The sequence below is a fragment of the Enhydra lutris genome, unplaced genomic scaffold, assembly GCF_002288905.1.
Source record: "Enhydra lutris kenyoni isolate GAN:26980312 unplaced genomic scaffold, ASM228890v2 scaffoldscaffold14, whole genome shotgun sequence".
Classification (NCBI taxonomy): domain Eukaryota; kingdom Metazoa; phylum Chordata; class Mammalia; order Carnivora; family Mustelidae; genus Enhydra; species Enhydra lutris.
This window is the reverse complement of record NW_019154098.1, coordinates 42,310,271-42,454,449: the sequence shown is the minus strand read 5'-3', so window position 1 is coordinate 42,454,449 and position 144,179 is coordinate 42,310,271. Positions and strand designations below refer to the sequence as shown.

At 38.7% G+C, this 144,179-nt stretch overlaps 2 protein-coding genes across 7 annotated transcripts in view; both read left to right on the top strand.

Annotated features, from left to right (window-relative positions):
* LOC111146649 (epithelial splicing regulatory protein 1) overlaps positions 1–43,134 on the top strand; it is a 54,307-nt gene extending 11,173 nt beyond the window's left edge. Inside the window, exons 5-15 of one of the 3 annotated variants that reach the window (XM_022502288.1) lie at positions 7,648–7,746; positions 7,884–7,938; positions 9,191–9,301; positions 9,415–9,547; positions 9,642–9,684; positions 11,682–11,983; positions 15,039–15,257; positions 17,431–17,617; positions 21,244–21,412; positions 34,081–34,231; positions 42,993–43,134. In XM_022502288.1, the coding sequence (XP_022357996.1) occupies positions 7,648–7,746; positions 7,884–7,938; positions 9,191–9,301; positions 9,415–9,547; positions 9,642–9,684; positions 11,682–11,983; positions 15,039–15,257; positions 17,431–17,617; positions 21,244–21,412; positions 34,081–34,231; positions 42,993–43,013 (1,490 nt within the window). In that variant the 3' untranslated portion in view covers positions 43,014–43,134. Of the gene's footprint in view, positions 1–7,647; positions 7,747–7,883; positions 7,939–9,190; positions 9,302–9,414; positions 9,548–9,641; positions 9,685–11,681; positions 11,984–15,038; positions 15,258–17,430; positions 17,630–21,243; positions 21,413–34,080; positions 34,232–38,869; positions 38,972–42,992 lie in introns of those variants that run through there. The other 2 variants (XM_022502286.1, XM_022502287.1) reach the window with 2 other exon arrangements.
* A 13,255-nt stretch (positions 43,135–56,389) lies between these two features.
* On the top strand, positions 56,390–125,313 carry LOC111146569 (dpy-19 like 4). Of its 4 annotated transcripts, XM_022502162.1 has the most exons (20): positions 56,390–56,394; positions 57,708–57,748; positions 64,360–64,470; positions 73,369–73,493; positions 76,468–76,558; positions 77,388–77,509; positions 77,615–77,760; positions 86,862–86,985; positions 89,665–89,799; positions 92,570–92,701; positions 92,797–92,895; positions 93,416–93,489; positions 97,273–97,431; positions 98,574–98,693; positions 104,585–104,705; positions 106,542–106,598; positions 111,075–111,157; positions 114,145–114,277; positions 121,146–121,304; positions 123,737–125,313. In XM_022502162.1, exons 2-20 carry the CDS (start codon positions 57,733–57,735, stop codon positions 123,899–123,901), a joined length of 2,172 nt encoding a protein of 723 aa, XP_022357870.1. In that variant the 5' UTR covers positions 56,390–56,394; positions 57,708–57,732; the 3' UTR covers positions 123,902–125,313. The 4 variants fall into 4 exon arrangements, with proteins under 4 accessions (XP_022357870.1, XP_022357872.1, XP_022357871.1 ...); XM_022502164.1 differs by lacking the exons at positions 56,390–56,394; positions 92,570–92,701 and having other exon boundaries at positions 57,718–57,748; positions 123,737–125,274; XM_022502163.1 differs by lacking the exons at positions 56,390–56,394; positions 98,574–98,693 and having other exon boundaries at positions 57,718–57,748; positions 123,737–125,274.
* The last annotated feature ends 18,866 nt before the right edge of the window (positions 125,314–144,179 follow it).

Below are 144,179 nucleotides of genomic sequence, written 5' to 3'. Positions count from 1 at the left end.
TCCTGTCCGCCCATCCAAGGGTTAGTAGGGGTGTGTGTGTCTGTCTCACCACTTCTTGATGGGGTGAAGGATTTATGTGTGTGCATGTGCTAATACAGTGACATTTGCCTATTTTTTCCCATATATTAAAGATGGAGATGGGTGCCTGGGTGGCTCAGTGGGTTAAGCATCTGCCTTTAGCTCAGGTTGTGATCCCAGGGTCCTGGGATTGAGCCCCGCCTCAGGTTCCCTGCTCAGCGGGGAGCCTGCTTCTCTCTCTGCCTCTGCCTTTCTCTCTCTCTCTCTCTCTCATGAATAAATAAAATCTTAAAAAAAAGAGAGAGAGACAAAAACCTTAACAGCAGAATGGTTAAGAACAGGAGCTTTGGAGTCAGATTTATTGGGGGTGAATTTAGTGTACCCCTCAGCTTCAGTTTCCCTATCTTAAAATGGGCATGCCTATTGTAAGGAATAATAAGATACTATATTCAACCACTTAGCCAGTACCTGGCCTTCCATACACTTTTCTGTGTTGACTATGATGCTTTGAGCTTTACCAGGTTGGGGGCGGGGGTGGTCCTCAGATGAAGAAAAATAGCTTCCAAGGACTTAAAAAGGACTTGATTACTGATTTAAGAACTTATTTAAACTATTTTACACTTAAGACTTTTTCTTTTTCTGGGACGCCTGGGTGGCTCAGTTGGTTAAGCAGCTGCCTTCGGCTCAGGTCATGATCCCAGCGTCCTGGGATCGAGTCCCACATCAGGCTCCTTGCTCATTGGGGAGCCTGCTTCTCCCTCTGCCTCTGCCTGCCATTCTGTCTGCCTGTGCTTGCTCTCTCTCCCTCTCTCTCTCTGACAAATAAATAAATAAAATCTTAAAAAAAAAAAAGACCTTTTTTTTTTTTTTTACTTTGAGATTGGATATAGACCTTTTAAACATCAAGTGTTTTAGTACACTAAAACACTTTAGTATTAGCTGTGTTAGTACAGCTAATCTTCAAGGTTAATTTTGCTTTCCATTTGTAAAATTGTATGTGTAGTTAATTCTGCACATCCGTACTTCTGATAAACTGAACGGGGCCTTTACAATTGCATAAACCTTCATTGCCTTGCTTAAAAAGGGGAGGGAAGTGCTGAATCCTCCTTGGTACCTTTCTGCGTATGAAAGGGATTTTAAATATCTTCAGGTGTACAGTTAAGCTAGGTTAGTAGTTGACCTTGTTAGCTAGAGGGGGGGAAGAAATTATCTTTGGCATCAGGTTGGCATGATATGAGCCAAATCTGTAAATACTCTGGTTTATGGTCTGTAATGGGTGACTAGAAATATTGTATATTCTTGGCCAGCACTCAGTTATGTTAATTTTTTGTGGTTTATTTTAATGATAAAATAATTTTTTAAAAATATTTTATTTATTTATTTGACAGAGATCACAAGTAGGCAGAGTTAGGCGGGGGGCGGGGGGGCAGGCTCCCTGCTGAGCAGAGAGCCCAGTGTGGGGCCTGATCCCAGGACCCCAAGATCATGACCTGAGCCGAAGGCAGAGGCTTAACCCACTGAGTTATAAAATAATTTCAAAATGTGAGTTTGGGAATTTCAGGATAATTTTTTGGTTTATTTTAGAAGGACTGAGAAGACTTGTTTTCATAGTCTCCCTTTCCTAATTTGCTTATCCCACCTAAGTGTCTTTTCCTAAAGTAAAAATACTCACTTTCACTCTTTTGTTGAATTGCGTAAGTCTGTCTTATTTCTTTGACAGTATAATTGATTTGTCAGGTCTGTTTTTTGTTAACAATAATATCTCCTGAGGTAATATTTGTTAGGATGGGTCTTATTGTTTTCCCTCTTGGAAGGAGTAAGCCTTCTTGGAATAGAGTTAAAACTGTGGTTTTGGATTTTTTTTTTCCCCCAGCATTTTATTCCTAGTATGAAAAAGTTGTTGTCTTGACTCCTAGTTATATTTTATAGTGGCATTCTTGATTTATTTCAGAGCTTACTTTAAAATATAGAAGGTTATTTAGAGAATCTATTTTTTAAATTATGCAAGTCATTTAAGGGTGATTTATCACTTCTTTCCCTTCTTTCCTTCACATACTTGTAGGAAACTTGAATTCTTCCTTGGGGTACTAATTCCACTTCTCTCTTTCCATATGCTGTTGGCTGTCCCTTTGTTCATTAGCATAGGCATTTTGTTGTAATATGTCTGACCATTAAGCCATTGTGTTTTAAATAAAAGAGCAGAGTAGAAGGGGAGGAAACAGATTTGTCTGCTGAAGGGTCTGTGGCAGGGAAAAATGGCTCGGGGTTAGAATTTTTAATTGGGATGCAGTTATAATGGAGCTTAAACTTAATCATTCCACTATGTATTTGTTTTATATATGTAATTCTCCTAATGTAAACTACAGATTTAGTTTAAAAAAGATGTTACTTACAAGTGAAAATTTATAATCAAATGTGTCCATTTTTAGGCTCATCTTTTTTAAGTGGATGAGCTAATAGTGGCGAGCTTTGTTTAAAGGTGGTTATTTATTTATTTATTTGTTTGTTTGTTTTTGAGATGGTGAGCTCCTATAAATGGACTCTGTAAAATCTTGCTCTCTAAATTTCACCTTCAGCTAATACACATTTTGGGCTAAATCCTGAAATCGTTTCACTGAAGGAAGCACTAAGGAAATGTTCCTCCTATTCAAATAATGGCAAAGTCTGGACTTCTAAGTTTGGTATAAATGTGGCACTTTGCTCAATTGTAGCTTCAGATGTTAGTGTTGTTCCCACCATGTCTGGCTTTACCCTTTCTCATTTCCTCATGGCATTTCTCACTGTAAAGCTGGCTAAGCCTGTTCGTGCTGTTGTGGCTGCCTCGAGGGTAGAATGAGTAAGTTGCATGATGAGCCATAAATCAGGAGGCATAGACTCATCTTTCCTTCCCTCAAGATCAGACGTGCAGCAAGCCATTCAATATGTAATTAAAATTGATAGGGGAAAGAATTGGTACTAAACTTTTTTTTTTTTAACCCTCCTTTGTTACTCATGTTAAATTCTGGTTAAGGATTATGAATTGAACATGCCTTCTGAAGAGGATGTGTATGTGTGTGTGTGTGTGTGTAAATGTGTGTAAGTTTTGGTTTTGGTTTGGGCGTGCAGGAGGTTGGGTGACTTTTGAAAGTTGTCAGGAGCTCAGAGCTGCTTATCCTTAGTGTGTGATGTCTTGAAGGGAAACGTGTTGGGACGTGTCCTGTGGAACCAGGTTAGCCAAATGTCTAGAACATATTCCTACTTTAAAAGCAGAATTCAGTAAATAATTCTTCATCTACTAATCCATGTCTGTCCAGACAGGATACTTTCCGTCTTTAGTTTGTCTTTTACTTTTTTTAAATTTTTTTTAAGATTTTATTTATTTATTTGACAGAGATCACAAGTACGCAGAGAGCCCGATGCGGGGCTCGATCCCAGAACCCTGAGATCAAGACCTGAGCCGAAGGCAGAGGCTTTAACACACTGAGCCATCCAGGCACCCCACTTTCAGTCTTTTCCACTTGACTTTTATATATACATTTAGAAATCTTCTGATAAAGTATTATCAAAATGAATTAAGCAAAGCTTCTTATCTTGGTGCAGGGAATTATATACACTTAGTCAAATCAGAGCTGTATTGTAATTCCGGCTCTTACCTACCAGCTGGGAGCCTGGGTGAGTTACAGAACTTACCTAAATCCTGGTTTCTTCATCCATTTGGTTTTACCATTATCTGCCTGGTGGGGCTGCTGTGAAAATAGAAGGAAACAGATGGTGTTTGCCATGAAATGGTGTTTAATGCCATCATTTATGTCAGTAGATTCTGAGAAATGATAGGTGCTGTCGTAGATAGCAGAGGTATCTACATGCTTAGGAAATGTATAGTACCGTTGAGAGAGTAATATTTTATAGGAATAGTAATATCTAATCAACTCTTAAATTGATGGTTGCAGCCTAGAGCAACCAGAAAGGTATTGGTGATGGATGGGTAGGAGTTACCTATGGTCTCATTTGGTTAAGGGATTACGAAGATAAACTTCATAGAGGAATTACCTGAGCAAAGGTGAGAAAGCTCGATACCTCTTATGTGTAGAGGAGAGAAAACAGTGGTTAGAGTGGAATATACTTTCTCCCTCCTATTCCTCCAAAGCTTAATTTCCCTCCAATATTCTGTTTGGGGACAGGACGTGGTAAACATTCCCGTGTGACATTCTGGTTTTGGCCATCTCCAAGCGATCTCTCTTCCTTTAGGCCAGAGGTCAGCAAACTTTGAGTAAAGGGCCAGGTGGTCAATAATTTAGATTGTGTGTGTGTGTCTGTTGATACGGGTTTTGACACAGCACTGAACTGGGTTCATAAGTGGTGTTTCTTTGGCCAGTTTTCTTGAAAATCTGTTCCATAATGGTCTCGTATATAAGAGCTTTTTCTGATGGTTCAGTAGATAGTAAGGGGTGAAGTTGGAACAATTGGGAACTCTTAGCCTACGCTGGTGGTTCTCAACCTGAGTTGATTTTTTCCCATTCGGAGACATTTGGCATTGCCCAGAGATACTTTTAAGTCAGAACTGAGGTGGATAGAGGCCAGTATGCTAGTAAAAATCCTATAGTACTCAGGACTACCACTCCCATCCTCACCCTCAACAAAGAATTATCTGGCCTATTGGTCAGTAGTGGCAAGGTTGAAAAACAGTGATTTATACAATGGGATTGGTCTCCATTTCTTGAATGCCTTTCTCTTGACTCCATTGTACCTAGCCCCTGACAAGGCTAAAGGCATTATTAGAATTGCAGCGTTCCAGAGGACTGTTTACTGGCAGAGTTTGTGTGATAAACTATGGCTAGTCATAGCTAATCCTTTTTAGTTCTGTAAGGATTCTTAAAGTCCTCCCACCTCCACCTCTGCCTTCCCAGAAAATTTAGGGCAGTTGTCTTCCCACAGTATTTTCATCATTTGACTCTTGTTTTTCTGTCCTGTCATCATATTCCTTGAAAACAACACTCAAGGGACGCCTGGGTGGCTCAGTGGGTTAAGGTCTCTGCCTTCAGCTCAGGTCATGATCCCAGAGTCCTGGGATCAAGCCTTGAGGCCCACGCTCTCTGCCGGGCAGGGAGCCTGCTTCCCTTTCTCTCTCTCTGCCTGCCTATCTGCCTACTTGTGATCTCTGTCTGTCAAATAAATAAATAAAATCTTAAAAAAAAAGATTAAAAAAAACCCCCACTCGATTAATACTTTATTGTGTACTTTCCATGGATAATCATTTCATTTTATTTATTTTTTTTAAGACTTTTTTTTTTTTTTTTTTTAAGATTTATGCGGGGCTCCATCCCAGGACACTGAGATCATGACCTGAAGGCAGATGCTTAACTGACTGAGCCACCCAGGCACCCCTAAGACTATTTTTTGAGTAATCTCTACACCCACTGTAAGACTTGAACTTATAACCCTGAGATCAAATCACATGCTCTACTGACTGAGCCAGCAATGCCCCCCCAATAATCATTGCTCTTGTTGCTTGAGCATCTCCTGGGATTGTTTCTCTAATCTCTCAGTGGGCAGGGCATTTATTTCATCACTAGATGATGTAAAGGGTTGGACTGGGGGGTGGGGAAGTGCAGAAATTATCTATCATTTCAGCTTGATTATTATCCTGTTCGTATACAAATTAGCATGTGGTGAATGACCCTCAAAGTGTGTGGGTTATGAAAGTTGGCCACCCCAGGGCTCTAGGAAGAAGGGGAGGACATCACTTTTTATAATGCCTGCTTTGTGCCCTGGACTTGTTTTATCTCCTTTAATCTTCACAAAAATGCCCAGGGAGGCAGAGATTATCACAGCTTTGGCTTTTCAGATAAGCTGAAGTTCAGTGGGGTTGAGTAATTTGCCAAGGAACATATGGCTGCATTTCTACATGTGGTATGTTTAAGGGCTGAGAAATGTAGCTGGGTGAGGGACAGCAGGAAGTGAAATTGTCCAGCATAGTGAGAAACAGTATCTCCTTAGTGGAGAAAGAAGGGGGAGGGGAGGGTGTGTAGGAATGAAATGGGATTTTGGATTGAATGGAGAAGGATATTGCTCATTGAATTAGCTCTTCAGATGATTGGTTTTGATACTTTGTGGACGGAGCTCTCTGAACTGTTTTAACATTGTATCCTCTTTGATTGCAGTGAAGTAGTGCTTTGAACTTAATGTCTGTCTTCATTTTTCACCCTTATTACAAAATACCAGTTAGAAAACTAAAGGCAAACATTCTAATAACCACCCAGCAGATGGCTGTTTTCATTTTAAGCTCCAGAAAAGACAGAGTAGCGTAGTGTTATCTATTATACGCATCACACTGCATTATGAAATCTGCGCAAATTTATGCATAATACCTAGTGTGACTATAGTATTGAAACTTAAAAATAACAAAATTAACCATTGTAGTAGCTGTTAACTTCTTGGCAAAGATAAAAGTTTATTTTAGAAAGATGGTAAATGGGGTGCCTGGGTGGCTCAAAGGGTTAAAGCCTCTGCCTTCGGCTCAGGTCATGATCCCAGGGTCCTAGGATCGAGCCCTACATCGGGCTCTCTGCTCAGTGGGGAGCCTGCTTCCTCCTCTCTCTCTGCCTGCCTCTCTGCCTATTTTGTGATCTCTGTCTGTCAAATAAATAAATAAAATCTTTTAAAAAAAAAAAGCTGGTAAATCTGTAAAACTTGATGGAAATCTTTTCTGGTCTCACCCTGTATCACAGTTTAAGGCACTATTTCATTCTTTCTTTCTTTCTTTCTTTCTTTTTTAAAGATTTTATTTATTTATTTGACAGAGATCACAATTAGGCAGAGAGGCAGAGAAAGAAGGGGGGAAGCAGGCTCCCCGCTGAGCAGAGAGCCCGATGTGGGGCTTGATCCCAGGACCCTGGGATCCTGACCTGAGCTGAAGGCAGAGGCTTTAACCCACTGAGCCACCCAGGTGCCCCATAAGGCACTATTTCTTAAAAGCCCTGTTTCCTGGCTTACCCAAAGCATATATTCACTTGATCCAGAGCCATATTGGCCATTGTTAGCTCTGAGCATTTGAATTGTTTCTACAAATTGACTCTTAAAGGACAAGCATTTGCTGCCATCTAAGACAGCTATACTACAGGGGCTCCAAAAATCTAGTAGGGAAGTTCCCCCTAAAAGTGGCATCGTAGAAATAGTGTCATCAGTAATATGAAGTGTCTTTTTTCAAACAGCCTAAAAAAGCCATTTGATAGCTACCTCATGGTCTTGACTATATGTCTTTCAGTCCACACATTCATTGCCTTGCATATGCTGTAAAGGTAATAGGGTGAAGGAATTTACTAATTCTGGTGTATACTTCATGGTTTGACACTAAATGAAAGTGTTTAGTAGTCATGCATTTGCTACTGCTCAATAAATTTTATTATTGATAGTGCCTCAGGACAGAATTGTTTGGGCCATTTTACTATATATTTACCCAAGAGGGTAATTGGAGACTCCAGGAAGTATGGGTGAAGTCCAGAGTGACAGGAAGCAACTATTCTGTGATTTTAAATAATTTGCAACCTTAGATGCATTTTACCTGGCTTGTTGGCTCTGTGTGAGTTTAATCTTGGGCTAGAAGTACCTCCTTTTACTTCCTCAAAATGTTTCCTTAACTTAATATCCCAGGCTTAAACTTTGAGAAGACTAGTTCAGTCTCCCGGTATGGAGCCTCTCAAGTTGAAGATATGGGGAATATAATTCTAGCAATGATTTCTGAGCCTTATAGTAAGTATTGCTGTTGTAACAGTTGTGGACCTAGAATTTGGTCTTGCCGTGTTTACCTCATACACACTTTTGAATGTCCTCCCACAGCTTTCTCTCCCTAATAGCTAAAATGATGACTTCTGTGTTCTCATTTTTAGATCACAGGTTTTCAGATCCAGAGAGAGTAAATTACAAATTTGAAAGTGGCACTTGGTAAGTTATAGAGTGGTATTCCATTTGAGTCTTTTGTTTTATTCATATTGTGATACTTAACTCCCTTTGTATTTCAATAACTTCACTAAACCTTTTGGCTATCCATTGTTTAAATATTAGGTTATTTATAAAAGAAGGTTATATCTTAAAGTGAGCTTGGATGTTGGGGGTTAAACTTAATGAAACTTAATACTTGCACCTTCAGTCACTATGACCCTTAGGCATCCTGTCTGCTTATTTTCGCCTCTCTGAACTATTCATCCTCTCACAGGAAAACTTACAAAGGAAAAATCGTAGGCTTTAAGAGTTCACAAGATTTTTACTAAGATAATTTAAAGTATGTTCTGTCAGCTTCTACTTTAAAGCAAAGGAAATAAGTGGTAAGAAGTATGAAATGGTGGTATCTCTGTGATCACAGGTAGACCTGTTTGCTTGTAATCACTGCAGTGAATTCCTGAGACTGCCTGAAGTGAGCAGAAACTTCTGACTTCATTGCCCATAGAGAGACTTTGGATCTGTTTAGTTGGGGAGAAAGTGATTCATTTAGGAAGTGTCCTAGGACTTCTGGAAATAAGAATATGGGAGGAACAGAACATCAAAATATATAATATTAAATATAAATAATATGTTATATAAATATTAATATAAATATATAATGACGTCAAAATATATACTAGGTGATTTGCAAGTGACTCATTAAGGTGTGGGAACTCCTGTGAATTTCCATAAACACTCTGTGATGGCTCCCCTGTTTGATAGGGAAGATATTTTAATGGCAGAGTCCTGACTGCATGCATATATTCCTGACATGGGTTAATTGCCAGCTTTATGCATATCTTAAGTTTTGCTGTCAAACTGGATTTCAATTCCACTGGTATACTGGCCAGATCTGAGAATAAATATAAACCTTTCCTTCTTAGTTCTGGGAATTTACTGGCCGTCAGGGTATTGGGAGAACTTTGCCTCCTATGAGCTGATCCTGGGTCCTTTTGAGTGTATGCCCAGCAAGCAGCAGCTCAGCTGATGGATGGTTTGCTGAGTGACCTCAGCTTGGCTTTCTATAGTGAACTACCTAAAGAATAATTTGAACTGTGCCTAGGTAATCTTTGAGATTATGAAATAAATCAGGCAGTATTACAAGTCTGTCTGGATACCAAATGATACCTTATATGTAACTAGGAAAGTGGTAGCTTGGAATAGGTCAGATCCTCTAAGGCTAATGAGGCAACATGAAGTTTTGCTTGACCCACAGCAGCAAGATGGAGCTTATTGATGACAACACCATAGTCCGTGCGCGGGGTTTACCATGGCAGTCTTCAGATCAAGATATTGCAAGATTCTTCAAAGGACTCAACATTGCCAAGTTGGTTTTCTTTAATCTCTATTTTACTTAGTAATCCCAAAGGGATAATGGGTGTCCTATCATTTTTCCTCACTGTACTTTTTTTCCCCCACTGCTATCTGTCCTTTTCAAAGGGGAGGTGCAGCACTTTGTCTGAATGCCCAGGGTCGAAGGAATGGAGAAGCTCTGGTTAGGTTTGTAAGCGAGGAACACAGGGATCTAGCATTACAGAGGCACAAACATCACATGGGGACCCGGTACATTGAGGTATGTCCTCACACCCTGAGATCCTTGACATCTTGAATGAGTATTCATGTTGGAAGGCTCAGAAACTGTACTTACTTTCTCTTTCTTTTCTTAGGTTTACAAAGCAACAGGTGAAGATTTTCTTAAAATTGCTGGTGGTGAGTGCTTTTTATATAATGCAGCTTAAGAAGAATCTGAAATGTATTTATATACCAGGGTAGATAAGTAGGGTGTGAATAATTTTTATTACCTAAAGAAACATAGGAGTTGACTTTTTAATTAAAAAAAAAAAGTATGTATATCTATACATATGTGTGTGTGTGTGTGTGTGTGTATGTATATATATATATATATATATATATATATATATATATATATAACCGTACAAAGGTGAAAGGGTCCTTTAAAATCATGTACAATGGGAGAGAGTAGTTCTTGAAAGAAGTTAAATTGTCTGAAAACTACTTTCAAACAGCCTCACCAGCGTACTTGGAATTGTTGGCTATGTGCTTGTAGGTTTTCTCTCAAGCTTCTGTAACTCCTCATTCAATGGCCAGGAACACAGTAGTTTTCTGGCTCTAACATATTTGAGTACATAGTGTTTGCAGTAATAAGGTCAGAAAAAAATGGGACCAGATACTGTTTTTATCTCATTATTGAGTGATTTGTTACTTTAAAACCTATAAGGAACAGATGCATAATAAATGTTGATTATGGTTTGAAAGGTTTTTTTTGTACACATAAAACTATCTTGTAAGTTTCTATTGCTGTTATACAGCTTTTTAGTATATTATGAATATTTTCCCATGTAACCAAATTTTCTTAAATGTTAATTAATATACAGTATTATGTCTCATACATTTTTTAAACACCCTGTTGGACATTTATAACTCATTTCCAATTTTTCACCCTAAATATGTTGCAGTGAATATTCTTGTATTTCTGTAAGTGCCACTCATTAAGATAACTCTAAAATTAGGATAGCTAAATCTAAGAATGCAGGTAGACCTTCTAAGAGACTTTTGAAAATATACTATTGCCAAATATATGCTAGGGTGACTTTCACCTTCACTGTAGAGAACATTTGTATCTTGGTAATACATAGCCCTGGTTAAAATCCCTGGAACTGTTGAATTTGTAGCAAAAACATCTTGTTTGCACAATTTGCTGGTATATTTCCGTTTTGACACTTAATTCGTTAGATATGAAGGCTTCCAAATTTTTACAGCTTCAAGATTGCTTCCAAAATCATAAAGTGATGTTTGATATTGGTTGGGGATGAAATATATTTGGAGTTGCTGTGGTTCTGAGGTTCCATGATAGATGGCAAAGTCAACTCCTGCATTAATCCTGGGATTTCATAGTATGTGGGTAGTATGAGAGTTTGCTTCTTGAAGGAAAATGTTACAGGGGCATCTGGCTGGCTCAGTAGGTAAAACATGCAACTCTTGATCTAGGGTTTGTGAGTTCAAGCCCCATGTTAGCGATAAAGCTACTTAAAAATAATAAAGGAAAATGTTGAGTATATGAGCTTGAAGGATATGCTTCTGAATATTTGCTACGTGGCAATATTATACAAAATGCTTGATGATAGAATGGTAATGAATCTCAAAACTGGCTGCCGTGTTCATTATACTCCCCTTACGTTTGAAACTTTCTTAATAAAAAGTAATCAGGAAAATAATAAATTGCCAAAGTGCTTTGTGTGTAGTAACTTATCATAAATCTATGAGGTAGGTAGTTTTACTCCCATTTTACAGATGAGGACACTAAAATATAGAGGTTAAACTTGACTAAAGTCATAGCCTAGTAAATGGCAAAGTCAAGATTGGACCCAGGCATTCTCGGTCCTTGACCTGTGCTCTTACCTAGCATGGTGATTTACTGCCTCTCCATAATAAGAGTACAGTGATTGGTCCATGATTTAATTGTCTGGCCACCTTCCCAAGTTAGGTGTTTTATGAAATTATGGGGGGCCGGGGTTCGAATTTGTGTGGAGAGAAATCTGATTCCTGGAATGTTTTCGTGAATTCAGTGGGAGTATGAGTTTTAATGATAAACTCAAGACATTGCCAAGAATTTTACCATTTTATGCTGGGTGAAGTTGATGTCTTAACCATTTCTCCCCATGCTTCCTGGTATTTGTGTTCCCTAGGTACATCCAATGAGGTAGCCCAGTTTCTCTCCAAGGAAAATCAAGTCATTGTCCGCATGCGGGGGCTCCCTTTCACAGCCACAGCAGATGAAGTGGTGGCCTTCTTTGGACAGCATTGCCCCATTACTGGGGGGAAGGAAGGCATCCTCTTTGTTACTTACCCAGATGGTAGGCCAACAGGGGATGCTTTTGTCCTCTTTGCCTGTGAAGAATATGCACAGAATGCATTGAGGAAGCATAAGGACTTGTTGGGTAAAAGATACATTGAACTCTTCAGGAGCACAGCAGCTGAAGTACAGCAGGTTGGTTTTTAAGCGCATTTTGGTGGCTCTGGGTGATTTTCTGTTTATTTCCAAGAACAACCCTACATTATGGTGTTAAAGAATACAGAAAGTATAGGTGCATTTAGAAAAAATTCATTCTATGATTAGAAGATAGCCACTGTTATTTTCTATGCATCCAGAGAAAATGTGTTTGTTTTTATGTAATTAGGCTGTTACTATAGATACATTTTATATTTTTTTAAAACAATGTATCTTGCAAGTTTAACCATGTCTAAAAAATTTCATTTTTAATGTTACGTACATAATTTACTGAGAAATTCTATTATACATTTAAATTGGCCTTTTTTCATCTATAAGAAATTTCTAGATAAACATGCTTATGAAACTCTCAATTTCTGATTGAGTCTTTAGAACTGGATGGAGTGAGCTTTTAAGGTTTTTGATATCTTAGCAAAGTTATTTCCCAAAAGGCCTGATCAGTTCTATACTGCTGGTAATGGTATAAAGTGTCCTTTTGTCCTGTTACTCTCTCAGAATTCAGAAATGTTTTTGAGGCACAGGTGGGACAATCAGTTGGCCCAAAATGATCCAGACATAAAGCCATCTGTAGGGTTTCAAGCCTTTTGGCTATTCTTGACTTACCAGCTGAAGGGCCTTTAAGGTTCTACATTTTTCTTTTGTATCTGAAATCATGCAGTCTGCTTCACATGTGGCTCTTCCAGCTTAATCTGTTTGGGTCCCCTAGTAGAATAGAGCAACTTTAATGATACATTTCATTTTTTAAAAGCAGTTTAGGACACTGACTTGACTATCATTCCTATGAGTTCATAAAATGATTTTGTTTATCTTCTTTCTGCAAAGCTCATTGTGTATTGTGATTTGAAACAATTGCTCAGAGTTGAAAAGAATCTCTCACCTGGTAGGATACCGACATGATTTTTATACCTTGAATAAACATACATGACATTTTAAGCTAGTTCTGCATCCTGATGTACTAGTGCTCTTGAACCCTAAACTGTGAATGTACGTAACATTAACTAGAATTTAAACAATTCTGTACCTTGTTGAAAATGAGTATCATATGGGTATCTGGGTGGCTGAGTTGGTTGGATGACTGCCTTCGGCTCAGGTCATGATCCTGGAGTCCCGGGATAGAGTCCCACATCAGGTACCCTGCTCAGTGGAGAGTCTGCTTCTCCCTCTGACCCTCTCCCCTCTCATGCTTTCTCTCTCATTCTCTCTCTCTGAAATAAATAAAATCTTTAAAAAAATGAGTATCATAAATTCTGAATTTCTAAAATATGCTAAACATGCTTGAGGCTTCAAACATTAAACACATCAGTGCCAAACCAGAGGAGAGGAAAATAAAATCTTAGATCTTTAACTGGAAGAACAGTTTTATGGAGACTTGGCCCAGAACAGACTACTTGAGGGCCTTGGCTACTGTGTTTTGATTTGGTTTAGGTATAGCATATGCTGCCGCTATGTGACTTCACCGCAGTGAGGTTTGGGTGATAGATGAACTCCCATTCCAGCCCCCATCCTACTGATTTATTTAAGAAATGCTGAATCACATGCTCTACACTGTCATCTTTTTGTTCCTAATAATCATTTCATTCTATAACTCCTGCTCATATCCTATTTGGCAGGTATTGGAAGGTGCTTGACCATTTCTGTGCTGTTTGTCTATAGCAACACTTATTTTCCGTTCCATGTTCATTCCATAATGTTTGTGCTGTGTCTGGATTATTTATATAATTTTAAAAAAAAAATCTTGCTGTCTCTTAGGTTTCTTTGGCTGTGTTATATTTGTTCTTTGATTTCTGTTACCTCTTACTTAGCAACTGAACAGGGTGGGAGTGAGGAAATTAGGGCAGTTTGGGGGCAGGGTTTTGATTCTGTATTTTCAGTTTATGGCATGATTAAGGTTACAGAAGTAAGTTCAGAAAACTTAGGGTTGTCATACATGCTGTTTGCACAAGGACCTCCTAGTAGTATAAACTGGTAGGTATGTTCTACACTACGGCAAAAGTAGACCGGAACCTTATATATATTTTTTAAAGATTTATTTGAGAGAAAGAATGAGTATGAATGAGGGCGGGGGGGGGGGCGCAAAGGAAGAGGGAGAAGGAGAGCCCTCCCTCATCCCCTATGTAGGGCTCAATCCCAGGACTCTGGGATCATGACCTGAGCCAAAGGCAGACACTTAACCAGTTGAGCCACCCAGGTGCCCCTTTATAATTTTTTCAATTTTTTTTTTATAAAAATAGACCAGAAATTTATAATAGAGTTTTGCCTGGGAGTAATCTTTTCTCCTAAGTATACCGAACCTCTCATTTTCAAGATAGTGGAATTCCAGGACTTTAAAAAACAAAACAAAACAAAACAAAACAGTCAAATTGCTCTGTCTTTCCACTATCTCAAATTCACATCAAGACTGATTATTCTGTGGTCACCAAATAGTTTTTTTCATTCTTACATTACCAACCATTCAGTCTTGGGCTTTATACATTGTTATAAATGTAGCATTGTATTCTAGTATAATCCAGAGTCACTGTTTGACCTGTGGTTCCTTTACAGTGTCATTCTCTTGCTTGGGTTTGGAGGTAGAATGTGATAACAATATTCAGGGGAAACACCGTGCTTCTTGAGATGAAATCTAATAGATTGCTACAAAAGTTCACATTTAGCCATATGTCTGGAGGGTTACACAAGCAGCATACTTCTCAGGATATTTGTCCTGAGACCGTGAGATGCTTGTCCAGTAGACCAGTCCTTGATCGGAGCTCATTGTATTGTGTGTGGCATGTGCCTCAGGCTGCAGTTGACAAAAGCGGGGGGTCTCCTTCCCCCACTGAACAGTAGGAAACCCTTTCCCCATAGGAGCGTCTCAAGCTTGAATATGCTTATGAATTACCTGGGGCTCTTGTTAAAATGCAGGTTCACGTTTCCTAGGTCTGGGTCAGAACTGAGACATTGCATGTCTAACAAGCTCCACAGTGCTGTGTTCTGGTTTGCAGATTGCTTCGGAGGAGCAGGGCTCTAAATCACTTCTCTTTTCCTTCGAGTGCAGGTCCTGAATCGGTTCTCCTCGGCCCCTCTTATTCCACTTCCAACCCCTCCCATTATTCCAGTACTACCTCAGCAATTTGTGCCCCCTACAAATGTTAGAGACTGTATACGCCTTCGAGGTCTTCCCTATGCGGCCACAATTGAGGACATCCTGGACTTTCTGGGGGAGTTTTCCACAGATATTCGAACTCATGGGGTTCACATGGTATTGAATCACCAGGTAAGGAGTAATTTACTAGAAAACTGATTTGCTTGTTCTGAGGGGCAAAGGCCCTCTTCCAGTTTAAAAAGGAGAAAAAAAATGTACAGATATTTGTCAGTGGTATCCTAAGGAATACCTTTCCTTAAAGGAAAGCTTTAACTGTAGATGCCTGAGGTCTTTCAGATGAATGCTGAAAGAAAAGAGTGCTATCATCGGCGTGATAATTTAAATTCAGCTCTGATTGCACCATCACTTGTATCCACCAGGTTCTCTGTAGTCTCAGGAACGATACAAACACATTATCTGTCTAATACGACATTTTTACTGTTGCACCCACTGAGCTTTGCTGTTGTAGCTTGAAAGTGATTTTAGACCATATATAAACCAAAGAGCGTGTCTGTGGTCCAGAGTCTTTTTTACTTATAGATTGGTTAGAACTCGCTTATATTATATATATGACATTAAGTGATATTTAGTAGAGTACAGACTTAGTTAGGATTTGTATCTGTACCACCTGAAACAGTAGGTGATCATAACAGATGCTCGAACGTGTTAATGAATTGTTGGGAAGCCTCCATCAAGGGAGAACCAAATTCTAATGGTATACAAGTATGTATTCTAAGCGTATAAAAAGTAGCTCTGTCTTGGTGTCTCCTGATTTTTGGTTAAATGAAATCAATCCTATTACTTGCTAAATAAGTCACCAGCATTGTATGCTGTGGTGAGCGGACAAGAATTTTTAAAAACCTGTAAACCACAGTGAGTCCAATTAAAATTTTGGAACTCTTAAAAGCAAGGTTGCATTAATTTTTAAAAGTTTTCTCTGAGCGTTATGGGTTAGATATAGGTGTGTATTGAAAATACCAACATTTTTCTAAATTACTAGTCTGGGTATGAGGAACCAGCAAACCTCCTGAGTCCCTGGCTTGGTTTTCCACACCAGCACATGCTCGTTCTAACTCTCATGTCAGTATTAAACTCTGCAACTTTTAATCTATGTACCCTCTCAGCATGCTTCACTGGTGGGAGTCCTTTTGAATAAAACTTCCCTACAATTCAGCATTGCCAGGAAATTGTTTGGTTTCTCTTTGAGCACCATTTCTAATAATCTAGGGGCTATTTTTGTTCTTTGATTAACCACAGTGGACATATTTGCCTGTTATTGACCCACGTGACCTATTGTGATTGCATTTGGGAGAAATACTTCTTGAATGATGGACGAGCTTTTAGCTACCTTGAAGATGTTAGGTTTCCATCTTGGATTGGGTTTCCCTGGTATCCCTGATTTCCCTGGTATGGTAACTCTTATGGTAACTTGCATGGTTATAATTTGCACAAAATAGTCCCTTAGAGACTTTTAAAGAAATCCATAAAAAAAGGAAAGGAGTCTTAAAAGCTGATCATGTCTTTTTCTCCCCCATAAAATGTCCATGTTAAAGAAAACCAACATGTTCTGATTCTGTGAAACAGAGGTCTGTCAGCTTGGTTTTAAACAGGATTTTTAGCAAGCAATTAGTAATAGAGGAAATGTCTATAAACACCTGTCTGGCCAAGGTTTAAGGTGGAGGTGCCAGGGAAGAGGTGAGAGGAGGACTCCTAAGCAAGGCTGATGATACAGCTTTCACCTACCCTCACTGTGCTTTGCAGTTCCCATTTCCTTCTCCCTCTTCTCTGTTCCTACACCCACATTCCAATCTAGGCTTTAGGGAGAAGGGAAAGGGATCTTATAGGTCAGTGATGGACAGCTGAGAGCCAACACAGAACACTGGTTTATTCAGCTTCATGTAGGAGCATACATAAAACTCTTATCCTGGTGTTCCTACTTGTCAATCAAATAAAATTTAATTGGATTTTTCAGAAGGTCAAAACCCAATCTACAGTCCTATACTTTGAAACCAGTTCTAAGGAGACCCTTTCAAAACCCTGTAAATCTGATACTAATTAGCAGAAATGAGAAAGGATTGTTTTCAGCTATGAGCTCTCAAAACTCTCTCCAGAGTTTTGTGGGCGGTTCTGGTGATTAGGTGATAAAATGCAAGTTAGATATCCGTAGACTACACTTGTCACCCAGATTTTGTGGCTAAAATGTCTGTACTGTGGGTGATTGTCACTTTGCATGTTTTGTAAGCAACCATTTCCTTGTTGAAGGAGACAGTCTCCTTTTGTTTTTATTCTTCCCCCACACGCTCAGGGCCGCCCATCAGGAGATGCCTTTATCCAGATGAAGTCTGCGGACAGAGCATTTATGGCTGCACAGAAGTGTCATAAAAAAACCATGAAGGACAGATATGTTGAAGTCTTTCAGTGTTCAGCTGAGGAGATGAACTTTGTGTTAATGGGGGGCACTTTAAATCGAAATGGCTTATCCCCACCGCCATGTAAGTTACCATGTAAGTTTTTCTTGGGTCTTGGCGCTCTTCTACGCTGTATGCTGGTAGGTGCTTAAGCTGCTTTCATAACTTTCTGTGCCCCTGGTTCTTTCTCAGGCAGGTGAGGGGTTATATAAGGCTTTCCCATCTGAAATCGGTAGTATCTGGTAATCATTTAAGACCTTGGTTGTGGACACCCATAATTAGAGATGCTACGAATACCTCCTTTCAAATTATATTCTTGCTTTTCCAGTGATAAGCACTTGATTTCTGAAGCTTAGTGTGCTCAAGATAAGCACTGACTCTGGGAGGCAACCTGGCTATGTAGATATTTTAATACGCATTTAAAGGTAAAATAAGTATGGCTAGATCATTTTTCTTTTACTTTTTTTTTTTTTTTTTTTTTTGGGGTGGGTTTTTTTTTTTTTTTTTTTTTTTTTTTTTTTTTTTTTGGAAGGGTGGTTTGCTATCCATTTTGCATTTTTAATTTTTTGAGCATTAAGTATTTCTTTGGAGAGGACAATCTGGGGAGCACTTCTTTTGTTCTCCAGGATATCTTGAAAGAGCTAGTTAGTAATAAAATACAAATGCGTAAATAAATTAGCCAAAGTTTCCATTGGATCGCAGGATCAGTGCTTAATTTCAAGCCATGCTCTTGCTCACTGGCACCTGGGTGCAAGCCATCTGGAATCCTGTGTGAGAGGAATAAGCCCTTTAGTCTGGACACCATGTTGTGGTTTGTGACTAAGGAACATTTGTGGATCTGATGTTAAAACTTGAATCTTTTTGACACAATTTTCACTTTTGAGTAAGACATACCTTGTTAGGAGCAATGCTGGGTATGTTTAAAGAATGTAGCACTTGGGATATAGTCCAAAGATAATGGAGAAAGCTAACTGGATTATGTATTTGATCCCAATAAAATGGAGTGTGTTAGGACATCACTTTCTGTAAAGAGGGATCTATAGCAATAAAACTATTTGATAAAGTATTTTTCATATAGAACATTCAGTGGGGCTTAATCCTTTTTTTTTCCCCTTGGACTTCCTAGGTGCTAATAATTCCATTCATCTGCTGCTTGCTGTTGGTGAATATCTAAGAGTTTATGACTAATGAATGTCAAGTTCTGGAAACTTATGATTGGGTTTAAGTGGTGTCTTAGAGTGATCTTAGTCCTATGTATTCTGTCCATAAACAACTGATAATATCAGTAACATTTATGATTCCCTTGAGTGATAATCTTATCAAGCATTGTGAGAAAAGGGAATTTCTTCATGCTGTGTAAGCTAAATTATTCTGCTATGGTATTCTTTTACCTCTGTCTCTTCCTGGTGAAAACTGATCATTACAGACTTTCTTCACAAGACTTTCATTTTTTTCCCCTTTCCTCTCACAAACCCTAAGGTAATAGAAAAAACTTAAAATGCTTTTCCACACAAAAATAGATGTCCATGTATTTTAATATCCCCCAAAAATCTTAACCAAAATTGACTGCTTGCTATTTTAGCAGAAGAATTCACTCATTTAAAAAAAAGTCAGAATTCCAGTTGACACATGTTAATATTATGTGTATTTAACTGGACTTTTTTTTTTTTTTAACCTATGAACTCACTTGAGGTGATTTCCCATTTTTACAGCAACCAAAAAACTTAGAGAAATTGCATATTTAATCTACTCTCAACAACTAAAAAAGTTAAAAGAGCGATAACTTAATCCCCCCTGAGGAGTTTCTTATTAAATCTGGGAAAGAAATGCTGCTGTAGTCTCAGTGTTTTTAAAAGTTTTAAACTTTGTTTATTGAAATTTTAACTTTTTCAAAAAGTTGAACATTTGAAGGTAAACTCTACTTTTCTAAAGTAATCCACAAATATATACATCTGATTCTTTAAGAGTATAAGAATAGCTGTCCTTTCATTTGAGGAGTATCCAAACGTGGGCAGCCTAATCTATTATCAAAAATTTCAACCTTTCTTTATATTGTCCTGTAACAAATTACTTGATAGTTTTAAAAGCAAGGTACAGGCATAGGCTTTATAATTTTCTGTATGACTTAGGTGCCTCAGTTTGCTCTGCTTGCCCTTTTGTGGAGTCTTTAAGCTCAGGAATTTTCATTTTAAAACTTATCTGCATTAAGTATCAAACATGCAGCACAGTTTTTGGTGAATTTGGTGAATTATGAAGGAGATAACCTAAAAGTTGAATATGAGATTGCTGTGTTGGTCTTTGGTTTATGTAGCCCTGTGCAGCAGACTCTCTCACTCATCTCCATACATATGTAGAAACTCCTAAGAAACACACGAGACAGTAGAGATTTTCCTATGAAAAGGTATCCCTTGGGCCTCTGCTATTTGCAAAATATATTAGATAGTTCTAGGTAAAAAAATTGAAGAATTCGGGGCGCCTGGGTGGCTCAGTGGGTTAAAGCCTCTGCCTTTGGCTCAGGTCATGATCCCAGGGTCCTGGGATCAAGCCCCACATCGGGCTCTCTGCTTGGCGGGGAGCCTGCTTCCCCCTCTCTCTGACTGCCTCTCTGCCTACTTGTAATCTCTGTCTGTAAAATAAATAAATAAAATCTTTAAAAAAAAAAATTGAAGAATTCTAAATTCAGGCAACCATTCTGTTATCTGTTCTGTTCTGTTGAACGCAGATGGCCTGGAAAGTTGTGTTCATCCCATGTGTTATAGCTATTGAGCAGTAACTAGTATGACTTAAAGAGTTATGGGGCCTGGAAGATGTTGAATAACTAGAAGATAATAGAATTTCATCCTTTCTGTTTTCTCTTCAACCGCAGTCAGCTTTTTATCAGCCGACTTTCAGGAAGGCTTGAGCATGTTTTTCTTTAGTTATTTTTCAGGCTGGGTAGTGGGGTTTTTTTGGCTTTTGTTTCTCAGAACAGGTCCAAAGATGGAGCTAAGCTTCAGAGCCCATCTTCTAGGGTTCATTTAGGTGGAAATAATGCAGAGTTAATCTACTCTTAGGTCAGTTCACTCTGGCACCCATCTATGCTTTGGCATAGAACTCGTGAAATCATTTTTATCCTTACCATTTTCATCTTACATTGTACTACAGAGTAGATAACAAGGTGAAAGAGAAGCATAGCTCTCAAAAAAGCAACAAACCACCCAGCTTTTAGTGTGAAGTTATACTAAATGTCAGTCCTGTGTTTCTTTCCTCAAAGGGTTAGTTTATGGTAACTGGCACTTAGGAGTAGAAAACAAAAAAACACATGTCACAAAAATGTTTTTTTCCCCAATTTCTAGGTCTTCAGGTTTTGAGATTATATTTAGGTGTTAATCTATATAATCAAAGGAAGTTGCTTGGAAATTTTAATCAAATATCATATGGAAGATTAGGATTCAATGATTGATCAATCGAAAATTCACCAAAAAATTACCCACTATTAAAAAAAATTGTCTTCAAACTTTTAAGATTACATTTGAGAAATTTCACATTGTTACAAAAATTTCAGAAAATACTAATTATAGACAATAAAGAGAAGTTGTTTGGGATGATAAAGAACTGGTGTCTTTTTAAAATGTATGTATGTGTGGAGCTGTGACGTCATGACTTGAGAGCTAGCAAAAATTGTCCTTTGGGAACAGTATATCTCAAAGTCTCTCTCTTTGCTTATTTAGGCCTGTCTCCTCCCTCCTACACATTTCCAGCTCCTGCAGCAGTAATTCCTACCGAAGCTGCCATTTATCAGCCCTCTGTGCTTTTGAATCCACGAGCACTGCAGCCCACTACAGCCTACTACCCAGCGGGCACTCAGCTCTTCATGAACTACACTGCGTACTATCCCAGGTAAGGCTCTGATGGAAGTGGAAATGAGGAACAGAAACAAAGGACTCCTTTGATAGGCAGTACCTGAGCTCACAAAAGAATACTGTCTGCCACTGAAGATTCGGATGGCAATCTTGCTTCTGTCCTACCTCTCTGACCAAGAAGGCTGTTTCAGGACCAAAATAAGTTTGTTTTTTAACCATATCTGGACAGCAGAATCTCTTAGGTTACATATGTATACAACTTTCTTTTTTTCCTTCTCCTGTCACAGGGCCATAAGTAGGCATCGTAACAGCGTAGCAATATCCTGTGAACAGATTATAAAACAGGAAAATCCATAAGAGCCATTATAGTCTAAAAGTTGCATCAATTCACATGTTTACCCATAATAAATACTGTTTTAAATTTTATAGAACTTCCATGCTTCCCCCCCAAATCAGTTCTAACATGTCCAAGATGAGATTATTCAGTACTTTGTTAGAATCAACATATTTTCAATCTGATTTATTCTTTCTGGTTGTGCTCAATCCTGGAAAGCAATAGGTATGATGGAGAGAAAGCTGTTGGTCTGAAAGTTGGGAGACCTGAGATTTACTCTGAGCTCGTAGTCTAACTGGGACAAGTCACTTAACCTTTCTGGTTCTTACAAAATGAGGAGATTGGCCAAATTTTTGGAAGTCCCTTCTAGGTCTGATTGCTTATAATTCTAACTTGGATGTAGAATGCCCTCATTTTCAAATTTGCTTTTCAAAAAGATCTGTTTAGCCAGTGACTGGTTCATTATTAAAATAAAAACTTACTTTATTTTGTTAAAATTCAAACTTTATTAAGATGCATTTTTATTAAAACACAATTTTACTTTGGTGCAAGCAGTATTGCTCAAAATTTTAAAAATTACACCAGGCCTTATTTTTCCTACCCCAACTATTTTGACTACATGTTTTGAGTACATCCACCAATATGCAAGTGAGGTTTTTTGATGAGTAATCTGGAAGTAATCTATCCAGTCACCACAGTTACTATATCACATTGTAGCTTTTTTTCCCCCCCTCCATCTAGTTTTCTAGAAGGGAGCAGAAACTGTAAAATCTCAGTAGTAGTGAAGCTTGAGGCCTCTGTTAATTACATTTGTTACTTTGTTACATATTTTTAAAACATTCATAAATGCTGTTGTACATATTCTTTATTCTCCTGGGGAAGAATAGGGAGAAGGCCGTAGTAATCGTCAGTTGGCCATATTTTGAAGGTTTGTAAAGGCTCAGAAGCATGAATCATTTTTCATGTTGAGCACTCTGTCAAGCATCTGGACCAGTCCCAGTCTGTCACCTACTCTGGACCCTGTGACAGTCACTTGCTACTTGTGGGCTCTGGTTTAAGAAAGATCTTTGATTACCCTTGTTATACCTCAGGATGTCAGGAGTGAAATGCATTGATCCTCTGGGTGCCTGGTGCTGTTTTTCCAATCAAGAATACATTTTCTGAATATCCAACTCCATCGCTGCCTTGTAATATAGACCCTATGAAAAGAAGGAATCCCTTGGGGGTTCCTGGGTGGCTCAGCAGGTTAAAGCCTCTGCCTTAGGCTCAGGTCATGATCCCAGGACTCTGGGATTGAGCCCCTCATCGGGTTCTCTTTTGGGAGCCTGCTTCCCCCCCTCTCTCTGCCTACCTCTCTGCCTACTTGTGATCTCTGTCTGTCAAATAAATAAAATCTTAAAAAAAAAAAAAAAAGAAATGAAAAGAAAAAAGAAGGAATCCCTTAGAAATAGCCAGCTAACATGGTAAGATGTGAATTCCAGTCTTAAAGCCCCAAAGTCAAGAGGAACTAACATTTATGGTTTAACAGCTCCTATCATTTTGGGCCCTTGGCTATAGGTTAATATTTTCTAGTAGTCTTAAAGTTTTTAAGGTCATCATTGTTCCATTTAAGAGTATAGAAGTATAGTGAAGGGTGGCTGAGTGGCTCAGTCATTAGGCATCTGCCTTTCTCTCAGGTCATGGGGATTAAGCCCCACATCTGGCTACTTGCCTGGGTAGCCTGCTTCTCCCTCTCCCACTCCCCTTCTTGTGTTCCCTCTCTCGCTGTGTCTCTGTCAAGTAAATAAATTGGGGGAAAAAAAGTATAATGAGTAAAAGCAGATTCCCATTTTATACACCTCTAAGTCTAGAAGCAGTCGCTATTACTGGTTTGGTAATAAAGACATACATGTGTACTTCTGAATAATGTGGCATACTTAACATGTACTGCTCACTTGTCCCTTTTGTTTTGTGTGGGGTTTTTTTTTTTTTCATCAACATCTTCCCTAAGGAATATATATTCACCTCATTCTTGTAACTTCCACATGATGTCACAAGGGTGAAAACACATCAGAATTTAACAATTCCTTTATTTTTAGACCTCTAATTTTAAAAAAAAGTTTTTCTCTACTAAACAAAGCTCATACTGATCTTTAAGTACTTATATTTCTGTGGACAATTTCACAGAAAGGGATTTTTAAAAAATACTTATTTTTAGAGAGTACAAGTAGGGGGAGGGAGATGCAGAGTCCCCGCTGAGTATGGAGCCCAATGTGGCACTCAGTCTCATGACCCTGAGATCATGACCTGACCCGGAATCCAGAGTCAGGTTGCTTAGCCGACAGAGCCACCCAGGTGCCCCAGAAATGAAAATTGTAATTGGAGGTTATGTGTATTAAAATTAATACTTTCAAATAACCCCTAACATATTTCATTATTTTAATTGACATTTCCCTAATTGTAGTAAGATTATCCACACAAAGTGTTTAAACACGGGAATGTCTTATACTGCAAAATCTAGAATAATTTAAAAACAAATTCCAAACTGTAAAATAGCAGAATACCACTAATTTTCTAACCTGACCTGACTAAAAGGCATTTGAGGCTATTGAAAAATTCCTGTATAAGTTTTCAAGTATATTTTGACCATATTCCCTCAAAATGGGGAAGACTTAAGAGAGTGTCTGTGAGGCAAAAAAGGATATTAATCAGACACTCTAGAGTTTTTGTCTCTTTTAAGATTAAAGGATTTAAAATTCCCTCCTTTTTAATGAAATATGTCAGTTTAACTTGAGATTAATTCAGTGTGTTCTTTAAGAGGTTAAAATGCTAATGTATTTTGCAGATTTATTTTTTGAAAGATTTTATTTATTTGATAAAGAGCAAGAGCACCAGTAGGGGGGGAGGGGCCAAGGGAAAGGGAGACAGACTCCCTGCTGAATGCAGAGCCCTAGGATGCAGGTCTCCATCCCAGGACCCTGAGATAGATCATAAGCTGAGCTGAATGCTGCCACTTAACTGACCCAGCCACCCAGGTGTCCCTATTTTGCAGGGTTTTTTTTTATTTTGTTTTGTTTTTTAGATTTACTTATTTATTGGACAGAGAGAGTGAGAGAGCACAAGCAGGGGGAGCAGCAGAGGGAGAAGGAGAAGCAGGCGCCCCAGCGAACAGGGAACCCAATGTGTGGTTCCATCCTAGGACTCTGAGATCATGACCTGAGCTGAAGGCCGGTGCTTAACCATCTGAGCCACCCAGGCACCCCCCCCCCTTTTTTTAAAGCATGTCACCTCGAAAAGAAGTGATTAACTTTTTTAAAAATATTTTATTTATTTATTTATTTATTTTTTTAAAGTAATCTCTATCCCCAGCATGGGGCTTAATAAACCCACCACCCTGAGGTCAAGAGTCACATGCGCTACTGACTGAGCCAGCCAGGCACCCCAGTTTTAACTGTTTTTAACTTCCAGTTTAAATGAGCAAATGTGAGATCTATTGGGAATACGATTCATAAAACATAGACTCTTCCTAGTATAGAGTGGCTGACAGAATGCATGTGTGACCCTGTGCTAAGTCAGTGACATCAGAGGTCTTCTTCAGCTGGAGGGCATTTGTCCTTATTTTATCTCTAATTTGGTCTATTTAAAAATTTGAAGATAAACTCTCCAGTGGCTACTGCTCTGAGATACGACATCTTTTATCGTAAGGATTTGGGTTACTTGAGGAACATTTAAGGAGAAAACGTGAACCATTTATTTTATTTTTTGAACCATTTATTATTAAAGGAGTTTTTAGCAGCCAAAATGTGTGGCTGTGACAATAACATTTTGAAGAGTAAGTGAAATAAAAGCATATGTGGTTTCATTTTCTGCTTATGGACTTTCTTCTCCCTTTTGGAAGACAGTTTGAGTTACCCAATATCCTAGCGCTTAGCCTAGGATACAAAGGAATTAGAAGGGCAGATACATTTATGCCCATCCTGCTTATCGCTGAGAACTCCATTTTATCTATCACACCTTTTCTCTTCAAAAGGAGAGTCCTACCTCTTATCCTCCCCTTTCATTTTTCCTAGAAAAGTATATTCTCCTTTGCACCAAACCTGTGGCATAGGTAAAACACGTTGATTTTTCAGTTCTGTGCCATCCAATTTAAGGAAAGCCAGATTCACATACATGTGTTTCTATGCATCACCTTACCTTTGGTAGGACACTAAATAAGTAATATACCACCTTGAATCAAGAAAGAGGGCAAGGGATATTTTATTCATGAGTGTGCTTCGTTTCCGTTCATTATTCAATCAGCTTATTCTACCTAGGCAATGAATATGTATATGTAGTAATATTGAGGCATTCTGCACTGTTTGGTTTGTTGTATAGCATTACTGTATTCTATTTTGAAATTCTTCACATTTGAACCAAAAAAATACCAACCCTCTGAGAGATGCCTATATTTTATATTTTCAGTGCCTAGCTTTTGAGTTAAGTATAATTTCATTCCTGTGCAATTGTAACATATAGTGGGGAGAGATCTCCTATACACTTCACCAGGTTTCTCCCAATAGTAACATTGGGCAGCCAGTTTACTTTCTAATTTATTTGGTGAAAGTTTTCCAAAAGACTAGGAAAAAAGATAAAATGTATCTTTAGTATGGGGTTATATTTTTCTTGGTTATTAAAATAATTTTTTTATAACTTAAATATTTAGTGCTACAAATACAAGCTATAATTCAGCATACAACGAAGTGATACCAGAATACTGTAGTAATAGAGTATCAAGCAATGTTGTAATAATGGAGAAGCATCAGATAATTTTTGTTGGTGGGAATGATTATAACTAAAGTTTTTCAGTTTGGATGATAGTTCTAAATCACATAAGCAAGAGCTGCTGTGGGCAGTTAACTCTACTGTCCGTGACAATTCAGTATAGCTTTCAGAGAAATAAAGCCAAAGTAGTAATCAACTAGGCTGAAGACTTCATTCATAATGAGCAGTTCAGGGATTTAAAGTGCAAATGTGCTTAACAATCTCTTTAGCATGGCAGAAAATTATAGTGTGGTGAACATCAAGGAAAAATAACCATTCAAAACACCTGATACAATTTGTTCTGATTTGTAAATTTGTTTTTCTAAGAATTTTTTCTTAAAAAATTTGTATCCTGTTACTTTCAAGCATAGCATTAAGAAAACTCTATTATAGAAATTTTCAAAGTCAAGAGATCATCTTCTCCCTACTTCTGACAATATTATTTCATCTGTTTCAGTTTACCCTGCTATACTCCTATCCTGGAATTTTTAAAAAAATATGTTTTCTTTGGGGTACCTGGGTGGCTCAGTGGGTTAAGTCTCTGCCTTCAGCTCAGGTCATGGTCTCAGGGTCCTGGGATCGAGCCCCGCATCGGGCTCTCTGCTCAGCAGGGAGCCTGCTTCCCTTCCTCTCTCTCTGCTTGCCTCTCTCTCTACTTGTGATCTCTCTGTCAAATAAATAAACAAAATATTAAAAAATATATATTTTTTTCTTTTAAGTAGGTTGCATACTCTACCCACTGAGCTATCCAGCCACATACCCCAACCTTCCCCGCCGCCCCCGCCCCCCAAACATTTTCTAGTAGAAAACCTAGAGGTCATTTCTTTCACCTGCTACTATTTGTGTGCCAAATATAACTTTAAGCACCTTATTCTCAAAACACTACTGACTGTAAAGCAGGAGAATTTAGTAAAACACATATGTCAGTGTTGATAAAATAACCCTGTTTTTACCTTTGTTGCCTTAAGCATTTCCTTGGTATATGTTTGAGAGATTACACTGAAGGAGGCCTAAAGGAAGAATTGACATTTGTCTATGAATTTTAACGTTTTAGGTTAGTGACTTATTTTGACTTTCCTTATGAGTTCTTTTATTTATTTAAATATTTAATTTTTAAGTAATCTCTATACCACCATGGGGCTCAAACTCAAAACCCTGAATCAGGGGTCACATGCTCTACTGACAGATGTCCCTCAGCAAGTCACCCCTCAAATTTTTTTCTTCTGGGGTGCCTAGGTGGGTCAATCATTAAGTATCTACCTTCAGCTCAGGTCATGATCCCAGAGTCCTGGGATGCAGCCCCCAGTTGGACTCCTGCTCTGTGAGGAACCCACTTCTGCCCCTCCCTCTGCCCCTTTCCCCTCCACAACCCGTCCCACCCCCCAGTCACCCTGTACTTTCTCTTGCACACACACTCTCTCAAAAACTTAAAAAAAAAAATAAAAGTTTTTCTTCTAAACATGTAAGAGGATCAGTTATGTTGTTATTTTGTGCTTTCAATTAAGCAACAAGATTACTTTCAAAATAGTTTCTAAGGGCACCTGAGTGGCTTAGTTTGTTAAGCACTGACTCTTGATTTCAGGGTCATGTGTTCATGCCCCATGTTGAGCCCCCTGAGCTTAGGGAAAAAAACTGCTTTAGAAAAAAAAAAAATTCGGGGCACCTAGGTGGCTCAGTGGTTAAGCCTCTGCCTTTGGCGCAGGTCATGATCTCAGGGTTCTGGGATCGAGCCTCGCATCGGGCTCTCTGCTCAGCAGGGAGCCTGCTTCCCCTTCTCCCTCTGCCTGCCTCTTTGCCCACTTGTGATCTCTGTCTGTCAAATAAATAAAATCTTTTAAAAAATTTTATTTATTGGGGCGCCTGGGTGGCTCAGTGGGTTGAGCCGCTGCCTTCGGCTCAGGTCGTGATCCCAGGTCCTGGGTTCAAGCCCCGCATCGGGCTTTCTGCTCAGCAGGGAGCCTGCTTCCTCCTCTCTCTCTGCCTGCCTCTCTGCCTGCTTGTGATTTCTCTCTGTCAAATAAATAAATAAAATCTTAAAAAAAAAATTTTTTTTATTTATTAATTTGACAGAGAGAGATCACAAGTAGGCAGAGCAGCCGGTAGGGGGCAGGGGGAAGCAGGCTCCCTGCTATGAAGAGAGCCTGATGCGAGGCTCGATCCCAGAACCCTGAGATCATGACCTGCGCCGAAAGGCCAAAGGCAGAGGCTTAACCCACTGAGCCACCCAGGTGCCCCAATAAATAAATCTTTTAAAAAAAGTTCCTACATGAAAATTGACTCCAGCCTTTACACTTAACTGGGATTCAAACAGTGTTTTTCCAGTCACTTTCCAAACACATAGTCTTTGTAACACTATGGTGTTATGAATGTTAATACAAACAGTCTGCAATAATTTTGCAAGGCAGTGTTTCCTAAGTTAATGTGTTGTAACTCATCAGAGGGGAGAATGTAGTTCTCTAATCTTTTCACCTAACCTATTTCTTTAGCTTAGATAATACTTTGATTCTCTTTCCCAGAGAAATATGGTAAGTTTTCAAATTATGAATATTGTCACACTACGACTACCTCTGTGTTGAATGTCATTGATAACATTAATTAGTATTACCAATGTTTAGTAGTTTGTAATTAATACATGAAGGAAGTATATTACAAGGCATGTTTTCAATAATGTGTCTAATGAGTGGTCTGATATGGTAGGCACCTTGGCCCCCAGTATTATCGTATATCTTTCTTTGTTCGGCAAATTTTTTTTTTTTTTTTTTTTTTTTTTTTCTTAAAGAATGAGAGTGAGAGAGAGAGTTGGGCTGGGGAGGGGCATAGAGAGAATCCCAAGAAGGCTCTCTGTCCAGCTTGGAGCGTGAGGGTCTCTTGACTCTGAGATCATGACCTCAGCTGAAGCCAAGAGTCACACTCACTCAGCTGACTGAGCCACCAGGTGCCTCTTGAAGATTTTATTTTTAAGCAATCTCTATACCCAGCATGGGGCTGGAATCCACAACCCAGAGACCAAGAGTCACATGTTCTACTGACTGAGCAAGCTAGGCACCCCTCCATTTTACATTTCTAACCAACAATGAGATAGAAGTCTAAATTCATTCTTTTGGCATTTGTACATTATCCCAGCATTATTTATGGAAAAGATAACAGGCATACCTTGTTTTATTGTGCTTTGCTTTACTGCACTTTGTAGATACTGGGTTTTTTGGGGGTTTTTTGGGTTTTTGTTTGTTTCAAATCGAAGGTTTATGACAATCCTGCACCATCTTTTTCACAGCGTTTACTTCATTTTTTTTTTTTAAGATTTTATTTATTTATTTGACAGATCATGAGTAGGCAGAGAGGCAGGAAGAGAGAGAAGGAGAAGCAGACTCCCTGCTGAGCAGAAAGCTGGATGCGGGGCTTGATCCCAGGATCCTGAGACCATGACCTGAGCCAAAGGCAGAGGCCTAACTCACTGAGCCACTCAGACGCCCCCATTTACTCCTTTTCTCTCTCACATTTGGGCAATTTTTGAAATATTTCATAGTTTTTTATTTTGTTATGATCCGTGATCAGTAATTATAACTAGCTGAAAGTTTAAGTGGCACTTAGCATTTTTAACGTAAAATATTTTTAAGGTGTATCCACTGTGTTTTTGGGCCTACAGCTTTTGCTCACTTAGGAGATTACAGTATAGTCTAAATAAATGCTGTATGTGCACTGGGAAACCAGAAACTTCATTGGATTTGCTGTATTGTGTTACTCACTTTATTGCAGTGGTCTGGAAATCCACAACATCTCCAAGGTTTGCTTTTGTATTCTTTCTTCATCGAATTGTCTCAGAATCCTTGTCAAAACTCAAATGAACCATAAATGTTAGGGTTTATTTCTGGCTACTCAGTTCTGTTCCACTGATCATTACCAATCTTTATGGAAGTACCACACTATCTTGATTACTGTAGTGTTTTGTTTTTTTTTTTAAGATTTTATTTATTTATTTGACAGAGATCACAAGTAGAGAGGCAGGCAGGGGGTAGGGAGGTGGGGAGAAGCAGTCTCCCCGCTGAGCTGAGAGCCTGATGTGGGGCTTGTCCCAGGACCCTGGGATCATGACCTGAGGCTAACCCACTGAGCCACCCAGGTGCCCCGATTACTATAGTTTTATAGTAAGTTTTAAATTTAGCGGGCGCCTGGGTGGCTCAGTGGGTTGGGCCGCTGCCTTCGGCTCAGGTCGTAATCTCAGGGTCCTGGGATAGAGTCCCGCATCGGGCTCTCTGCTCAGCGGGGAGCCTGCTTCCCTCTCTCTCTCTCTGCCTGCCTCTCTGCCTACTTGTGATCTCTCTTTGTCAAATAAATAAATAAAATCTTTAAAAAAAAAATAATAAATTTAGCAAGTGTAACTCTTTGTTCTTATTCAAGGGAGTGTGGCTCTTCTGAGTCCTTTGCATTTCCTTGTACGTTTTAGGTTTAGGTTTTTGATTCTTGTAACAAACCAGTTGGAATTTTGATACTATTGAATTGAATCTTTAGGTGAATTTAGACATATTGTCATTTTAACAATATTAAGTCTTCTCTTTATGAACGTGGGCTGTCCTTCCTTGTATTTAGACTATCTTTTATTTTTGAGCAATGTCTTAACTCTCAGCGTACAGATCTAGCTATTTCTATGTTTCTTTCTAAGTGGGTTTTTTTTTTTGATGCTGTTGTAAATGGAATTACTTTTTTTTTTTTTAAGATTTTATTTATTTATTTGACAGATAGAGATCACAAGTAGGCAGAGTGGCAGGCAGAGAGAGAGGAAGGGAAGCAGGCTCCCTGCTGAGCAGAGAGCCCTAAGGTGGGCTCGATCCCAGGACTCTGGGATCATGACCTGAGCTGAAGGCAGAGGCTTTAACCCACTGAGCCACCCAGGCGCCCCGGAATTACTTTCTTAATGTCATATTTGTATTTTCACTGTAGTGTATAAAAATGAAATTGATCTATTTTATGTATGGATCTTATAAATTATACTTAACTGGGGATGCCTGGGTGGCTCAGTCGGCTAAGCGTCTGCCTTTGGCTCAGGTTATGATCCCAGAGACCTGGGATCGAGCCCCGCATCAGGCTTCTTACCCAGTGGAAAGCCTGCTTCTCTCTCTGCCTTTGCCTGCCACTCTGCCTCCTTGCGTTCTCTCCTTCTCTCTGACAAATGAATAAATAAAATATTTTAAAAAAAAATTATACTTAACTGGTTTTTTGATTTTAGCTTTTTTTTTTTAGTAATTTATTTTCTACTTAGAGGTTTACCTTTTCTATATCTTGTCACTTTTATTTTATAAATTATTTTTGTTGATTCCTATTTCAATAATCTGAAAGACTTTGGCATTTAGGTTTAGAAAATTCTTATTCTTGTGTCCTGTCAGGTAGATACACAATTGTTTAATTTTCCTTAAGATGCCTTGTGTATAGCAGGAATCCTGGTACAAAAAACAAGGATATGATTCCACGTTTAGGCTTCATGAGAATAGGTGCTACCTTATAGATGCCGAACATAATTGTCACTTAAAACCTTACATTTCCAGTTGGTAACTTTTATTTTTCTGTTTTGTCTTGTTTGTATTTTGAATGTACTAGACACCTAGATTTAATTTATAAGAGATCTTTAGCTGAAGGACTAGAATGTGCCAGGACAGAATCATGGTAGTAAGCTCTATACTGTGGAAACAATCTGAAGCTCATAGTCAGTATGGAAACCTAACACAGATACACAGAGAAAGCTTGGTGGTCCTTGAGAATTAGAGTGAGTATCTATCAGGCATTTGACATGAGCAAAATATGGTCTCTGAATGATGAATGGTGGCTGAAACATCTGGGTGGTTCTGGTTTGGTGAAGAACTAACTGGTTGTATGAACTTTGGGAAATTATTCAACTCTTAGTTTCTGTTTCTACCTCTGTAAAAATGAGGTGTGTCTGAGTGATGACTAAATTTCTCCTCAGGTGTAAAATTCAGCATTACCTTGGACTCTGCTCTCCTAGTTGCACATAGATTGACTGTTAGTCTCTAAATAGGTTCTAATCATACAGAGTAGTAAAAATCTCGTGTGTGACTCTACTATGCAAACAAGTTGAGGATTCCTGCTTTATACGCACCTAAAAGGTTAAGGGCAGCTTGATGTCAAGTAATATTTTCAGGCTCTGATATTTTAAAAATGATGAAATGGAATGATGGTTATGGAAATAACATAAATTACTTCATTTTGTGATTTATGGAGTAATTTGGTATGTTGTATCATTGAACTGAAGAACAATTCTGTGAAACTAAAAAGGTGCTATTTTGCCCATTTTGTAAATGATGAAATTGAAGTTCCGAGAAACTAAGTGACTTATGCAAAGTTACTGTGCTAATTAAAAAAAAAAAGGGGGGGGGAACCTGGAACTGTTTGCACATCTGGCGCCATTCCCATTAACCCATCAGTTAGGATTATATAGGATAAATAATTTCAAAGATTTTTAGTCCCTTCTGTTATGTGTTTACTGGTCTTTGAAATCAGATAATTATCTAGATTTATAAGATTTAATAATCTATAACTGTGGGGTCTTTATTCCTCTTTAAGCTAATAAGGTCCTTAAAAAATTTCCACCTATGGGGGCGCCTGGGTGGCTCAGTGGGTTAAGCCGCTGCCTTCGGCTCAGGTCATGATCTCAGGGTCCTGGGATTGAGCCCCGCATCGGGCTCTCTGCTCAGCAGGGAGCCTGCTTCTTCCTCCCTCTCTGCCTGCTTGTGATCTCTGTCAAATAAATGAATAAAATTAAAAAAAAAAAAATTTCCACCTATGTATTTTCAAGTATGAGTATCTGGCCACTAATTGTGATAGAAAACCAACTGGGTGGGAGACAGGGTGAAACTAATTTCACAATATGGTAATCACTTGAGCTGCCACATGAAGAATGATTATGTATTCACTTGGCTTTCTCCTTGGAGGTAATTGCTGCAGATAAACAAGAGGACACAACCATCAATTTTCCCCTTGTGTTAATGGTGATTGATTTAAATTTGTTATGTGTGCCTTCCAGTTTATCCACTTCAATACCTTTTTTTTTTTTTTTCTAGTCAGGTTGGAAGAACTAACTCATGAGTGCTATGGTACTTTGTGTTTTGTGCTGTTCAGTTGCTTGTACATATGGGTAGAACAGTGTATTCTTTGGAGCAATAACTTTGGATATATTTGGTCACTGTGGCTGTGGTTCCTAGAAGTCCTTTGAATTTCATGCCTTACTATGCTGGCAACTAGCCAGTTAATCATCAGCGAGCTGGGCTTTGGAAGTGGTGCTTTGTGGTTGTGTGACTATGAAGCTTTAATTCTCTCCTGACTGTCCCTTTAAGAATCTCAGACCTGGATCTCTGGGGAAGTCTTGCATTTAACTCTATATTAATTGTTCTACTTTTCAACTTTTGGCTTTCCTGGAAGTGTGGGACAGATCAGCTATGGTGTTCTTCCCTGTCTTGGGAGAGATGAGTGAGAATTCTAAGATCATCTTAAGAAAGTCAGTTTCCTTAAATAACTAATGTTTTTAGAGTAAATATTGGACATTGTCTATTCCTGTTGGTTCACTGTGCTTTCTCTCCCTTTAGCCCCCCAGGTTCGCCCAATAGTCTTGGCTACTTCCCTACAGCTGCTAATCTTAGCGGTGTCCCTCCACATCCTGGCACGGTGGTCAGAATGCAGGGCCTGGCCTACAATACTGGAGTTAAGGAAATTCTTAACTTCTTCCAAGGTTACCAGGTCAGTAGCTTGAAGAAGAAAAATACACAGTGCCCTTATTACTTAAGTTGATTTTCTTGAAAAATGCAGCAGCCAGGAAAGAAGCAGATTCTCGGAACCTCGTGTGTATGTGTGCTGATAGATTTGCTTACAGAGGCAAAAAGAACCCGAGGCAAAGTCAGAGGGACTAGTTATATGAGTGCTCACTTCAGACTCACCCCTTTGACAAGATGAGGGCTTTTCCGTGCTGTTCTAATTGTCTCAACATAGTCTGTTGGTGCTCTTTTTGAAAATTGGGCTCCTTTGGGAAAGCTCTTTAGACCACACAGCATTGTGGGTCTTTCATGTAGAATAGGGTTGGCTGCTGAGGAGTTTTCCTCAAATTCTTGATGAACAAGAAAAAAAAAAGTTCTTAAACATGAAGTTGAGTGTCTTAAAAGTGGTTAGAGGCCTCTCTGCCTAACCTGGAAAAAAACAAAGGAGACTCAAGGAATCTTTAGAGGCTAACTTATTAAAATGAGCTGTAGGATAATTAGCTTTTTATGAAATGATCTGCTGTAATTCTTGTAAAAAGAATATTCAGTCTTCCTGGATTTTTCTACCACTGTTGATGTCCATCAGTTGTCTTCTGACTTAAGCTGAAAAATGACACGTTTCTCAATAAGAGCTCTTTAGCAGGAAGCAAAGTCTCCTCAATGCCATCACATCTGAGCAACCTTTCCTTCCACAAATGATATAAGTACCTAGAACCCAAATTCCTTTCCTGCGTTGTCTAAAAATCAATATCCTGAAGCTGTTTTATTGCATCAATAGCAAAAATTATCTTTCTTCTTGGAGCTGAGCTTTGCTTGATTCTCCAGAGTTGAAAAGCGTTTATAGACATAATTGTCAAATCTTAAAATAGGCCTTGAACGTTTACGGTACAGTGTTGTACAGGTTGTGCCTACAGAGGCTGTTTCGCTCTTAGAATGGGTTTACAAGCTTGGCATCCATGAATCATGGAGGATTGTGGAGCTCAGCTAAAATAATCTACGTGGAGATACCACAAACCCACCAAGTTACTCTAATGGTCTTAAGAGCTTTTAATATAGAATATTTTCTGACAAATGAAGAAAATCTAATGAAGGTTGGACAGAGTTGTTTTTTATTACTGCCTGGTTTAATACATTCTTACTAGAGGTAAGATATTTTTCAGAAATCAGTGAGTCTTCCCCCATTATCTATGGGAAAAACATTTTTTTTTTTTAACTTTATTTTCTTTTTTCAGTGTTCCAAGATTCATTGTTTATGTACCATACCCAGTCCTCCATGCAACATATGCCCACCTTAATACCCACCACCAGGCTCACCCAACCCCCCCATCACCCTCCCCTCCAAAACCCTCAGTTTGTTTCTCAGAGTCCACAGTTTGTCATGCTTCATCTCACCCTTATGGGAGAAACAGTCTGAGACCCCCAGTGGATGCCTGAAATTGCAGATAGTATCAAACCCTATATATGCTTTTTTTTTTTCTTATTCCTGCGTGCCTATGTTAATTTATAGGTTAGGCACAGTGAGACATTAACAACAATAATAAAGTACAACTGTAATGAAAGAGATGTAAATGTGGTCATTCTCTCCCTAAATATCTTACTGTACTGCCCTCACCCTTGTTGTGATGAGATGGTGTGAGAAGACAAAATGCCTGTGTGGTGAGAGGAAGTGAGGGGAAAGACTTAGAGATAGTGATGTCGCATTAGGACCCTCTGCTTCCCGTGGAGGGTAACTGAAACTCCTGGTAAGGGGGACTATTGGAGATGCTTTGCTTCTTTCCTAAGCTATTATACTACCTATTGGGAGCTCTTGCAGGGCTAAACAAAGTTACTTTCTAAACTTCATAGTGAGATTCGTGAGGTTATGAAAGGAATAGAGACTTTCAGTGAAAGCTATTGAAGAAATTATTTAATGTGACCAAGATAAACATTGGAGTTTTTATTTTTCTCCCAATGTTCCCCAGTTCTAGAAAGCTACAAGCAAAGTGTCAGGTTTTAGGGGTCAGCTGAATTAGTTTAATTTTTTGTTTTGACTAATCAACTTTTCACCTTCACACTGAATAGAATTAAGTGGTCATATACAGAGAAACTGGTTATGACATGAAGCAAAATTGCTCTTTTTTTTTTCCTTTAAGATTTTATTTGAGAGAGAGAGGCAGAGAACACAAGCAGAGGGAGCTGCAGGCAGGAGAAGCAGGCTCCCTACTAAGAAGCCTGATGCAGGACTTAATCCCAGAACCCTGGGATCATGACCTGAGCCAAAGTCAGACATTCATCCTACTGAGCCACTTAGGGGTCCCAAGCAAATTTGCTCTTATTATGAAGAGTTCTATGGCTGACTTTTGTAGGTATTTATTCTACCAGTAACAAATAAAAGCAGTTATTTCTAGATTGATAGCTAAAAGATTGACCTGCTTCAGAGTTGAGATCAGATAAGTTTGTAGTAGTTTATTTTCTGTTAGCTTCTTGAGAATCATTAAAGGTTAGAGTTACCTGATATAATCAGAAGTAAGAAGATTGTGCAAATTACTTCATCTCAAGGCATTTGGCCTTCACTGCTGAAGTGCTTGAAGTTTATGAAGTAGATCAATGAATTAGGATTATGTAGGAACCTGGGACGCTTGGCTGGCTCAGTTGGGAGACCATGCAACTCTTGATCTCAGAGTGTGAGTTCAAGCCTCATGTTGGGCCTAAAGCTTATACTTAAAGATTACATAGGAACCTCACTTATCCAATTGAGTATATCAGATTATTCCAGTGTCTTCAGTAATTTTAGCTTTAAGGCAGTAACATGCATGCATCCGAAATCTTTTGTATCTCTCTTCCATAAGGGCTCATGTTTTCTGGCTTTGAGAGTCCATATCATCTTTTTCCCTGCGGACCCCGTACTCCATTTTTTTGATAATAAGCCACTTACAGGATTTCAGATTGTTTAAGTATAGCTTTACCATAAGACAAAATCAGTGAAGGATGATTAAAAACTGTGAATTCTGTGTTTGTCTTTATTTATGGTGTATTTCTTGCTATTTTTTATTTAATGGGAGGTTTTCATTTATTTTTCTGATTATTTATGATTATTATATGGTTATGTAATATAGTCATAATTAAGCAAATACGTGGTAATAATTGGTTGAGCGAAGGAAATCGCTTGATAGTTTCTGATTCTGCCTTTAAAAAATGTCGAGGTAATAATGGCCCGTGTCATTTTCTATAAACATTATATTTAAATATTATTTTTAGATGTATGTTTCTCCTACCATTAGGAAAATTCCTTCTACTTCAATTTAATTTTTCTATACTTCATACTTGGAGAGGGGGTGTGAAGCCAGAAAGGGCAAGGACTTACAAAAAGGGAAGAATTCTTGTGGATAAAACACAATGCAGGAAATGTTTTCTGCTATCAATCTTTAATTTGTAGGGGCACCTGGCTGGTTTAGTTGGAAGAGCACATGACTCTTGATCTTTGGGTCATGAGTTTGAGTCCCACATAGGGTATAGAGATTAAAAAATATACATAAGAAAAATTCAGTAATTTTACAAAGTTAAAGTGCCTGGGTTGGGTCCATTTTGATGAATGAGATTAATAGAATGAGAACTGATTATATGAAGATAAGCTACCATGAAAATATTTGGTCAGGAGAATGTCCTGGTTGTGAAAATAAACCCATATCTAGGGGCACCTGGGTGGCTCAGTGGGTTAAGCCCCTGCCTTCGGGTCAGGTCATGATCTCAGGGTCCTGGGATCGAGTCCCACATCGGGCTTTCAGCTCAGCGTGGAGCCTGCGGGGAGCCTCTCCCTCTCTCTCTGCCTGCCTCTCTGCCCACTTGTGATCTCTGTCAAATAAATAAATAAAACCTTTTAGAAAATTTAATAAAAATAAATAAAAATAAACCCATATCTATATTTTAGTTGATGGGCCTCTTATTCTGGACTCTGGTATTCTTACATAATTCCTTTAACTGTATTTGCTCTGTGCTTTACCCTTTACTGTTAAAGGCTTTGCAGTTTCCATAGTGCTAGTTTTTGTTTCCTCTAAAAATACTGGCTTTAATCAGTATCTCTTTGGGCCTCTCATGGCTGATATTTTTACTTGTCCACCTGAAGAATTAGGCTGATCTTCCAAGTAACAGCTAATATTTAAAGTTCACAGAGTTGTTTGCAGACGCTGGGCTTATTGTACAGTACCTTGCAAATAGTTGATACTCAACTCCTTTGTATCTAGTCGCACCTGTGGTATCATGGAAACTGTACCATTAGCAAGATCTGAAAGGTTTGGTGTTGACTGTGTCACAGTCTTCTTTTCTTCTCCCTGTGTTCAATTAAACTTCCTTCCTAAGGAAGGAAGGAAGGAAGGAAGGAAGGAAATTTCCTAAAAAGGAAGTTTTAAACTGCTTAAAAAAAAAAAAAAAAAAAAAGGAAGTTTTATGGTATTTAGACATATTAAATAGGATGTAGTAACTTGAGATTTGTGGTTATGTATGTGGCTTATACCAAGAGTTTTAACTTGTTTCCTCCAGTCTAAATAGAGTGTAATACTGTTGGTAGATCTAGTCAGTTGAAATACTAATAATCCATAGTGGCAGTTTGTCCATCTTTTGATCCTGTTTGTTCTAACTTGCATTTTAGTATGCAGCCGATGATGGACTTGTACACACAAATGACCAGGCCAGGACTCTACCCAAAGAATGGGTTTGTATTTAAGGGCCCCAGCAGTTAGACCATCCTCAGAAAAGAAGGTAAGGCACTATGATGTGAAAGCTTAATCATAAAGGGCCAAAACGAATAAAGATCAAGAATTCGAAAGTGTTTCTTATGAGCTGGGTGAGAGATTTCCCCTTTTCTTCGGTGTGATTGTAGGAGGGTCAGAAATCCTGGAAGAAATGGGAGACTGGAATTCAGTGTGTCATTCAAAAAGACAGTATCTAAGCAACATTTATGGATAATAGTTGTATGTTATTTTGGGCTAAGGGAAAACTTTTCCATTTGGAAATCCGTTTGCTGTATTTTGTGTGGAATGCAGGTTGGGTATGCTTTTTTTTTGGTTTTGCTTTAACTGCAGTAAAAGTCACATAACAGAATCCATCGTTTTTAAGTCTACAATTCAGTGGCATTTAGTGTATTCACAACATGTGCAACCATCTCTATCTAGTTCCAAAACCTCTTAATCACCCCAGAAGGAAACCTCATGCCCTTTAAGCAGTATCTCCTTATTTTCCTTCCCCATTGACCCTGGCAACCAGTATGCTTCCCGTCTGCATGCATTTGCCTATACTGGATATTTCATATGAATGGGATCCTACAACATGTGACTCTTTTGTGTCTGGCTGCTTTTCACTTCACATGTCTTTGAAGTTCATCCTTGATGTGGCATGTCTCAGTACTTTGTTCCTGTTTGTGGCTGAGCTACCCCATTGTATGGATATACCACATCTGTTGATTTCTCTACTGATAGACGTTTGGGTTATTTCTACCTCTTGCTATTTATATAGTGCTGATATGAATATTTATGAGTACCTGTTTTTAATTCTCTTCGGCATGTTTCTAGGAGTGGAATCACTGAGTCCTATGGTAATTCTGTTGAGCTGGGTGCACTTTTTTCCATTTCCTTTTTTTTTTTTTTTTTAATGGTGGTAACTAATACATATACATAACATAAAATATTTTTAGGTGTACAGTTTAGTGGCATTAAATACATTCACATGATTATGTAACTATTACCACCATCTAGCTTCATCTTCTCTAACTGGGTCTCCCCATTTCTCCCTTCCCTCAGCCCCTGGCAACTACCTTTCTACTTCCTGTTTCTCCGCATTTGACTGTTTTCAGTACCTCATAAATAACACAATGTTTGTCTCTCATAATTAGCTTATTTCTGTTAACATAATGTTTTTAAGTTTCATTGTCTAAGTCTGGAGGGAAGGAACCCTGATAGTTTAGTTTTTTAATTGATAACCTTTTCTTAAAGGATATTGACTTTCTTTGCGAGACTGAAGAGAATATATTTTGGGGACATGGTCAGGAATTGGTGTGGCTTAATTTCTTCATTTTTTTATTATTGAGTTTGCTGAAATTGGTTTTCCTGGCATACTATCTTCAGATTTTGTTACCATTTTTATGGCTGAGGAGCCTATGGGCCTTAACCATATGGATTCTAAATTGGAAAATATGGTTACCAATAGTATGCTGTTGTCCTTGAAAAATGACAGTTGGGTTCTTAGCTCTCCTTCTGAAGTTTTAGAAACCTCAGTTTTGGGGTGGCGTGGAGGTGATGATTCTCTGCCATTTTCTGTGAGGTTTCAAGATCTCTTGGGTACCAAAGAGTATCATGCCCAGATACTTTGCAGTGGGAAGTGGGGTGTTTTCTAGTTTAGTTCACAATGATGGGAGACATTAATCTAACTTTATGATACTCTTTTTGGTCCATACTTTGTAATTTGAAATGTTCTTTGTTCAACCTCTAAATGCTGTTTATGAACTTAATAAAGATCTATATAGAAAAAGGAACATATTAAATTAGAAATGAAACTTTTTGCTATTACATTAGAAATATCCTAAATTGACTATAGCCACTACTCAGCTTTGATTCTATCTTATGCTTGGAGTCAGGATAGAATAGCAAATCAGTTACTCTGTCAAAACCCAGATTTTTGCATTTTATTATAATATCAGATTAATATGCTTTTTATATTGAGTTTTTTTTTTTAAGTCACGTGGAGTTACTGTGTGAAACACTTGGCCTAAGTTATAAGATATTTAATGATCTCAGCAACCCTGGGATATAAGGATCACAAAAGTATTATTTGCTCATTTTAGAGATTTTGGAACATATAGACAGGTACAAAGAAGTCTCTAGTAATTCCACCCTCCAGAAATAACCACAACGAATGTCTCCTTTCAGCTTCTTTTGTGTATGCCCTCATGCAGTTTGGACCTAGTTTCTTTTCCCCTTAACCTTATAGTGTGACTATATATTGTTTTCAGCTCATCTATATTACTAGTCGGATTTATCAAACCAGTCATCTCTTACACCTGTAGATGACCTTATGCTGTTTAAGCATTTTATACCTCCAATGCCATGTGAGTCTTCTCACAGCACTGTGGGGCATCGGGGTGGGTGTCCCCACGGCTCCATCTGACAGATAAGAAAACGAAACCCAGGAAGCTGGGTAATTTTCAGAGTCCTACAGCTTATGACCAGGCTGAACAAAAGATTCATCACTTCTAGTTTCAATCTTCATACTCTTTTCCATTGAGCAAATAAGAGCATGGCAGAGTAAGTACTTGTAGTAGGCTGAATGGTGGTCCGAAATATGTGTCCCAATCCCTGGAACCAGTGACTATTACCTTACCTGGCCAAAAATGTAAATTAAGGATCTTGAGGGAAGGAGTTTATCCTGGATTATCTGGGTGGGCCCTTAGAGCAGTTACAAAAGAGGCAGAAGGAGAGGGGCGGTACAGGCATGGAGGCATAGACTGGAATGATGCCAACATAAGCCAAGGAGCACCTGCAGCCATCAGGAGCTGGAAGAGGCAAAGAGTGTTCCCAAGAGCCTCTGGAGAATGTGCATCCTGGATGATAACCTTGATTTCTGACTTGTGGCTGCTAGAATTGTGAGAGAATAAGTTTCTGTTGTTTTAAGCCACCAAATTATAATTTTATCTCATATGGTTGTAATTTTTTTTCAAATTGTCGTAATTTTTTTTTAAAGATTTTATTTACTTATTTGTCAGAGAGAGAGCACAAGCTGAGGGAAAGGCAGATAGAGAAGCAAGCTCCATACTGAGCAAGGAGCCCGAAGCAGGACTTGATCCCAGGAACGTGGGACCATGACCTGAGCCAAAAGCAGATATTTAACCAACTGAGCCACCCAGGCATCCCGTAGTCATTTTTTAAGTTTTATTTATTTATTTAAGAGAGAGAGAGAGAGAGAGAGAGAGAGAGAAAGCGCTCTGCATAAGCAAGGGAAGCGGGAGAGGGAGAATCTCAAGCAGACTTCCCACTGAGCATGGAGCTCAAGTATGGTGTATAAGTGAAATTAAGTGAAATAGCATAGTAGAACCAATCTGTGTTCAAATTTTGGACCTGCTTATTACTGGTTTAATTGCTCTATGCCTCCATTTCCCCATCTGTATAATGGGGATAACATGGTAATCTTACAGGATGGTTGTGTGGATAAATGAATTAATCCACATCAAGGTTGTTCATCAACTAGTCACTGACATGTAGGGTTCATGTTTCCTATAATGTCATGCCTCATTGCTTCTTACTCGGATATTTTTGCTTCACCTTATTTGAAATTTCTTATGTTAGAATTTAATTTTTAAAAATTGTCTTCATGGTTTTAACAATGGTATTGAGCCTCTAATATCAGAAGAATGCTGTGGTAACTTGGGAACCCAGACTAAGGAATGTCAGTGTGCTTATTGGCATTGTAAAACGGACTCTCCACAAGGGAGCTGAGTGAAGTGTGGAGGTGACAGCACGCACATGATCATGCATCATAATACACAGGGCAGGGAGTTGTGGAAATGCCAGTTACCACAGAAACTTCATTTGCAGCATTGTATTCCCTGAAAACTTGTCATGTAAAAGCCAGCTATGTTTGTGTAAAATAAAAATTTGGACTACCTTAAGGCTTTTTTTAAATTTAAGACCTTGTGTCATTCAAAATAATTTCTTTATAGCTGCCAATAATTGAAAAATTTGGAGACTATAATATTTCCTTTCATTGTTTTTTGTTTGTTTCAGTGTTTAAAAGATGTATGGTGATCCTGAAGCCGTCAGATATGACAACTTCTAGCAACTTCAGGGGAAGTTTGTCTACGCTCAGGCTGCAGTATTTTCAGCAAACATGATTGGACAGTGGGCTTTTGCCCAATCATTTGGTAGAGTAAAAAAAAACTTGAGCCAGTGAAGCCAAATCCTTATAGCAAGCAGCACGCCTGGCTCCTTGCTGATTGCAAATAGGCATTTAAAATGTGAATTTGAAATCAGGTGACTCCATTACTTCCAGCTAATGTGGCATCGTAGGTGTTTCCTAAGTTTTAAGTCTTGGACAAAAAATACTAGTGTCTACCATCTCCATCAGGAACTGTGTTATGGAAGCTGTTTCTATTTTTCATTCTCTTTCTCCATGTCTTCTGCACAAGTGTGCCCTCTTACTAATTCAAGAATAAGGTCTTGGAATCCTTAAGTCTTACTGTTAAACCAATGCAACTGCCTTTTTAAACACCTTGGGATAAATCAGAAGACCTCTTGTACCCACCACCAAACACTCCTAGCTTCAAAGTTTCACCTTTTTTTCTCAGCAGGTACCAGTTGTAAATAAGAATGAACTAGGGGCCAAAATGCGAAACCAAAAATGAAGCAGCTATCTGTAGTTAGTAATTTCTAGTTTAAACTGTAACTGAACATTGTGGCTTCATATGTATTATTTTATATTGTACTTTGCCCATTACTGATGGTTTGGACTTTAATAAGAGAAATTCCATAGTTTTTAATATCGTAAAATGAGAATATTTGAACAGTGTATTCTAGAAAGCAATGTACTAACTGAAGTGAATGCTTGTATATATTAAGATAGAGCCTTAAAACTTTCTCTCTAATGCCTTAACTGTCAAATAATTAAAACTTTTTAAAAGCCTAGGATTATAGTCAGTATGCTGGACTGAGAGGTAAACACTGAAGCCACTAGAGCAGGTACTGATGCTGTCAGTGTTTAGCACTGTGTGTTTAGCTGTGTTTATGCTAAAAAGTGCAATATTAGACACTAGCTAGCTAGTACTGCTGCCTTGTGCAACTCCAAAGAGGAAAACAGGATTTGATTAAGTGCTCATGTGTCTTTAAGTTACTCCTATTGTCCTTGGTTCGGATGCAGTGCCCTGCAGGCTTCTGTGGCTGCTATTTTTATTTCCTTTGCATTATTTTGATTAACACCTTGAATGGAGAGCCAAACATTCCCTCTTCATCTGACCAGCAATGGCCCTCTAACTGCAGTAGGAAAAAACAAAACAAAACAAAACACAACATTTGGTCTGAAAATTGGTGACAACTGGCACTTAAGATCAGAAAAAGAGTTGTTTATACTTGATGCCTTAAGATGCTGTCGGCCCAAAGTTCTGAGAGACTTTAAGATAGAAAGTAATACTTAACCACGGTACTAGAGTTTTCGTAGAATTGTTACATTTGATAATAAAACCCGCCTGTTTAATCTCAAAGCATGTGTGCTTTTTTTTTTATTCCTGGAAGAGTTAGGGTCATGATGGGAGAGCATGGGTAAGCCATGTTTTTCCAAAGTGGTAAGGTTTTTCCCTGGTTGCCATAAGGGTTTGTAAAAGCCACCAAGGATAAGTGCACTCCAGGTACAGGTCAAACAACCCTACTCCCTTTTTAAAAAGATTTATTTATTGGGTGCCTGGGTGGCTCAGTGGGTTAAGCCCCTGCCTTCGGCTCAGGTGATGATCTCAGGGGTCCTGGGATCGAGTCCCGCATCGGGCTCTCTGCTTGGTGGGGAGCCTGCTTCCCTCTCTCTCTCTCTCTCTCGCTCTGCCTGCCTCTCTGCCTACTTGTGATCTCTCTCTGTCAAATAAATAAAATCTTTTTTTTTTTTTAAGATTTTATTTATTTATTTGACAGAGAGAGATCACAAGTAGACAGAGAGGCAGGCAGAGAGAAGGAGGGAAGCAGGCTCCCTGCCAAGCAGAGAGCCCGATGCGGGACTCGATCCCAGGACCCTGAGATCATGACCTGAGCCGAAGGCAGCGGCTTAACCCACTGAGCCACCCAGGCGCCCAATAAATAAAATCTTTAAAAAAAAATTTTTTTTACTTATTTGGCAGCAGGGAAAGGGAGAGGGAGAAGCAAGCTCCATCCCAGGACCCTGGGATCATGACCTGAACTGAAGGCAGCTGCTTAACTGATTGAGCCACCCAGGTGCCTCCCAAACAGCCATCCTTTAAAGCATTAATCACTGAAACTTTCATTCTGAAATGTGTAACTGTGACAGCAGTGAGATCATTTTGTCCTTGCATTTTTTTTTTTTTTAAGATTTTACTTATTTGGCAGACAGAGATCACAAGCAGGCAGAGAGAGAGAGAGGAGGAAGCAGGCTCCTTGCTGAGCAGAGAGCCCGATGCGGGGCTCGATCCCAGGACCCTGAGATCATGACCTGAGCCGAAGGCAGCAGCTTAACCCACTGAGCCACCCAGGCGCCCCTGTCCTTGCATTTTATTACTGGTGCTCTACTTGACAATCTAAAAACCTGCATAAGCCACAGAAAACTGAGAAGATGGAGCACTCTGTTTCTGAATTCCACAGTCTTCTATTCCAGTTGCTCTTTGCCCATATGGATTTCCACAATATTCTCAAATCTGAATTTTATCTGTTCCTCAGGAGTACAGTCAAGGCTTGGCTGAGTTCTATTTCAGAGCTGTCCTATATTGTCAGGATCACTTGGCATACATAATCTTGTTACAGAGCTTGAGTATGTCAATTCTGAATTTGGATTATAACCTCACGGGTAAGAAATATACCTGTATTTTCTCTGTCCAGCACATTTGCAGTCACTCAACCCTTGTGAAGCATTCATGGGATAGGAAGTTTAATTCACCTGGGAAATTCTTTCAGTCCCAGTCCTTAATGTCATTTACAAAAATGCAGTCCTTTACGGTTTGTACTTCACCTTAGGGTGTCTGCTATCATCTGCAAGGAGCTGGCAGAGATCTCTGGCAAGCTGAGATTCTGACCCCCATTCTGTCCCTGGTAGGCTTTTAACATTGCCCGGGCTATTCCTTGCTGTAACCAAAAAGTTGCCCGTGCTAAACTCGTTTTTCTATTTACCTCCCCGAGATGGCGCACATGTAGCTGATCTCATGGCAGAAAAAAAAAAAAACTGGGTGTGGAGTAAAGGAAGGAAAAAAAATGAGCACAAAGAGGACCAGAATATGTATAAGACATTAAAGTTCCGTCTCTCAGGTTTATAGCTGATTGCACAATTTCTCTTTGCCCTACTTTCCCCAGCTATTGGGGACATATGAAAGTAGAATGATGAACACTTTGCACCCTTTACCTAGCTTCAACAATGATGAACTCCAGGCCCATCTTGCTTTATATCTCTTAACATTTTCCCCATTGTATTATTTTGAACCAAATCCTTTGGGTCAAGTCTAAAATGGATCCTCCGGTGCTTGGCTGGCTCAGTCTGAAGAGCGTGGGACGCTCAATCTCGGTCGTGAGTTTGAGCCTTGTGTTAGGTGTAGATATGACTAAATAAAACAAAGAGATCTCCAAGTTTAAAATTAAGCCACTAGGGCGCCTGGGTGGCTCAGTCATTAAGTGTCTGCCTTCAGCTCAGGTCAAGATCCCAGGGTGTTGGGATCGAGCCCCACATTAGGCTGCCTGCTAAGCAGGAAGCCTGCTTCTCCCTCTCCCATTCCCCCTGCTTGTATTCCCTTTCTTGGTGTCTGTCAAATAAATAAAATCTTAAAAAAAAATTAAGCCACTATAGTAGGTGATGTCTTGAGTAGAAGAATAAAACTAAATTGGTAAGGGTGCTTGGGTGGCACAGTTGGTTAAGCCCCTGCCTTCTGTTGAGGTCATGATCCCAGGGTCCTGGGATTGAGTCCCAAGTAAAAAAAAATTGGACTATTGGAAATTCTCTGTTTATGGATGCTTTTAGTTCAAGGTTAAATCTGATCTGTTCATGCTGTAGTCTTATGTGCTAATGCAAGGAAACACAGACTAGGCAGGAGATGATCCGAACTTTGAAGACCAGGGACGCCTGGGTGGCTCAATTAGTTAAGCATCTGCCTTTCGCTCAGGTCATGATCCCGGGACCCTGGAATCAAGTCCTGCATTGGACTTCTTTCTCAGTGGGGAGCTTGCCTCTCCCTCTGCCTGCTGCTCCCCCTGCTTGTGCTCTCTCTCTCTCTCTCTCTCTGTTTCTAACAAATAAATAAGAAAACTTCGAAAACCAAAGGCCATCAGGATGAAATTCAGGAATAAGTGCACTACGTGGGTGCCTTAGGGAGAAAACTATTTTTTCTACACGTTTTTTCTACACTGAAAAAAATAGAAAAGTGAAAAAAATAGAAAACTTTTTTCTACACTGCCTCCTTTGTGCTGAGTGACATAGTAAAAGCCAAGACCCCAATGTGTGGGCCTAGGGAAAAAAAGGTTCAGAAGCAAATTACTTGACTTGCCCCTATCTTAGACTTAAATTTTGTCCTAATTTCATTGTAGTCCAATACAATTCCATTATGTGGAATGTGGAGAGATATGTGGAGCCAAAAACCAAGCTGGAACTCATTACATGGGAAGAATATACTGTGAACAACAACAAAACCACCACCGAGAACATGTATGTCCAACAGTAATAAGCATTATATTGGTTAAATGAATCGTCACAACAACCTATTATATAGTAGGTACTGCCATTATGACAGACTAGAAAATGGAAGCATCGGTCAAGTAAAACCTCACAGCTGCACAGAAAGTAAAGGGTGGAACCTGGAAAATAAGATTTGGAGACTGGGTGATGTGGTTGATACTCTCCTAGTTGCTCCTTTATCCACTTGGCTCTTTCTCTGAGCACAGCACAAATACTGTTTGTTGTTTACAATGTCACAAAGTAGGGCTTCAGAGTGTTGCTTGGGTCTGCCTTTCTACTTTATTGCCAGCATGCCTCTAATTCAGCCCCTGAATTATTCAGTAGCTGCATATTGTTTCTGTTCTAAAAGTGAATGTAGATAAATGGGTAACAAAGCTTCTGGCTACACATTTGAATTTGAGCCAATGTTTTATAACCCAAACCTGTATGATAGTAGAATTAAACACCAAAAACACATTTTTTTAAAAGATTTTATTTATTTATATGTCATAGAGAGATCACAAGTAGGCAGAGAGGCAGGCAGAGAGAGGGGGGAAGCACTCCCTGCTGAGCAGAGAGGCCTATGCAGGGCTCGATCCCAGGACCCTGAGATCATGACCTGAGCCGAAGGCAGAGGCTTTAACCCGCTGAGCCACCCAGGCGCCCCCCCTACGTTAATTTTTTAAAATGTGTTTTTGGTGGGGGCGCCTGGGTGGCTCAGCGGGTTAAAGCCTCTGCCTTCGGCTCAGGTCATGATCTCAGGGTCCTGGGATCGAGCCCTGCATAGGCCTCTCTGCTCAGCAGGGAGCCTGCTTCCCCCCTCTCTCTGCCTGCCTCTCTGCCTACTTGTGATCTCTGTCTGTCAAATAAATAAAATAAAATCTTAAAAATAGAAAAAAATTAACGTAGGGGCTCCTGTTTGGCTCAGTCAGTGGAGTGTGCAAGTTCGAACTTGCAAGTTCCGCGAACTCCACCCAGTGGAGTTCAAGCCTCTGGGTGCAGACATTTCTTAAATAAATAAACTTAAAAAAAAAAAATCAATGTGGGGCCACCTGGATGGCTCAGTTGGTTGTGTCCAAGTCTTGATTTTGGCTCAGGTCATGATCTCATGGGTCGTGAGATCAAGCCCCGCTGAGATGGGCTCTGCACTCAGCATGGAGTCTGCTTGAGATTCTCTCTCCCTCTCTCTCTCTCTCTTCCTCTCTTCCTTCTCTCTCAAATAACTAAATAAAATCTTTAGAAAATTGAAACCAGGGGCACCTGGGTGGCTCAGTGTGTTTAAACCTCTGCCTTCGTCTCAGGTCATGATCTCAGGGTCCTGGGATTGAGCCCCGCATCGGGCTCTCTGCTCCTTGGGGAGCCTGCTCTCCGTCTCTCTCTGCCTGCCTCTCTGGCTACTTGTGATCTCTCTCTGTCAAATAAATAATAAAATCTTTTTTAAAAAATTAAAATCAGTGTGAACCACTTCTCAGCCATTTGGCTAAGATCAAGCATAGTATCTGCTCCTATCAGTTTAATATCTGCTGTCTTTGTCCAAGGACAATGTTAAACGGACTTTCAGAGAAGGCACCTGGAATAGTTTGTTCCATCGACTCCACACATCAGCCTGGTACTGCAGCACTTCTAGGAACCGTACACCCCCTCTAGGGCGACAGTAGGAAAAAAAAAATCCATGTGAAATTCTCAGCTTGTTCTGCTTCTAGCCTCCCTGGTGAGTCATCTTCCCTACTTGATGTTATTTCTCCCAGTTCCTTCTTCAGCTACCTTTTACTTCTTTTCAGTCTCTGGACAAACTCATTTCCTTCCACACTCCTCTGCTGGAGCTACAGACTTCCGTACCTAACACTAGAATGGACATTTCCAACTGGACATCTCCCCTGGCAATTCAAATTCAACATGCTTAAAATAGAACTTCTCTCTCTGTGATCTCTGTGATCTGCTACTCCTTGTGTTCCGTTTACTTCAGGAAGCAGTGCCACATACCCCTGGATGCCAAAGTTAAGAAAGTCGTTCTTTAACTTCCTCTTTCACATGTTTTTGCCTCAATGCTGGACTCTTTATCAAATTCTGCTTTCTTCTCTTGCCAAAATGCTTTTTAAAAACCCTTTTTTAATTACCACAGATCTGATTCCATTGTCTTTAAGGATTTTATTTATTTATTTTAGAGAGATAGAGTGCGAGCTGTGCAGGGTGGGGGGACGACAGGGAGGGATAGAGGGAGAAACAGAAGATTTCAAGCAGACTTGCACTGTTCATGGAGCCAGACGTGGGGCTCAATTCCATGACCATGAGATCATGACTTGAATCGAAATCAAGAGTGAGACACCTAATCAACTGAACCACCCAGGAGCCCCCAATTATGTTCTTTCTTTTTTTATTTTATTTTATTTTTTAAAGATTTTATTTATTTGTCATAGAGAGAGAAGCGAGAGCGAGCACAGGCAGACAGAGTGGCAGGCAGAGGCAGAGGGAGAAGCAGGCTCCCTGCCAAGCAAGGAGCCCGATGTGGGACTCGATCCCAGGACGCTGGGATCATGACCTGAGCCGAAGGCAGCTGCTTAACCAACTGAGCCACCCAGGCGTCCCTTATTTTATTTTTTAAAGAATTTATTTATTTGACAGGGTGAGAGACAGCGAGAGAGGGAGCACAGCAGGGAGAGTGGGGGAGGGAGAAGCAGGCTTCCTGCTGAGCAGGGAGCCCGATGTGGGACTCGATCCCGAGACCCTGGGATCACGACCTGAGCCCAAGGCAGACACTCAACAACTGAGGCACCCAGGTGCCCTGTTCTTTCTTTTTTTAAAAATGATTTTATTTATTTATTTATTTGACAGCGAGAGATAGCAAGGAGCGGGAGGGGGAGAGGGAGAAGCAGGCTTCCTGCCCAGCTGGGAGCCCAAAGCAGGGCTCGATCCCAGGCTTGACCTGAGCGGAAGGCGGATGCTCAACGACTGAGCCACCCAGGCACCCCTGTATGTTCTTTAAAAAAAAAAAAAAAAAAAAAAGTTATTGAGGTCTGACTGAAATACAAAAAGAGGCACATATTTAACATATACAACTCAGTAAGTTTGAGTTAAGTTTACACAGGTGAAAACCATCACCACAATCAATGCCACAAACATTCATCCCCTCCAAAAGTTTCCTCCTGGCATCTTTGTTTTTCATATGTGTGCGATAATAACACACATAATGATTACATGTTCTTAAAAAATCTTTTTGAAGGAAAAAAAAATCTTTCGAAGGTTCCCATTTGCTGCAGGAAAAACCCCTCCCACGTATGGCCACTTGATACTACATGGGCTGCCTCCCACTACTTGCTGAGCTTTTTCCAAGACACTCATCTCATATGCTACATTTTGTTGTACTTTTTCTAGTCCTTTGCCATCTTTGTCTGAAACAACTTTTTTTCCCCTCTTATTCCTCTCTTCACTGACCAATTGCTACACAGAAATAATTGCCGAGGAAGGTCTTTCCGATTCCCTAGATCTCCCTATAATCAGCTTCCTACCTATTCTAACTTTCATCAGAGCAATGTGTAACTCCTTCCTCACTGTATCCTTAGTGACTAGCCCCTGCTTGGGATATATATACATAATACCTGTTTGTTGAATGAACAAGTTTATGTTCATTCCTGAAGGGGAAAACTAATGTGATTCTAAAAAAAAAAAAAAAAAGTAATTACATACAGCTTTCAGAATTTTCATAAATTTTAATGTTGCTAAACAGAAAAAATTGTTTTTCTTTAACACCATTAAAAATGTTAAAATAAGGAGCGCCTGGGTGGCTAAGTTAGTTAAGCGTCTGCCTTTGGCTAGGGTCATGATCTTAGGGTGGTGGGATCAAGCCCTGCATTGGGCTACCTGCTCATTAGGAAGACTGCTTTTCCCTGTGCACCCACCTTGTGCTTGCTCTCTCTCTCAAATAAATAAAAATCTTTTACAGATGTTAAAATGCATTAGTCCAGTTATTAATGGTATGCTTTTTACATTGAAATACACATCCAAGGAGACAGTTTGGTATAAAATTTACCTACGCATCATGATTTTGGCTGCTTCTGCCATCTACTGGGCATGTAGTGCTACTGGCTCATCAGGGTCCTATTCTAAGATTCCAGCTTAGATTAGATATCTAAAATTCCAATAGGATTTTAAAATTTTATCTATATCTAAGTCATGTCATAATTGATTTTTTACTGTATTTTTAAAAATAAATGTTATGCCAATTCCCCTATTACACATAAATTGTTACATTGCCAAGTCACAATTTTGGTGGGAAATAATCCCCCCCCACCCAAATCATTATGCTTTTTTGGTTTTAAGATCCCTATAATTTGCAAGTGTGATTAGTTCTCAACATGGCAGGTCTAGATATGTCTGATAAATTATTATTATTTTTTTAAAGATTTTATTTATTTATTTGACAGACGGAGATCACAAGTAGGCAGAGAAGCAGGCAGAGAGAGAGGAGGAAGCAGGCTCCCTGCTGAGCAGAGAGCCTGATGTGGGGCTCGATCCCAGGACCCTGGGATCATGACCTTGCCAATGGCAAAGGCTTTAACCCACTGAGCCACCCAGGCGCCCCTGTCTGATAAATTATGATTTGAGAAGTTATTCAGTGGTCACTCCGAGGCTGTACTGGGCCAATGCAGGTCTGGCCCGAGCCCTTTACAGCATGGCAAAACAGCAGAAACAACTTCATACATTAGGGTTTTAGAAATGACAGATTTTGTTCCTGAATTTGTGCAACTGATGTACTCAGAGTCTGCCTGCTATCTAACAGCCTTCCCTCTATCGTAAGAAAGAATTTAATGTGTTAATTACATGTTCCCAGAAGGCTTGAAAGCAATCAGTGTTGGGTGGCTTTGAATGGGGCAGTCTGAATTCATATAAATAGAGCTGCCAGAGTTAGCAAAAATGAACAAAACACTAAGCCAAACTGAAGAATAAACCAAATACTCAATTAAATGGAAATTTCAGGCAAACAACAGATAATTTTTAGTATTAAATATGGCTGAATATTATATGGGACATAGTTATACTAAAGTGTCCTGTATTTTATCTGGCAACTCTAATGTAATTCAAATCAATTCAACTTCACAAATATTTAGAGGGCTTACTATCTGAAAGAAGAGAGGAAACAATCTTGGGACAAAGTCAGCAACCTGTGTCTTTACTAAAATCACTTTGCTGGGAAAATCTCGATAATAGACCACTATGTTCCAATAAAGTTTTGCTTTTATTTTTCTTAAGATTTTACATGGGGGTGGGGGAGTGGGAAGAGGTAGAGGGAGAAGAAGAAGTAGACTCTCCACGGAGCAGGGACCCGCATGCCGGGCTTCATCCTAGGACCCCCAGGATCATGACCTCAACTGAAGGCAGCCACTCAACCGATCTAGCCACCCAGACACCCATTTTGCTTTTATTAATGAGTATTGTCTCACATGACCCATTAGGTCAAACATCTCTTTCTAGAGGAGTTTTAACTCTAGAAAAGAACTGAACTTTAGAAAATCTCCTAGGGGCACCTGGGTGGCCCAGTGGGTTAAAGCCTCTGCCTTCAGCTCAGGTCATGATCCCAGGGTCCTGGGATGGAGCCCTGCATTGGGCTCTCTGCTCAGCAGGGAGCCATCTTCCCTTCCTCTCTCTCTCCCTACCTCTCTGCCTGCTTGTGATCTCTGTCAAATAAATAAATAAAATCTTTAAAAAAAAAAAAAAAAGAAAATCTCCTAAGATGTCTAATATGTTCAATTTTAAAAACATTTAAATAGAACACATTTTTTAAAAAGATATTATTTATTTATTTGACAGACAGAGATCACAAGCAGGCAGAGAGGCAGGCAGAGAGAAAGGGGGAAGCAGGCTCCCCACTGAGCAGAGAGCCCAATTCGGGGCTCCATCCCAGGACCCTGAGATCATGACCTGAGCCGAAGGCAGAGGCTTTAATCCACTGAGCCACCCAGGCGCCCCTAGAACACATTTTTAAAAAAAAAGATTGTATCTATTAGAGAGAGAGGGAGAGAGCAAAAACAGGTGGAGGGGGAGAGGGAGAAGTAGGCTCCCTGCTAAGCGGGGAGGCCCCAACATGGAGCTCAGCTGTGGGGCTTGATCACAGGACCCTGGGATCATGATCTGAGCCAAAGACAGATGCTTAACTGAGCCACCCAGGCGCCCCTAACTAGAACATACATTGTTTAGTCTATCCCACTTGGGAGGATTATACATTTCACAGTTTGACCTTGTTGGTTTGTATGATTGTTGCTCTCCCAGTCAGTGGAAAAGGACAGTAGTAAGTCCTTACGATGAGTGACAATAGGGAAAATGTATTCAGTAGGCATGGAAGCTCAGCTTCAAACAATGAGGAACAGTGAGGAACAAGTTGAGAAGCAACTGCAGTCGCAACTGACAGTCTAAACCTTGATTCCTCTTTTAAAGAAAAGGTAAAGGGAAGAAAATCCCACATTAATCCAAAATCACAACCAGAATTAGTGAACAAAATAGCTTCAAATCAAGGGGTAGTTCTGATGGTAGTACAGAATATAAGATTTATGTTGGTCTTCTAAGTCCCACCTACAGCTAATACTTGCTATTATCGTCAACTTTTAAGTCAATTCTCAAAATATTTGTCTACAGTGTTTGTCTGTTTTCAAAGACTTGAAAGTGTGAGGATCAAACATGACCAAAATACAAGCCAGAATATAATGGCAGTAAGTGCGTCACATGTTTTCAAAAACAAATTGATCATATATGGTTTGGACTTCACAAAGGAGATGGTGTTTGAGAATAATATAAATATGGTTTTTTTTTTAAGATTTTATTTATTTATTTGACAGAGATCACAAGTAGGCAGAGAGAGGAGGGGAAGCAGGCTCTCTGCTGAGCAGAGAGCCCGATGCGGGGCTCGATCCCAGGACCCCGGGATCATGACCTGAGCCGAAGGCAAAGGCTTTAACCCACTGAGTCACCCAGGCACCCCTATAAATGTGTTTTTAACCAATGGATAACTAAGGCTTTATTACATAATGAAGATAAATAATTCCCTACCTTTAGGGGCACCTGGGTGGCTCAGTGGGTTAAGCCTCTGCCTTCAGCCCAGGTCATGATCTCAGGGTCCTGGGATGGAGCCCCACATTGGGCTCTCTGTTCAGCAGGGGGCCTGCTTCTCCCCTCTCTCTGCTTGTCGCTCTGCTTACTTGTGATCTCTCTCTCTCTGTCAAATAAATTTAAAAAATAAATAAATCACTTTTTAAAAATTCCCTATATTTAATAGAAGAAAAGCTGAACTGATCCAAAGATTTACTAATTCTGTTCTGTTACTAATAATAAGATGAAAGATTTGATAGAATTTTTAAAAAATAGACTTTGCCTGCATTTTATTTCAAGTAGGTAAGTCATCAGGGGCTTTTATCTTCTATTCTTCTCATACCTTGGCAGCATATAAAAAGCACATGATTAATTTCAAGATAGAAATCTCAGGAATCATCTTCAGCTCATCATGTATCACATCCAATTTGTCACCAGGTGCTATAGATTTTCTCTCCAGCATCCTTTGAGTCCATTCTTCTTGAACATTTTTATTTCCATGCCCTTATTCCAAGTCTTTATTCCTCACCCAGTTTACTACTGTAGCCTCCTAAGCTCCATTTCCATGACTTAACTTCTTAAAACAAAGAACATTTTATATCACTCCCTAAAAACATCCATTGCATACAGAAGGGATCCTCAAACTTCCAGAGGGGGCAGAAAATCATACTGTTTCTTTGGGAGCATATTGCAAGTAAAAAACCATTTAAGAGGGGCGCCTGTCTTTGGCTCAGGCCATGATCCCAGGGTCCTGGGATGGAGCCCCGAATCGGGCTCTCTTCTCGGCAGGGAGCCTGCTTCCCTTGCTCTCTCTCTGCCTGCCTCTATGCCTACTTGTGATCTCTCTTTGTCAAATAAATAAATAAAATCTTAAAAAAAAAAAAGAGAGACCATTTAAGAAAATAAGAGGTCTTTAGGTCAAGGTGAGGCAAACGTCGATGAAACAAACCTTCAGATTTTGGACTGGAAACTAGCAGTCCATGACCGCAGTGGTAAAATAATCAAGTTATCATCAGAAGTGATCTTTGGACCATGCATTTGGACCATCATTAGGGAATTATGGAAACTGAAAACTCAGGTATAATGCCTGCTGCAAGGCAACATCTTGAGCACTTAGGATTCTATCTTTTGAGATCATGTATACATTTTGGAAAAAAAAAAAAAGGGGGCCTATTTCTCTCAGACCAAAATGAGAGATTGAGGGGAAATAAAATGTTCCACTCTCATTATCCTTATGTGGAGGGTTCAGGGTTCAAGGGAAGAACAGTGTTTCTACTATGGAACACAATCATGATTCCATTGATTTCTATGTAAAGATTGAATAACGATCTTTCTCTTTTCATGATTCCCTTTAGAGTTTAAGAGGCTGTTTTTCCTCTCTGCGCATTAGAGCAGGCACATTGGCAATTAAGCCCATTAGTCACCCTGAGGTGATTATGAAGGAACTATAGGAGGAGGGGGCATCACCTTAAGACTCTTGAGTTGGAAAACAGTGGGCCTCAGTGGCCACTGTATTGTTCCCCAGGAGGTGGAGCCCTTGCAGTAAGGGTCATCTGATAAGGATACTCTGCTATCTACTGCCCATTACACTGGGTCCTCGCATATCTTGTGGTTTTCAAGGTCCACACATTCTGTTCGCTCTGCGTTGATCCGGGTCTTTTCTGGTCTACTTGCAACCTCCACTGTGTTTCTAACTCCCGGTGCAGTGTTGTTTAAGGGTGAGACATAGTTACAGGCAATCAAAGGCATAAAAAGCGTTCCTTGAACTGTTTTTTGCCCAGCACTGAAAAGCGATAGCTTCTCTCCAAATATCCTAACTTGACAAAGGTGCTATTAGGAGAATCTTGCTGCCTGCTAAGAATGGGACGTCCATAATTACCCCGTGACTTCAGCGAGTTCTGGTGCTTTTTTTCTCTCTCTCTAAAATGAGCATTTTGGGGGCGCCTGGGTGGCTCAGTGTGTTAAAGCCTCTGCCTTCCGCTCGGGTCATGATCCCAAGGTCCTGGGATCGAGCCCCACATGGGGCTCTCTGTTCGGCGGGGAGCCTGCTTCACCTCCCTCTCTCTCTGCCTGCCTCTCTGCCTACTTGTGATCTCTGTCTGTCAAATAAATAAAACCTTTAAAAAAAATAAAATAACATGAGCATTTTGTCAGTTCCTAAATCTACTTCCGAATACTGTTGGGGGAAAGTTCTGGTGTTTGTTGGAAGAATGCCCGATGTAATAACACAAGATCGGGTACACATAGCGCAGTAAGTTCAAACTATGGTCGGCCACCGTGGAATATCTAAATACATTCCGCTCCCGCATTTTAATCTTTTTTTAAAATAGTATCACGAAATGCGAATGTCTGTGTTTAACCAGTCTGGGACGTTATAAACACTGAGTGCCAAGTAGAAGCTTCCTTCGTGGAATGCTTGTGTCATCTAAGGTGGCCCACTAAACCACAGCGCCAACCGCGAGCATTCCGCCGCTCGGTGAAACTGCCGAGCGCGCAAGCACCGAGGGGAGCCCCGAGCCGTGCGCTCCAGCGCTAGCTCGCGCCAGCTTTGTGTCTGACACCTCGCCGGACCTTAGCTTCCTCTCGGTCAAACGGGGCGCGGATGTGGTCTGGGTCTGGAAGATGAAACTGATGATTTTCTCTGAGTTGAATGACGAACGCCGCGGAACCCCCGCTAGGCGCCCAGCCTTCGGAAAGGCCGGGCGAAGTGGGAGGGTGCCGGGAGCCGGGAGGAGGAGGCGGGGAAGAGGAGGCCGGGAGTGCCGGCCGTGGGCGGGGCCACCCGCGCGGTCGAGTTGTCTTCCTGCCCGCGCAGGCCTGGGCCCGCCAGCAAAACGCTCCGGCCGCCCTCCGCTCCCGGCTCTCTGGTTCCTGGGCCGCCGGGCGGGACGCGGTTGGCCGCGACACCGGAGGGGGGCGGGTCAGGAAGTGGGGGCGCGGCGGCCGGGAGCGGTCTTGGGGCTGCGGAGGGGTTCGGCGACGCGGAGGGCCGGACACTCCCGGCCGCGCGGGACCCGGAGGGGCACCCGGGCCTCCGCGGAGACCATGGCGGAGGAAGAAGGTGAGGGCTCTCGGGTCCAGCGCGCCGACTGTCGCTCGTGGTCTCGGGAAAGGGAGGCGGGGGCGCGAGGGGCCCAGAGGCCTGGGCTGCGGGCGGTCAGTGGCCGCGGCTGCGCGAGGGGTGGCTGCGTGGGGGCGGCGAAGGAGCGGGGCGGCGGCGGCGCCGGGACATTTGGGAGCGGAGTGAATGGCGCGAAGTTTTGTCCGCCTCAGTGGGAAGCAAAGGTGGAGCTTAAAGTTGGGAATGAGGTAGGGAGAGAAAAAGCTGTGTTCGTGTGTTGCGGAGGGAAGGGGGTACTCCCCGAGGGGCAGGGCTTCTAGCAGACAGTTATTGGGGTGGGAGGCGCAGTTTGGGTTAGAAGATGGAGGCTTAGGTGCTGGAGTGCATATTTGAAAGTGATAGTGTTTAACCAAATGCCCTCACTCTGAGTGCCTTCTTCAGGGGTCTGGGGATACTGACAAATACGAGGTCCGGGGGTGGGGTGGGGGGAGCAGCCTCACGCGGAAGGTATGGAAAGAGGCAGGAATTTGGGGTTAACGAGGTAAGATGAATTGGGAGGGGAAACTGAAGAAGGCCAGTTCGTTTATAGGTTAGGAGGAGATGGCAAAGGGCTGAGCGATGTAGGAAGTTTGGGAGGATTAGGAAGCCAGAAGTGCTTTGAGAGTGGAAGTGGGTGAGCTGGAGAAAGCTTCCCATGCCCGCACACGGCCCGTGCTAAGAAAATTAATTTCTTCGGTAATATTTATTCATAGAAAATGATAGGTATGAGAGAAAAATGGGGAGTTGTAGGAACTTATCAGCTAATGGTAGATATTACAGGAAACATTCATGGCAAAATAACTTCATCATTGATACCCGTGCTAGTTTTAGGAACAGATATATATGGTAGTGTTGCTTGACAGAGCAGTTAGATTTTGAATTCTGGTGGGAAAAATAACTTTTTACCTTCTTGAGTGCAGTTGTGAATGTGATCTCATTTAGATTTAAACCTTTTTTTTTTTTTTAAGATTTTATTTATTTGACAGAGAGAGACACAGTGAGAGAGGGAGCACAAGAGGGGGAGTGGGAAAGGGAGAAGTAGGCTTCCTGCCAACCTGCGAGCCCCGATGGGGGTGGGGCTCCAGCCCAGGAACCAGGGACCATGACCTGAGCTGAAGGCAGATGCTTAAGGACTGAGCCACCCTGGCGACCCTAGATTTAAATCTTATTGAACTAAGAATGCAAAGAGGGAATTTCAAGAATGCAGTGGAAAGCAATTTTTTAAAAAGTGTTTTCTGCTCTTTGGTTTGCTGCCTTGTCCCTATGCTCACACTGGTTTCATATTTGACTCCTCTTTCTTGAGTTTTCAGAGTGTTAAAGTCTATCTAAAGACACTCTATCTAAAAAGGTCAAAACAATGCTGTTTTTAGTTGGTAAGGAAGAGTGTAATTCCACTTGTTACCTTGGTTTTATCTTCTGTTGCAGTAGTTTAAGACATTTCTTTATATTTTTTCTTTTTCTGAGTAGTTGCAAATCTGTGGAGTAGGTTGATAAACTAGCTTGTGTGTTTGCATGAACACTTTCACTCTTAAGCTAAAGCATGAAAAATTAATAGCGCAATACTAAAAGTCTTTAATATTGTACATCATGCAAAATGAGAGATTGTTTTAGGAGATTATTGTTACACTTAATTAAATTAGTGTGATGTGGAACTAATTAAAAAGGCCATGCCATTTTGTAAAATTTATTGATGGGATATAAAATGAAAAGTGATTTTTGGTTGTAGAATTACTGATAATCCAAAAGCAAATATATCTTATATGGAACAATTAATGTATTGAAGTTTCGTTAAAATATAGTTTCATTTGGCAGCTTTTTAATTCCATAAACATTTGGGTGCCTGCTGTATTAGGTGCTGGGATATAATAATCAACAATAAATGAGTAATTATAGTCTTACTTATTATAATAATGCTAGTAATAATATTTATAGCAAACATATCTGTGTACTAGGCACGATTCTGAATGCTTTGCATTTATTTGGCACTCTATAAATTTTTTTTAAAATACATATTATCTGGGGCTCCTGGGTGGCTCAGTCAGTTAAGCGTCTGCCTTTGGCTCAGGTCACCATTCCAGGGTCCTGGAAGACAGCCCTGCATCGGGCTCCTTGCTCAGCGGGAAGCCCGATTCTCCCTCTCCCTCTGCCTGCTGTTCCCCCTGCCTGTACACATGTGCTCTCTCCCTCTGTCAAATAAATAAATAAAAGCTTAAAAAAAAAACCCCACAAAATGCATATTATCTTAAAATTAGACTAAATGGTCTATTTTAGTTGTATCTAGATGTTCCCTATACCCCCTTTTTGCTCACCATTCACATTCACTTGGGTCCTTTTCATTGTCCTGCTGTTGCTCCAGGTAAATAATTTTTTGAGAATCTCATCTTACAAAAAATGTCTTCATTGTTGCAGCAGAGGGTCAGGTTTTTCATACTTATCCTTCTTGAAATAAATGTTAGAGCAGAGAGAAGTGACAACTTTGAGTAGAGCAGCATTAACACTTCATTTGGAAATTGCTGTGTGTTGTCTGGATGGACATTTGCAGGCCTGTTTGTAGCTCTGCTAGCTATCTCATGTGAAGATCACTGGACCAGAGCCTGAAATGGCAGGTTATTTTTGTGGCTGTGTTATCATTTTCATTTAGTTTGACTTTTTCTTTTGAATGCTAAAGATGTAAGAAAGAAAAGGAAACTTAAATTCTATCCTAGAGTTTTCCTATCACACTGGGCATGGATCCTACTTAAAAAAACAAACAAATGGTGCCTGGGTGGCTTAGTTCATTGACGTGTTGCCTTCTGCTCAGGTCATGATCTCAGGGTCTTAGGATCAAGCAGGGAGTCTGCTTCTTCCTTTCTCTCTGCCCTCCCTTCCTGCTTGTTCTCTCTCTCTCAAATAAATAAAATCTTTAAAAACAAACAAACGAACAAACCAAAACTCCCAAGATACCTGCTCAGTATCTTAAAACATATACCATCTTAGAACCAAGAAGTTATAGTGTTATAGATCCTTTATAGATAATTATTTGTATGGCCCTTTGTTGTTCCTAATACAGATTCTTAAAAAAATGACTTTATGCATCATTTGGGAATCTGTGCAAAATTTTTGTATAAGCTATACTGTAAATAAAATCCATTTATATGTACTAAGACTAATTTAATGTCTCTGTAAAGTGGTTATTTATGAGGAAATTTTTTAAAAAGGAAAATGATAACTTTTTATAAAGGTCACTTTTTGTGTGATACCCCCTTCCCAGTCTATCTTTATCTTAAATGTGTGCTTTTAGCCTTCCTCTAATAAAAAAGACCTACCTAACCCATTTGTAAACTACTTTAATAGATTTGTTAGTTTGTTTTCTGAAATTATCCATTTAAATTTTCAGAAAAAATTTAATACTGTCAATGTGTTTATCTTACAAGTGTAATAACTAAATAAACTTGGAGTTATATCACCCAGTTACTGTATCCTTCCTCCCATCTCCCTTCCAGCAATCCTCAGTTAGTTTCCTGTAGTTAAGAGTCTAAGATGTATCTCCCTGTCTGATTTCATCTTATTTTTTCCTTCCATTCCCCTATGTTCATCTCTTTTGTTTCTTAAATTCCACATGTGAGTGAAATCATATGATATTTGTCTTTCCCTGACTGACTTATTTTGCTTAGCATAATACCCTGTCATTCTATTCATGTCATTGCAAATGGCAAGATTTCATTCTTTTAATAGTTGAGTGATACTCCATTGTGTATATATATATACCATATCTTCTTTATCCATCCATAAATGGATATCTGGGCTTTTTCCATATTTTGGCTGTTGTAGACATTGCTGTGATAATTATTGGGATGCATGTACCCCTAAATCTTCATTTTTGTTGGGTACTTTTAACTTTTGCTTTATTCCAGAGCAGAGAAAAGTTAAAAAGTGTCATGAAAAAGAAATATAGTAATATCTATTAATTGACTCAGATTTATGTGCAGAAATACTGAAAATCTGGGGCGTTTGGATGGCACAGTCAGTTGGGTGTCCAACTCTTGGTTTTGGCTGGGGTTGTGATCTCAGGGTCATGGAATTGAGTCATATTCAACATGGAGTCCACTTGAGATTCACTGCCAGTCCCCCAGTGTGTGAGCACATGCTCTCTCTCTCTCTCTGAAGTTAAAAAACCCTCAAAATCTGAGGTGTGGCTCTTCTAATAATAATGTCATTTTTCTAATCTGTTCCCTGGCTTTAGTACTTAAGTACAAAATAAATGATCTTATAGAAATGTATGGAATCCACTAAATATACAGTTTTTTTTTTTTTTTTAAACCTTGATGCCAGTTTTAAAGATACTTTAGCAAACTTGAATTTGCTTTGAAGCTATTTAAAAATATATACTTTTGGGGGGGGGAGCCTGGCTGGCTCAGTTGAAAGAACATGTGACTCTTGTTCTCGAGAGTCATGAGTTTGAGACCCACACTGGTTGTAGACATTACAAAAAAAATTTAAAAAATATATATTTGTTTTTCATTTTCCACAATAAACCTAGAATCCTTCATCTGATCATCATCAGCAGGTTCATTCTCCTTTATTGACTCCTCTTTTAGACTCAATTCATAGCCTAAGGTCATCCCTAAGAGAAAAAAGAAAACTCTCCACCACTCTAGTAAGGAGGAAATAAATTCTTGAACCACCTTATAAGCTTGGTAGGACAGTTTGTATCAACAAGACAGTCATAGTCTACCTTATAAAATAATTAATTCTGGGGGCACCTGGGTGGCTCAGTTGGTTAAGCATCTGACTCTTGATCTCAGCTCAGGTATTAATTTCAGGGTCATGAGTTCAGCCCCTGTATTGGGCTTCATGATGGGTGTGGAGTCTACTTAAAAATAAAAAGAGGGAGCACCTGGGTGGCTCAGTTGGTTAAGCATCTGCCTTTGGCTCAGGTTATCATCCTGGGGTCCTGGGATTGAGCCCCACATTGGGCTTCCTGCTTAGTGGGGAGCCTGCTGCTCCCTCTGCTGCTCTCCCTGCTTCTGCTTTCTCTCTCTGTCAAATAAATAAATAAAATATTTTTTAAAAAAGAGATAATTAACTCTAGGAAGGAAAAGTAGTTAGGTTGAATATATAAATTTTTTAAAAAGATTTTTATTTATTTATTTGGCACACAGAGAGAGAAATCACAGCTAGGCAGAGAGGCAGGCAGAGAGAGGGGGGAAGCAGGCTCTCTGCTGAGCAGAGAGCCTGATGGGGGACTCGATCCCAGAACCCTGAGATCATGACCTGAGCTGAAGGCAGAGGCTTAACCCACTGAGCCACCCAGGTACCCAAATATATAAATTTCTGTTTCATTTGGAATTTAGTTTACTGGTTTGGAGCTACTTTCTGCTTTTATATGTATGTATTTTTTAAAGATTTTATTTATTTATTTGATAGAGATCACAAGTAGGCAGAAAGGCAGGCAGAGAGAGAGGAGGAAGCAGGCTCCCCACCGAGCAGAGAGCCCGATGTGGGGCCCGATCCCAGGACCCTGGGATCATGACCCGAGCTGAAGGCAGAGGCTTCAACCCACTGAGCCACCCAGGCGCCCTGCTTTTATATTTTTTATCAGACATAAAATGATAGTCTAATACTGGGAAATTTTCTGACAGTTGTCCACATAAAAGGATATGCCTATTTCAAATATCTAAATCTATAAGACTGTACAGTGATAAAACTACAGCACTGTGAAATTCTGCAGAATTTACAAGACTTTTTTTTTTTCATTTTACTTTATTTTTTTAAGATTTTGTTTATTTATCTGACAGAGAGACACAGTGAGAGAGGGAACACAAGTAGGGGGAATGGAAGAGGGAGAAGCAGGCTTCCTGCATACGGACTCAATCCCAGGATCCTGGGATCATGACCTGAGCCAAGGGCAGATGCCCAACGACTAAGCCGCCCTGGCACCCCTTTGCAGGATTGTTTTAAAAATGAAGTATAGTTTTATGATCAATATATTTTGTTATATTCAGATTTAAAAAAATTGTTAATCCTTGAATGATGAGTGTGGTACTCAGGTAACTAGAATAATATGCTAATGTATTTTTTCAAAATATTTTATTTATTTATTTGATAGAGAGACAGTCAGAGAGGGAATACAAGCAGGGGGAGTGGGAAGGGAAAAGCAGGCGCCCCGCCAAGCAGGGATCCTGACTTGGGACTTGATCCCAGGATCCTTGGATCACAACCTGAGCCCAAGGCAGATGCTTAACAACTGAGCCACCCAGGCACCCCTATGTTAATATGTTAAATAACATCATGTTCCCTAGTCATTCTGGAAGGGGGTTTACTTATTTTGGAATATTTTGAAAATAACATTGTTAGAGCTTGTTGATTTATCAGTAGGACTCTGAAGGCTCAGGTGGAAGGCAGAACCTAAATTTCTTTCTGTATGAAAGACTGTCTAAATGAATAATTTATTTAATTGTGAAAAAAGTTATCTTTGATACTAAAAGGTCTCCATGTGACTTTTGTCTTAGTTTAATAAAAGTGGATTGGTTTGGGTTATAGATTAGAACAACTTGGTACACATTTTGCAATAACATCTTAAATTTTTTAAGGACCAACAGTAGAACTGCGCCAAAGAAAAAAGCTGAAGTCTTCAGAAAATAAGGAATCTGTCAAAGAAGAGAAAATCAGTGACACTCCAATTCCTGAAAGAGCTCCAAAACGTAAGTTAGATAAATTTGGAGTTTTTGTGCTACCATAACAATGGCTTTTTGTATGCTAGGTATTATATTTTATATTAATATTTTAAATGTGTATACCTGTTTTGAGATTAATTACATGGTATTATTAGTCATCTTTGGTTTTGCTGTAGAACAAACCCTAAATCTCACTGGTTTACAAAAAATGCTTATTTCTGACTAATGTTCTATGTTGTGGCTTCAGGTTGGCTGGTGTAGCTTCATGTGTCGTGAAGGAACAGCCCCTAGTTGGAATTTTTTTTTTTTTTTTTTAAAGATTTTATTTATTTATTTGACAGAGAGAGATCACAAGTAGATGGAGAGGCAGGCAGAGAGAGAGAGAGAGGGAAGCAGGCTCCCTGCTGAGCAGAGAGCCCGATGCGGGACTCGATCCCAGGACCCTGAGATCATGACCTGAGCCGAAGGCAGCGGCTTAACCCACTGAGCCACCCAGGCGCCCTGGAATATTTTTTTTAAGACAGAGGAAAAGAGCAGGAGAATAGGGAGAGTCATGCAATGTCTCTTAAATTTTCTACTGAACTGACACTCAGTCACTTGTACTCAGATTCTGTTGACCCAAGGAAGCATATAAACAATCCAGACAGTGAAACGGAGAAGTATACCCTGACTACAGGGAAGAGATGGAGAAGTATACCCTGACTACAGGGAGGCATTGCAAGTCACATGGTAGTGGGGAGAGAGATCAATAATCATTTTGTAAGAAAGGACAAAATAAGTGGGAATAATAATATAACTCTCTATCACATTCTTTCCTTTTGGTCATAAATATTTACTTTTCTCCCTCAAACAAAATACACTTACTACCTCTCTGACCCCAAGGAAGATACTCAGTCTTACTAGTCCTGGAAGCAGTCTTGAGGCCCAAGGTCATCCTATCTACATCAGGGCCAGGTATCAATCATTCTGGTCCAGATATCTATGAATTAAAAAGGTAAGTTATGTGCTCTGTGTGAGGGGTCTCCAAGACCACCCCCCATGTTTGGTGATTAGCTAGAAGGACTCATAGGTCTCAGAATAGTTACAGCTATGATTTATTACAGTGAACATTATAAAAGAAAATCAGCAAAAGGAAAAAGCCTAGGGCTAAAGTCTGTAAGAAACTAGGCATAAGCTTCACTGATTATTTTACTAATGGATTCACACAGGTTGTACTTAACTCCTTCAGCGTCAAATTGGGACATTTGTCAAGTTTTGTCTACCAGGGAAGCTTATTAATGACGGCACGGAGTTGTTTTTTTGTTTGTTTGTTTGTTTTTAAGATTTTATTTATTCATTTAGTGAGAGAGAGCATGAGCAGGCGGAGACGCAGAGGGAGAGGGAGACTGAGAAGTAGACTACCCACTGAGTCGGGGACCCAATGCAGGGCTTGATCCTAGGACGTTGAGATCACAACACGAGCTGAAGGCAGAGACTGAACCATCTGAGCCACCCAGGCACCCCTGCACAGAGTTGTTTGTTTGTTTTTTTTTCTTAAGATTTTATTAATTTATTTGACAGACAGAGATCACAAGTAGGCAGAGAGGCAGGCAGAGAGAGAGGAGGAAGCAGGTCCCTGCTGAGCAGAGAGCCTGATGCGGGGCTTGATCCCAGGACCCTGAGACCATGACCTGAGCTGAAGGCAGAGGCTTTAACCCGCTGAGCGACCTAGGCATCCCCTGCACAGAGTTTTTATTGGTGGCTGGTCATGTACCCTTTACCTACCACATACCCATACCAAAACTGGATTCCCAGAAGGAAAGTAGCGAGGATAAACCACATCGTTTGTACAGATAGGTCAGGTACAGTAAACTAACTGATAAGAGAATGGTGGGAACCTTCCTGAAGTCCAAGTTCCCAGATTCCAACAAAGGCCCTACCTTGCAAGTAGGCCTTTCTCCATAAGGCAGTTGCAGGGCTGCTATGCTAGCTTTTCTGCACATGTCCCCCTCCCAGGATATATTGTTGGACAGGGACAGGATAAGCAAAATAAATGCTTCCATTCAGAAAGAAGAAGAGTGAGAGAGATATCAGTCACTGGTCCATAGCAGTTACGAAATTTTGTAACTGCTATGGATAAATATGAGGGCTCCTTATCCCGGGGTAGGGATGTTTCTTTATTAAGCCCTGGTTGTTTTCCTTGGAAGTAGCTTCCCAGTTCAGTGTTCTCTGTGGTCCTTGACTCCACCCTCTGGAGGTCCTTCCTTTTCTTTTTTTTTTTTAGATTTTTATTTATTTATTTTTTTATTTATTTGACAGAGATCACAAGTAGCAGAGAGGCAGGCAGAGAGAGCGAGAGAGGAGGAAGCAGGCTCCCTGCTGAGCAGAGAGTCCCATGCGGGGCTCGATCTCAGGACCCTGAGATCATGACCTGAGCCGAGGGCAGAGGCTTCAACCCACTGAACCACCCAGGCGCCCCGGTCCTTCCTTTTCTATTAAACTACTGAACTGTGTATGAAGATGGCTCTGGAGAACATGCCATCCTTAGAGGCTGAAAGCCTTCTCATGCTTCCCGCTGAGTAGAGAGTTGAAGGCCCATTTTTTTAAAAATTTTTAAATTTTTTTGAGGATTTTATTTGTCAGAGAGAGAGAAAGAGGGCAGACACGTAGGGGGAGCAGCAGGCAGAGGGAGAAGCAGGCTCTTGCTGAGCAAGGAGCATGATGTGGGACTTGATCCCAGGATCCTGGGATCATGACCTGAGTCAAAGGTAGATGCTTAACTGACTGAGCCACCCAGGCGCCTCTGAAGGCCCATTTATATATATATTTCTCAAGTAAGATAAAGGCAGTAGATCATCTGTAGAGCTAGTTCAGGGGCTAGCAGCAAGGAAATTTTTTTGGAAGCTAGAAAAACAATAATCCATATTATGCAGTGATAAAACATTTTATGAAACCATTTCTTATGAATTTGTTGCAATTTTTTACTACTTTTTTATTATTTTAGGTAACAAGATTATAAAATAGGATGTTACTAGAGTGCCTTGGTTATCAGCTACATTTGATTACATCTCTTTGATTAAAGAGATGAATTTAGAACAGAATTATCCTATTTGCAAGCAGGAATAAAGAGGAAAATAGAGGATCCAGAATTTCTGGGACTTGTAGTGTTGAGTTAGAACTGTCTATTTTAGTTAGCAAAATCCAGAAAAATGAGAAATACCTTGAGCAATAAAGGTGAATGACTAAGATGAATCCTCAGGGCAAGGCTGTCGCAGAGTTTGTTAAAATACATGGGTGGCTGGAGATATTTCCTAGTAAATCTTTTCAGTTGGACAAAGTACTCAGGGAAAATAACACAGCGTGTGGTAAGCTCAAATAAGCTCAAAATACATGTAGTTAAACTTTTCCGAGAGTCGTCTAGGAAAAAAATTGTAAGTACAATAGTCCCTCCTATCCAGTAGTTTCACTTTCCATCATTTTAGTTTTCTGTGTTCACCACAGTTTAGAAGCAGATAATCCCACGTTCTGACATGTCAGAAAGTTAATAGTAGTGTAACACTACCTCAGGATACCTATGTCATTTTCCTCACTTCTTCTCATCACGTGGGTGTTTTATCATGTCACATCATCACAAGGAGTAGGGTGAATACAATACAATAAGATATTTTGAGAGCCAGAGACCATGTTCCTGTAACTTTTATTACAATATATTGTTATAGTTGTATTTTATTATTAGTTATTGTTAATCTCTCACTGTGTCTAACTTTATAAATTAAACTTTATCACAGTTATGTATGCATCAGAAAACATAGTATAACTAGGGTTCAGTACTATCCATAGTTCCAGGCACCCACTAAGGATTTTGGAACGTTATCCCCCGCACACAAGGCGGGGGAGGACTTCTGTATAGTTGTTGGAACGAGGAGCTGACTAGAATCAAGTAGGTAATAAGCTGACAAGATTGTTCTTTACAAAAACAAGTGATTTACTTTTTAAAAATTAAGGTACAGGCATACCTCCTTTTATTGTGCTTCACTTTATTGTGCTTTGCAGGTATCCTTTTTTTTTTTTAATGAATTGTAGGTTAGTGGCAACACTGTGTTGAGCAAGTCTAACAGCACCATTTCCAACCCCATTTGCTCATTTCCTGTCTCTGGTTCATATTTTGGTAATTCTCATAGTAGTTCACACTTTATCATTATATCTGTTGTAGTGATCTGTGGTCAGTAATTATGACTCAATGATAGCTCAGGTGATGGTTAGTATATTTCAGCAATGAACTGTTTGTTAAGATATGTATTTTTTTTTAAGACATAATGCTACAGTGTAGTGTAAACTTAACTTTTATATTACCAGGAAACCAAAAAATTCACTTAGTACGCTTATGGCAATATCTGCTTTATTGCAGTAGTCTGGAAGTGAACCTGTACCATCTCTGAGGTATACTTCTATAATTAGCTTATAGTAAAATGCACAGACTCTTAGGCATTTAATTAAATGAGTTTTGACACAGGAGTACAGTTGAAACATGATACAGAACATTTCCATTACCCCAGAAAGTTTCTTTGTATCCCCTTCCAGATTTTCCCTGTTCCCCCCCATCCCCGAAGACAACCACTCTTTTTTTTTTTTAAAGATTTATTTATTTATTTATTTGACAGACAGAGATCACAGACATATTTATTTATTTGACAGACAGAGATGACAGAGAGGCAGGCAGAGAGAGAGGAAGGGAAGCAGGTTCCTTGCTGAGCAGAGAGCCCGATGCGGGGTTCAGTCCCCGGACCCTGAGATCATGACCTGAGCTGAAGGCAGAGGCTTTAACCCACTGAGCCACCCAGGTGCCCCCAACCACTCTTTTTTTTTTTTTAAGATTTTATTTATTCATTTATGTAAAAGAGGGAGCAGCAGCAGGCAGAGGGAGAAGCAGGCTCCCCACTGAACAGGAAGCTGGATGTGGGACTCAATCCCAGACCGTGGGATCATGACCTGAGCTGAAAGCAGCCACTTAACCTACTGAGCCACCCAGGTGTCCCAATAACCACTCTTCTTATTAATTAGTTTTGCATGTTGTAGAATTTCCTGTAAATGGAACCGTATAACATGTATGCTTTTGTGTCTGGATTTTTTCACTTAGCTCAGCCAAGTGAATCATTTTGAGATTCATTCATGTTGGTATAATTTTTTATCTATTCTGTTCTTGTTGGACATTTGAGTAATTTTCAGTATTTATTTATTTATTTTTATTTTATTTTAAGATTTTATTTATTTAATTGACAGAGAGACAGACAGTGGGAGAGGGAACACAAGCAGGGGGGGAGGGAGTGGGAGAAGCAGGCTCTTTGCTGAGCAGGGAGCCTGACGTGGGACTTGATCCGAGGACCCTGGAATCATGACCTGAGCCGAAGGCAGACACTTAATGACTGAGCCACCCAGGTGCCCTAATTTTCAGTATTTAGCTATTAAGAGTAAGGCTTCTGTGACCACAATTCTACAGATCATTTTGTGGGCGTTTGTTTTTATTTCTGTTAAGTGACTGTCGAAGAGAATTGCCTGCTAAGCTTTTGGGAGAGATGTATCGTTAAAAGAACTGTCAGCCTGGATTAAAAAGGATATAACTATTCAGGTCTTAAAATGATATATACATGCAGGAAACAAGTTGAATAAGCTGTTCTTAGGGTGTCTTTCTTGAGAAGGAGTGAGTGGTTTGCCTTTGGAGGGAAGTGAGTATTTGTGACAAATGGGGCAGACCCTGATAGACTCTTTTATTTGCAAGTGTTTTCTCCTTTTCCTAAAGTGAATTATCCATTTCTTCCCATTGCCATGTCATTTGGAGTGCATCTCTGAGGCAGTGTATACTTTGTTCCCTCGTTGTCAGGCTTACTGATGTGACTCGCCTGGACCAATGCACTGTCTGTGGAAGTAGCATGTTTTAGTTTTGACCAGAAACTGTAAGAGGCATTGTATTCTCTGCCTGTTTTCCTGCTCTTTTTTTTTTTTTAAGATTTTATTTATTCATTTGACTGAAAAAGAGAGAGAGAGAGAGCTGAAGCAAGGGGAGTGGCAGGCAGAGGGAGAGAGAGAAGCAGGCTCCCCGCAGAGCAGGGAGCCTGATGTGGGGCTCCATCCCAGGACCCTGGGATTATTACCTAAGCTGAAGGCAGATGCTTAAATGAATGGGCCATCCAGGCGTCCAGTTCTCCTGCTCTTACCCTCTTTCATGTGAATAGCCACTGACCCCAATCTGGGACTCTGAAGAAGATACAAGAAGAGCCACAGCTAATCTAAAGTGTGGAATTGGGTGGAGAGTCACTATGGGCCCCAAACCCACAAGTAGCATAAGTGAGAAATAAACCTGTATTTTGTAAGCCACTAGTGGTTTGGGGTAAAAAAAATTTTTTTTAATCATAGAAAAGCTTACTAATAGAGTGGTCATTTAAAACATTTTGGAAAATACAAAAAAGATAATTAAACAATCTAGAGCTAACTACCGTAAAATAGTATTTTCCCCCTGAATACAAAAACATATTTTTTAATTTCTAGAGATGTGGAAAATAGAGAAATGTGTTATAAAATAAAATGTATAAATAATTCCAGTAGATAGAACAAAAGTTTTGGCAAGTATTACTTACATTTTTTTCTGTGCCCTTATACTTTTCTTCTTTTATTTTTTTTCTTTCTTTTTTTTTTTTTTTTTTACTTTTTGTGAAATGGAATCCTACATTTCTTTTCCTAACATGTCCTTAGCTTTTTCCTTTGCTTTAAATGTTACCTAACTATGCCCTGTATTGTTGATACTGATATTTATTTAGTGCTCTTTTTTTCTTATTCCATATTTGACTCTTCACAATAAACTTTGAAAACACCATATTTAGTATTAAGGTAAGGCATTTATATGTAGGATTTGGTTTGCATACTTTTTATAATAACCCCTGACAATTAGGATTAACTTGCCATTATCTAAAGAATTAATGAGCAAAAAATTATTCCAAAGAATTAATGGAGGGAAAAAAAACCAAACCAGGACACATGTTCAGAAGCTTTGAAGCACTTTTTCCAAACTTCCACCATTGATGTTTTTTTTAACCAGCTTTTTATAGTTCATATTGTGTTAACATTGCTTTAATTAACCATCTTATATATTTTTGCATGTATACTTCTGTATCTCAACAATAGTAGTATTTGCTGAGCTCTTACTATGTGCCAGGCCAAATGTCTTACACATGCTTTTGAAAGCAGTAATTTTAAAACAATTGTATCCTATTGATACTAATATTTGATTTATTGGGTAGTGTTTTTCAAGCATTTTGAGAGTAATTCTTATTGACTTAGTCATATCTAACTGCTTTGTCTGTTAATGTCTTTAGTGTTCCATGAAAACTAATATTTATTAAATAATATTTTGAAAATGGCTAAGATTTTAGTTTAGCTAACCTCATAAATCAGCAAGTTGAGTTTTATAGATCTGTCAGTCATTTAGTAATCAAACATTGGGCTTTGGGCCCTTAGGCCTGTGCTTGTTATACCTAATAGCTAGGGTAGAGCAGGATTAAATCGTCCTGTGTGTAGAAAATTCACATGTGTCTTATGTTAATTCATCAAGAAATAGTTACATATATATAATAGTTGTATATGATGTTTTAAATATATAAACATTAAAAATGATTGAATTACATATATTTTAAATGGCTGTAATCTGTAGTATGTAAATTATTCCTCAGGAAAGAAAAAAATTCCTTGATAAGGAAGCGGCTATTGATAGTAATTCTGAATGAACCTGTATTTTTTTCTTTAGATGTTTGGTAGTACATACCTTTTTTTATTTTCCTTGAGTAATAGGCTTTAATTTTTGAAATCTTTTTTGGTTTATAGAACTGGACAGATAGTGCAGAGTTCCCTTCTTACACCTCCCTCTGCCCACACATATGCCCTTTTATTAACATTTTATTAACACATAACATTTAATAACATGTATATAACATGTATATACATGTATATAACGTATAATATTAACATTTTATTAACATATAATAAATGTAATTTATTATATGCCCACACATGCCCTTTTATTAACATTTTGTATTAGTATGGTATTTTGGGTACAGTTAAGGAACCAGTATTAAAACACTATTTTTATTTTTTATTTTTTTTTATTAACATATAATGTATTATTTCCCCAGGGGTTCAGGTCTGTGAATCATCAGGCTTAGACATTGCACAGCACTCACCATAGCACATACCCTCCTCATTGTCCATTACCCAGCCACCCACCCTGTCCCTACCCCCCTACCCTCCAGCAACCCTCAGTTTGTTTCGTGAGATTGAGTCTCTTATGGATTGTCTCCCTCCCAACCCATGTTTTTTCATTTTTTCCCTCCCTAACCCCCATGACCCCCCACCCTGCCTCTCAAATTCCTCATATCAGAGAGATCATATGATAGTTGTCTTTCTCTGATTGACTTATTTCACTTAGCATAATACCCTCTAGTTCTATCCATGTAATTGCAAATGGCAAGATTTCCTATCTCTTGATGGCTGCATAGTATTCCGTAATACACTATTTTTAAAAAAGATCCATACTTTATTCAGATTTGCTTAATTACCAAATGTCCTTTTGCAGTTCCAGGATCCCACATGACATTTAGTCCGCATGTCTCCTTAGACTCTTTTGGGTGTGGCAGTCTTTTAGGTTTTCCTTGTTTTCAGTGACCTTGACAGTTTCGAGGAATACTGGTCAGGTATATTTAGGATGTCTTTCTTTTGGAATTTGTCTGGTTTTTTTCTCATTAGACTGGGGATATAGGTTTTGGGGAGGAAGAACACAGAGTTAGAATGCCATTTTCCTCACATCAAGGGTACATACTACCTTTTAATTACTTTTTAAAAATAGAAGTGCATTAATATAAATATCATCTACATCTGATTACTTTTAATATGCTTTTTCAGATGTATTATTTCAGCGCTTTGCAAAGATTTTCATTGGCTGTCTTGCAGCAGTTACTAGTGGTATGATGTATGCTCTCTATTTATCAGCATACCATGAACGGAAATTCTGGTTTTCCAACAGGCAGGTAAGAAGAAAGAATTTTGAGCATATGGAAGTTGTTTGAGTATTTAACTTTAATCTGAATATTGTGTTTTTCAGGGAGCCAAACTGTATGTGTGATAAGTATGACAAGTGCTTTCTTATGTACAGTCATTAGACACAAAATGGTGTAGGAGCTATTTTGAGAACACAGTCAAAACATCAACCTTGAAAAATGTAATACAATGTGTTTCCAGGCCATGGAATAAAAACTATGAGGATGCTTTTTATTTATCGTGCTACTAATCTATCAGGGGCTTTTAATGACAGTGAAATGTTACCAAGTTTAGTCATACTTTTACTAGTTTTGGTAGTTTACATTTCAAAAACATTTCAGCAGTAAAATATTTTAATTTTTAGATTACATGATTAGAATGTTTTGGGGGCATGGAAATGATTAACATGCATGACAGTATTTATTAAGATGTCTCTTCATATTAGTATGTTTAATGTCTGGTTTTAAATCATGTGTATTCCACAGCCCCTTTAGTCACTGTAATTACTTACATAATTCATAATTTAGCCTTTGAGTAAATTTGTTCTCAGACTTTCCTTCACAATCAGGTATACCTTTCATGGATTGATAATGTTCACAGAGTTACCACTTGACTCTAAAGAGTTTTGTTTTCTTTTTTAGTCCAAACTGTTTTGTTGTTGTTCTTATTTTTGAGCAGCCATTGACCTCATCCCACCAAAACATTTAGCTGAATAATTGCCTGTATTGATTTGACAAAAGCTATTACTGTAGCATATCCTATTTCCTTGATAATACTGGACGTACAATAGAACCATCTGATGAGCTTTTAAAAAGTTCACATATTCTTAGGTGGGGTAGCAGGAAGTGTCTAGGATCAGTGTTTTAAAATATGTCCAAGCAATTCTATTGGGTAAGCAGCATTGAGAACAACCAAAGATTTGAAAATATAGAAGGCATGCATCAAAAAATACTGTGTTTTTTTTATAAGACTGTATGAGTTAGGAACATTGACTTTACCTGGGAGCTTTTTTAGAATTGCAGATTCTCAGGCCCCACTTTAGAATCAAAATCTAATCGGAGATTTTTTTTTTTTTTTTTAAAGATTTTTTTTATTTAGCAGAGAGGTAGCGACAGAGCACAAGCATGCAGAGTGGTGAGGGAGAGGGAGAAGCAGGCTCTCCACTGAGCAGGGAGTCCCATGCGGGGCTCAATCCCAGGACCCCAGGATCATGACCCAAGCCGAAGGCAGCCACTTAACCCACAGAGCCACCCAGTCGCCGCTAATTGGAGATCTTTTAATAAGATATCTGAAACTCATATGCACATTAAATTTGAGAAGCAGTGATCTAAAGTTTATATCTTTGAAATCTTAGAAACAAATCTGTTTCCATTCACAAAGAATCATTTTAAGGAAATTTATCTGATTTTTGTTGTTAAGGAAATTTATTTTGATTAATAAGTTCTAAATGGGGAAAAAAGTCACTGGTCAAATAGATCTAGAAAAGATTTCTTCCTAGAGATTCACAGTTGCATAAGGTATACTGATACTCTGGGAAGTCTTAAAGAAACCCATTTTCTTGAATGCTGCCTTTGCACAACTTATTTAACTATAGAACTCTTTGGGTAATACCCATTTATATCTCAGGAAATTCTGTTAGCCAAACTTAGAAAAAACTGCTCTGATATCTTTTACATTAATTGATAAATGTTATGCATGAAAATAAAGGAGTTTCATTTTAGAGACTATAGATTTACAAAAGCTTGATTTATCATGAAATGCACAAGGTTTTTCATGGTTTTTGAATTACCTATATAGCCCAATTTTTTAATAATAAGTTTTTAAAAGGTTTATTTATTTTTAGAGAGCAAGAGAGAACATGAGTTGGGGGATGGGGCAAGGGTGAGAATCACAGACTCCCTGCCGAGCGTGGAGTCTGATGTGGAGCTGGGCTCAATCTCACGACCCTAAGAGGTCATGAGCCTTCTCAGGATCTGGGCTGAAATCGAGAGTCAGATGCTTAACTGACCAAGCCACTCTGGCACCCTGTATAACTCAATTTTAGGAACTTAAGATTTGCCTCTATTTCTGGAATTTCTTTTGAAAAGCACTGATTAGTTGTTCTTGCTGTAGAAAAGAGTTAAGGGCTTATTGTTCTGGATATTTAAGGAAGTGGAAAAGCAATAGAAAATACTGATTTCTTCTTAAATTTTTCTTTTTTATTATGGAATTTAACACTTCAACCATCTTTTTTTTTTTTTTTTTTTTAGGATTTTATTTATTTATTTATTTGACAGAGATCTCAAGTAGGCAGAGAGGCAGGCAGAGAGAGAGATAGGAGGAAGCAGGCTCCCTGCTGAGCAGAGAGCCTGATGCGGGGCTTGATCCCAGGACCCCGGGACCATGACCTGAGCCGAAGGCAAAGGGTCCAACCCACTGAGCCACCCAGGCGCCCCTCAACCATCATTTTTTATTACCTGCCTTACTATTCTTGCTGTCCTTAGGGCATTTTTTCTGGTTTTCCTTCTAGATTTTCCTTATATATAATAAGGTAAATGCCTTATGAGCTACAATCCATTTTAAACCTTAGGTGTTTCTTCCTTTTTTTTTTTTTTTAAAGATTGGTTTATTTGAGAGAGAGCATGTGAGCAGGGAGAAGGGCAAAGAGAGCTCTGAGCACAGAGCCTGATGCAGGGCTAGTCTCAGGATTCTGAGATCACGACCCAAGCCCAAATCAGGAGTTGGACACTTAACTGACTCAGCCACCCAGGTGCCCCAAACCTTAGGTGTTTCATTAAAATAATTGTCAGATTATTGAAAAGTTTAACTCCTTAATGTGGCCACTAGTGATTAAAGGAAAATTCAAGCATGTTTCTTTGAATAAAAGGATAAATAAATAGCATTAATTTAGAAGATGAAGAGAAAGAAGATTGCAGGTGAAATTTAGGATACTGGTATTTAAATAATCATTTCATTTTCTTTTAGGAACTTGAACGAGAAATCACATTTCAAGGTGACAGTGCCATTTATTACTCTTATTATAAAGATATGTTAAAAGCGCCCTCATTTGAAAGAGGTATGATAACCACATTTGTACTTTTTTTTTTTTTTTAACTGTACCAACATGGGGCTTAAGCTCAGGACCCTGAGGTCAAGAGTCTCATGTTCTACCGACTGAACCAGCTATGTACCCCCCACATTTGTATTTTTTTTTTTTTTTAAGATTTTATTTTATTTTAGAGAGAGAGAGCATTAGGATGGGAGTGGGTTGGAGGGAGAGGCAGACTTCCCTGCTGAGCAGGGGTACGATTTCTGGACTCCATCCTGGGACTCCAGGATCATGACCTGAGCTGAAGGCAGTCACTTAACCAGCTGAGCCACTCAGGTGCCCCTACACATTTATATATATATATATATATATATATATATATATATATATTTTTTTTTTTTTTTTAAGATTTTATTTATTTATTTGGCAGACAGAGATCACAAGTATGCAGACAGAGAGGAGGAAGCAGGCTCCCCGCTGAGCAGAGAGCCCAATGCGGGGCTCGATCCCAGGACCCTGGGATCATGACCTGAGCCGAAGGCAGAGGCTTTAACCCACTGAGCCACCCAGGCGCCCCCTACACATTTATATTTTTAATAACAACACTTCTCTAAAATAAAACATTATTCTACTATGTGGGAACCCTTGAATTTGGAGATTTGTATTAGAGTACAAGTATTATTCTTTCTTATACTTAATAAAAGCATTGGAAAAATGAGGCACACTCAGTGTATTTTACTTTGAGATTTTTATTGGTAATTATTAAATATTTAAAATATTTAATGATCTCTGAATGACATGTTTAATTATTGTAAAGCAGAATAAATAATCTGGAGAAAAATTTTTCTGTCTTTAGGTGTTTATGAATTGACACACAATAACAAAACTGTATCTCTGAAGACTATAAATGCAGTGCAGCAAATGTCTCTGTATCCAGAACTTATTGCCAGTGTTTTATATCAAGCAACTGGTAGCAATGTATGTTTTCTTTTGACTTTAATATTTATTTTCTTACATATTTGCAAATAATTAAAATTATGTAATGTCACTGTATTATCTCCTCTTTTTTTTCCCCCTAATTAGGAGATTATTGAGCCAGTTTATTTCTATATTGGCATTGTTTTTGGATTGCAAGGAATATATGTTACTGCTTTATTTGTTACAAGTTGGCTTATGAGTGGAACATGGCTAGCAGGAATGCTTACTGTAGCATGGTTCATTATTAACAGGTAAGAAATGGTTTTTAAATTAAGTTTTACAGTTTTATTTTTTTATGGCTGTGGTATTTGGTTCTAAAAATGTCACCCCCCCAAATATTCCACACCCTAATCCCCACCTGTGCATAAGATGAGATATCATTCCTGTGATTGTTATGTTAAATGGCACAGTTGATCTTAAGGTAGGAAGATTTCCTAGTGGACCTGATCTAATCAACCATATGAGCCCTTAAAGTGGAGATCTTTTTACATCTGGTGCAGAAGGGCAAGTCAGAGATATTTGAAGCATGAGATGGATTGCTGCGCTGTTGCTGTGAAGTGAGGAGGAAATGAATTTTGCCAATAACCAATGACCCTGGGAAGGACCACAAGCCCTGGGATGAGAACAGCAGCCCTGACTGATGTTTTGATTTTAGCTTAGGGAGACCCTGAGCAGAATATTCAGAAATACTGGGATAGGTTTGTGAGCTAATAAATTTATGTTGTTTTAAGTCTATACTTGTGTGGTCATTTGTCATGCAACAACTGAAGTATAATACATCTACCTTACATCTCTCTTTTATCAGACATAGTGACATTGGTATACATGGATGTGCCTTTTCTTTCCTCTTTTATTTAAAACTGATGACATGATTTTGTGAAAAGGAGAGGCATCACATATATCACTATTAAGTTAATCACCACATTCTATATTAATCTATCACAGAGTGCTCTGAATGAATAAACCCATCCCTTTTGGTAATCAAAGCATCCCCCTTTCTTTAATTGTGAATAAAAAGAGAGTAGGCAGGGGGTGTTTAGAAATGGAGGGCTGATTTGAGACATAAAAATTTTCTTGGCATTGGTCAGTGTCCAAAGTTTAGTTTTAAAGGATGGATATTCTTTCTTTCCATTATACTTTTCTCCCCTAATACTTATCATGACTAAATTTTTAAAAATGAAACATTCTGTTACAACATTTTCTTTTGGCAATTGCTAAATAAAAAATACACTTCTTTCAAATTATTGAGACTCAGCATTAAGATCTATAGCTCTTACTGGGCTTTGTTTATATTTAGAGTCACATGTTGCCAGTAATTTGATATAAAGGATTTTTTAAAAATCTTTAAGGGCACCGGAATGGCTCAGTCGGTTAAGCGTCTGACTCTTGATTTCAGCTCAGGTCGTGATTTCAGGGTCATGAGATTGAGCCCTGCTTCAGACTGTGCTCCTGCCCAATTTTTTTTAAGTAAGCTGTATGCCCAGTGTGAGACTTGAACTCAAGACTGTGATCCAGAATCCAGTGCTCTATTGACTGAGCCAGCAGGTGCCCCTCCTTAATTCTCTTTAAGCCCTCCATAATCCTTTTTTTTTTTAATTGAAGAGACCAGTTAGTTGTCCTACAGAATGTCCCACCTTAGGGATTTCTCTTTTTGCTTTCTTGTAGTGTCACCTAGCTCTTTCCTCTTTGTGTTTCTATAATCTGGAAGTTATATCAAAGGCTTGATGAATTCAAGAGAACAATTCTAGTTAGAATGTATCATAGATAAAAAAAAAAATCATAGATGATGGGTTTTTCATGTTCCATGATATTAAAAGTTACATGGTATTTATGTGGCCTACTTCTAGAGAGTCTGAGATTGACTGCTGGTTTGGGGGATGACAGATCTCTTCATGACTAGAATATAATTTGTATGGTGCTTTGGGGTACCACATGAATGTCCTTTTTAACATTAACCATTTACCTAAGAGTTGTAACTCCAGTTGCTAATCTTTGCTGAAATTAGTGATTACATCAGGGTTTATTGAATTATATTTTTCTTTTTTTAAAGATTTATTTATTTTAGAGAGAGAGAGTGCAAATAAGAGGGGGAGGGGCAGGGGGGAGAGAGAGAGGGGAAGCAGACTCCCTGCCGAGCAGGGAGCCCAACTTAGGGCTCAATTCCAGGACCCCAAGATCATGACCTGAGCCAAAAACAAGAGTTGGATGCTTAACCAACTGAGCCAACCAGGTGCCCCTTAAATTATATTTTTCTGTTTTCATTAGCTATATTCTTCATTCTTAAAAGGTAGAGTTTTTCTTTATTTTCTTTATTGTTTTTTTTAAAGTAGGCTCCATCCCCAGAACACGGCATGAACTCACAATCCTAAGATCAAGAGTTGGATGCTCTACTGACTGAGCCACCTGGGCGTCCCTAGAGTATTCATCCCTAGAGTATTTCTTAATTAACCAGGGTTCTTTGGTTACCTTTAAATTCAGTTACTATTAGAAAGTCATAAAAATGCTTAATTTCACTTTACCCATTTCTAGGAAATTGTTTAATGGCTGCCTCATATAGTGATAAAGCAAACTTTCTGGTATTCTTTAAAAAATATATTTTTAATATAATTATATATTTAATAAGTTATATATATATATATATATATATATGTATATATGTGTGTGTGTATATTTTAAAGTAGGCTCTACCCTCAACATGTGGCTTGAACTCACAACCTTGAGATTTAGAGTTGTGTGCTCTACTGACTGAGCCAGTATGTCTTCTTTTTTTTGAGCATTGGTATTCTCTTTTTTAAGCATGTTTTTCTATGTTAGGATTTTCATTGATTGAGTAGTGCTAAATCCATTACCACCGTTGTTTTTGTTGTTCAAGTTGTTACAACTTTGGTTAATACAAGTCCTTTCAGGCTAACTGCTGTTCTTTTAACACATCTTCATTAGTTTTTGAAAGCTCTATTGTTTTCTGGCTCAACAAGGTGAGCAGGATCAGCTTATACATTCCCTGTGAAAGATTTGGAGTTAGTCACTTCTCTACGGAGCTTTAGTTCCTTTTAGTATAGACTAATATTAGAGAATCTCGTGTAGATGCTACAAGGATAAGATGATTTCTTGTTACATCAGAAAAGTGCTTGTTAGAGAATATTTTAAGTTGCTGTGCACTTTTCTAAAATTCTATTAGGATTCATTGTTAGAAATTTAATAGTCCACTCAAAGTATTTCAGAACTCATAGACTAGGTCTAGGAAGTCTTGCTTTTTAGAATGAAATTTATTTAGTACAAAACTGGCATTTACAATAATTGAAGGATTGCTTTCTTGATTATGTGACGTGTTAGTCATTGCTGCATATCACATCAGCCTAAAACTTAACAGCTTAAAACAATAACCATTATGTCAGTTTCTGATGGTCAGGAATCCACAGTGGCTTAACTGGGTGGTCCTGTTTCAGGACCTGTTTTTGAGGGTACAGTCAAGAGTTGTTTAGGATGGGGCACCTGGGTGGCTCACATGGTTAAGCGTCTGCCTTCACTTGATCTCAGAGTCCTGGGATCAAGCCCTGCAGAGGGCTCCCTGCTCAACTGGGAGCCTGCTTCTCCCTCTTCCTCTGCTGTTCCCTCTGCTTGTGCTCTTCTGCTCTCTGCCAAAAAAGTAAATAAAATCTTCAAAAAAAATCTTTAAAAAAAAAAAGTTGTTTAGGGTTATAGTCATCTGAAGGCTTGACTGGCCTGAACTGTCTACTTCCAAGCTCCTTCATGTGACTTTTTTACCAGAAGCCTCAGTAACTTGCTGATTGTTGGCCTGGAAGGCCTTAGTTTCTCATCACATGAGCCTCACCATAGAGCTGCTCACAATTTGGCTACTGGCTTTCTTTAGCATGAGTGATCCAAAAGAGTGTGGAGTGAGTGTGCCTTCATGGAAGTGAGATCTCTTTTATAACCTAATACCAGAAATGTTAGGACATTACTCTGCCATGTTCTATTGATCATGCACTGACTTTGGTGCATTGTGGGAAGTAACTACACAGGATTTTAATATGTTGCAGACCATCTTAGAAACTGGCTACTACAGGCAGCAGACTTTCTTTTTCTTTAGGTGGGCTTCATGTCCTCCAAGTGGGGCTTAAACTGAGGACCCTGAGATGAAGAGTCACATGCTCTTCCAACTGAGCCAGCCAGGCACCCTAGTAGTGAATTTTTAATGTTCATTTTGTTTAATTTCTAGACTTATCTTTATCAGAAGTTTGAAGAGGAAGCCCAGGCAACTTTTCCGTGTAAGAATAACAGCATTAAAGAATAATAGGAGTCCTTACCAAATAGAGTATTTTAGAGACACTTAGAATTAGAAGGAAATTGCCTTATTTCATTGTACAGTGTGTATCCTGGGGAGCTGGAGCTGGAGTTAGGTAGAAAAATTAACCTGATATGTCCTACTAAAATGTATCCTTTGGCAATTAAAACATTCTTAGCAAGTAGTTTTTATTTGTTTTGCTCTTTGTTCATTTTTCATTGGTATATATTTTATGCTGCAAAATATATTTTGATGCTATGGAAGAGAACATGCTTTTTCTAGTCACCAGCTCTTGTTTAAGATTATTTATTTATTTGAGAGAGACAGAGTGCATGCATGTGAATGAAGTTGGGGGACAGTGCAGAGGGAGAGGGACAGAGTCCCAAGCAGACTCCACACTAAGTGTGGAGCCCAATACAGGATTTGATCTCACACCCTGAGGTCACGACCTGAGCTGAGCCACCCAGGCACCCCTATGCACCAGCTTTAGAGTTTATATACGAATGTCTAGAAAAGTATAAAAAGATAGTAGTCATTCCGTCGTATTATTGGTGTTGATAATTGTATTTTGTGTTACATGTTCCTTAATACCAGAAGGGGAAAGCAGGATTATAAAACCAAAAGATGTAGGCATACTAGAAAATTCGAGGACATTTTAGGAAACCACACTGTATAGACAGTAGTGGGGGAAAAAATCAAGAGCAACTTACTCCCTTATAACAGATACATCACAAAAATGGGCTCACCTGAGACCTGGCTTCACATATAAACAATATGGAACAGTCCCTGCTGATCTCCTAATCTATAAATATATATCTGGGTATCATTTCAGTGGAAACATCTTTGTATTTGAAGGGCAAAGAAGAAAAGTGCGTGATTAAAGGTGTATATTAAAGTTGGTCTTTGGGGGCACCTGGGTAGCTGGGTCAGTAAAGAGTCTGCCTTCTGCTCAGGTCATGATCTCAGAGTCCTGGGGTCAAGCCCCACATCAGGCACCCTGTTCAGTGGGGAGCCTACTTCTCCCTCTCCCTCTTCCCCCTCCTCCTGCCTCTGCTTTCTCTCAAATACATAAAATCTTTTAAAAAAAATAAAGTTAGTCTTTGGCCCCCACCCCAAAATAATTTTCATTAGTAATAATAAAGAGGTAAGATGCGAGGAAATGCACATGTTCTAAAGGTATAGCTAACAAAATAATGGTGACATACCGTGCTGGTTCTGTTGTGATGCTATTGGTATACTCAGAATACTCAGGCATGTGTAAGCTTTTTCAATATAGGTGATAGTCTTTCCCAGGAATTCTATCTTATTGCAAGGCAGTAATCCGGAAAAGGACAATAATACAAAAAATTAGAAAACCATCTAAATAGAAGAGAATGGTTAGGTAAATTGTGATACATCAGTGCAAGGCAATATGCTGTCATCAGAAGTTATACTGATACTGTGTAAATTTTTTTTTTTTAAGATTTTTATTTATTTATTTTACACAGAGAAAGAAATCACAAGTAGGCAGAGAGGCAGGCAGAAAGAGAGGGGGAAGCAGGCTCCCTCCTGAGCAGAGAACCTGATGTGGGGCTCTATCCCAGGACCCTGAGATCATGACTTGAGCTGAAGGCAGAGGCTTAACCCACTAAGCCACTGAGGCGCCCCTATGTAAATGGTTTTTAATTTTCACACATTATGCATTGATATGCCAAACTGTTTTATATGTTATCCAACTCAACATTTCTCAAACTTCTGTTCTGTATTTTCATGGGTTCCATGTATTTACTTAAATAATTTGAATTATAATGCTGTTTATATATAAAACTAGGTAATTCTCTGAATGCTTACGCTGCTTATGGTATTATAAAACTGAAACCAATTTACTAATGAAATAACCAACCAGGAAAATAGTAACTGAAAAGATTAATGTGAAAATGATATTTTGCTAGAACCAGATTTCTACTCTCAGCATAAATAAGCTACCCTCCCAGGAGGTTCTTTTGAGTGTGGCAAGCCTGCACAGGTGGGTACTGTGAGAGGACTCACTTTTCATCCTGTTGCTCTCCTCAGTCCACTATAAAATCTTTTTTTACCACAGTGATCAAGACATCATTTTGTTTTTATTTGGCAATACATAATTTAGTATTATAATCATCTCTTTATTTTTCCTGATTAACTCAAGCCAATTGAAGTAGTCCTGCGTTGCCAGCTAGATTGTTAACACAAACATGGAAGTGAACACTGAAATCTTTTGGCAATAGTGAATTAATTACAAGGTAGTCATCCAGATGATCCAGATTATGCTTATACTATGATGTGTCTAAAATGAAAGCTCAGGGGGCTCCTGGCTGCTCAGTAGAGCCTGTGACTCTTGATCTTGGGGTCATGAGTTCAAGCCCCATGTTGGGTGTAGAGATTACTTTAAAACAAAAACAAAAACAAAAAAACCTCAAAATTAAACTCAGAGCTTGCTAATCTCTTTGAATGTATCTATAGGCCTATGAACCCTAGGTGATTTTAGTTACTTGAACTGCTGCTTTGTGCTGCTGTTAGACTCTGCCACTGGGGAGAAAAATTGGGTCTCATTTGACCCAATTTTACTTGCTTCCTACTGTTAGCCTTCCGGTCCTCACAACTGCCAAGCATGGTGAAGGCAAGAGAGTAGCTCAGGTGTTCAGAAAGTAGCCATGGGAAGGCCTGTCCAGGTGAAGAGAATAACTGACAGATCTTACTCAGTTTTTGTTGCAATGACTTCCTTTCTCCAGTGCAGAGTTTTAAAGGTTTCCCTGCAGTGATCTGTGACCTGGACAAAGGGTAGTGAGTGAACCTTCAGAGAGGTGAGTGCCAGGTCTATTTTCCCAATTCTGGGCTGATGGAATGGCTTATGGAATCCTGATTGAGAATAGATAATTCTCTCCTTCCTCCCTACTTCCTGCCTCATGACACGAGAAATCTCCTATTTGTCTGTAGAGAGTTAACTTTCATAAATTTTTCAAGGATATGATATGAAAATAGATGGTCTTTAGGATAAATGATGTTCAGTTGATAGTATTGGAACAATCATCTGGAAAATACAGATACTAAAATACACTCCAAATGGATTAACATTAAAAGTAAACAGTGAAACCAGTAATTACTATACAGAAACATTGGTTCATGTTTTTTGTGGTGTTTTTGGTGCAAAAGGTGTTTTTATAGGGGCGCCTGGGGGGCTCAGTTGTTAAGCGGCTGCCTTCAGCTCAGGTCATGATCCTGGGGTCCTGGGATCGAACCCTGCATCGGGCTCCCTGCTCAGCAGGAAGCCTGCTTCTCCCTGTCCCACTCCCCCTGCTTGTGTTCCCTCTCTGTTAAATAAACAAATAAAATCTTAAAAAAAAAAAAGTGTTTTATTAAAGCACAGGGACAGGACCTGTGGGCGGAAGGAGCTGCCAACATTGGTTCATGTTTTGAAAATCTTTGTAAAACGTAGTATCAGAAACAGTATAAGTATATAACAATAGAAATTGGTTAGATTATCATTAATCTATATAATGATGTGTCATGACCATTAAATATTCTTTAAGTGTATTTAATGATACATAAGTTATGGAAAGATGATCATAATATATCATTAAGTGAAAGTAGTTCATTACAGAATTATAAAAGAGCCAGTCTAATATCATTTACTAGGTTGTAGACACACTGCTAAGTTCTTTACAGCTTTTATTTCATTTGATCTTCACATATGATCCTGTTTTTTCATATATATATATATATATATTCAATCACATATACATTTGTAGAAGACAAGTTTTCTTAAAATACTTTTTAACAGTTTTATTGAGGTATAACTGACATAAAATGTATATTTAAAGTGTACGGTTTGATCAGTTCGGGCATTTAGACACACTCATGAAACCATCAACAAAATCAATACAATAAACATCTGTCATCCCAAAAGTTTCTTTGTTCTCCCCTGGTAATGCTTCCTTCTTTACTCTTCTTACCCCACCTCTATTAACTGTCCCGTTGTCTTCAGGAAACGAATGATCTAGTTTCTTTCATTATAATTAGTTTCCTAGAATTTTATGTAATGGAGTCATACAGCATATGCTTTTTTGTTTTTTTTTTTCCACTCAACATAATTACTTTGAGATTCATGTATGTTGGGCATATCAATAGTTTATTCATTTTCATTGTTATGTAATATCCTATACCATAATTCAATTGAACTAAATTGTATGCAAATATATCCCCCTCCATTGTTTAGGAGAGTTATACAGCAATTTTCATAAAATTTTTAAAGCAGACTTTGTTTCTGTGTGGAAAAGAGCCATTGAGTGTATGAATTCCAAATTTAATGATTATTGGAAAGGTCTTGTGAGGATATGTACAGGAGACAACCTGCTGTCAGTGCAAATTGAGGAGAAACTTAGGAAGAGCATGGAAAGACATGCTATATTTGTGATTGTGGGAATTTTTAAAAGTTTATGGTTATATCACATGAAGGACTACTGTAATGGTAATTCCAGGTAACCTGCTGATTGAAAAGATTATTAAGTAAGATATCAGAAGATATGCACTGTAATCCCAGTTGCATCACCTATTAGCTGTATGACCTTGATTAGGTCATATCACCTCTCTGAGCTTCATATTCTTTAAATAAGGGAGGATAAGAACTTTAGGTTTGTCAGGCCTACTAATTATGTAATGCAGATTGTACTCTAGAAAAGGGTAGCCATCTCATTAAGGGAAGAGAGAGTGGGAGCTGAAATCCAGTGTCTTCTGCAACAAGCTATGTTGCCTTAGCATGAGGCCTATCTGCTCAGAGCAGGGGTGCCTTTTTCAATTTTTCTAGAAGCCCATCTCTCCACCAAGCAGTACACGGCAGCACTGAGTCTTCCTGGAAGGAAGAGTATGGGGGCTGGATGAGATGCTTAATTTGCTCAAAGATGCTGTATAGACAGTGGTGGCTTTGTCTGTTCCTACCTAACTCACAGGATTGGTATAGAGAACAATGAGATTGTGTGAAAGTGCTTTGAAAAGTTCTGTGTTACACAAATATAATATCTTGCTATCTTGCTCTTCATTTATGGCTTACTTTAGGGTAGATACAACAAGAATTGAATACTCCATTCCTTTAAGAGAAAACTGGGCACTACCATATTTCGCATGCCAAATTGCTGCACTTACAGGCTATTTAAAAAGCAACTTAAATACTTATGGAGAGGTAAGGTACAAATTTATTTGTCACAATTAATTTTGGTGTATTGCAAATGTGGTACAAAATTTTATTTTATTTTATTAAAAAGATTTTATTATTTGACACAGAGATCACAAGTAGGCAGAGGGGCAGGCAGAGCGAGAGAGGGAAGCAGGCTCCCTGCCAAGCAGAGAGCCCGATAAAGAACTCGATTCCAGGACCCTGAGATCATGACCTGAGCGGAAGGCAGAGGCTTAACCCACTGAGCCACCCAGGTGCCCCTGTGGGGTAAAATTCTAAAGTTAATCATATTAACAGTTAAGTTATAATCATTAGTGAAGCCTAATTACTACATAAAAAAGAACATATTTAGGTAGTCCTATTATATAATGCTGTTAGTCTAGTCTGATAGATGGTAAATTATTTTAAGGAAAAAGGAGATGATACATTGTTTCGGTGCAGTTATTTGACAAATATATGAAGAATATATTATTTTGAAAATTAATTTGTCTCATTAATTTACCATTTTCTGTAATATTGATGGCTTTTAGTCTTTGCAAGTTAAGGAAATATTAATGAAGATACAAAGAGTGACTACAGGGGCGCCTGAGTTGTTCAGTTGTTAGGTGTCTGCCTTTGGCTCAGGTCATGATCTCAGGGTCCTGGGATCAAGGCCCACATCAGGCTCCCTGTTCAGCGGGAAGCCTGCTTCTCCCTCCCCCACTCCCCTCGCTTGTGTTCCCTTTTTCGCTGTCTTTCTCTCTGTTAAATAAATAAATAAAATCTTTAAAAAAAAAAAACACGAATGACTACAAATGTAACTTTTATGGTAGCGCTTCCTATTTTCTATTTTTCTGGTAACCATTGCTCTGTTCTCTATCATTATGATTTTGTCATTTTGAAAGTTTATACAAATGGAATTATATAGTATGTTTTCCTTCAAGACTGGCTTTTTTCATTTAGCCTAATGCCCTTGACATCCATGTGAGTTGTTGCATTCTGTCAATAGTTTGCTTGTTTTCATTACTGAATAGGATTACAGCAATGTGTATATTTTAATCACATATTTTGTAGTTTGCTTCCCATTGTTGAGGCTAGAGCTTGTGGTCCCAGTTGCATCTCAGATATTTTGTGCAATTATTTGGAGCTATCTAGAGACATCTGTGGTTGATTATTGAAACACAGTGTGTCAAGTAATATGTATAATAAAATAGTTCACAATAAAGACATAGTTGAAAATGAAGTGAGCAAGGTAAGGGGTAGACCAGAGTGCACAGAATTTTGAAAATGTTCAGAGAAAGGAAAAACATAGCTAATTATCCAGATTGTGTTTGACATACATTTCTTTTATTTTGCTGCATTTTCTTTAGAATAGTTTAAGAATAAACCCTTGGAATTAGCAATTCGCTTCATTATACTGTAGTTTTTTCCTATTATGCTTGAAGTAACATCCACATGTCTAGTAGATTAATTAGGCTGGATCTAGAGCTGAGCCTTCATCGATTTCTGGAACTTGTTTCTCTGGGGATGATGATTTCCGGCCTTGTTATTACAGTTCTGGTTGTTCTACATTAGAAGTTTCCAGAACACTTTCTCTTATAGCTGTGGTGATATGAGGAGCAGATGCTTATGTGTTCTGTCAGTGCTAAGCTCTTCTCGGCCTGGTAGTTGGTATTTATTCTTTGACCAACTGGTAGACTTCTTCCATCTCTTACATTTTGTTCTCTGGTCTTAATCTTATTCAGGATGCTCGAGAATCCTTGTATCTGCTGATCGCCTGAGGTATTTCTGACTCCAAAATTTATCATTGAGTATAGTCAGCTGAGTCTGAAAGATTAAGTTTTAGAGAGTATGGTTGTTTTCTCAGGTTTGACTAGACCCTTATTACCCTTCTCCTTTGCTGTTCTTATCAGAACCAAGTCATTTGACACCATGGCTGGTGGGGAGATTGGGAATAAAAATGTAGGTCCCTGGAGCAAGTAGAGGTTGTTAGAAATATGCTGAGAAACAGTGGATTTGTCAGACTTGGTTTCTCACTAAGGGATCATTTGAGAGATGACATTTGGAAGGACAGAAATTATTTTACCCAGGTATTTTTCAGGCAAGAAATCTTTGTGTTTAGTACCATAGCAAAGGAAGAGAGAGTTTTATGTGGTTGACAGTACAAGCACTGGGGAAAGGTAAGGGCACACTTCTGCTAAGAAGCAATAAAAAAAAAAGCAATGGGCTTTTTTCCATGACTGTGTAATAGGCTGAGATGTAAACAGACTATTTAAATGGAAACTCTTAGGGAAATATGAAGCACTACAGAAGTGAAAATATTTTCTAGGGTGAATGGAGTTCCTTCACAGTAACAAAAGCCCATCAGCCAAGTCTAGTAAAGCCACCATTATCTTAGATTTATTACTTCACCTCTTTTGAGTTGAAAGTGTACTGAATTTTTTTCCCTTTGTCATCCTGAAATTCTCAATATGATGTTGAACTTTGAAGGACAAGTTGTTGATTTCTGTCTGTGTGCTCTATTTAAGATCTTACTGTTTATATAAGGATTTAGTAATACTTATGCAACTTTTAAAAACAAAGTTTCTAGAATTAAATAGCTTAAAGTATAACCAGTGATAGAGCTGCAACTTTGAGGTAACAACCTCATAGATTTTTATAGTAATAAGGCTACTGATACTTAGTTTCTTTCTTTGTTTTCCCTAGAGATTTTGCTACTTATTGATGAGTGCTTCAACTTACACATTTATGATGATGTGGGAGTACAGCCACTATCTCTTATTTCTTCAAGCAATATCTCTTTTCTTGCTAGATAGTTTTTCACTGGAGCAAAGTGACAAGGTATTTTGAATTTTGAAATTGTGATTTTAAATCCAGAGAATAAATGTTTTTATAGTGCTGTATCTTAAGATCATTTAGCTTGTAAGCTTTATTTTGAAATGTTTTAGTAGGCTCTGATTTATAATTCTACTGAAAAGATTGCTAAACTCATTCTTCCCACCCTTTTAGAAGCACTGTGAAATTCCCTTAAAGAAGGTCTACTTAACCAGTCAACCATGTGCTGCTTCTCTATTTCCAGCCCTTTTGCCTTCCCTTTATATTTCTTTGAAAAAGAAAAAGAGTGGCATATAGAACATGCACAAAAGAGTATACCTATGCAGTGTACATATACTGTATAGAATAAATTATGAGTATTTGACCATCCAGGCCAAGAAATGGAACACTGAAATACCCAGAAGTCCCTCTCTTCATGCTTCCAGTCACACCCTGCTCCCTCCCTAACAGAGGCTCGATGTCCTGATTTTGTTAATTCTTTCCCCTGATTCCTTATGGGTTTTACCACCTATCTAGCTGGTCCTTTAAAAATACACTGTAAACAATGTATTATTTACTTTTATCTGATTTGCTTTTGAGATTCACCCGTGATGATGTGCAGAGCTAGATTTCATTCATTTTTATTTATTTATACATTTTATTGTTGATGGACATTTCATTTTTTTCCAGTTTATTGTCCATATAACCAGTGCTGCTGTAAATGTTTTTACCTGGCACATAAGTGCAAGATTTTCTCGAGTATATACCTCATAGTGGAATTACAAGTCAAAGGATACGTGAATATTCAACCTAACTAAATACTAAGCCTTTGTCCAGAATGGTTATAGCAGTTTATGTAAGTGCCTGCCATGGTTAAATGTTCCCATCAGCATTTGGTTCCTTTCTTTATCTTTTTCTTTTTTACCCCTCTCTCATCTTTCTTTTATTTATAAACATTTATTAAGTATTTAATATGTTGTCCAAGACAGAAATTTGGGGATCTTCTTGCTCTTTCTTTTCTTAATCCTGTATGTTTAGATGATCCAGAATCCTGATGAATACAAACACTTAGATTAACTGAATAGAGAGAATTTAAGATAAAGAATCATTAATATAATGTCATTATCTTGTTAATTGAAAGGGTAGTAAGAACCTGAAAGTATCATAGAGGTAGCAGTTTGTAGGAAGCAGGTACCACTACCAGAGCTGAGGAAGCAAAGGGGAGAATTTGGAATTAATTAAAACTTCAAAACTTAGAGGAGGGACATCTGTGGAGCTGAAACTCAGGCTGCTAATGAGGGGCCACTGCCTGGCTTTGCTGGTGTCTCTAAACTGGAAGGAAGGGCCCCATGGAAATGCAACGCAGACCTCTGTGAATGGGGCTCTGGCTAACTGGCCCTGGGGTCTCGGGGGCAAGAGAATGTGACAAAGCTGGTTCTTCAAGTGCTGGACAGACTGCACCTGCATTCAGCTGCTTCAGCTAGAAGGAATGGCTCTGTTGGAGTGAAGAATTATTGCCAATAGGATATTCACAGGAGCGGCAAAGCAGACAGGAAGCCGCTAGCTCCCGCATTCTCCTCCAGCCTTGTAATCTGTCTCGAGCGTTCCACAAGGGGAGAGTTTAATAGGGAGCCAGCTGGAAAAGCAGAAACATAGATTGCAGAGTCTCCAGCCCCAGCATTACAAGGCAGGCAGTGGAGGGATAGGTTGGGAGCTAAGAGACAGTCCTTCATTAACTGGCACATATGTGTATCCACAGAGCCAGCATCCAAAATCAGGAAGTAGAAAAATTTCAGGGACACCTGGGTGGCTCAGTTGGTTAAGCTTCTGTCTTCCGCTCAGGTCATGATCCTGGGGTCCTGGGATCAAGTCCTGCTTTGGGCTACTTACTTGCTCAGTGGGGAACCTGCTTCTCCCTCTGCCTCCGCTCCCCCTGCTTGTGTGTGCTCTCGCTCTCTGTCTTTCTCTTTCTCTCTCTGAAAAAAAATATTTAAAAAAAGAAAATTTTCAGCACTCAGAAGATCCCATTGTGGCCTCTCCCAGTCATTGCTTCAGCCTTCCAGCAGTAAGGTATTTCTTTTCTTAATGGCTCTGGCCTCAGGGATATTGTTCATTCTGTTTTCCTTTTCTTTTTTTTTTTTTTTTTTTTTCCTTTAGCACTCTGCCTTCGATTCCACCCCCCCCCCCAACTAATGCCTATATTTTGTCTTAGTTTTCCTTTTCCAAAAGGAATTAATCTTATGAGAGGTTAAATTACTATATTACTGAATTTTAGAAAAGATACTTTCTAAGACATGTGACTTTCCTGGGAGATCTTCTATTAGGACATTGAATTTAACTTTCTTATGCTTATTGTTAAATGGACCAAATCTAAAAATACTTGTCTCTGGTGTTAGATTTCATGGCGGTAGGTTTTCATTAGGTAGGTTTTCAGAACTGCTTCTAAAGATTGTGACTTTTGATTTTTGCAGTTTGATGTTGTATAAATGGATTTTAATAACAGGGCAAGCAAAGTAAAATTAAATCAAGGTGAAAGCAGGTTCATTCAGGATGATTAAGATGTCCGTGGTTTTAAAACTTTTTACTTTGTTTATGATAGTTATTTCTGAGAAAGTAATAAATTCATTATATGCTATAACATTAAAAAAATACAGGTTGAACGTTTGTAGGATACTATCCTAAATTATAATTGAGCATTTATTTTATAATTGGAGTCAAATCTATTCTAAATGAAACAAATGAGAAGAGGTATAATAAAATTCATTTTATTCTCATTTATCTTATTTTGTCCCAACAGGTTCATGAAGTTTATAAAATCTATATATTTTCTCTCTTTCTGGGATATTTACTGCAGTTTGAGAATTCAGCTTTATTGGTGTCTCCTTTATTGAGTTTAGTAGTAGCCTTAATGCTTGCTAAGTGCCTTCAGGTAAAGAGAATTGCCTTTTTATCATTCTTGCAGTGAATCTTTTAATTATTAATTTTTCATACCTCACTTCTTTGTTCATGATTTCTCCCCCACAGCTGAATGTGAAGAAAGGAACTTTTATAGCTAAAATAATGAAAGTGATTAATTTTTACTTGGTGTGTACTCTGACAGTGACACTGAACATTATGATGAAGGTAAATAACTGCGTGTGAGATTCATGTAGGTCAAGTTGAATAATGAAATATACTGGGCTAAATTAGTAAGAATAATGAGATAGCATAATAATAGAGTTCGTACAGTAAAATTTTGAGTTGAACAATGATCATATTTATAGGAAAAATAGGATTCTAATTTTTAAAAGATACACTATTTTCCATTTAATTTAAAATGTCATCATTACCTAATTAACATTAAGTAATTAAGTAAATTGAGATGAGTAAAAGTTTTGAAAAGAGTGGGTAAGTTACTTAAGTCATGCAGGATAGGTGGAAATCTTACTACCCCATTACAGTTTTATGATTAACTATAAAGTAATTTGATTGACTTAGGTCACTAGATCTCCTGGCTTAGTTGTTATACCAAGTATTATTTAATTCATTTTTAGTTTGTAGTTTTTATTTTATAGTCTTGCTGTGTTTCCTATTTCTAGGTAGAAACATATTGCTGTGAGCCTAGCTAATAGTTCTTTGTTGTAACTGTCCTTTTTTCTTCCAGATGTTTGTCCCACACAAAGAAAATGGGCATATGCTGAAATTCCTTGAAGTAAAATTTGGACTAAATATGACTAAGTAAGTTTTAGATTATATATAAGTTTACCTAACCCTGTATGACATAGAGGATAAAGAGCAGGGTGCCTGGGTGGCTCAGTGGGTTAAGCCTCTGCCTTTGGCTCAGGTCATGATCTCAGGGTCCTGGGATCGAGTCCCTCATCGGGCTCTGCTCAGCAGGGAGCCTGCTTCCCTCTCTCTCTCTCTGCCTGCCTCTCTGCCTACTTGTGATCTCTCTCTGTCAAATAAATAAAATCTTAAAAAAAAAAAAGATAAGGAGCAAAAAAAAAAATCCAAGGAATAGTAAACACCTAATTACCTACCACTTAGAAAATAAATAATTTAGCATATTACAATATCTAGAAGAAATATAGCATTAATATGTTTTCTCTTTTTAAGAAAATTTCATTTAGGGGTGCCTGGGTGGCTCAGTTGGGGCAGCAAATGCCTTTGGCTCAGGTCATGATCCTCGAGTCCTGGGATCGAGTCCCACATCGGGCTCCCAGCTCCATGGGGAGTCTGCTTCTCCCTCTGACCTTCTCCCCTTCTCATTCTCTCTCTCAAATAAATAAATAAAATCTCATTTAGGTGTTTTATAAATTATAAATTAATATAAATTTATAAATTAGATGCCTTAATAGTATCACAGTGTTTTAAGGCTACTTTCTCCCTTAATGTGGAACAATGATACATTCTAAAGTCAAAATAAATTAAAGATTTAAATGAATTTAAAAACCAATGTAATTTTTTAAAAAAGATTTTATTTATTTATTTGAAAGGGTGAGCGAAAGTGAGAGATCACAGGGGGAGAGGGAGAAGCAGACTTGCTGTAGAGTGGAGAGCCCAATATGGGACTCAATCCTAGGACCCTGAGCCCAAGGCAGATGCTTAGCTGACTGAGCCACCCACGCACCCCAAAACCAATGTAATTTTTACCACTACATCAGCAAAATGCTTGCATTAAAAAGGGGTGGGCAGTAAGATATCTATTCCATAGTAAAGAATCTCATTTTGGGGTCATAACAGTGGATTACATTGGAAGCTGACTTTTTAACCAACTGAGCCACTCAGGCACCCCTAGAAGCTGACTTTTGAAATTCGAGTAATGTTGTGCTTTTTGTTAGTTAAATGCACTTTTTAAATCGGAAGTGAGGGGCCCCTTGGTGGCTTAGTCAGTTAAGCATTTGCCTTCAGCCTGGGTCCTAATCCCAGGGTACTGGGGTCAAGCCCCATATCGGGCTCCTGCTCAGTGGAGAATCTGTTTCTCCCTCTCCGCCTGTGTGTGCTCTCTCTCACTCACTCACTCTCTCTCTCTGTCAAATAAATAAATAAATATCTTAAAAAATAATAATAATTAAATCTAAAGTGAAATAAATGACTTATGTGTGATAATGTCCACTTACATAACAAAATATATATTTAAATACACATTTTTCTGGTTCATATAATATACCTTAGAACCTTATTGTCATTTGCTGTGATTACATGGGATTTTTGATGCTGTGCATGGAATTTCATGTTGTGATGTATCACAACAATGTGTTTAAACACTGGAGAAATCTTCTGAAGTATAAGTCATATATAGATATCTACTGGGGTAAAAGGATCCTTTAGGAGGCCACGTGTTCCAAAAGGACAGGGACCATGTCTTTTCCGGGTGTATATATAGGCCTGGTATTTACCAGGCAAGTAAGAAAAATTGGTAATAGAACTCCATAACTGATGGCCTTTCCCCTGACTTTCTCTTTAATCTTTAAGACTCTATCTAGAATGCACATAGGAGTAAGGGCTGCTTTTGTCTAGCGTTTCTTAGTTGATGTTATGTTGTGCCCCTTTGCTCAGCATGTCAGGTACTAGATTTGCCTCACAGTGTAATACACTAGGTGTTTTAAGAATAAGGCATGTCTGTCCTTAAGAATATTGACATCTCATTAGTTAGTTTGGTGTTTTTTTTTTTAGATTTCATTTATTTATTTGACACACAGAGAGATAAATCACAAGTAGGCAGACAGGCAGGCAGAGGGAGGGGGGAAGCAGGCTCTCCGCTGAGCAGAGAGCTTGATGCAGGACTCGATCCCAGGACCCTGAGATCTAACCCGAGCCAAAGGCAGAGGCCCAACCCACTGAGCCATCCAGGTGCCCTCATTAGTTAGTTTTTATACCGTTAATGGCATGAATGGTATAAACAGTTAATGCCTTATGTTCAAATGTGCCTGCTGGATATTAGGATTTATAGTTCACCAGAATCTCAGGAAACCTTTCTGTTGAGACAGACTTTCAAGAACCACTAAAGAAATGTTAGCACGTATTTATTGGATGTGCAGAATACTAGGCCAGGTATTCTGGGAGATACAAAAATGACTATAATCTTAAACTAGCAAGTTGCATTAAGCACGATAACAGAGGGATAAGTAAAGTGCCATGGGGATATGGGGAAGGAACGATTGAGACTGGGGGATATGGGAAGAATATTCATTAAATTGAGATTTGAGGGGCGCCTGGGTGGCTCAGTGGGTTAAAGCCTCTGCCTTCGGCTCAGGTCATGATCCCAGGGTCCTGGGATCGAGCCCCGCGTCGGGCTCACTGCTCAGCAGGGAGCCTGCTTCCTTCCTCTCTCTCTGCCTGCCTCTCTGCCTACTTGTGATCTCTGTCTGCCAAATAAATAAATAAAATCTTTAAAAAAAAATAATAAATAAATAAATTGAGATTTGAATTAGATCTTACAAAACTGGTAACTTTAGTAGGTAGACAAAAAAGATGTGATTCATCATATGATCATATGTACAAAACATTTTGAAGGCAGCTTCTTTAATACAGCTGTATTACTGCTTGACACATTGTGAAACTTTAACTTTTTTCTAAACCCAGTGGTCTGGGATGCAGACATTCATAGTCCATCCAGAGCTCTTCTGGAGATCATTCCAGATCTAATCTCCCTTCTCAGGCTAGGGATTAAGGATAAAATGGATGTTGGAGATGGATCAGGTGTGAGAATGCAGATAAAATCACATATAACTAAGAGTCTTGTTGATCACCTTCAGCTTAGCTTTAAAAAAAGTGTATCCTGAGTCTTAAAACTCAAAATCTTTATGTTTAGAGTTTTATGATTTCTGTCTTAATAATTAAATTACTCTTTAAAATGGGTCCTAGTTGAATTACTTTCATCCATATAAAACAGGACTGTTTAGTAATAATATAACATGAGTCACATGTGTAATTTTCTAGTAGCCACATTTATAAAAGTAAAAAGAGAAAAAGGAATTTAATTTAAATAATATATTTTATTTAATCCAATATATTAAAATATTATTTTAATATATAAACAGTATAAAATTTATTAATGAGCTATTTTATATTCTTTAGTCCATTTCATTCTTTTTTATGTTTGAAATCCAGGGTGTTTTTTGTATTTAAAGTATATCGATTTGTACTGGCCACATTTCAAGTGCTAATAGCTACATTGTACCTAGTAGCTACCGTATTGGACACTGCAGATATGGAGGTTGGACAGCTGAATTTTTTGTTGTCTTACAGATAAAAATAGAAAGTTAAACTTACTGAAACCATTTTGGGTTCTAGAGATGGTCATATTACTGGGTAATAAGAAGTAGCAGTTTTACATTTATTGGGGCAATTTGTTGAGGAGCATTGCTGATGCTATTATTTTTATAGAGAATCACACTTTGCTGTCACAAATGAATAGATTAAGAAATGTGTCTTTTGTCTTAGTTTTTATTGAGATAAAAAATACTTTTATGGGTATATCATCTGTGATTTTAATACCATGCTTTTTGTTTTCTGTAGGAATTTTACAATGAATTGGCTCCTATGTCAAGAATCCCTGCAGGCACCATCTCAGGATTTTTTTTTGCGATTGACACAGTCTTCTTTATTACCTTTCTATATTTTAGTGTTAATTATTTGTTTTCTTTCTATGATGCAAGTTATTTTTAGGAGAATTGGGTAAGTACCAATGAGAATCATTCACATGCTAACTAATACATTATGGAAATAAATAAATAATTTTTAATATCCTTCCAATATTTGTATTTGTTTTAGAATTTCTAGATTCATTCTCTTGTTATCAACATCTAAAATATCATCCAGATAAAATTCAAATTTATTTATACATCTAAATATATAATGTCCAAATTTAATGTAGGATTTATATTCAGTTAAGTTATTACAGACTTGTTTACTAATTTAGTCATAGTTTTATTTAATGTAAGAATAATTTTCTTGTGTATAATTTAAATGAAGCTAGTAGTATACGTGATTTTAAATTATGAAGAATTCCAAAATATTTCTGTCATGTTTAAAAGTAGGTTGTATGTAGTATTTTAATTTTGAGAACTTAGCTATTCAAGTTATGATTTAAATATATTGATTTAGTAACCACTAGTTGAGTGATAATTGATCTTGGAAAAGGAACCTAAAAATCTTTTTTTTTTTTTTTTTAAGATTTATTATTTGAGGGACACCTGGCTCAGTTGTTGGGCGTCTGCCTTTGGTTCAGGTTGTGATCCCAGGGTCCTGGGATCGAGCCCTGTGCTGGGCTTCCTGCTCCCTGCTTTGTGGGAAGCCTACTTCTCCCTCTCCCACTCCCCCTGTTTGTGTTCCCTCTCTTGCTGTCTCTCTCTCTCAAATAAATAGATAAAATCTTAAAAAAAAAAAAAAAGGATTTATTTATTTGAGAGAGAGAGAGCACAAATGAGCGGGGGCAGAGGGAGATAGAGTCTTAAAACAGACTCCCCTCTGAGCATGGAGCCCCCCAGGCTGGGCTTGATCCCAAGACCCTGAGATCATGACCTGAGTTGAAATCAAGAGTCAGCTGCTTAATTGACAGAGCCACCCAGGAGCCCCTTAAAAATCTTTTTTGTCATATTTCCTGAACTTTTCATGTTTAGTCTTCACAGAGTCCATTATCTTCATGTTCTAGAAACCATTTCAGAGACTTGGAGATGTGTAAGTTAGATATTTGACTGAAAGAATATACTTTGAAATTTCAAGGACCACCTATATTTTTTTTATGAAGAAACTTAAGATTTTTGATTTTTCAAATATATATTTTCAAAATAGTGAAAAAACATATTTCCTTTGTGTAGTGGTAAGTCCTTGAAAGAAACTATTACTCTTGAAGATGGACGAATTGGAGGAAGGCCAGAAATAATTTATCATGTGATTCACACTATTTTATTGGGCTCTCTTGCAATGGTTATAGAAGGGTAAGTGTACTTTATTGGATCTATTTGTTTTTACAACCTTTTATTCTTTCTAATGCTAGTAAGTTGAACTTTCAAGAATTTATTTATGAAACTATAAAAACTCAAAATCTACAGACTTTCTTAACCTAACTGGAGCTTATGGAGGTTGTTATAGTACAATGAACTGACATTTACTTACTCACTCATTTGTTCAAAAACTATTGAATGTCTTCCAAGGGCCAGGCATTGTACTAGGCACTGGAGGTACTGTGGTGACCCTTATGTGACTTATGGCCTAATGAAAGTAACAAATACTAATCACACAAAAATAAAAATACAACTTTGATAAGTGAAGTAGAATAAATGATGCTGTGAGGCTAAGGGTTCAATAAATGATACCCTTTTCCTTGAAGTGTGGACTCAGATGAAAAATAAGACATGAGTATAAAATGATTTTGAACACCCAGTTTCAGTTGGAGAAAGGGCTTTCCCAACACCAACAACAAGCCATCGTTCAGGCACCAGCTGAGTGTCCTACAGTTTGACTTAATTCTGGCACTCTCCACCTGGACATAGCATCAGATTCCACAGTCCAAGGGTTCAGTACTACAAGATTCTATACCCCGCCTTCAGGTTCCAGTTGCAAACCCAGGTTATTACTTGTGCTTCAGACCAAATCAGAACTTCCCAAGACCCTCTCCTTGGGTTCAATTAATTTGCTAGAGTGACTCACAGAACTCAAAGAAATATTTTACTTACTAGTAAGATCACCAATTTTTTATAAAAAGATAGAACTCAGGAACAGCCAGATGGAAGATAGGCATAGGGCAAGGTTTGTAGGAAGGGGTACGGAGCTCCCTTTACCTCTCTACGCATGCCACTCTCTCCCAGTCTCCATGTGGTCACCAACCCAGAAGTTCTCCAAACGCTGTCCTTTTGGGTTTTTATGGAAGCCTCATTACATAGGCACAATTGATTAAATCATTGACCATTGGTGATTGAACTCAAACTTTAGGCCCTCTTCCCTCCCCAGAGGTTTGGGGTGGGACTGAGAGTTTCAACCCCCTAATCACATGGTGGGCTCCACTGGCAACTGACCCCATCCTTTGGTACCTTCCAAAAGTTACCATTAACAACAAAAGCCATCTTCCCAATTTCATCACTTAGGAATTCCAAGAGTTTGGGAAGCTGTGAGCCAGTAGCCTTACAAAGACCAGATATATGTGAGAAATATATTTGATCATCTGCATGATTCTGATTTTGATAAAGGTTGCATTGGCAAACACTTCATGTGTGACCAAGGGCTCTACTATTTTCCACCCCAAACTGAGCTTAGTCCTCAAACTTCAGGCCATCTCTTTTCAATGGGCAGAGCCTTGGTAAGTTTATGCCCCTATCTACACCCACCTTGCAAAAGGAAGATAGAAAATGTGGAAGCCTAGAGATGTTTGAGCTGGGTATGCTCAACTCTTTCTCTTGCACACAAATCAGATAAATCACTGCCATGAGGAGGAGCCATTAAGGTACTGAGGTGAAGGGATAGGAGAAGTAGGGAGAGATGAAGAGGATTGATCCTATTATAAGATTTCACAAGTTAAATTTCCATTAATTGTGAATATAGATACTGAATCTCAGTCATTATAGCACCCATGGTGTTCTGTTGGTGTTTCCTCAACAGAAAGCTTAGCTATTTTATTAATTTTTTATTTTGAAATAGTTTTTACACATCACAACTTCAAAGTTACAGTTTTTATTAGAGCTGCATTTAATGTATTAAGTAGTACTATATAGGAATTTATTTTTATTATTTGATATCAATATTTCAATATAATTGTTTTCCTTTGTAAGCCTATATATTTTATGCACTTACAAACATTTTCTTATAAGACAACATAAGACTTTATCAGTCTGCCAAACCCATGACTAGTGGGAATCTCTTTATTGAAACATGAAGCAAGAGTGGTTGTTCACGGGGCACCTGGGTGGCTCAGTGGGTTAATCCTCTGCCATCGGCCCGGGTCGTGATCTCAGGGTCCTGGGATCGAGCCCCGCATCGGGCTCTCTGCTCAGCAGAGAGCCTGCTTCTCCCTCTCTCTCTCTGTCTGTCTCTCTGCCTACTTGTGATCTCTCTCTCTGTCAAATAAATAAATAAAATCTTAAAAAAAAAAAAAAAAGAGTGGTTGTTCACTCTAGTAATTAGCATTCCATAATGCCTAATAAGTGGTATGAAGAAATGTATTAAGCCATGAATATTCTAAGTGATTCATGCTTTGATTTTCATTTCATTGCCTGGTAGTGTTAGAATTTTGGCCCATAGTTTGCCTTTTTTTTTTCTCCCATTGTACTCTGTCAGTTTTATTTCTTTCTGCAGAAAAACTTTTTGTTATTGCCACCATTTTTATTGTTGGGTCTACTATTTTAGATTCAAAATCCTTTTTCTGAACATGTAATCTGCATTATTCTGTTATTCACCCTTCTTTAATTTACTCACTAGGCTTATAATGCTGTAGATCACCTATACATGCAAATAAGATGCACAGTCACCCAGAAGGTGCCAGGCACTCTAAGTAGAGAGTAGGGATTAAAGATATATAAAATCTACTCTTTCTTTTCGAAGAGTTCCTGTCATAGATAAGTGAACCAAGAGTTAGAGCAAAGTGAAGTACTATGAGAAAGGTATACAAAGGGTGTTTTGGTCACTCAGAGGAGAGGTACTAACTCAATTGTAGAGGGTGGGTAGAGGAAGTCAGTTTAAGGAAGATTTCCTCTTTATTTATTTATTTATTTATTTATTTTTTAAGGTTTTATTTATTTGACAGAGAGAGACACAGCAAGAGAGGGAACACAAGTAGAGGGTGTGGGAGAGGGAGAAGCAGGCTTCCCGCCAAGCAGGGAGCCTGATGCTGGGCTCGATTGCAGCACCCTGGGATCATGACCCAGGCCGAAGGCAGATACCCAATGACTGAACCACCCAGGTGCCCCTAAGGAAGATTTCCTGAATGGGGCGACAGCCTTCAGAGATAGAGACTGGCCAGGCTGTCCATTTTCTCATGTGCCTTTGTGTGTGAGTGTGTGTGTGTGTGTGTGTGTGTGTGTGTGTGTGTGTGTGTAATAATCTAGACAGAACAGTATTCTTTGGGAACTAATAATGTGAAATGAATGTGAAGTCAGTGTGAGAGATACATCTGGGGGTGTCTGGGTGGCTCAGTCAGTCAAAGTGTCTGCTTTTGGCTCATGTTATGATCTCAGGGTCCTGGGATTGAGCCCCATGTTGGGCTCCCTGCTCAGTGGGGAGTTTGCTTATTTCCCTCCCTGTGCCCCTCCCCCACCCTCACTGGGTCTCTCTCTCTCTGTCTCAAAAAAAAAGAAAGAAAGGAAGGAAGACATATGTGTAGGAAAATAAGCAGGGACCAGTGAAGTGTTTATGTAGAAATTTTATATCAGATTTGCTTTTTAGTAAGGTCTCTCTGGCAACAGTGATTGAGAAAGTTTTCAGAAAAAAGATTAAAGGAAGATAAGCCAGTTAAGAATTGTAATAGAATCTAGAGGGGAGTAGCAGTGGAGATGGAGGAAAGGGCCAAAACTAAAATATTTGGTAATTGGAAACTGAATAAGTAGCAGTAAGGACTGTGATGGAGGGACTCTAGGAGAAGTTGCAACTCATAAGCCAAAAGAGAAATTTTTAAAGGGGTATAAATGGTTAGGCAGCACTGGACAGGGGCGCCCTTGTGTCAGGAGGGAGAAGCCTATGTGCATTATGGAATGGAACACAGTTTGTTCTGCAAACTTTGGCTAGAACACTAATCATATTTCGGGAAGTCATAGGGGAAAACTGAAAAGGTGAATCAAGACCATGTGTTTTGAGGGCCCTGACACCCATTTAGACGCGTTTTCATTTATTTCAGCACATGCTGGGGAACCAGTAAAGATTTTTTTTAACAGAATGTGTTTTGTAATTATGTTTGAAGAAGTTTCATTTGACTTTGGTTGAAGGAGAGTCTAAAGGTAGAGATGTTAGGGTGTCTGATTGGCTCAGTTGGAAGAATATGTGACTTTTGATCTCAGGGTCATAAGTTTGAGCCTCACTTGGGTGTAGAGATTACTAAAAAAAATAAACAAACTTAAAAGATAGAGATGTTAATTAGCAGCTATTGCAATAAAATGAGATGGATACAGAGAAATCAGTGGATTGGACATAATGGTCCAATTTCTAGAACACAAAGTTGATATTCCAGGACATATTGTATATGTATAATTCAGTGTGAATGGTGTCTCCTGGAGTTATAAGCCAGACTCTAGTTTTGATTCTGGCTGACTTGAAGAATAGCAGCCGTGAGGAAGTTAGGAGGAGATACTAGTTGACCAGAGAAAACTAATGTAGTTTCTTTGTCTTAGCAACATGTGTTCTATATACAGCCACTACTTCTCTCAAAGTCCAAGGTAGTATTCATTTTTTAAGAGATTTATTTATTTTAATTTATTTTTATATTTTAAAGATTTGTTTGAAAGAGAGCGAGCATGAGTGTGAGCATGAGCGGGAGGGGCAGAGGGAGAGAGAATCTCAAGCAGACTCCACAATGAGTGGAGCCTGATGCAGGGCTCAGTCTCACAACCCTGAGATCACAACCCAAGCCAAAACCAAGATTCAGACACTTAACCAGATGCTTAATGAACTATGCCACCCAGGCACCTGTAAAGATTTATTTTGAAGTAATCTCTACACCCAACATGGGGCTCAAACTTAAAACCCTGTGATTAAGAACCTCATGTTCCACTGATTGAGCCAGCCAGGTACCCCTACCTTTTTTTTTTTAAAGATTTTATTTATTTATTTGACAGAGATCACAAGTAGGCAGAGAGGCAGGCAGAGAGAGAAAGGAGAAGGCAAGGCTCCCTGCAGAGCAGAGAGCCCAATGTGGGGCTCGATCCCACAACCCTGGGATCATGACCTGAGCCAAAGGCAGAGGCTTTACACTGAGCCACCCAGGCGCCCCACTCCTACAATTTTTTAAGTCACCAAGAAACTAGTGTAACAGTATATACTACCTGAAATTTGGCATTTCCTTGCTTTATATAATTAATTAATTATTAATTAATTATTGTTAATAATTATTTAATTAATACCTACTGAAGGACAGCCAGGTTTCTAATTTTCTTGCTATTAAAACAACATATTGCACTTAAAACTTTTGTATTTATATCTTTATACACTTACACGCTAGTATATCTGTAGGCTAGCTTACTAAAAATGGGAGTGTCTTTGGGGTATTTAAAACTTTTACAGGTTCTGCCCAATCACCTTCTGAAATTGGACAGTAGCAGTTTATATTCTGTCCAAGAGTACAATTTTATTACACCCTCATCTATATCAGTGTTCTTATTTCATTCTCATTTTAGTAACCCACCTGTCTTTTTTTTTTTTTTTTTTTAAGATTTTATTTATTTATTTGACAGAAATCACAAGTAGGCAGACAGAGGGAGAAGCAGGCTCCCTGCCAAGCAGAGATCCCGATGCAGGGTTCGATCCCAGGACCCTGAGATCATGACCTGAACCGAAGGCAGAGGCTTAACCCTCTGAGCCACCCGGGCGCCCCCCCATATGTCTTCTTAATTATTTAAGAAATGAATAACAGTTTGTTGCTGAAACTTAGAGCCTAAGATTTTCATTTTCCTTTAACATTGTGATATTTTCACAGGTAGCAGGAAAGAACTCAGAAAAGAGAAATTGGGGGCACATGGCTGGCTCAGTCGGTGGAGCTTGTGGCTCTTGATCTTGGGGGGTGAGGGTTTGAGCCCATTGTTGGGTGTAGAAATGAATTCAAAAAATAAAATCTCTAAAAAAAAAAAAAAGAAATGACATAGTAATGACGTTCACAGGATATTTCATATGTTACTCCTTTTGTCTTTTCTAGCTTGAAATACCTCTGGACTCCATATGTATGCATGTTAGCAGCATTTGGTGTATGTTCTCCTGAACTTTGGATGACACTTTTCAAGTGGCTTCGATTACGAACTGTACACCCAGTATTGTTGGTGAGTCATTGTTACTTTGGGTTAAGTACTTGCTTCTCTTTCAGTTATATAAATGGAAAGCACATTGTATATAATTGAAATACCACGAGTAAATCATATTATGACTTGAGGTAAAAAGATCTTGTGAAAAACTCTTTTTTAATATAATTTCTGATTATAAAGGAAATGCATTTAAATGCAGACAGGTAAAATACATCTCTCTCATTAGAGAGTCAGACTTAGATTTTCTCTCAGTTCATGCTTTTAGTTCTTGAAGGATAGACTTAAGGGTGACAAACAGGCCAAGAAGGAGGCTGTTGTCCAGGTACTGGACATGGTGGATGGAAGTGATAAAAGCTTCAATATATTGAGTGTTCACTCAATGAAATAAAACATTTCATGTGCTACTCAGTGCTTACAAAGACCCTAATGGCTAAGTTTTATTATCTGTATTTTGTAGATGAAGAAATTAAGGCTTAAACTGGTTAAATAACTTGCCTAAGATCTCATGGCTTATAAATGTGGAAACCATGATTTATACCTAGGTTTTTCTGACTCCAGAGACCGTTTACTTAATACTATGCCGTACTGGAGTGAAAAAAAATAGCAAAAGAAGGTTACTTGGTGCTTCATTAAATATGGAGACTAAAGAAGAAGGAGAAATTGTAGATATTTCCTAGGTCTCTAGTTTGTTTGACTACGGATTGTGGGGTTGTCATGAGATGATGGAAGAAGAACAGGTTTTGACAGGGAGGTGATGAATAATAATCTTCTGTAATAGTCATATTGTGTTTTGCCAGTCTTTTTCCAGAGGAGTTTATATGTTCTTATTTTATTTATTTTTTTTAAAGATTTTATTTATTTATTTGACAGAGAGAGATCACAAGCAGGCAGAGAGGGAAGCGGAGATGGGGAGGGGGGGACAGACTCTCCGCTGAGCAGAGAGCCCAATGCCGGGCTCAATCCCAGGATCCTGGGATCATGACCTGAGCTAAAGGTAGAGGCTTTAACCTGCTGAGTCACCCAGGCGCCCCTGTATTTTAGCATAATTATTGATATATACTGGCTATTTTTCTTGTGTTAATTCATTATCTTTTTGTTGTTAGCTTTTTAGGTAGCACAGTTAAGTGTCCTTTGTAAACTCTTAAAATTTAAATTCCTGTGTCAAATATTGATTTTTTTTTAATTTTTATATTTTTTTAAAGATTTTATTTATTTATTTGACAGAGAAAGAGAGATCACAAGTAGGTAGAGAGTCAGGCAGAGAGAGAGGAGGAAGGAGGCTCCCTGCTGAGCAAAGAGCCCGATTCGGGGCTCAATCTCAGGACCCTGAGATCATGACCTGAGCCGAAGGCAGCAGCTTAATCCACTGAGCCACCCAGGCGCCCCTGATTTTTTTTTTAAAGATTTTATTTATTTATTTGACAGACAAAGATCACAGGTAGGCAGAGAGGCAGGCAGAGAAAGAGAGGGGGAAGCAGGCTTCCTGCTGAGCAGAAAGCCCAATGCGGGGCTCGATTCCAGGACCCTGAGATCATAACCTGAGCTGAAGGCAGAGGCTTTCATCACTGAGCCTCCCAGGCGCCCCTTGATTTGTTATTTGAAATATAGTATAAATGTTACCCTTTTTAATGTTCTGTCTTTATATAGTAAACATGTATGTCTCACTTTATGTCTTAAATTCATTAGTCTTCACTATTCTCACTCTGTGAACTAGGTTCCACACTGACTTCAATTTCTCTGACTGAAATTTTTACAACTGTAAGAATCTGTGATTGGTCATAGAGTCAATGTCTAAGACTTCTAGTACATTCTGAAATGTATTTATCCATAATCATTTTTCTTTCAATATTTTAGGCTCTTATTCTGAGTATGGCTGTTCCCACTATAATAGGTCTCAGCTTATGGAAAGAGGTAAGAAAATCAGATTTTTGTATTATTAATATGTACTTCAAGGTATTGATAAGTTTATGTCTATGTAGCATATTTATATTGAGACACTACTCTAACAACATAAAATGTGCTATTAGTATGCTTAGTTTTTTATCAGTAGGAACATTTAAAAAAAGAGCTAAGATTTTTTTTTTAAGATTTTATTTATTTATTTGACAGACAGAGATCACAAGTAGGCAGAGAGGCAGGCAGAGAGAGAGGAGGAAGCAGGCCCCCCACTGAGTAGAGAGCCTGATGTGGGGCTCGATCCCAGGACCCTAGGATCATGACCCGAGCTGAAGGCAGAGGCTTTAACCCATTGAGCCACCCAGGTGCCCTGCTAAGACATTTTTAGAATGCCATGTGATGCATGTAGTCCAGTGCTTTTAAAATTCAGTTTATAATTGTCAAAGGAAATTACTGAATAAATAGGTGATATTATTAAGAAGTATTTTGGCAGGGGAGGGTATGTGCTATGGTGAGTGCTGTGAAGTGTGTAAGCCTGGCGATTCACAGACCTGTACCCCTGGGGATAAAAATATATTATATGTTTATAAAAAATAAAAAATTTAAAAAAAAAGTATTTTGGCATGAAAAACCCACAGCTAATATCATACTCAATGATGAAAAACTGAGAGGTTTTCCTCTAAAATCGGGAAAAAGATAAGGATGTCCACTCTCTCCACTTATATTCAACATAGTCCTGGAAGTTGGAAGTCTTAGCCATAGCAGTCAGACCAGAGAAAGGAATTAAAAAAACATCCAAATTGGTAAGGAAGAAGTAAAATTTTTACTGTTTGCAGATGACATGATAGTATATATAGAAAACTCTAAAAACTCCACCAAAAAACTACTAGAACTGGGGTGCTTGGGTGGCTTAGTTGGTTAAGCCTCTGCCTTCAGCTCAGGTCATGATCCGAGGGTCCTGGGATTGAGTCCTGTGTATGGCTTTGTGCTCAGCAGGGAGTCTACTTTCCCTCCCTCTCCACTTTACCCTTCCCCTGCTCATGCTTGCTCTCTCTCTGTCTCAAATAAATAAAATCTTCAAAAACCAAAAAAACCTACTAGAACCAATAATTGAATTCAATAAGATCATAGACTACAAAATCTCTATACAGAAATCCATTGCGTTTCTATACACCAATAATGAATGAAGCAGCAGAAAGAGAAATTAAGAAAACAGTCCCATGTACAATTACACCAAAAATAACAAGATACCTAGGAATACCTAACCAAAGAGGTGAAAGACCTGTACTCTGAAAACTATAAAACAATGATGAAAGAAATTGAAGATGATGCAAAGAAATGGAAAGACTTTCCTTGCTCATGGGTTGGAAAAACAAATATTGTTAAAATGTTTATACTACCCAAAATAATCTACACATTTAATGCAATCTCTATCAAAATACCAACAGCATTTTCCCAAAATACCAACAGAATTAGAAAAAACAATCCTAAAATTTATATGGAACTGCAAATGACCCCAAATAGCCAAAGCAATCTTGAAAAACAAGATTGGCGGTCTTACAATTCCAGACTTCATGTTATGTTACAAAGCTGTAGTAATCAAAACAGTATGGCACTGGCACAAAAATAGACACATAGACCAATGGAACAGAATAGGAAGCCCAAAAATAAACCCACAATTATAAATTTTATGGTCAGTTAATCTTCAACAAAAGAGGTAAAAAGATGCAATGGGGAAAAGTCTCTTCAACAAATGATGTTGAGAAAACAGGACAGCTAAAAGAATGAATGTGGGGGCGCCTGGGTGGCTCAGCGGGTTAAAGCCTCTGCCTTCGGCTCAGGTCATGATCCCAGGGTCCTGGGATCGAGCCCCGCATCGGGCTCTCTGCTCAGCAGGGAGCCTGCTTCCTCCTCTCTCTCTGCCTGCCTCTCTGCCTGCTTGTGATCTCTGTCTGTCAAATAAATAAATAAAATCTTTAAAAAATAAAAATAAAAAAAAATAAATAAAAGAATGAATGTGGAGCACTTTCTTATACCATGCACAAAAATAAACACAAAATGGATTAAGGACCTAAATGTGAGACCTGAAACATAAAAATCCTAGAAGAGAACACAGGCAGTAATTTCTCTGACATTGGCCATAGCAACTTTTTTCTAGATATGTCTCCTGAGAGAGGGGAAACAAAACCAAAAATAAACTATTGGGACTACATCAAAATAAAACGCTCCAAACAGCAAAGGAAATAGTCAACAAAACAAAAAGAGAGCCTGCTGAATGGGAGAAGACGTTTGCAAATGATGTATCTGATAAGGGGTTAGTATCTAAAATATATATAGAACTGGGGCACCTGGGTGGCTCAGTTGGTTAAGCATCTGACTCTTGATTTCAATTCAGGTCATGATCTCGGGGTCCTGGGATTGAGTCTGTGTCAGGCTCCAAGCTCAGTAGGGAGTCTGCTTGAGAGTCTCTCTCTCCCTCTGCCCCTCCCCCGCTGTGCTCTTGCTCGCTCAATCTCTAAAAAGACAAGTCTTTAAAAAAAAAGATATGGGGTGCCTGGGTGGCTCAGTGGGTTAAAGCCTCTGCCTTCGGCTTAGGTCATGATCTCAGGGTCCTGGGATTAAGCCCCGCATTGAGCTGTCTGCTCAGCAGGGAGCCTGCTTCCACCTCTCTGTCTGCCTGCCTCTCTGCCTACTTGTGATCTCTCTCCCTGTCAAATAAATAAATAAAATCTTTAAAATAAAAAAATTAAAAATTAATAAAGATAGGCAGAAGACATAATTGTCCAAAGAGGATGTACAGATGGCCAACAGACACATGAAAAGATGCTCAACATCACTCATCATCAGGGAAATGCAAATCAAAACCATAAGGAGATATCACCTCACACCTGTCAGAAGAGCTGAAATCAGAAACACAGGAAATAAGTGTTGGCAAGTATGTGAAAAAATAGAACCCCTCAATAGAATCTCTTGTACACTTTTAGTAGAAATGCAAACTGGTGGGGCACCTGGGTGGCTCAGTCGGTTGAGCATCTACTTTTGACTGGGGCTCTGATCCCAGGATTGAGGCATTGGGCCCCACATTGGGCTCCCTTCTCAGTAGGGAGCCTGCTTCTCCCTGTCCTTCTGCCTACTCTTCCCCCTGCTTGTGCTCTCTCTCTCTCTCTCTCTCTCTGTCAAATAAATTAAAAAAAAACTTAAAAAAAAAAAAGAAAAGAAATGCAAACAGGTGCAGCCACTGTGGAAGACAATATGGAGCTTCCTCAAAAAATGAAAAATGGAACTATGTTATGATCCGGCAGTTGGACTACTGGGTATTTACCCAAAGAATACAAAAACACTAATTTAAAGGGATACATGCACTCCTATGTTTATTGCAGCATTATTTACAATAGCCAAATTAGGAAACAGCCCAAGGGTCCATTGACAGATGAATGGATAAAGAAAATGTGGTGCATGTATGTATATACATGCACACATACATATACATATACACATACACATACACTTACAATGGAATATTATGTAGCCATAAAAAGAATGGAATCATGCCATTTTCAACAACATTGATGGATCTAGAGAGTATAATGGTAAGTGAAATAAGTCAACCAGAGAGAGACAAATACCATATGATTTCATTCATATGTGGAATTTAAGAAATAAAACAAAGGAAGAGAAAAGAGAGAGAAACCAGAACAAAACAGATTCTCAACTATAGAGAACAAACGAACAGTTGCCAGAGGGGAGGTGGGTGAGGGAATGGTTGAAATAGGTGAAAGGGATTAAGAATATGCTTAACTTGATGAGCACTGAGTAATATATGAAATTGCTGAATCACTATATTGTACACCTGAAATGAATATAACACTGTATGTTAACTACACTGGAATTTTTAAACAAATATTTTGGCAACTCCAAAATTTAAATATTTATAAAATATTTTAAATCCTTTAGTTTATTGTAATGTAACATGAAGCTAATTGAAATTAATTGTGTGTGCATGAAAGATATAGCTGATAATTGGTAATGAGAAAATTATTTATTGAGTCTAGGCATTAAATTAAACATAAAATAGATTATTTTTAAGAATTTATTTATTTGAGAGAGAGCGAGCCTGAGTTGGGGGGCAGGAGTAGAGGAGAGGGAGGCGGAGGAGCAGACTCCTCACTGAGCAGGGAGCCAGATGCGGGGCTCGATCCCAGGACCCTGAGATCATGACCTGAGCCGAAGGCAGATGCTTAACTGACTGAACTACCCAGATGCCCCTAAAATAGATAATTTAGATTATTTGTAACTGAGAGGGAAGAGCAGCTCACTGAAAGGAAGTAAAAAGATCCATGACATTTTTCCCCTGGGAAAAATGTTTAAATACTGTTTGTCTTATGTTAGTCTCTTAGTCTTTTGAAATACTGTGTAACAGTTTTAAACTTTCTGCATATATACATGATTATATACATTTATACATTTTGGAAATTTTGTTTTGCATTTTAGTTTTTTCCAAGATTAATGACAGAATTAATGGAACTACAAGAATTTTATGACCCAGATACAGTGGAACTTATGACCTGGATAAAGTAAGAATTGAACTGCTTTTAAGACTGTTGTTAAACTAATAATTGTTGCATGCTATCTAATTGATTCGGAGGAAATAATAAATTAATGCTTTTCCATTCTCATAAAACTCAGAATTTTACCTCCATGCTTTTAGGGATATTTAGTTTTTTATTGACTTATAATTCAAATTTTCTAATTGAATTCTTCACTGAAAATACAGCATTGTGAGGCACCTGGCTGACTCAGTCAGAAGAGCATGTGAATCTTGATCTCTTGGTGGTGAGTTCAACCCTCATGTTGGGTATAGAGATTACTTAAATAAATAAAAAACTTAAAAAAGAAAATATAGCATTGTAAGTTTGAAATTTGAGATCTTGCCATCAAACATCTAGAAATGTGGAGTATAAATGAACAAATATTCCTTTGAATAGTCAAGATGATGCTTCTTTTGCCCTGGGTTGGAAGTGGATGAGTGGTGGATTGCTAGTCTTGGTAACCAACTTTACCAAAACTTAAAATTTTAGTTTTAATACCCATGCACATTTTAATGCCCACATAGGACCAGAGATGTGGTCTTGGGCCAGTGGATACGTGGATACAGGGAACTGTAATTGAGACACCTTTTTCCCTCTCCCAACACATGCACATAACTAAGGGACCCTCAGAGGGTTACAGTATCAGGGAAAGGATAGACTAACAACCTAACAGGAGTGCTAGAAGCAGATGATAAGAAGGCTTGTCTTCCTTGGCTTCAGCTTTTGGTCAAAAAAAGTTTTTCCTTTGAATTTGTAGCGCTGGATCTGAATTCGCATGGGTTTGCAGTTTGAAGTTATACTTGTTTAATCCAGGAAACCCCCAGTCAAGAAAGTATCATAAAAAGTGGTCCTGGGGTGGTTTGGAGTATCTGTTAATGTTCTCAACCCAGGCTACACAGGTTTCTACAAATAAGACTTCATGAAGATGAGCTCTCAAATTATAAAACACATGAGGAAACAGTCTAATACAGTAAGAATTAGCTGTTGTTTGAGATCAACAACAGAATTAGACCTCTAGCAATTTTTTTTGTTTATTTATGTATTTACTTGAGTAATCTCTACACACAATGAGACCCAGAGATCAAGAGTTGCATGCTCTTCTGACTGCACCAGCCAGATCCCCCAGACCTGTAGCGATTTCTGATAATAAAACTTGTTTATGTCAGTTTTTGATGCATAATAGACTATCACAAAATTTAGTGGCTATAAATGATAAACATTTGTAATTTTACACCATTTTGACAGTCAGCTGAGTCAGGGAAGTGGGGAGGATTCTTCTGGTCTGGGCCAGCTGATCTAGGAATGGGTAGCCTGGCATGGCCTCTCATGTGTCTAAAGGTATCAGCTGAAGGGATGGAATTGACTTGGTCATGGGTCTCTCATCATACAGCCAGGTAGCCTGGGTTCATTCACAAGGTAGTGGTTGTAAAGTTCCCAAGAGAGCAGCAGGAGAACACAGATGCCAATGTCAAGCATTTTTTTTTTTTTAATTTTATTTATTTATTTGACAGACAGAGATCACAAGTAGGCAGAGAGAGAGAGAGGAAGAAGCAGGCTCCCTGCTAAGCAGAGAGCCCGGTGTAGGGCTCGATCCCAGGATCAAGCGCCTGGGATCATGACCTGAGCCAAAGGCAGAGGCTTTAACCCACTGAGCCACCCAGGCGCCCCAATGTCAAGCATTTTTAAAGTCTCTGCTCACTTTATGTTGTTCTGTTGGCCAAAGCAGGTCACATGACCAAGACCAGCATTTGCTCCGAGAGCATAGGTATGGGAGAAGAATCATTGCAGGTGCTTTGTGACTAGTCTACCCCATGGATAGACATTATAAAATGAACTACATTGTAAATTATTTAAGACATAGAAGAAGAAACTAAAACATGAAAAAGAAATGAAACACTATCAAAAATAGCCAGGAAAATATGGGAGGGGAGACAAAAATGTTTCTAGAATGAGGAATAGATTTATAGAAATGAGAATTGGTCTTATCATAAAGTCTTGTTGCTGTAAATACACCCTTCATATGTCTAAAAATTGTTTTCTTTTGATCACTCTTAACTATTGCCCGTTAATATTTTCTGTGAATTGTATTTACCATTGTGGAACACTGACTGTATAGCTTTGCATTGTTATTAACAAAAGAGGAAATTGATTCTGGGTTTGTGATTTATCACAATATTTTCAAAACCAGCACAGGGTCCTGAACATTGAACATTGTGCATCAGGCAGTCAGACATATATATTACCATGGTGTAATTATCCTGTTTCATGTTTGTTTCCCTATTACTGGGTGTGCCCTGAGGACAATGGTTATATGCTGCCTTTTATTTCCAGAGCTTGGCATTGTTCCTATACTGTGTAGGTTAATGTTGAATATAGGAAGTGATTAAATAAGTAAAGACATTGGAGCAATCCTTCAGGATCTGCTTTTAGTTTTGTAAGTGGCATCTGTCTGGGACTTTGGATCGTGGTTCAAAGTGGAGAACTACATGTGTTATCTGAAGACAGGTATATATGGTAAAGGTAGGGAAGAAGCAGGAAGGTGGATGGATTGGGAAGAATTTGGGCTGTGGTAGTTAATATTCGCAGAACGATAAATTTGAGATTTCACATTATCACCAGTGAATTGACCACACTATATAAAGTAGTCAATTCCTGTCATTATATATACCCTGCATATTTTTTAGTGGTATTATTACCACCTGGCCTATATGTTTATTGTCCTTACAGTCTCTCTCAAAAACAGGGACCTCATCTTCATCCCTGCTTTAAAAAAATTTCTGTATCTTCAGCATTCAAAATAGTTCCTGGCACATAGTAAGTGCGCAGTTTTTTTTTTTTTAAGGAATTTGTAAATGAAGTAAAAGCTGATATTGAAACTCAAATGTACAATACATTGTTGAGTTGCGTGCTATATCAGAGTTGGTATAAATCAGTGATCTAAATAGTGTGTAAATCTGTGTGTCTCTTTACAGAAGGCAAGCTCCAGTTGCAGCCGTGTTTGCAGGGAGTCCACAGTTAATGGGCGCCATTAAATTATGCACTGGATGGATGGTGACCAGCTTGCCTCTTTACAATGATGATGATCTTCTCAAAAGAAATGAAAACGTAAGTCATTTTAGATTACACGTTTGGATCTTTCTAACATTGCTCTTTATTTTCAATGTAATTCTGTAATGATGTATATGTTCTTGGTTAGCTAGGAATATCCAAACAATTTTAGAAAGAGTTAATTTGCTTTAGTTTTTAAAAAGCTGTGTAGTATGTTTAAGCAAGAGGAGAACCAAAATTCAAATAATAATTTCTTTATTTTATGAATAGTATTGATGTTTCTAGGAGAAACCTTTAATTTTCCACAAAGTTTCAAGAGGACACTAATGTGTCCTCTTTCGAAAATATCATTGTTCTCAATCAAATTATTGAAGGAAGTCAGGCTGTCAGTTAATATCTTGATGCGTTTTGTATTTCCAAGCTAAAATTCTATCTCACTGTGGTTTATTTTTTGGTATGGGCTGTTACTAATAACTTAGTATAATATTAGGATGATAATCTAATTTTTTACTATTCAGAGAATATATTTGAATGTTTAGTCTGGATATAAATGGTAACTTCATATCTGAGAGCAGTGACTAACTGAACCTGAATTCCAAATATTCTGTTTTTCAGTTGGAGAGAATTTCATATGGTTTTTAATCAAGCTCTAAGCTAAGGAGGTAGTATAGTAATATAGAATTTAGACTGTAAGAATGCAGACTATGGAATTAGAATACCTGGACTCAAATGCTACTTCTGCCGTGTGCTAGCTCTGTGACTTTGAACAAGTTTCTTTTTTTTTTTTAAAGATTTTTTTAAAGTTTTTATTTAAATTCTCTTAATTAACATATAGTGTAATACCAGTTTCAGGTGTATAATATAGTCATTGAGCACTTCTAATATCTACACCCAACATGGGGCTCAAATTTACAACCCCGAGATCAAGAAATCAAAAATCACAGGCTCTACTGACCGAGCCAGCCAGGACGCTTCTTTTCTTTACTTTCTTTCTTTCTTTCTTTCTTTTTTTCATTTCCACAATAGCTCTTTTTTTTTTTTTTTAAATGGAGGTATAATTGACATGTAACAGTATATTAGTTTCATGTGTACAATGTAATGATTTGGTATTTATATATATTACAAAATGGTTACCACAACAAGTCTAGTTAACATCCATTACCGTACAGTTATAAAAAAAGTTTTTTCTTATAATGAGAACTTTTAAGATACACTCTCTTAGCGACTTTTAAATGTGCAATACAGTGTTATTAACTATAGTCATTATGCTTTACATTTATTTTGTAACTGGACGTTTGTAGACTCCCTTCACCCATTTAACCCCTTATCTCTGCAACCACCTATTTGTTCTCTGTATCCGTGAGCTTGGATGTTTTTGTTTTTGTTTATAAATTCCACATACAAGTGAGATTATATAGTATTTGTCTTTCTCTGACTTATTTGACTTAGCATAATACCCTCAAGGTCCATCCGTATTGTTGTAAATGGCAAAATTTTTTTCTTTTTTGTGGCTGAATAATTTCCTATTTATAAATACACACACATATATACTACATTTTCTTTATTCATTCATTGATGGACATTTAGGTTGTTTCTATATCTTGGCTATTGTAAATACTGCTGCAGTGAACATGGGTTTGCATGTATCTTTTTGGATTAGTGTTTTCATTTCCTTTGGATAAATACCCAGAAGTGGAATTGTTGGATGATATGGCAGTTCTATTTTAATTTTTTTGAAGAAACTTCATACTGTTTTCCATTAGTGGCTGCACTACTTTACCTTCCCACAGTGCAAGGGTTCCCTTTTCTCCACAGTCTCGCCAACACTTATTATTTCTTGCCTTCTTAATACTTGCCATTCTGACAGATGTGAGGTAGTATCTCATTATGGTTTTGATTTGTGTATCTCTGATGATAAATGATGTTGAGCCCGCTTTCGTGTACCTGTTTGCCATCCGTATGTCTTCTTTGGAAAAATGTCTACTTAGGTCTTTTGCCTATTTTTTAATGAGATTTTTAAAAGATTTTATTTATTTTTGGGGGGGGGTATGAACATTGGGGAGGGAGAGAGGGAGAGGGAAAAGCATGACACAGGGCTCGATCCCAGAACTCTGGAATCATGACCCGAGCCGAAGGCAGATGGCCAAGCAACTGAGCCACCCCACAGATTTTTTTTTTAATTGAGCTGTATGAGTTCTTTATATATTTTAGGTATTAACCTCTGATCACATATATGATTTGCAGATATTTTCTCTCATTCATTAGGATGCCTTTCATTTTGTTGATGGTTTTCTTTGCTATGCAGAAGCTCTTTAGTTTGATATAGTCCCACTTGTTGTTTATTTTTGCTTTTGTTGCCTTTACTTTTGCTGTCAAATCTGAAAAAAATCATTGCCAAGAATAACGTCAAAGAGCTTACCACCTGGAGTACCTGGGCAGCTCAGTCATTTGAGGGTCTGGCTCCTGGTTTAGGCTGGGGTTGTGATTTCAGGGTCCTGGGATTGAGCCCTGCAGTGGGTTCCGAGCTCAGTGGGGAATCCGCTTGAGGATCCTCTTCTCCCTCTCCTTCTGCCCCTCTCCTTGCTCTTTCTCTTTCTCTCTCAAATAAATAAATCTTAAAAAAAAAAAAGAGAGAACTTGCCACCTATGTTTGCTTGTAGATATTTTTTGGTTTCAGGTCTTACATTCAAGACTTTAATCCATTTGAGTTAATTTTTGTGTATTGTGTATGATAGGGGTTCAGTTCCATTCTTTTTGCATATGGCTTTGCAGTTTTCCCAGCGTTGTTTATTGAAGAGATTGTCCTTTTCGAAGTGTATTTTTTGACTCCTCTGTTGTAAATTGATTTACCATGTATTTTCTATACATGTATATGTGAGTTTATTTCTGGGCTCTCTGTTTTGTTCCGTTGATCTTTGTGTCTGTTTATCCTGAAACCCTACTGTTTGGATTAATATAGCTTTGTAATATAGTGTGCAGTTAGATAGCATGATTCCTCCAGCTTTGTTCTTTCTCAAGATTGCTCTCTCTTCAGGGTCTTTTGTGGTTCCATACAACATTAGGATTGTTTGTTGTGAATAATGCCATTGGAATTTTGATAGGGATTGCATTGAATCTGTAGATTGCTTTAGGTAGTATGTACATTTAAACAATATTAATTCTTTGAATCCATGAGCATAGAATATCTTTCCTTTTATCCGTGTCTTCTTTAATTTTTTTAAAAGATCTTACTTATATATTTGACAGAGAGAGGCACAGCGAGTGAGGGAACACAAGCAGGGGGAGTGGGAGAGGGAAAAGCAGGCTTCCTGCCAAGCAGGGAACCTGATGCAGGGCTCAGTCCCAGGACCCTGGGATCATGACCTGAGCCAATGGCAGACACTCAACGACTGAGCCACCCAGGCGCCCCGATTTCTTTAATTTTGAGAAGTTTCTGAATCTGAATCTAGGAAGTTCTTAGTCCTAGTTGTGAGAATTACAGATAATACACCATGCTTAAAACATAGTAGACCTTAGATAATAGTTATTTAAATACTAAATATTGTACATACACACACACACACACACACACACAGAAACATAGAATATGCAAAAAAGAGCTCAAAAGGAGGAACAGTCAATTCTGGCTACAAAAATCCAAGTCTTCATAAAGGGCATTCCACTGATCTGGGCTTTGAAGAACTAGTAGAAACTTGTTTGGAAAAAGAATGCATATGATTCCAGGCTGAAAAAGTAACATGAGCTATGAAATTTGTATAGCCATGAAACTAGAAAATACAATGAGGCCAAATTCTGAAAGGCCTAGACTGTCATGCTGAAGAATTTAGACTCACCCTTGAGGCATTTGGGAATTATCAAAGACCTTTAATAAGCCTGGGAATGGAATGCTTAGATCTGTTTGAGGAAGTTAATTATGGTCAGAGCAGAAAACAGATTGAAGCAGGGAGAGGTCAGAGATGAGGAGATCTACCTGGCAGTGATTTACCTTAGAGACAGCAGCTGCCTTTGACTAGTATTTGCTGTACTTTGAAAGGGTGGAGTCGCTTAAACAGAATGGATATAGCATATTTCTGAACTTTATTTTTTGTGGATTTCTTTGTTATCTTATGATTAGTCTTTTCCTAATATAGAATTTCAGAATCACCTATAATTAGGTCAGACTTTTAATTGGGTTCTAATTAAATTTAAACATTTTAGAGTTTATGTTTTATGTGACTTGACTATGAGGATAGGAACCATGTTTTTTTTTCAAATCTTTGTCTTTCTCTATGGTGTCTAGTACATAGTAATTGCTGAATAAATTTGTTGTTAAATTAAAATTCAAATCAAACTCTGTAAATAAGACCATATAATTTGAATTAGATGCTATCTATAGCTCATGACATATGACTAATCTTTGTATAATTTCCTAGGCCAGTGATTCTCAAACCTGGGACTTTTATGCCCCTGGGGGACATTCAGCAATGTCTGGAGACATTTTGATTGTCAAAAGTATAGAAGGAATTCTATAGCCATCTAGTGGGTGGTGAATCAGGGATACTGCTGAACATCCAGCAATACACAGAACTGTTTTCCTCTGTCCCAGCAATGAATTATTTAGTGTTAAATGTCAGTAGTGCTGAGATCGAGAAACCCTATCTATCGGTAATATTATTGCCATTGCAGAGAGGTGGTGTTTTTTTTTCTTTTAATGTGCCATGAGTATGTTACAGCTTCTCAAAATTTAAAAATAAATAAAAATGTATGTGAAAAACAATAAATAGATATAGACTGGATAGAACTATTCCCATTGGAATGTATATAAAAGTAAAATGAGGGAGGGGCGCCTGGGTGGCTCAGTGGGTTAAAGCCTCTGCTTTCGGCTCGGGTCATGATCCCAGGGTCCTGGGATCGAGCCCCACATCGGGCTCTCTGCTCAGCAGGGAGTCTGCTTCCCCCTCTCTCTCTCTGCCTGCTGCTCTGCCTACTTGTGATCTCTGTCTGTCAAATAAGTAAATAAAATCTTTAAAAAAAAAAAAGTAAAATGAGGGAGAAACTTCCTCTTGGTTTATTAGCCTTCTGTTTATCACAGAATATTCAGTTGAGTATCTCTCTCACGTTGGTGGACATTGGACTTGAAGGTGCTGGGTGGACGGCAACCATAACATGGAGTAGGCGGCTGCTGAGTATCAAATTAGGTTGGGATGTTGTCCAGTCTAGATTTCAAATCTCGGTATTTCTAGGGCATATAGTATGTGGTACTTTGGGCTTAACATTTGTGATTTTATTATTTTCTGAAGGGTAGCAAGAGCTAGTCCAATGTTAGCATTTCAGAAAAACTGAAAAACCTTATTATGTAATAAGATCTAGAACTTACAATCTTACAAGAGCAGCAGAATTGTAATGAAAAACACCAGGGAACCAAGACATGAATATTTTATTTTATTTTATTTATTTTAAAGATTTTATTTGTTTATGTGACGGAGAGAAAGAGAGCACAAACAGGGGGCATGGCAGGCAGGAGAAGGAGAAGCAGGCTCCCCGAGGAGCAGGGAACCCAGTGCAGGGCCTGATCCTAGGATGGTGGGATCACCAGCCGAGCCGAAAGCAGACACTTAACCAACTAAGCGACCCAGGCACCCTGATTATTTATTTGTTTTTAATAAAGATTTTATTTATTTATTTGACAGAGAGAGCACAAGCAGGAGAGCAGCAGAGGGAGAGAGAGAAGCAGGCTCTCTGCTGAGCAGGTAGCCGGATATGGGACTGGGTCCCAGGACCCCGGGATCATGACCTGAGCCAAAGGCAGACACTTAACTGACTGAGCCACCCAGGCGCCCCAAGACATGAGTTTTAAGCATTCTTATTCACTCAATATTTTGTGACAGTGGTCAAATAATGTTTTAACCTTGCTGATTTTATCTCATGTATAAATGAGTATAAAATACTCTCTACATGGTAGTAAAACTCATATGAACTGTCATAACTCAATAATAAAAAGACAGGCCAATTAGGAATTGAGCAAAGCACATTTGCAGCAATGTGGATGAATCTTGAAGGCATTATGCTAAGTGAAAAAAGTCAGATAAAGACAAATAACTATATGATACCCCTTATATATGGAAGATATAAAAAAGGTATGAAGAAGCCAAACTCATAGAAACAGAGAATAGAGTGGTGATTACCAAGGGCTGGAGGGTAGGGGAATGGGGAGATATTAATCAAAGTATACAAACTTCAAGGTATCAGGTGAATAAGTGCTGGGGATAATGTTAGTATGGTGATTATAGTTAACAGTACTGTATTATATACTTGAAAGTTGCTAAGAGAGTAAATCTTAAATGTTTTCATAAAAAAAAATGGTAATTATGTGACACAAAGGAGGTGCCAGCTAATGTTATGGTGGTAATCATTTTGCAACATTTAAGTGTGTCGGGGCGCCTCGGTGGCTCGGGTTAAGCCTCTGCCTTCGGCTCAGGTCATGATCTCAGGGTCTTGGGATCGAGCCCCACATCGGGCTCTCTGCTCAGTGGGGAGCCTGCTTCCCCCTCCCTCCCTGCCTGCCTCTCTGCCTACTTGTGATGTCTCTCTCTCTCTGTCAAATAAATAAATAAAATCTTAAAAAAACAAAAAACACATTTAAGTGTGTCAAATCAATACATTATACACCTTAAACTTGCAAAACGTTATATGTCGATTATATCTCAACAAATCTGGGGAGGAAATGGCCAAAGGACTTGAATGACATTTCTCCAAAGAAGATACAGAATGGACAATGAATGAATTATGACCATAAGGTTCTTAAGGGCAGGAATCAAGTCTTAGTGAATATCCTTATTTTCCAGAGATAGTGCCGAATACTAAGTCATCGTAGATGCTCAATGTATAGTTTCAAATAACAAGTTTTAAATGTTTTAAAATTACTGTTTTAATTATATTCTTTCAGATCTATCAAATCTATTCAAAGCGATCTGCTGAGGATATTTATAAAATACTGACATCCTACAAGGCTAATTACCTAATTGTAGAGGATGCTATCTGCAATGAGGTGGGAACCACGAGAGGCTGTAGGGTTAAAGATTTATTAGACATTGCAAATGGCCACGTAAGTAACCATTTGAGAAGTTAAATCTTTTTGAGAAAAATGACTTTTTAAACTTTTACTCATCGAACTTTATTTCTAGACCTTAAGTAAGAATATAATTAGAAGTTCTTTAACAGGGGCGCCTGGGTGGCTCAGTTGGTTAAGCAACTGCCTTTGGCTCAGGTCATGATCCCGGAGTTCCGGGATTGAGTCCCTCATCGGGCTCCCAGCTCCATGGGGAGTCTGCTCCTCCCTCTAACCTTCTCCCCTTTCATGTTCTCTCTCACTGTCTCTCAAATAATAAATAAAATCTTTAAAAAAAAAAAAAAAAGTTCTTTAACAGTGGGAGAGTACATTAAAAGTACTTTGAAGTGTTTTTTTTTTTAAGATTTTATTTTTGTGAGAGAGAGAGCAGGGGGAGGGGCAGAGAGAGAAGCAGACTCCTCATTGAGCAGGGAGCTCCGTGAGCAACTTGATCCCAGGACTCTGGGATCATGACCTGAGCCGAAGGCAGACGCCTAATGACTGAGCCACCCAGGTGCCCCATTTTTTCCAATGTACAAAAGAAAATTTGGGCAGTTTGCAGAAAAAAATAATTTTACCAATACCTGGATTCCTTATTCATTGCCTGTATTTGTTTATGTTCCACATTTATATACAAAAGATGGCATAATTTGGGCACCTGGGTGGCTTAGTCGTTAAGCATCTGCCTTCAGCTCAGGTCATGATCCCAGGGTCCTGGGATCAAGCCCTGCATCGGGCTCCCTGCTCAGTGGGAAGTCTGCTTCTCCCTCTTCCACTCCCCGGCTTGTGTTCCCTCTCTCGCTATCTCTCTCACTCTGTCAAATAAATAAATAAAATCTTAAAAAAAAATAAGATGGCATAATTTGATTTGAATGATGATTTTATTTTAACTTATAATCTAAAGAGCAGCTGGTTGTGTTGTTACATTATTATGTTGAGAATTTTCTGATAATTTGATTCATAGCTAGAAAAATCGCTTGCTAAATTATCACAGTCCTTGATATCCACAAAAATTAGTGTATTCAGAGCTACCTCGGTTTTAAGGATTTAGTTATAGCTGTATTTTAATTTTTCATTGCCTTTGGCTGTTTTACCAAGCTTTCTTACTTCTCAGCCTGCAGTATGTACCTTATATATCTGACAACTAAAAGAAAGACAGGAGTTTGTATATCTGGTAATTAGTGTTGTCTGGAATGGGTGTCTTTACTCCTTGGAAAGTTGGGTTTGAGGGACCTTAGAAGAATTTCAGTTGCCAATTCTGAATTGACATGCGTGTTCTATATGGGTTGCAGCCAAGATTTTTCTGTCTTTTCATAAATGGTAAGTTCTTTCTCTTATTGTCCCAGACCAGTTTGGAGGTGAGAAATTAGTTTTTATGATTTCCACTTTTGTCTTTCATCATGACCCCATAAACCTGTAATATAAATGTATTCTGTGTTCTGCTGCATGTATTTTGAATTTCTCTGTTGGTACTTGATATCTGTGATCTTCGGCTTAATTGGTGACAAAATGGGATTTTATTAAACATCAGGTATTCAGTAATTACTGCTGTGTTGCTGCCTGCTATCTGGAGCCTGTTAATTCTGATCTTGGCCATCTTTCTGCTCCATTTTGAAGATCAGATTATTTCTTCTTTCATGTAATAACCAGGCATGGACTTAAAGCTACTCCATCCTTTCACTCTAAAAGTTGGGTCTCTGACATCTTTCCAAGCATTAGAAGAATGTTTAATGTTTTAGTGTAGAAAACCCTTCAAGCTAGTTAAGCTATCTTACTGAACATCATTAAGATGAGAATGTAAAGGTTTGCACTGGATAAGTCACAAAAACTTGCTTATTAGATAATTGTGAGTCATTTCTATATAAGGAAAAGAGTTTGAACATATATTAAAAATATGTCCATTTCTCAGTAGATAAGTCAGAGGAATGATAATTAACTGAGGAGACAGTCTTCTATATTTGAGGATTTTAAAATCTTTCTGAAAATCAGAAACAGTGCCTGGGTGGTTCAGTCATTAGGTGCCTGCCTTCAGCTCAGGGTATGATCCCAGGGTGCTGGGATCGAGCCCTGTGTGGGGCTCCCTGCTTGGCAGGAAGTCTATTTCTCCCTCTCCCACTCCCCCTACTTATGTTCCCTCGATTGCTAGGTCTTTCTCTGAAATAAAATCTTTTAAAATAAAATAAAATCTTTTAAAAAACAAAAGAAGAAATCGGAAACACTTTATACTAGTCTCAATCTCTAGGAGAAGCTGAAGAGCTTAATGGAGATGGTGATTCTCTTATAAAGAGGGTTCTAGATTTGCTAATCAATGTGAGATAGTCCTTGTATAGCAATAATGTATTTTTTATATAAGTAGTCACTTGTACATTGATTTTATTTTTCCTATAAACTTCATAACCTTTTGAATACTGTTTCGTATCTTTTGATAGGTGGTTTGCGAAGAAGGTGACAAGTTAACCTACTCAAAATATGGGCGATTTTGTCATGAGGTCAAAATTAACTATTCTCCATATGTGAATTATTTCACTAGAGTATACTGGAACAGATCCTACTTTGTATATAAAATCAACACTGTGATATCCTTTCAGTCTTGAAAGATAGCGGAGCCTTCATTTCAAAGACTTATATCACTTGAAGGAAAATGTAATTTTCTTCTTACCTACACGGTGTCTTTTAGAAATCAGAGTATGGACATTTAAAATGCTGCTGCTTTTTCCCTCCTGCTGTTAACTGGATTCAGAGTTCTATAGGGAATAGAACATCAAACATTACTGTCCTTTGGTAAAATGTCAAATCTACCAGTCTGCCATATTCTGGTCTGGTGTTTTCCTTAACATTACATGGTCGTTACAAACTTTATCTTCTCATTATCTTCTCAACTATTATAAAATTGTCCTCATAAATCTTCATTCTGTAGTGACATAGGTCTTGAATTTGAATATGTTCAAGGTGAGAGTATATTTCTCAAATAGAACATTTAATAAATATTTCATTTAATGTCATATAATTATAGACTGAAAAGAAGGGAACTCTTCTTACCCTCACAGCAGTTTCTGAAGGTATTTCACGGTTTATAATAGAATTGAAATAGTACAGTAAAAACTAATTTAAATGTTAGCTGAGAATATGTGACATTTAAATTAAAATTTGTAAATTGTATAAAGGAATGTGATTTTGAAGGATATACATAGAGATATATCCAGATGTTCCATGATACGGCTCTCATCATCTGCTGCTTGTATAACTGTGCACTTTCTTAGTAAAATACATATATGATGTTGCATTTTATTATTTTACAATATTAAGTGATTAACTTTTTTTACTTATGCCTGTAAATTTAATACCAGTTTAATCATGATAAAACAGTCACTCTTGTTACCTAAATATTTTTTAAAACAGATATTTAAAAAGAATGTTGTTCAGGTTTTTAAAAGATATGGAATGGGGAATACAGTCTATTCACATATTTTCTACTGAAGTATTAAGTGAAAAATTAAATCTTTATCAGAACAAGAATATTCTGACATTAATGACTAAAATGACATAACACTAAAATGAACAATTTCTGGAGATGGGGCAGATGCTATTAAAAACAATTCTGTATACAGGTATGTTTGTTATAAAACACAAATGCTGTTATTTATGAAACTATGGTATAGTCTTCAACGTTAAGAACAAAATGACAATTCTTATAAAATTCACAACACAGTTTCACAACCTAAATGCTACGCTCCTTTAGGTTAAGTGTTTTCATATTTTTAATCATTTATGAAAAGATGTTCTTAAATGATTATTTGGGCTGTATAAAGAGATTTGGGATAGATGTATCATTTTAATAAGACAGGAGGCATGTTTAGTTTTACCTTACACATGTTTAGTGAACAGATCTTTAAAATTTTCACTTGTTAGAGTGCTGTAAAAAGTACAATTTCAGTACTCTGAATTACTACATTAGAAGGGAGCATTTTTTCATTAACTTTATTTTCTGTTTTTTATATATATATATATATAGTTTTGTTTGTTTTTTTTTTTTTTTTAAGTACAAAAGCACATGCATTCTTATACTAGCTCTAGGATGTTTTGGTTTTTTTGGAGCTTCAGAATAATTGTTTGATGGCAGTGTCACATATCTGATGCACTAGTTTTATTGGTTCTCATTTCATGCTTTTTATATAGTTTTAACAATTATATTAACATAGTTAAAGACAGGGCATTTCAGGTTCTCTATACATCTTAATTAGTGAATCACTAGTATTTAGCTTCAAGCCTTAAGAAAATATTACTGTGGGAGCACCTGGGTGGTTAAGCGTCTGCCTTCGGCTCAGGTCATGATCCCAGGGTCTTGGGATCAAGCCATTCATTGGTCTCCTTGCTCAGCGGGGAGTCTGTTCTGTCTCCCTGTGCCTCTCCCCCTGCTTGTGCTCTCTCTCAAATAAATAAATAAAATCTTAAAAGAATATATTACTGTGGTTACCTAAGTATACAACAAATAGTCACCTGGTAGTCCTTGTGATCAGAGCATGTAAAACAATGCAATTTCAAAGTCAGCTTGCATATTTTGCAAGGAAAATAGAATAATCTGTGTAGTATGAAATATTTAATTCACTTTTTACTGATTTATATTATCACATATGCTGAATTAGTTTTGATGTGTGTTTTTTGTTTTTAGCTTTTGACATATATGTATTAGTAAGTTGCTTTTGCTTCTGTCAGCTTATTTCTTTAATAGATTTGGAGAAACTTTTAATTCTTTAAATGATAAATTTTTCAGTCAGCATCAGTTGAAAAGGAAAATGTAAGCTTTATTACAGAAGTAGTAATATTGGATATGAGAGATTAGCTTACTTGCTTCTGTTTTAACTACAGTTAAAACAGAAGTAGTAGAAAACTTTGAGTGAGGAGCAATTAATTTTCTTATTTGTAGAAAAACAAGTGATTAAAAATTCTGTAAGTAATTCCATTTGGGTAACTTACAGTTGTTAGATTTGACAATAAAAATCTATGAAAGGAGCAAAGATATGGTTTTAGGATGGAAGGAATTTCTCAAAGAAATACAAAACATACTTTGCCCTTGATGTTGCAGAACCATTGAAATAAGTGCCTTAACTTCCATTTACTTTTTATTTTTCAAAAAATATTATGGACCTTTTTCCTTTCTGTAAGAAGATTTTAGTATCTTTCCACGTCATTAAGCACAGAGGAAGACTCCTCACTATGCTGTTTTCAGTATTAACTTTAATTCGTTAATAAGCAAATCTTTGGCAAGGGTACTAATGGGATTTCTAGCCTGCTAAATTATTTAGCTTTCCAAATGCCAAACAGACCAATAAATAAAACTTAATTGATAAGGTGTATGATAATGACTCTATTTTTTTTCCAACTTTGGCGCCTATAACTTGGTGCTTTTTGTTAGACTAGTAGGGTTTTACAGCCTAGGGAATAGGCGTTGTACTTCAGAACTAACTTTTTTTTTTCATTACTTTTTGTGTATATAGACAGCATGTTTTTTCAGGACGTTAACCTAAACCGCCAGTAGCCTCACTGTTGTGGCCCTCTTCCATATACTCCAGATCGATTCAAGGAGAGGCAGAAATGGTGGTCAAAGTGTGTCACAAGTTGGGGCTGAAAAATATGCTTTATAAAAGTAGGTTATGAATTTCTTGAAGGGCACAGTGAATAGCCATCTTACTAAACTGTTTTGTTTTTGAAAAATCACTTTTTTTTGGCCCTTTCTATTTTTGAACTGTTTAAAACATTTTATTGCCTTTAGTGAATAGATAAAAAGTAGTGCCTCTCTTTATAAATTCATGGGGTTTCTAAAACTTGTAAGTCGATCTTTCTGCTAAGTTTATTTTAAATGCATGAATACTTAAAGATCACGTGTTATGAATTACTGTGTATATTTAAGAACCTTTTGTAAAGCAAATAACTAATTCCTGATTTACATCCCAATATATTCTCTCTTCATTTGTCCACTTTTTAAAATATATAGTCTCTGTTGTTGCTATTTACTAGTTGTTTTGGATCCCAATATGTATTAAAATTATACTTTTGAAAAGTTGCAAGTAAAATTGGGCAATTTCTTATTAAAATAATAACTCATTAACTTTTTCATTGTTCAGAGTTAACACTTTAAATAAAATTAGATGTGGAACTTGCAGAGAATATATTTTGACTCAACTATTTTCCATCCATTAAGGTTTCTAAACATTAGACTTCCTTGTTTTCTGTAATAAAAAGGGACATTTAAGCGCCAGATTTGCCAAATTTACCATAAAATCATCTTTGATTATTTGCTTATGTCCCTTAAAATTTGCAACATTTTACCTGACTTCTGTAATTTTACGTCAGTTCTATGAGAGATACACTGAACATCTGGCCACGGTAGTTAGTGGATTAGTGGTATCAGATAGAAACATGCATTCCAAACTTTTAGTTTGAAATATCTCATGAACAACTTTTTTTATATTGTAAGTTAATAGCTTTGTACAGCTATTTAGCAAAAATGAATAATATAGCTGCTTTTATGTATGTTGACTTCTGAATTGTATCTGTAACAATGCATAACAAATTAAATGTGTTTCTCCTGTACTAAAGTTACATCTTTGCAAAAGAATAAAAGTTAATTTGAAGAAATAGAAATCCTTTAAGAGTTGGGTTATAAACTAGTTTACTTCAGATTTTGTAACATTAAATGTACTTTTATCAAGAATGAAATTATTTATTTCATGCTTAATGACACTCCTTGTTTTGTTTCTATAATAAAACTTTTTAGAATTTTAAGTTGTCTTTTATTTATATATGTATCTTTTTTGTTAATGAGACATAATTTCTATACATTCAGTTTACCCATTTAAAGTGTACAGTTTGACAGTTTTTAGTATATTGAGTTATGCAGTTATCACATTTTAGATTAATTTTAGAAAATTTTTATCACCCCAGAAAGAAACCCCATACCTGGGGTGCCTGGAGGGCTCAGTCATTAAGTGTCTGCCTTCGGCTCAGGTCATGATCCCAGGGTCTAGGCATGGAGCCCCGCATCAGGGTCCAGGCATGGAGCCCCGCATCAGGCTCCCTGCTCAGCAGGAAACCTCCTGCTTCCTCTCCCACTCCCTCTGCTTGTGTTCCCTTTCACCCACTCTCTCTCTCTCTCTGTCAAATAAATAAATAAAATATTAAAAAAGGGGAAAAGAAACCCCATACCTTTTGGCTGTCATCCATAACCACTATATCCTTAGGCAACTCTTACTAATATAGTTCTGTGTCTCTATTTGCCTATTCTGGACATTTTACATAGATGGAATCATGATATATGGTCTTTTGTGACTGTTTTTTTTCATTTAGCATGATGCTTTTAAAGTTCATTCATGTTGTTGTATGTATCTTTTTTTTTTTTTTCTGTACCACTTTAACAATTCGTGCAACAGTGTATGAGGTTTCCAATTTCTCCCTGTCCTTGTCAGCACTTGCTTATTACCTTGCTTCTTGATTGTAGCCATCCTAGTGGATGTGAGTGGTATATTATTGTGGTTTTAATCCACATTTCCATTATGGCTAATAATGTGGAACATCTTTTTATGTGTATTTTATTTGTGTATTTCCTTTGGAGTAATGTTCATTCAAATTCTTTGTCTATTTAAAAAAATTGTGTTGTCTTTTTACTATTGAATTGTAAAGGTCTTTGTATATTCTTGATATAAGATTGTAGATTCTAGCTATAAGTCACTCATAAGATATATGATTTGGAAATATTTCCTTCCATTCTTTGGGTTTGCTTCACTTCCTTGATAGTGTCCTTTGAAGCACAAATGCTTTTAATTTTGATTGTACTTGATGTTATTGATTTAAAAAAATATTTATTTTAGAGAGCAGAGGAGGAGGGGCCAAGAGAGAGGGAGAGAGAGAGGATCTCGTGCAGACTGTCTGCTGAGCACAGCCCAATGCAGGGCTTGACCTCAGGACCCTGAGATAATGACCTGAGCTGAAATCAAGAGTTGGATGCTCAACTGACTGAGCCACCCAGGCTCCCCGATACAGCATTTTTACTATGATGTGTTTGAATAGATTGACATGTATCCTACTTGGAGTTTGTTGAGCTGCCTAGTTATACACATTAAGAATTTTCTTTAAATCAAATTTGCAACTCCTTATATTCCTATCCACACCTGTATGTTGGTGTGTTTAATGGTGACCCACATTTCTCTGAGGCTCTGTAATTTTCTTCATTTTTTTTCTTTGTTCTTTGAATTGCATAATCTCAGTCTGTCTTCAAGTTTGCTAATTTTGTCAGTCCAAATCTTCTTTTGAGCCTTTCTGAATTTCCATTTGTATCTGTGTGTGTGTGTGCCTGTACCATTTTTATCTCTATTGATACTCTCTGTTTATAGTAACTGTGGGTATTGGTCTCCCTCCCATTCCCTGGAGCTTGTTATTATAGTTGGCTTGTTTATTTCCTTAGTTTTGTCTGGACTATTTTAGTGATGTCTGTTCCCTCCACATTATGGAGCCTCTGATGTTGGTCCTCAGACATCACTCCCTTGAGCATGTATACAGACACCCTGGGGTGACAGTGGGTTTTAGCAGGGCTCCTTACTGTCTTTCCTTGATCTTACTCAGCTGTGAAACTCTACTAGTCAGCAATCCCCTGAGCATAAATTGCTCCACAACCTGATCCAATTAAATTCTGTCTACTTTGAAGGGGTATTGGTATGTGGGGCAGGGCGGGGGCAATGATTGTGGTTTGTTCCAGTGCCAAGAGGGCTCTTTTTTGCTGTCTCTTTCCCGGCTTGCCTCTGGTAAACTATGTGGGCTATCATTTATGAAGTTACCAGCTTTTTCATAATTGCTTTCCATCAAAATCTTTGTTGTTTTGAGTACTCTTAAGCTTGAACTTCCTTACACTCTGTTTCAAATGAAGGCAATTCTTTTGGAGATAGCTTTGGAGCTCTTTGTTTTACATCCTGGTTTTCTCTGTAGGCAAAAATCACTGAGCCATAGCTCTGGAGCTGGAAGTAGAGGCAAAGTTATGTGTCTAAGTGGCCCTTCTGTGTTAGGAGCAGGCTTCTGGGTAGAGATGAAAGCCTCTCTGGTCTTGCCATGGCTCTCTCAATTTGCCACCTTCACCCTACAAATTAGCTGGGATAAGAATTACCCATGTGCCATGCCTGAGATAGAGTATCTCCTTTTAATAGTGGGAGCTGGTTGTGATGAGAGAAAAACACTTTAAAGAGAGAAAAACTCTTTAAAGTACGCACGGGAAATGATTTCAGATTTCTTTCTAAGTCAACGTGACTGTATATAAACTTTATTCAAACCAAAAGCCTGATTTGTCACCCAGTACATATGCATTGTACATCTGCTTAGTGAATGAGTAGCATAAAGGAAAACCACCTTGTTCTTGAGATAATCTACTGATCAATGTTTATAGTCCCTGCATTCCTTTATGATAAAACTTGTGATTCCTGACCATATGGGAATCTATCATCTTTTCAGCTTTTATAAGATGTAAAGAAGTGTATAACCCTGTGAAAATTGTTCATTTCAAGAACACTTTTTTTTTTTTTAAGAATTTAAGTAATTTCTACACCCAGCTTGGGGCTCGAATCCACAACCCGGATAATCAAGAGTTGCACATTCCACTGACTGAGCAGCCAGGTGCCCCCCAGCACACAATTTTTCTCTGTGAAGAGTGTTTCCTGGGCAGCTGTCCTAACTTGGGCTCTAATAGAACTCTCTTTTTTCCTGTTAGAGATTCTGAAAGGTTTGTTCAAATTGTGTTGACAGGTGAAAAAAGGTAACCTCTCACCTCTTGGCCTCACTTGCTTGGGATTTAGCCTTTGCAACACATGGCTAGCAGAAATGGGAAATTCTGGTGGCCTGCCTCTCCCAGGAAGGTACCGTAGCCCTCAACAGCTACATTTGTAGCTGTACCCACCTGAAGTGAATTTGCCATCATGCTGAGCTGGGGTGGGGGGCAACGGGGTGGATAGTGGTTCCAGTGCCACATGGGTTCAAGTGCTACAGACTGTGGCTGTTCTCCCTGAGTTTTAGTAGATTTCTTTGAATAAATATTTCTTCACTCACCATATGACCTTGGGTCAATTCCCAGATATTTTTTAATGGTGGTTTTAAAAAAAAATAATCGTCACCAGTTAGGCTTGTTTCATGGGAGCTTCTCACACTGCCATTCCAGATGTGGGACTGCGCACACGGACTTCATGGCTGTTGATGACTGGAGAAAAACGTAGCAGATAATTTACAGTAGTTCCTAATTGGCTTTCTTTTTGCTAGTATCATTGGTAAGGAAATAAAATTAATCAACAGTTATTACTTACCTGAAAAATTATGACTAGGGCTATCGAAATGAAGGACTGGCTATTTGTCAACCTGATAAACTAAATGTCAAAGCAATGAAAAATAGGCTCAAGAAACTGCTGCAAATATTCAGTTATAATCCTGTTTTGTGTTTTTTATAACCACAGTGATAAAATAGTGAAATTAAGATAATGTTTACCCCATAGTGTAATTGGTGAGAAAAATTTGATACTAAGTAAAACATTTTCAATTCCTACCAGGAAGCAAGTGTTTTGTAGATTTAAGCTTTTATTATCCAAATACCAAGTTCTGGTCTGGTGCCTGGTACATAGCAATGTTAGCACTTTCACAGCTCCTATTAAGTGTTATCTTCTAAAATCACTAGGGGTGCCTGGGTGGCTCAGTGGGTTAAGCGGCTGCCTTTGGCTCAGGTCATGATCTCCGGGTCCTAGGATCGAGCCTCATGTTGGGCTCCTGGCTCGAGGGTGGGTGGGTGGCGAGTCTGCTTCTCCCTCTGCCCCTTCCCCTGCTCGTCCTCTCTTTCAAATAAATAAAATCTTTTTGAAAATAAAATAAGATCATTGACTATTACATAAGAAACTAATTCTGCAAAAGAGCTACCCAAGGGTCGGCTTATTAAGTGAAATCTAAGTATATTGGACAAAATAGCAAAAATAATCCATCAAAGACATTCTCCATTTTTGTTACAGTATTTTTGATCTCTAGTACTTCTTTTGTTTTTTTTCTTAGGATTTCCATCTCTGCTTACATAGCTCATCTTTTCTTGCATGCGATCTATCCATTAGAGCCCTTAGCATATTAATCATAGTTGTTTTAAATTCCTTTAAATTATAGATAATTCCAATATCCCTGCTATGTCTGGTTCTGATGCTTGCTCTGTCTCTTCAAATTGTGTCGTTTGCCTTTTAGTATGTAATTTTTTCTTGATAGGCATACTCTGGGTTAAAGGAATTGCTATAAATAGGCTTTTAGTAATATAGTGGTAAGGCATGGAGGAAGGGGAAACATGCTATAGTGCTGTGATCGGGGCCTGCACTCTTAGCCCATACCTTTAGACTGTGAACTTCACAAGTCTCCTCATTCTTCTCCCTGTAGGTGGGACAGGATGGCTAGCATGGGCTAGTGTTGAATATTTACCTTCTCCTAGGTAGTTAGGCTCTGATGAAGCCCTAGCTGTTAAACTCTAGTTAAATAGTTTCTCTTTAGGGCAGAATTCTTTGTTTAATGTTGGATAGCAGTGCTTCATCCAACACAGCTTTTGCAAATATTTTCTCCCAGTCTGTGGCTTGTCTTCTCATTTTCTTGGCATTGCCTTTCACAGAACAAAAGTTTTTAATTTCGGTGAAGTTCACCTTATCAGCTATTACTTTCATGGATCATGCCTTTGGTATTTTATCTAAAGTCATATCCAAGGTCATCTAGATAGTATCCTATGTTATCTTCTAGATGTTTTATAATTTTGTGTTTTACACGTGGGCCTATGATCCATTTCAAGTTAATTTTTGTGAAGTATGTAAGGTCAATGTGTAGACTTGGGTTTTTGTTTGTTTGTTGCATGTGAATGTTCCAGCACCATTTGTTGAACTGTCTCTGCTCTATTGAATTGTCTTTGCTCCTTTGTCAAAGATCAGTTGACTCTATACATGTGGGTCTCCATTCTATCCCATTGATCTATTCATCTATTCTTTGATCAATACCAACCTCTCTTAACTACTGTAGCTTTATAGCTTTAAGGGGCTTTCAGGAAGACTGAGAAAAATAGCCAGGAAAAACAAGAATCATACCCTGAACCTACTTAGAACAAATCTTACTACCTTAAGTCACCTGCAGAGCTCTAGATGGGAATCTGAGAATGTAGACTTCAGCTTTCCTGCAGAAAAGAAACCACTGAAATGAGTGATGATGAGCCAGTTTATTAAAGCCGCAAGGATGATCCAGTTTTTAAAAATTATGCATACGGTTGAATAGAAAAAAGACTGGAAGGATATGTAGGCTTTCCTTGCTTCGACATACACTGACGTCAGCTACCATGGTTTAGTAAACAGCAGTCCTCCAGCAGCACAGTTCAAATTTCAGTTACCATCGTACAGTAACTGTACTCACAAAGTACAAGCTTCACTGTCAGCTCTTCAGTGCACAAGGGACGATGCACGTAACAGATAACATGTCCTGCACCTCTTTCGCAATCTGTGGTTGGTAACTAACTGCACATCTGTTTTCCAGTTCACAGACCGCAAAGCAGGTGGTGATGTCACCTCGGTGTCTCCCAGTGAGTGATAAACCTGAGTGACATTTTACAAAAATGGGTGAACTGAAAGAGGGAATTAGCCAAACAAAGATAAAAGTACACCAAGGGGAAAAAAAAAAGTGATAATGTTTGAATGAATATTGAACCAAATGTAAATAAAGTTAGACAATGAATACCTGATGGGGATATATATCAACACTGCCACTGCTGGGAGATTCTAGAGATGCCTTCAAAGGAGCCGTGTGAATGTACCGATACGAGAAAAGATAAAAGATGTCCCAGAGGAAGTGACACAAACAAAAAAACTTAGGATTAAAGGAATTCTCAGAGATATTTCATGACATTGAAAACACAAAAGATAAAATTATGAAAGCTGATCTGAGCTTAGAAAGGGTTAGGAGAATTTGCCAAAACAGAGAACACATGCTTGCTCTGTATCACGAGTTATATGAGGAGAAGAAGTCAAGCACTGTTGAAACTACTTTTGATAAGTTTTTTATGGAGAAATAAAATACTTTAATACCCCAAGTTTTTAGTGTTTAAATTATACTAAATATCACTTCTTCCATTCTTTTACTTCCATGTTCACTTATAACTGCCAGTTAAAGAGTTATGTGATGTTTTGACAAAATTTTTCAAAGTTTTAAAATTTAGAGGTGCCTGGGGGACTCAGTTGGTTAAGCTTCTGACTCTAAGTTTCAGCTCCGGTTATGATCTCACGGGTTGTGAGATTTAGACCCACGTCGGGCTCTATGCTCAGCAGGGAGTCTCTTTGAAGAGTCTCTCCCCCCACTCTTGCACGCACACACCCTCTCTCTCTCAAATAAATATTTTTTAAAAATTTTTAAAATTTAGGGGCGCCTGGGTGGCTCAGTGGGTTAAGCCTCTGCCTTCATCTCAGGTCATGATCCCAGGGTCCTGGGATCGAGCCCCGCATCGGGCTCTCTGCTCCGCAGGAAGCCTGCCTCCACCTCTCTCTCTGCCTGCCTCTCTGCCTACTTGTGATCTCTGTCTGTCAAATAAATAAATAAAATCTTTAAAAAAAATTTTTTTAAATTTAGGGGCACCTGGGTGGCTCAGTGGGTTAAGCCTCTGCGCAGGTCATGATCTCAGAGTCTTGGGATCAAGCCCCACATCAGGCTTTCTGCTCAAGAGGGAGCCTGCTTTCCCCCTTCTCTCTCCCTGCCTCTCTGCCTACTTGTGATCTCTCTCTCTCTCTCTGTCAAATAAATAAAATCTTTAAAAAAAATTTTTTTAAATTTAAATATCATGGAACAATAGTAATAGTTTCCATTGATGATCAAGATCATTTTTGCATCATTTCAGCTTGCATGGTCATGTCTACGGTTCTGCACTACTATACAAAGCAAAGACTGCTTATATACCAAAATATTGATAATGGTAAGGTGGTAGAATTATTGGCAATTTGTAATTTATTCTTTTTGTATTTCCTAAGTTTAATTTCATAAACATGGATTATGTAATTTAAAAAGCAACAAAACAGTATAAATATTTTAGAAGAATAAAACTGTACAATTTGCTATAGTTATAAATATTTGAAAATGCCCATTAAGGGCACCTAGGTGGCTCAGTCGTTAACCTGCCTTCAGCTCAGGTCATGATCCCAGGGTCCTGGGATTGAGCCCCACATCGGGCTCCATGCTTAGTGGGGAGTCTGGTTCTCCTCCCCCTATCCCCCCCCCCCCCCCGCCACTTGTGCTCTCTCTTCCTCTCTCTCTCGCAAATAATTTTTTTTTTCAAATAAATTCTTTAAAAAAAAATGTCTTTCTCTTTCTATGGTAGAATTGTAAATTGTACTGTGAATTTTCCTTTGGTCAAGATTAGGCACTCCTTGGGGCACCTGGATGGCTCAGTGGGTTAGGCCACTACCTTTGGCTCAGGTCGTGATCTCAGGGTCCTGGGGTCAAGTCCCGCATCGGGCTCTCTGCTCAGGAGGGAGCCTGCTTCCCCCCTCTCTCTGCCTGCTGCTCTGCCTGCTTGTGATCTCTCTCCCTCCATCAAATAAATAAATAAATAAAATCTTTAAGTAAAAAAAAATTAGGCACTCCACTATGTTGTTCTAGGAATTTCTATGGGAATTTTGTTGTTGTAATGTTAATACTAACTAATTAAGTTCAATATATAATCATTTAGAAACCGAAATTATGTTGTGGCAATAAGATGAGCCTTGTGTTCAGTGAAAAAATAGACTCTTGAAAGCCAGAAATGTTTCTTTTCAGTCCTCAGAGGCAAGACCATCCAGCCCATGGGCTGGGACATGTGCTGAGGGGCACTGTGGCATGCAGCATTGTGCAATGAACGCCTTGTGGAAATGGATGACTGACATATTACAGGGACAAAGTGTTCTCGTGAGGCAGTTTCCCATGCTGGCAGTTGGCAACAGTGAGGTATGCCAAGTTTTAGGGATTATAAAGAAATGGTCATGGTCATGGACAGAAACAAATCTCCAGGAATCTGAAAACAGGAAACTTGGGATAGGAACAACGCTGCTTAGAATCTCTAATTCTGTGCCCAGCAACAGGCCTGAAACAGATACTAAAAAAATCTTCAAGGGGCGCCTGGCTGGCTCACTTGAAAGAGCAGGTGACTCTTGATCCTGGGATCGTGAGTTCAAGCCCCATGTTGGGTGTAGACATTACTTAAATAAACTTAAAAAAAAAATCTTCGGGCAGTTAGCTGCTCTCTGTCTCACTGGAGCTAAACTTGGTCCCTTATCTCTGCTTCTCTTAGCATGTCTGCTCCCTTCTTTTACCTCTGTGGACCCGCTGCTTCTGCCTACAAATGACTGCTTCCAAGCCCTAGTCCTTACGATCCTCCAGGTTCAATGCCCTCCACAAGCTGGCATTAGTCTCTGAGCCTCATAGGGTGTCCATGGAAGGCATGTGGCAGAAGTCACGGCCTTCGGGCAGGGCCAATGGGCTGTTTGCCTTTGAGGAGCCCATGGTTCCTGCTCTCCTGGGAGCTCTTGGGAGGCAGTCCACCACTGCAGCTATCCCAGTAGAGGGTAGCAGTGTCCCAGAAATGACCCCTTCCCTTCTCAGAACAGATGAAGCCACCAAAAGAGCGAGGGCTTCATTCCTAGTTGGAGCCAAGAGCTGGGTCCCTGCATGTTTGCCCAGGGGACGTGGCTCTTGGTGATAGTGCTGCTGGGCTGGCGTCATTCTAGCATGTAGGTTTCCCGTTCCCTGAGACAGGCTGGCTGGTGGCTCCTCCTCCCTAGTCCCATGTTTTTCTCCTGTCACCTATGTTTCAGGCTTGGTGGGCAGCTCCATGGAAGAGCTTGCCTCTGGACAGTAAGAATTTGGGGTTTGCTGTCGCCATGGGCGGGCGGACGTCACACAGGCTGCTGCGCCTCCGTGAGCCCCACCAAATCCCCTTCCCTATGCGGCCTTGTGGAGAAAGCTCCAGCATGCAGCGCAGAGCTCTCTTCTTTCCCACCACCCTGCTATCCCTGCCTCCAGCCCCAGGCAATGTGGCTCCCAAAGAAGTGGTTGAAGGAGCAGAGCTTGCTTTAAAAAGTAGAAAAATCGGGGCACCGGGATGGCTCAGTGCTCTCTGCTCAGCAGCGAGCCCCCGCCCCCCCGCCTGCCTCTCTGCCTACTTGTGATCTCTCTCTGTCAAATAAATAAAATATTTTAAAAAATTAAAATATTAAAAAATATTAATAAAATATATTTTTTTTTAAGGAGTAGAAGCGTCTGAAGGAACAGTGTCTGTTCTGGGTTGGCCAGAATAACAAACTGAATTACTCTTCTTCCGTAGAAGTCCTTTGTGGATTTTGTTGTTTATTGGCCACAGCTGAACTTCGAGCTTGTTAACTGTGGCCGAGAATACCTTTCATGTGAGTGCTGGCACAGTGCTTCTCAAACCATCTGCAGTGAAGAACTGGTTTTGTTGTTGTTTTTTTAAAGATTTTATTTGTTTATTTGACAGACACAGCGAGAGAGGGAACACAAGCAGGGGGAGTGGGAGAGGGAGAAGCAGGCCAGGTGAAGGCGGAAAGACCTTGGGGGGACTCAGCTCTGGCTTCGTTGTGGCCAGCATATGCCTGTTCCCTTTCTTTTTTTTTTTTAAGATTTTATTTATTTGACAGAGAGAGATCACAAGTAGAGAAAGAGAGAGAAGGAAGCAGGCTCCCGGCCTAGCAGAGAGCCCCATGTGGGACTCGATCCGAGGATCCTGAGATCATAACCTGAGCTGAAGGCAGAGGCTTAACCCACTGAGCCACCCAGGCAGCCCTGCCTGTTCCCTTTCTTAAGTAAATAGGGCACACAGGCAGCTATCCATTCAACTAGAAATTACGTAGGAGTAATACAAAGACAGAAGTTTACAACATGAACACTGCCTTATATGAGCTTTAAGTTCATTGCTGCTTGTAAAGCCTAGAACACATCAGTGAATCATTTTAGGAGCAATTTAGTAAAGGTGTAGGTCAGATAAAGGAGAGATTAAGGTTTGTAGCTCTGGTTTCTACTGTTTGCATGTAGGTACTACATGTTCAATCAAACAATTTATTGAGTTAGCAAATATTTATTGGGTGCCTCTTATGTACCAAGGACTGTACTAGGTAAACAATACAACCACTATCCTGCTCCTCCCCACCACACACCTAAGAGCTTAGAGTCTAGCAGGGAAGTTAGGCTGCTAATTAATTGCAAGCAGGTGAAGTGAGGGCCTGGATGCTGATGCTGAGTGCTATGGCAGCATGTAACAGGGTGCCTATCAGTTCAAGGAGTCAAGGGAAGGCCCTGGAGAAATTAAATATATGTGTAAGGAAGTAATTTTTTTTTAAAGTTCGGAAGTATCTTTATTATTATTATTATTATTATTTTTAGTAAACTCTACACCCAACAGGAAGCTCAAACTCATGACCCCGAGATCAGGAGTTAGCATTCTTTACTGGCTTGAGCCAGCCAGATGCCCCAGGAAGTTAAGTCTGATAGCTACAGGATTCATTATCTTTCTTGAAACATCTGTTTTGTTTTTGTTTGTTTCGTTTTTAAGATTTTATTTATTTATTTTTCAGAGAGAGAGCACACAAGCAAGGGGAGCAGCAGGGAGAGGGTGAGGGAGGTAGAGGGAGAAGCAGGCTCCCACTGAGCGAGAAGCCAGATGTGGAACTCGATCCCAGGACCCTGGTATCATGACCTGAGCCAAAGGCAGACGCTCAACCGACTGAGTCACCCAGGAGTCCTGAAAGATCTGTTTTTGGAATTCCCCGTGAAGATGTGATTCATTTAGATGTAGCTGGATAGCTTATGTAAAGAATAGGTAACTTCAAATCATAAGCCTCATGTCATAGTCCTTCTTCCAACTGGTAGTTATGGACACTACCGGCCATGGCCACAAGATGGCAGTGTAACATCAATATAGTACTTACCCCCGCCATTGTTTATAATAATAATCATTATTAATAATTATAAATAAATAATCATTATTTATTCTTTTTATTTCATTAATATTTTATTAATTAAATTACTAATTTATTAATTGAAATAATATTACTATTTTATTTTATTAATATTTTAATTTAATAATTATTATTATAATAATTATTATTATTTTAACTAAGCTCTATGCCCAGCTTGGGGCTGGAACTCACAACCCAGAGATCAAAAGTCACATGCTCCATGGACTGAGGCTGCCAGGGACCTTACTCCTAAAATACTTACTGAAAAAAGTTTTAAATTATCTATTCATAATTGAATAGTAATGAATTTACTTAAAAAACAAAACAAAACAGGGGTGCCTGGGTGGCTCAGTGGGTTAAAGCCTCTGCCTTCAGCTCAGGTCATGATCTCAGGGTCCTGGGATCAAGCCCCGCATTGGGCTCTCTGCTCAGCGGGGAACCTGCTTCCTCCTCTCTCTTCTCTGCCTACCTCTCTGCCTATTTGTGATCTCTCTCTGTCAAATAAATAAATAAAATCTTAAAACAAAACAAAACAAAAAAAAACACCTTGGGGCTCCTGGGCGGCTCAGTCATTAAGCGTCTGCCTTGGGCTCAGGTCATGATCCGAGTCCTAGGATCAAGCTCCAGGTCATGTTCCCTGCTCTGCAGGAAGCCTGCTTCTCCGTCTCCCACTCTCCCTGCTTGTGGTCCCTCTCTCACTATCTCTCTGTCAAATAAATAAATAAAATCTTTAAATAGAAAAACAGTAATAATATCTTGAGGCTCCTGGGTGGCTCAGTTGGTTGAGCATCTGACTCTTGTCGGTTTCGGCTCAGGTCCTGATCTCGGGATAGTGGGATCCAGCCTCACCTTGGGCTCCGTGCTCCGCTCTGAGTCCGCTTGAGATTCTTTCCCCTTATCCTTCCCCCTCTGCTTCTCCTCCCGGTCTCTCTCTCTCTCTCTCTCTCTCTCTCAAATAAATAAATAAATAAATAAAATCTTTAAAATCTTAAAAAACAGTAATAATACTTCTTTGCATTTTTTCCACTGTAGCTTGAATAATTGTTGCACATACACAGCATATGACCCTTGCAAGATGTTCTGTTAATTAAATATCACCATTGTAAAAATGTTCGCTAGAATTTCACTTATTCTTATGATATTATTAAATCTGGAATCACCTAATTTGTGATTTTCCCTCATTCTTTTTTTTTTTTTTTTAATTTATTTGACAGATCACAAGTAGGCAGAGAGGCAGGCAGAGAGAGACAGGAGGAGGCAGGCTCCCTGCTGAGCAGAGAGCCCGATGCGGGACTCGATCCCAGGACCCTGAGATCATGACCTGAGCCGAAGGCAGAGGCTTTAACCACTGAGCCACCCAGGCGCCCCAATTTTCCCTCATTCTAAAGTTTAGCACTCTGGCATCTTTCAGGCCACTTGATGAATTAACTACAATCTTCTCTTCCCATCTTCCTTTCACTTCCCATCTACTTTCTCCAGGTAGAGATGACAGCCGCCAGCACCCAAACAACTGGAAGCAAAGTGAGGGGGTGCTGTTGCATGGGCATGCTGTTGCATGCCTGAGGTTAGGGTTTGCCCAGAAGGGGAATAGGGAGGTGCTGGGGCCTGGCCATACTCGGATGAGTTGGTCACCCTATTGGCGTCTAAAGAAGCAGAATGATACATAGAGAGTTGGAGAGAGAGGGCAATGGAGGAAATGCAGTAAAGTATTAACAATCGAGACATCTGGGTGAAGTGGTTGTAAGAGTTCTTTATATGGGGACACCTGGATGGCTCAGTCCGTTGAGTGACTGCCTTCAGCTCAGGTCATGATCCTCAGGGTCCTGGGATGGAGCCCTGAGTCAGGCTCCCTGCTCAGGGGGGAGGCTGCTTCTCCTTCTCCCTCTGCCCTTCTCGCTGCTCATTCACTCTCTCTTTCTCTCAAATAAATAAAATCTTTAAAAAAAGAAAAGTTCTGGGACGCCTGGGTGGCTCAGTTGGTTAAGCCGCTGCCTTCGGTCAGGTTATGATCCCAGGGTTCTGGGATCGAGTCCCGCATCGGGCTCCTTGCTCGGCGGGGAGCCTGCTTCTCTCGCTGCCTTTGCCGGCCTTTCTGCCTGCTTGTGTGTACTCTCTCTCTCTGTCTCTGGCAAATAAATAAAATCTTTAAAAAAAAAAAAAAGTTCTTTATATGATTCTTGCAACCTTTTTTGTAGGTTTATCACTATTTAAAAAGCAAACTAAAAAATCAACAGCAAGGTATCTTCTTGATGGAGTGGTGAGTTTGGGCTCTGGGATCAGATAAAGCAGACTCAACTCCCTATTTTCTACTAACTAGGTATGTGATACTGGGCAAGTCACTTAACTCCCCTGAGAGTCAGGTTCCTCATCTATAAGATGGGCATAATACTGCAAATGGTACCTGTTTATTGTGGGGTTGTTGAGGCTTAACTGAGATGGCGTGTGTAAAATACTCTGCACAGGGGTGCCTAAGTGGCTCAGTGGGTTAAAGCCTCTGCCTTGGGCTCAGGTCATGATCTCGGGGTCCTGGAATCGAGCCCCACATTGGGTTTTCTGCTCTGCAGGGAGCCTGCTTCCTCCTCTCTCTCTCTGCCTGCCTCTCTGCCTACTTGTGATCTCTGTCAAATAAATAAATAAATAAATAAATCTTAAAAAACATACTCTGCACAGTTCTGTGCATAAATAATATATAAATATATGATATATTATATAATATATAGAAACATGTGTATTTTACATATAAAATATAAATAAATAAAATACTCTGCCTGGTTCAAAAGTGATAAATAAGGTCTTTATTTGCTATTTATGTTTATTGATATTTACCATATTAAAAATTAAAACTGAGAAATTTACAAAAATATTTAATTAAAAACCTCATGAATCCAGGCAACAAGGCTGGGCTTAGAACATTCTAGAAATCCACACAATCTAAAATGGTGGAGTGGCCCAGTGGAGCTGGGGATACTAAACTCATTTAAAAATAAAAATCTGGGCAGTCGTTAAGCATCTGTCTGCCTTCTGCTGGGGTAGTGATCCGGGGGTCCTGGAATCCAGCCCTGCATGGGGCTCCCTGCTGGGGAATTGGGGAGCCTGCTTCTCCCTCTCCCACTCCCCCAGCTTGTGTTTCCTCTCGCTGTGTCTCTCTGTCAAACAAATTAAAATCTTAACCAAAAAAACCAAAAAATTAAATTTTAAAAATCTGTTGAATCACTACATTGTATACCTGAAACTAATATAACACTGTATGTTAATTGTAATTAAAATAAATAAATAAAAATAATACAAATCACAAGCCTGTTATATGTTGACATAATTTTTATGCGAAATGACTTATTTTCATTTAAAACTCTGATAAGGAGATGGCTTTGTTTTACATTCTTGCAAATCTCTTTCATGTATAACTAACAGAAGACAGTGGGTTCTCATATCTGCTTCTGTTTTCGAATACTATACATCCTTTTGGTAAAAATATACGAAGAAAATCCAGCTTTACATAGATATGTAGTTGAAAAAAGGAGTATTTTGGGGTGCTTTTGCTGTCTTTGTTGGTATAACATGTAAATTCAAGACCCATGTTGGGTTCAGAGCTTAAAGAAAAGAAAAAGAAAAAGGAGTATTTTAAGTCTTTTCAGATAATTGTGGATTTTTTTTCTTTGATACTACACCAAAACTCAAGAAAGTGTTTTTTTTTTTAAAGATTAGTTACAATTTGGAATCTGTAATCGTGTTTGATTGTACTTTTCAAACTCTGCTCATTGTTTATTGAGCCTAGTATTTTCCTCAGTGTTTAACTTGGATTCAAATATCTTCTTTTGTAGATTGCATTTTCTTGACAGCCCAGTTTTCTATTGGACTGTTTTGTTTTGTTTGGTCCTTTCTTATTAAAGAGACACATAGTGCATAGGGTAAGATTTTAATCTCTGCCATCATGCTGCTTAAACTCATGCTTAGCATCTGGCACTTAATAGCTGTTTTTAAAATTTCTCTGTGCCTGTTTTAACACCTGAAAATGAAGATAATGGTGAAACCCACCTCATAGGGCTTGAATGAGATAATATGCATGTTATGGATGGAATGTTTGTGCTCATCCGATTTAGATGTTGAAATGTTGAAACTCTACCACCTAACCTGATGGTATTAGTAGGCAGGACCTTTGGGAAATAATTAGGATTAGAGGAGTTCATAATGGTGGAGACTTCTTGGATAGGATTAATGTCCTTAGGAAAGAATTGGCCTCCTTTCTGCTTTGTCGGTTGAGGAGACAATGAGAAGTTGGCAGTCTGCCCCCCCCCCGCCTCCGAAGAGCTGTTACTAGAATGCAACCATGTAGCACCTGATCTTGGACTCTGAGCCTCCAGAACCATGAGAAATACATTTCTGTTGTTTAAAAGGCCTCAGTTTATGATATCTTTTTATTTATGTTTAATTTTTAATTTTTTTATTTTTTTTATTTTTTTATTTTTATTTTTATTTTTTTTTTAAGATTTTATTTATTTATTTGTCAGAGAGAGAGAGAGCACAGGCAGACAGAGTGTCAGAGGGAGAAGCAGGATCCCTGCAGAGCAAGGAGCCCGATGTGGGACTCGATCCCAAGACACTGGGATCATGACCTGAGCCGAAGGCAGCCGCTTAACCAACTGAGCCGCCCAGGCGTCCCTAATTTTTTTATTTTTTAAGATTTTATTTATTTGACAGAGAGAGACACAGTGAGAGAGGGAACAGAAGCAGGGGGAGTGGGAGAGGAGAAGCAGGCTTCCCGCTGAAGGGGGAGCCAGATGCAGGGCTCTACCCCAGGAACCCCAGGGTCATGACCTGGGCTGAAAGCAGCAGCTTAACGACTGAGCCCGCCAGGCGC

Bases quoted from the DNA above. Each gene is read 5' to 3' on its own strand.
- LOC111146569 (XM_022502162.1), top strand. The intron at 92,896-93,415 runs GTAAATAACTGC...TTTTTCTTCCAG, and splicing joins CACTGAACATTATGATGAAG to ATGTTTGTCCCACACAAAGA. The intron at 93,490-97,272 runs GTAAGTTTTAGA...TGTTTTCTGTAG, and splicing joins TTTGGACTAAATATGACTAA to GAATTTTACAATGAATTGGC.